We start from the raw sequence: 144,179 nt of genomic DNA on the forward strand, positions 1-144,179 counted from the left end.
TAAAAACAGGGAAGGAGACAAAACAGAAGAGACTCATAAATATGGAGAACAAACTGACGGTTACTGGAGGGGTTGTGGGAGTGGGGATGGGCTAAATGGGTAAGGGGCATTAAGGAATCTACTCCTGAAATCATTGTTGCACTATATGTTAAGTAACTTGGATGTAAATTACTAAAAAATTTTTAAATAAAAAAATTATTAAAAAATACAGGAAACAACAATGTTGGCAAGAATATGGAGAAAATGAAAAAAATATATATTTATATAGAAAAGTTTTTGAGCATTCCCAGACCCCCTGCAAAAAACAACAAAACAAAACAAAACAAAACTCTCAGCCTTTTCTGATACCATAGGACATATCTTGCTAATGGATGCCAAAATAAATCGAGATAAAGCACAGATGCTCACAGACAGAGTTCAAAGCTATGGCAGCTTGATGCTGAGTGTGGTTCCTGAGTTCATATTTCTTTTGGTTAGCAAAAACAGGAACCAATGCAGGTCTTTCATAAAAGCAAAGAGGAAAACTTTCAAAAAGCTGGGGATACCAATGTTTTTAAAGAGAAATATCTAGGGAGGTTATAGCTTTTTAATGGTGACCTCATGAAAGAGCTTTCTAATGGCTCCACAATTACAACTGCAAATCCTAGAATATTCAGATCCTGGCATACATCACTATTCAAAGGTGACATACAATATGAGGTCAAGACAAGAATCTAAAATTAAAACCAAAATAAGACAAAACTGACAGTTGCTAGTGAAAAATCAGTATCAATGAATAAAGGCATTAGAGACTTTAAATTTATTAGAAGGCTACAGCTACTAGCAGTGTGAAGAGAGCCTGGAGATCTACATCTCACAAGACTACATTCCTGAATTAATTTTGTCTCTTTGGCTATGTTAGAGATTTACCTTAAGTTTTCATATGTATAGTTTGCATTTTTTATGATAAAAATGTATTTAAAATAATGAAAGTTTTAAAAAGTCCACAGAGGTGATTTATGTATTTAGGACAATTGAGTTTTAAATGCATACTTTTAATTCCTATTATGGTTAATTAACCCTTAAATTCTGCTGAGTTGGGTTTACCCATATATTATTTCAGTACAGGGAACTGCTAATATTTGCGGAGCACCTGCTAAGCTCTATGCACTTTACATAATTTCAACTTTATTTATCGCTAGTCCCTGTCCTAGTTTGAGTTGCCCTAAAACCAGACCTTTAGACAGGATTCTAACGCAAATAGTTGTTTGAGAGGGGAAGGCAGGGGAGTAGAGACCTGGGACAGGAAAGGCAGCTAATAAAGTTTGTATTTCCAAGCTAGCTACCACTATGGGTAACTGGAGATCAGTGCTGCTGGGAAAAAATCTGGAAATTATTGCCAACCACACTCCTGAATGATCCCACCCTAAGGGTAAGACATTCTGGTATGTTGGTCAGTGTTTAACAAACAGCTCTGGTAGACGATGGGAGAGTTCTTTTTTTTTTTTTTTTTTTTTAGGTTTAAGAAAGAGAGCATGGTGGGGGTGGGGGGCAGGGAGAGAGGGAGAGTGAGAATTTCAAGCTGTCAGTACAGAACCCATGTGGGATCACGACCTGAGCCAAGATCAAGAGTCAGACACCCAACCTACTGGACCACCCATGCCCCCCAAGTTCTGATTTGTAGCATTTGGGATGTGCACTATAGGTTCTTACAAATGTGTGCAAAGCATCTGTAGTACACCACTGTAACCCTTGTCATTGGTTAAAGACTGCTCTGAATCAGGGAGCAGGGTCCACTTCCAGCAGGCTATGTAGTCAGCAAAGTAAGCGTTAGAGGCCAGAGAGATGTAGTTGGTGGCATGGAAATGTGGTAACGGTAGGAGGAGAAGGGGAGGCTCCAACAGAAAATCCCCATGTTAATGATGACTAAAATATGTACAACTTGTTAAAGGTCATGTCACTAATAATGGAAGAACTGAGATTCCAACACCAACTTAGCTGATACCGAAGCCCTCTTGTATCTGTGTATTGCCGCTTCTCCTAAAGCAAGTGGTATCTACAATGCATTAGTGAACAAAGAAAATTATATTGTATTATTTATGGTAGATTAAATTACCATAACAACTAAATCTAAATAAGTAATGGCATAAAACAATAAATTGTTATCCCTGGGAATGAATTCAGGTTTTCTAGAAGGGCTGTCCTCTACCTAGTCACTTAAAGAGCCTTTTTATTCTGTGACTCTGACATCCCATGGGGGTATTATAGTTATCAGTACCCAGCCAGGGCCATTTCTTTAAAGCCATGGTTCCCATTCTATTGGAGAAACAACTCACATGGCCATATGTAACTGCAGGGATGGCTGGGAAAGAGTCCCTCACTGGGCAGCTGTTTCCCAGCTACAGCTATACAGGGTGATGCGAGGAACAGTTATTTGTCACTGGAGCTCAGGCCTCAGGATAGAGTAAATGGTGAGACCAAAATAATTAATGGTGGAAAGTATGAAGGAGGAGATAGATTGAGAGTTCCAGGAGGGTAGAAAGCATGTCTACTTTGATCCTGTGATATTCTTGGGCCTTGCATGGTATCTAACGCATAGGAGTTAATGCACTTAGGGGTGCCTAAGTAGCTCAGTCAGTTAAGTGTTGATCTTGGTTTCACCTCAGGTCATGATCTTGCAGTTTAGTGAATTGAGCCACGCCGTGGGCTCTGCACTGACAGTGTGGAGGCTGCTTGGGATTCTCTCTCTCCTTGTTTCTCTGCCCTCCCCCACTCACGACGTCTCTGTGTCTCTCAAAAATAAATAAAATAAATAAAACACTAAAACTACAAATCTTTTTTTTATAAAGGAGTTAATGCACTTAACATTTGTTGAATGAATGAAAGAAGAAATTTGGATTCTATGCTCTATGTAATGTGGAACCATTAAAGAGTTTGAGGAGAAGGGACAGAATCAGAACTGTAGTTTAGTAAGATAACTGACAATAGCACCTGAAATTTATTTGAAAGGTTAACTACTGGAAGTAGAAAATAATTTACTTAGTTATATGTTACTAATTTCCATCTGTTGTGACTTTTTCTTTACAGAACATATAAATGTGGATTTATTTTATTTTTTTATTTTTTAAAATTTACATCCAAATTAGTTAGCATATAGTGAAACAATGATTTCGGGAGTAGATTCCTTAATGTCCCTTACCCATTTAGCCCATCCCCCCTCCCACAACCCCTCCAGTAACCCTCAGTTTGTTCTCCATATTTATGAGTCTCTTCTGTTTTCTCCCCCTCCCTGTTTTTATATCATTTTTGTGTCCCTTCCCTTATGTTCATCTGTTTTGTCTCTTAAAGTCCTCATATGAGTGAAGTTATATGATATTTGTCTTTCTCTGACCAACTAATATCACTTAGCATAATTTTTTTTTATTATACACCAATCTGGCCTCACCAGGGATTTAATAATCCATAAAACTCATAAGTGTTAGGTACAATGGCACTGGGACTGTGCAGTGCAATGCACTAGCCGCTAGCTACGCGGGCTTTTTGAGCACTTGAATTATAGCTAGTCCAAAATGATGTTTAAGATGCTCTGAAGTATAAAATACACATCAGATTTGAAAAATCTAGTACAAAAACAAATGGTAAAAGTTATCATTAGTAATATTCTATGTATTGGTTAAATATTGAAAGAGTAACACCTTATATATATTACGTCAAATAACACATTATTGTAATTAATTTCACTTGTTTCTTTTAATTTTTTTTTAATGTGGCTACTAGAAAATTTTAAATTACATATATGACTTGGCATTTGTGGCTTGCGTTATATTTTATTAGACAGCACTGCTCTAGTAGATATCAATTTTGTATACCTATTTAGCAGTTTTCGTCCCAAAATAATGCAAATCAATTGCAAAGTGAAGGTGCAAATGTTGCAAAAGATGCAGAAGTTAACTAACCCATCGGAAGTGGCAGTGAACTTCTTAGCTCACATGTAAAGCCTTACCAGTGTAGGATTCAGCAGAGTTGAACCAGCAGACCACAAAGGAAGAGAAAAGGAACAGGGACAACAATTCAAAGAAAGCAACTGAATATTACAGGAGGACCTTGAGAAAATGTATGAAGTCTTCAAATATTTTTTGCAAAACTAACAGTCATAAATAAACCACAAAGGTCAAATGAAAAAAGAATATCTCATCATACATCAAAAACAATAACCAATATAGCTCATTCAAAGAATTCAAAGAATCAGTGGTGTTGCAAATGTAGTATAATTTTCCTAACTGTGAGATAGATTAGTTTCATAAGTTGTAGTTTTATTTTTAAATAGGAAAACCCAAATTATCTGTTTTTCATTATTTACTACAAAATTTAGTGTCTGATTTTAAGTACATGCAAATTTATGTAAAATATTTAGATGGCTGGTTAATAAAAAGGAATCATAAAAATGTATATGTTTATCTTTATAAGATACATATATCTTAATATCTTACTGTTTAAAGTTTATTTATTTATTTTGAGAGAGAGAGAGAGAGCTGGGGAGAGGCAGAGAGAGAGGGAGAAAGAGAATCCCAAGCAGGCTCCACCCTGCTGGCAGAGAGCTCAATGCCGAACTTGAACTCACAAACCATAAGATCATGACCTGAAGAGTCAAATGCTTAACTAAGCCACCCAGGCACCCCTTAAATACCTTATTTTAGCTTAAACATAAATAACAGTATTTTGTTTTGTATGATTTGGGATTTCTTAACCAGTATGTGGCTGTGGGGCCCTGGTTTGTTGAGTGTGGGTTCACTATTTAGAGTTCCATGTATCTATGTCACTTATCTCACTGCCTACAATTTTCACTTTTACTTTTTTAAAGCCGAGTGAGAACTGATAGGTACCTGCTTTTCCAATCTTTTACAGTTAACACATCCAGTACTAATTTCATAAAGACTTTTTTCAGGGTCTTACCTTCTTGCATTTTCCAAAGCATTTAACTTAGTTTTCATTGGAACAACGTTCCTTTTGCATTTGCATACCCATGTTTTACTAACAATCAATTTGACAGTATTTAAATTTCATAAGGACACTTATAACAGTATAATCAGGTTTGGGAACAAGTATGACAGATTTTCTTCGGGCCCACAACTCACCTGGAAGGAGAAGCATACAGGCACCATGAGCATTTGTTGTGCTCTGGCATCCCTTTGAAAATGTCCTTTTAGGGGGCCAGTTATCCCATAAATGACAAGATTTCCTCACTTGGAACATCTGGAAACAACTGGGAAGTATGGTATCTGGAAAGAACATGGAGAAACCAAATTCTAGCCCAGCTCTCCTGAAAGTACTCTGTACTAAATATATATAAACCTCATAGAACACAAGCTTTTCGTTCTATGCTGCACATTATATTCTTGCTCTTTATGTCTACATAAAAATATATCTTACAAAAAAAGTATGGAAACACACACACAGATCTGAAAATTCTCTCAGAGTCAGCCTGAAAAATAACTAATAAAAATATTTGCAGATGGGAATTTTTTATTTAATTTTGTAAATAAGAAAAATAACAAACAATATTTCCAGAGAAGAGGAAAACTCCCTGCATATGCATCGTAGATGCTAGGTGCTCAATAAATATGTGATGAATGACATACAGGCTGAAATATTTCTGCCAGTGCATACTAAATCAGCTCATTCTGATGTCAGTGATATTTATGCACAATCAAGAAACACACCAATATTAAGCTAGATTCTCCAAATGAATGTGTGTAGCAACCAAAGTGTGATAAAGGTTACCAAAGTTGTCATGGGATGAGTGAAATCATTGCAAAACTTCTCTCTGGGAAAGCATAGAACTAAAGGACTTGGAAATAGTACCTGAAGTTTTCAATGCACAAGCAACCTTCGAAGAGACACAAGACTCCTTTATGTCATTAAAGTAATCAAATTAAGGCACTTCAACATCAGGATCCAACAGTACCAAAACCAGAGCTAGAGTCCTACCATGTTTAAGATTGAGAAACTACAGTAGCAATCCCATGGGTTAAATTGTCCTTAAAGAAGACTTTGTATTAACATATTGCAGACAAAGAACATCCTTTGCAGTCAAGCATGTCCTTTGCTTATTTCTGTCTCCTCCCCTCTCTAAAAAAAAAAAAAAAAAAAATTCCATTTGTCAGTGCATAATGACAACCCAAATATTTACATAAAAGATCAAGGGCAAAATTCCTCAAAGCACCAAAAACTAGGCAAAAGACCAGTACTTGGGTTTCTCGGTGGTGGTGTGTGGTGAATGGACGAGGTCAGAGAAGTGGGGCTAGTTGATAGTGTTACATTTGCTACAAATAAAGAGTTTTACTGGAATCCTCTTCTACTTTGCTACTATGGCCAAACTTTAAAATTGGAACGATTTTGAAAGGCTAATTACAGGTAACTCTGTGTGTGTGTGTGTACACAATTTTAAGGTTTTTCTGTCTAAATAGGAAAGAGGATAGTTTATCCTTTCAATTTGGGATTTGGTGGGTGTGGCAATCTGGGAAGATCTGGGAAACAACTAGTGTTTAGTTTGGATGATACACCTGGCTACCATTAAAAGAGCATATAATTATAGCCTAAATGTAGACTTTAAATTTTAACAGATTTATCTAAACTTTCAAAATTTGTACCGTTGAATGTAACTATCTAAAACCATCCTATGGCAGATGTTGCAGTAGTATTCAAAACCGAGCTAATTTACACTGCCATTTAAAAAATCCCTCCAATATCACCACACTCCTAAGTTAGCGTTTATACTCGGGAATGGGGCTTTCATTTTTTCTAGTTTGGAGAAGTCAAATGAATTGTTTTGTAGACAGTTCAGACTTGTAATTCTATGAAGACTGACAAGACAGCGCTCTACTTTGTGTTAGTGAGGAACCCTCTCCCTCCCATCCCCCCACGCTATGTTTTAATTAACGTTTCACAAAAGAAATAAAGAGGTGCAGGTCCCGGGTTGTGGGACGTTTCCCCTCACAAACATGCTCGAGGAAAAGAAGGGAGGGGAGAAATAAACGCCACACAGAAGATCTACTCGCCAGAAGAAAGGTCGAAAATCATTAACATGTAAATGGTACTTTTTCCATTCCAAGTCACCTTATCGCCGAGACTGCCCCAGGGACTGGAAGGGTTCGGAACGCCAAGTTAGGCAACTTGGGGACTGCAGGGGTCGGGGCGGAGAGAACCCAGACCGTGGCCAGACCCTCCTTGGAAGGACGTGCGGCTAGAGGCATCGGATTTAGAGGCGGGGCGGGGCAGGGCCGGGGGGGGGGGGGGGGGAGAAGGAGGGACTGGCCGAGGATGATATTATCGAGCACTTTCCTGCACAGCCTAGCTTCCTTCCCCAAACTCGTTCTATGTGGTCCCGTAAACCGCTGCCCTTCCCCAAAACAGCGGAAGAAAAAATAAAGATGTATAAGGGGACACCCGCCCTCCATGTCTCTCTCTAGGTGAGAGGGGTATCCCAAATCGGTGATGTCAGGTCGTGAACAAGATATTCCAGGAAACGCTGAAGTTTCATTTGTAGTTCGTGTTGCGGGGGGTGGGGGAGGAGGACAAAGGAAGAGAAAAACGTTAAAAAAAAAAAAAAACAACTTATTCTTTTTGGTCCGCGGCTGCACGTCTGCTGAAAATTGAGTTTCTTTCGCTTTCCATCAAGCCGAGAACCCTGGCCGCCACCTGCGCGTCCCGCGCGGGGTGGGGGAGGGGGTTGGTCCTCGCCCGGGTTCCCCGACGACCACTGCAAAGGGCAGCGAGAATGACAAACCGCAAACTGTCTCGCCGGCATTCCCTTCAACGCACCACACACCTAAGTTCGAATTGAAACTCCCGTTGGCCGACCTCCCACCGAGCCAGGCCGAGATTGCGGCGGAGAGGAAGCTGCGCGCTGCCGCCACGGAGGCTCCTCCTCTCGCCGGTGCAGCCCGCGACTACCTGGCGGCTCGGGCAGGGGCGGGGGTTGGGTGCAGCACGCAAAGCTCAGGGCACCGTCGAGACTGCAACGTTCCAGCCCACTTCGCAGGCCAGCGCGGGACGCCGGGCGCACAGCCTATTCCTTCCACCTGCTCCATGCCGTACCCTCCCCCTTCCCTGGCCGTGCCCGGTGAGCCTGCCAGACCGTCCAGGCCAAGCACCCGGCGGGCTGTGCTCACGCAGTTGGCGCAGGCGGCCCTACGCTAGCGGCGCAGCGCCCGCCGGTCCGCCCGCCCCCTGCACTCTCCCCGCCCCCTCCCTCCCTCGCAGGGGCCGAGCGAATGTAGCCCGCGAGAGAAAATGGCGGCGGCGGCGGGGAATCGCGCCTCGTCGTCGGGATTCCCGGGCGCCCGGGCGGCGAGCCCCGAGGCGGGTGGCGGTGGAGGTGCTCTCAAGGCTAGCAGCGCGCCCGCAGCAGCCGCGGGGCTACTTCGGGAGGCGGGCAGCGGGGGCCGCGAGCGGGCTGACTGGCGGCGGCGGCAGCTGCGCAAAGTGCGGAGTGTGGAGCTAGACCAGCTGCCAGAGCCGCCGCTCTTCCTCGCCGCCTCACCGCCGTCCTCCTCCACTTCCCCGTCGCCGGAGCCCTCGGACACAGCGGCGGGCGGGAGCGGTTTCCAGCCTGTGGCCGTGCCGCAACCCCACGGAGCCGCGAGCCGTGGCGGCGCCCACCCTCCGGAGCCCGCGGCCGCACTGGACAGCGGCGCTCCGAGCCCCGCGGGGGCCGAGTCCGGGGAGAAGCGGACGACCGCCGCCGAGCCGCCTCCTGCAGCGGCCCCAGCCGGGTGAGCTGCGCGGCCGGGGATGCGGCGGGGACTTGGGGGGCGGGCGAGGGCAATGAATGAACCCCGGACACGGCGCACTGCGTCCCGGCTCTCAGCGCAGCTAAGCTGCGCGCCGCTCGCCAGGATCTGAGCCCTCGGGCACCCCCTTTGACCCCTCCGGCGTCGGGCGGCGACCCGGACCTGGCCTGCGGGACGAAACGGGGGCCCGGGGCGGGGACGTGCCGGAGAGTTTGTTATTGTTTGTAGACATGTGACAGGCGTGCGAGCCGCGCTGCAGGGACCCGTTGAGATAAGGTGTGGGGCCCCGGGCTGGCTTTGTGGGGCTCCGGAATCGGGACTCTTGGAGGACCCCCGGCGTGGGACCCTGGCGTTGCCCTCGGGGCTGGGCTGGGGGGAGGGCAGGAGCCTGTTGGCGGCGCCCCCAGACGAGAGTCCCGGGATCTCTGGGGTGAGGCCAGAGCCTGCAAACAAGCGGTGGTCAAAAAAAGGGGCGGGGTGGGTGGGAAGCCCAGCCCGAGGCCGGGTGGGGGGCCCGGGACGGAGGAGAACGCGGTGAGGTCCTCCCGGCCTTGACAGGCAGAGACCCTTAGCAGGTACCCGGGGCCCGGCCCGGACCGAGGCAGAACGACCACAGGGGCTCCTGGTGGAAGGCGCTGTAACGCCTGTCAAAGCGTTGTGGGCGGGCAGACTGCACATTCGGGGACTTGTAATATTTTTGGAGTTGGTTTTTCTCATTGCGTCCCTCAAGGGGCTCCACATGTTCTTGGGAATGCGGACAGCGCCACTGAGACTTGAGTGACTTCTGTTTGGAGTTTGAAATTGGCCTTTGAAGTTTGCATTTGGCGGAGTGGTGTAAGAGCCAGGACCGGATGTGTCAGCCATTCAGTTTGAAAGCAGTGGCTCCCCGCAGCCTCTCTGGCGTGGCTGGGAACCGCGGCTCGGGTGCGGTGCTTCCTGCTCGGTGCAGCTGCGTGGGCCGCCCGCCTGACTGAGGGATTCCAGGGGTCACAGTGCGGTGGGCTTCGGCTCACATAGTCCTGTAGTGCCAATGCATTACGGTATGTGTAAAGTAACAGACTAGACGTTCTTGGCCTGACCCTTTCTTTGGCTACTGGAAATCTTTATGTTAAAGGAAATTATTTTAAGTGTGACAGCCGTAATCCATGTTTTTAGAAAATCTGACTAGTGTTTGCACAGCACAGTCTTGATGAGTATTTTGAGTTGCTGGAAATGTTTTTGTGATAGTTACCCATTGCCCTGTAGAGTTTCCTGACCTTTATTCTGAGTATTTTAAAGACTGTCTTAGATTTTTTTCCTTGTGAGACGAATCTGACAGTAGGAATCCTTGGTTTCGGTTATCTAAAGTTCTTTGGCACTTTTTTGAGCTTGATTATTTATTTAAAGCCACAGTTCATTTATTACCAGGAAGTCGCGCCCCCCCCCCAAAATTACCCTAAAAATTATGGTCAACACTGTGCCATGGCAATCTTGAAAGGAAAGGAGATGGCTGTGATAGTTTTCTGCGTGCACTTGTAAATATAACTTAGTTTTACGAGAATTAAGTTCCTCTACACTTTCCTGCTTCCGTGCAGATTGGAGTAAAAACTCAGTAGGATAATTCTTTGAAGGCAGTTGATACTACAAATGAGCTCCAGATAAAAATATTAAACCTTAAATTTGAGAAGTTAATTTTATCTGTTCTGACGAAAGCAACTTTTGAATACAGTAAGTAATTTAGTACCAGCATTCTGGTCATTAAAGAGCTATGAATATAGAAGAGCAACCACTGTAAAAAATATTGTGTAGAAGTTGTTTAGTGTTGTCTCCACACAAAATAAGAGGACTAAGATGGAGGCAGGTAGAATTCAGAAACGGTAATTTACGCTTAATTTTTGCATTTCATAACGTAGGTATTTTTCCCCTCTTTGTTTAAGGAGTGGATTATAATTGTGCAATGTGTGAAATAATGGGCTAATCAGCATAATCACTTTTTAAAAATGAATTTCACTAGCCAGAATGCTGTTTGTTCACCCTAAGTCATCCCTGCAAATTTCATCTACACCAAAATGTTGATTCCCTAAACTTTTGAAATATAGTGATTTTTCCTTTCAATTTCCTTCTCAGTGGGATTGAAATTCATTTGCATTTGTTGGTATAAATACTTTGAGTATAAAGAGTTCATTGAACTCTTTTTTGACAGTTTCATTTGTACTTTCTGGAGGAAAATTTAGCCTTGAGATTTTGAAATATTTTTATGTTTTAGTAGTAGTAAGGGTCTGGAGACCCCTTCTGTCTAAAGACCTATTGTATGTTTTAAAGAGAATCCTATGATTTTTAATTTCAGAATTTCCTTCAGGTTTTTGACCTTTGGATGTAGAAACTGGAAATGTAGAAAATATATTTGTGCAGTATAAATTATGTAAGTTATACTCATATTAAAAATAGAAAAGTTTAAGTCTGACCCTCTCCTTTAGGGTAATAATTGAAACCATGAAAGTTTTGTGCCTGAAAGTGGCACGCAAAGGTTTGGGATTTTAACTTACATTACAGAATTAGGAACTTTTTCTTCCTATTTATTGTCTTTGAAGAAAAATTGCAGTGTTATCCTCCATTGAACAGGCTATTGTGAGTTTGGTAGTTATAATTACTCTATCCTATTTTTGTAACTGAAAAAACCCTAACTATCAATTTGCTGGCCCCATGAAAGAACAAGATATGCTGTACTTGTTAATGTTAGTTTTTGTTAAAACTAAAGCTATTTCATAGGCTGCTTTTATATCCTCATATAGCCCTCAGCTTTCACTTCCTTTTAGAAGCTACTGGGTTAAAAATATAATTTAGTGATTTTTTTACTAGAGGAGATACAGGAACATTATTACCTAAAAATAAGTTTTAAAAAATTAAGTTGACAATTATACAAAACAGTAGAGGGAGTTTCATAAGCTAACATATTTGAATTTGTAAGTTTTGTAGTTATGAATTATCTCCAAACCCTCTATTAAATCAAGTAAGAAAATTAATGCATTCTTCAAAGATTATCCTTATTAAATATAATTCTGAAAGAAAAATATCAGTTATAGTTGTTGCCAACTTTTGTTTTCTTTTCATATCTGATTTTGGCAGGGGTAACTGGTTAACCAACATTCCTTAATGTATGATTTCCAATACTCTTTAATAACTCCATTTTGTTAGATACAAAAACCAGGAAGTAGCCCTGTTCATTGGTACTGTTTCACCTCCTCATAGTGCCTCAAGTCTATGTTGCTTGTCTTAGAAAAATGGTCATTGACTTACTGACTTGAAGATTTCAAAATATAGAAAGAAAGGAGTGTTCTTTGTTTTCATCGAGTGCAAAATAACCAGCTACAGCTTGCCTAGGCTGTCTGCTCATCAGTCCTTGACACTGGCTGTGAACATTCCAGAAGAAGAAATAATGGGGTGGCAAGGCAGTTAATGGTGAGTGGATTCCCCTGAGGGAAAATATGAGGCATTCAGAAGTGCTCTGAGTTAGAAAGCACGATTTTGCATTTGTAACCCATTTTCTTGGGTTGAGGGGTCTTTCTCTATAAAGGCAGTAGAAAAACGTGGTATGGAAAAGTAATAGTCTCCAGAGGCTGCTTACGAACTATACTATATTGCACCTCTAACCTTGGTAATGTTTTGATTATATCACATACCAAGTATAGTCCTTAGACTTGGTGGTTTTCCTCAATCCTGGCCTCTTTTTATATCCTAAGTCAAAAGTTAGAGCTACTTAAAAATGTGAATGGGTAGAAGATAAATGTAAGCAAATGTTCAGTATTAGGAATAGATCCACATTGTCTCTAACAAATAATTGAAGAACATTTTTAACATGAAAGAAGTAATCAGGAACAGAATTAAAGTAAATGGTTTGTTGCAAAACAGTGAGGTTAGTCAGGTGATATGTAAGAGGATTTTAGCTATGGGTAAAACATGTTCATTGAGCATACAGATATGTTTGGATTCATTTTATGTAGTCACCTTTCTTCCCTTCTGCGGGTCAGACAAGTTACAGCCCTCCAAGGCTTTGTAATTTCTGTTTTCAAGAGGTGGAAACTTATAGGTGATGCTAAAGCCCTTTGATCCCATAACTAGAAGACAGAGCTCCGTCAGTCTGACTCCACAGTTCATTTCTTTCCACCATCTATGCTGCTTTTATTTTTTCAAATTAATAATTAAATTAATTGATAATTTTTAAGGAGGAAGTTACTCTGCAGGAGTCATAGTAAACATAATAGGTCTCCACTGAGTGCCATTGCCAATGTATTTGTCTCTTTATATGTATATACTGCATAGTTTTCTGTAACCTGGCCTTGTATATGTAATATAAGTAGACTGTACTAGATCACTTTATTGTGTTAGGCATGAAAAATAATTGATTCATGTTGAGTTTTTCTTAGATTTCTTGATTTGTGCTGTATTAAATCGGAAGTGGAGGGAAGTGAAGCTGAAATTAAAATCACTCATTTATCTAAATCATCATACATGGAGAGAAACTTCCTGTCTAGCTGGACCTTGCTCCTTTGTTGTTGTTCTTTTTTTATTTCATTCATCCAACATTTAAGAATCTCTACAAGATGATAGTCTTTGTATTAGAGAAAAAGATCATTAATGCATGGTCTCTGTTTCTCTTCGTGGGTTCTAGTATGCATGTGTTAGCAGTACCATGTTAAGTGCTTTAAGAGAGATGTGAATTCAGAGAGACACCCAGATTAAAAATTAGTGTTCTGAATCTCATCCACAGCATTCCACACCTTATTCATGCAGTGAATATGATGGTACCTCCCTAACTTTCTCAGGAATTAGTTGGCCTTCCAGATTAGTAGTTAAGGGTGGTAGCTTTGTTTTACTTTCTGCAGGGCATTTGGTCTTTTTCCCCTTTCTTAGGACAGGTATATGCTGTAGTTTTTCCATTTCTACAGTAATGGAAAAAGGAAATCTAGATACAGATGAGTTTCAAACTGTTTCTGGCTATATTCTTAAGAGGCATATATACAGAACTGCAAGTTCAGATGTGATTTTTTTTTCTTGAAAGAGAAAATGGAGGTATGGGGAACAAGAAACTCAATATATACCAATGGTGCTTTTAAACTTTACTCTTAATTATTAGTAACAGCAACTCTGCTAGTTAAGAAAACAATATTGGGAAATGTAAATTATGCTCTATGGCATAAGATAATCAAGAAAATATCCTTGTCTTTATATACTCTATGGCATATCACAGTTGGTTTAGGTATGTTTGGTATGGAAGGGAGTTTTATTAGTGACGGAGTCCTTTGGAATACCAGTCTGGTTAGTTTAGTTTAATAGATTGACATGTCATAGAGTGCCAAGAACTGTTAAGTTCTTAATAACCACCAAGCATATATTTCTGAGAGTACAGTCTGTCACCTGGAAATCATTAATGAGGCCATCAGACCTCTTGAAGAATGGAGGAAGTCCCTGGAGCTTCCACAGTGCTGTAGTTAGTGCATTAACTAAGTTTATCACATGAAATATATTGAGTGTATGTGGAGTAAGGAGAGAGTAGACACTGGGTGGAGACTTTACTCTTGACAAATAGACTTGATCATTACTTTTTTGTTGTTGCCTAAATAAGTCATTTAACTGATATATTATCAAATAACCTTCAAACTGGTCTAACAGCATTCTGAATAGTAAATATCAGTTGTTAACAAATGCGGAACTCTGTCTTATTATTTATACCATTGCCCAGTACCTAGACTAGTGTCTGCTACCCATGAAATGTTAGGTGCTCATAAATGTTAGGATGGATTAATTTTCTCAAAGTGGTTATTTTTAAATTAGTGTATCTGAAGATTACAATAATTTACTTTGATGTGATTTTAATCATGGTCTAGCTTAAGGCAAGTTTTGAAGTCAAGAACTGTCTCTTAGGCTTGATATTTAGTAGCAGTAGCTGGTGTTTAGCAATTACTGACCATATTGATTGATTTCATATTATGTATAACAAAATAATTAGTTTAATAGCTCAGTGTAGTTGCAAAGTAATTAGAGCCATGCTCAAAGTATCAAATAGTGAGAAAATGAGTTTCTGATATTTCAAGTGGCTAGTTATTTGGACTGATGGGTAATCCTCCTGATTATCTTCTTCACCCTGACAGTTCTTGCTTGGTGGCCCATCATCACTCTCTTGAACATTAATATTAGAAGATCTTCAGGTTGATCCTAGGGCTTCTTTCATTTTGTCTTCTCCATCCCTACCCTCATTAATGCCTTGAGATCAATTATTGACTGTTCACAAATGATTGCCGAATTTCCTAACCATGACCTCTCCTGAACTCCAGACTTAATATCTAACTGTCTGTGTAACAGAGCCATACTCAGATATCTAAAATCAAATTCAGGACTTTCCCTATACCTTGTTCTACTAATACGTTCTCGGCTTATGGAATGGCAGAACCAGAACCTAGGAGTTACCCTTGACAGCTCCTTGTGTATAGTCCACCATCAGAGGCTGAGGATTTGACTGTTACCACATCCTTAAGCCAGGCTTCCATGATCCCTTATTTAGACTAATGTAGTAGCTTCCTGACTTGCCCCTGTATCCTGCTTTCTCCCTTCTAATCTGTTCTCCTTATTATATGGCCAGAGTGATTATTTTTATGTTATGTTATGTTATGTTATGTTATGTTATGTTATTTTAGTAGGCTCCATGCCCAGTGTGGAGCCCAATGCAGAACTTGAACTCAGGACCTTGAGGTCAAGACTGGCTGAGATCAAGACTCACGCCCTTAACTGACTGAGCCACCCAGGTGCCCACAGAGTGATGACTTTAAAATGTTAATCTGATTATAACAATTTTCCTCTAGAAAAGTAAATAAGATTAAATATAAAAACTCTAAGAAGCTTTCTATTTGGTTAAAAACAGAGAATCCTTAACATGCTCTACCCAGTCCCTGCCCTGTCTGGCCCTGCGCCTCTCCAGGCTGTCTCAGATCACACTTGCCCTTGTTCTTTGCTGGCTTGCCTTCTTTCATTTCCTCAAACTCAGCATTCCACCTCTCGCCATAGGGCTTTGGCATGTACTGCATGCTCCCTCTGCCGGGAACACTCTTCCCCAGTCCCAAGTCAGTACTTCCTTGTTCAAACCTTAGCTCACTGATACTTCCTCAGGGAAGCTTTTCTTCCCTGGTCTCTCAGACTGGCTTGTAGCACAGTGTCTCTCTACTGTCAATGTTGTGATTTTACATTTGTTATCTCATTTGATGAATTGCTGCCTTCTCCGGAAGATTATAAGACCTGTGTGGGCAGTGCCTGTGCCTGGATGGGGACACGGCACCTAGCAAATGCCTGGCTCAGAGTAGACCCCCAGAGTAAATATTTGTGGAATAAATGAGTAAGGATAATAATGGCAAGTTTAACCTAGTGGATCATCTGTTTGTCGCCTTTGGTCACAGTACCCTTGGACCTAGCTGAGACACGAATAAACCGCAAAAGCCTAGATGATTGTTGTTTCCAAGTTCTCAGTTTGTGATAGATTCATTGGGAGGTATATGGACTATTAGACATGCCAAGTGTCTTGACTGAGGTAGGACAGCTTAATGTGGTGTGGGGGAAATAGCTATATAGTAGTCCCTTACCCCCTTTCCCATGGTTTCACTTTCCGAGGTTTCAGTTGGCTGGCCGCAGTCTGATGATCCTCCTTCCTCCTTCTGACACTGTCATCACAAGTTCAGTAGTGCTACCCCTTCCCCACTCATGCTCTGTCTCTCTCTCTCTTTCTCTCAAAAATAAAGAAAAACATTAAAAAAAATTTTTTAAAGGGTGGGGGGGCGGGCCTTGGATGGTTCAGTCAGTGGGTTAAGCATCCAAACTTGGCTCAGGTTATGATCTCACGGTTCATGCGTTCAAGTCCCGCGTTGGGCTCTGTGCTGACAGCTCAGAGCCTGGAGCCTGCTTCACATTCTGTGTCTGTGTGTCTGTCTCTTTCTCTCTTTCTCACTCTCTCTTCCTCCCTCCACCCCCCACTCATGCTCCCTCTCTCAAAACTAAATAAAAACGTTAAAAATTTTTTTTAAAAAAGTTCAGTAGTAGCTTAACACTATGTCGCCAAGTCTATATCATTCACCTCACTTCATCTCATCAGATGGGCATTTTATCATGTTACATCATCACAAGAAGGGTGAGTACAGTACAATAAGACTTGGAGAGAAAGTGACCACGTTCACATAACTTTTATAAAATTATATTGTAATAATTGTTCTATTCTGTCAGTTACTGTTACTCTTACAGTGCCTAATTTATAAATTTATCGTAGGTATGTACATATAGGAAAAAACATAATTTATGTAGGGTTCAGTACTATCTCTGGTTTTAGACATCCACTGGGGGTCTTGGAATGTGTTCCTAGTGGATAAGGGGAGACTGCTCTACTGCATGGTAATCTGTTGTAGGTAAGAAGAGCTTACTGTGTGTATGTAATTCTTTTGCACTTACTAGGGTACTGAAAATGTGTGTGTATGCATATTTATGTATATATGAATAAATATACACATAAAGGTGCCACGCATTAATATAATGATTCCTTTTTTTTCAAGTTCTCAAAATGTTATGTAAACTTAAGATACTGTTTTAAGGTTCTTGTGCCAATGTATTCATATGAATAAATATACTCATAAAGATGTTATGCATTAATGTAATTGTTCCTTTTTCACAAACTAGTAATGTAATGTAAACTTAAAATACCATTTCCAGGATTCTTGTCCCAATATAACCCTACTTCATGTAAAATTTATTAAACTGTTTTTGATAGTAATTCAACTTGTAGTAAATAGAAGTTCACATTTGCACTAAAGAGATTTGCTAGGCAAATACTGTATGAGATTTCAGGAACCAAGAGCCCACGTAACAGAAAGAAAACATTTTAAAGTTTACTGATGGTAACTAAACCCAGCAGCCTCCCTATCTAGAACATGGTTTAGCACTAAGATGTAGGGAAAAAAGGCTCTCCGCCGCCAAAGAGCCTGTAACAAAATCTGTCCTTTGAAGTTCTTTGATTTTACACTTATGAGAGTTCCAAGGGCATTGGCTCAGGATTCACAGACACTTACTTAAGATATTCTTGTTTTCTTGTCCATTTGGTGTCCCTAAAACACAGCAATCAAAAGCAGCCAATTAGAAGGACTAGGAGTATGAGGGACAGGTTCCCTGATGGCAGCAATACTGGCAGAGATATTTGACAGCCAGAGAGGAGAGAGGGAGGGAGAGGAGGATGTCACAGCATTGCTGTTGGGGGACACCTAGTGTGGGAACATTCTGTTCCACATACCTGGATAGCTTCTCAGATTATGAATTTTTTGAATGACAAAACTTTCCACATTACTTCTTGAGCACCAATTTCCTTATTTGTAGAATGACTATGAAGAAGATTGTTTTTTATAATGGCGAGTGTGGCTCATCATAACAAAGTTGTGGTGTTTCTTTCTATTCAGCGAACGGAAATTAGAATGTTTGTAATATATTGAGTAAGATTTTCATTCAAGATAGTTGTAGCAAGTATTTTGATCCTTAAAGTGGTAAGCTTCTAAATTATCTAGAATAGGTAGTTACATAGCCCTGATGATACTAAATAATTGAAGAGTCCGTTAGAATTCTGTAAAATTGTATGCCACTCATTAGAAATGTCGTGTGGATTGTCTCTGTGGGAAAATCTTTTTTGTTCTATTTGTTGGCTTGAATCATATTCTACCCTGCAGTTTCTTTATGATCCTTCTTAATCACTACCACTAGGGATATATCCTGACCTTTCTCCTAGTTAGACTGTGAAGAGTGAAGCAGTAAGCTCTGACTTTTTAACACTGATCAAGTTACTTAATGACTGCAAGGTTTTTGGTTTAATTACTTGGAAAAGTCTGTATGCTTTAAGGTGATAAGTGTTTTGAAACAGACATTTACATTTCTTCCTTTTTTCTCCTTTGAGGTTAATTGGCTGCATCTCTTTATCTTCTGGATTTCTATTAATATTCTTAAATTCTGCTTGGGTAGTAAATAAGATAATTTTAATTGAAACTTAGATTTTATAAAAGATGTGACAGACTAATGTAGATATTAATATTCCTGAAAAAGTTTTAGGCTTTTTAATCTAAATTTATTTTGAATTATGAAAATATGTTTCAATCTTCTGATACAATGACATCTCCGTGCTGTTTTATGAGGTCCTAATAATGTTTTTGGGATTCAGGACTTATAGAATTAAACTTCATTATTAAAATGATTGGACAGCCCTTTTGAAAGCAATAGAACAATTATTTTTTTAATTTGTATCTTTATCATTTAACAAAAAGGACTGTACATTGGAGACTACAAAATTTTCTTCTTTTTTTTAAATTTTTTTTTAACATTCATTTTTGAGAGGGTGTGAACAGGGCAGGGGCAGAGAGAGAGACAGACATAGAATCCAAAGCAGGCTCCAGGCTCTGAGCTGTCACCACAGAGCCTGACGTGAGGCTTGAACTCACGAGCTGTGAGATCATGACCCGAGCCGAAGTTAGACGCTTAACCGACTGAGCCACCCAGGCGCCCCATAAATTTGCCTTTTTCGTGACAGTATTTTGTTAGTTGTGTTGATAAACATGGAGCTATCTGTTTCGTTTTTTTTAATGTTTATTTATTTTTGAGAGAAACCAAGTGTAAGCGGGGAAGGGGCAGAGAGAGAGAGAGGGAGACACAGAATCTGAAGCAGGCTGCAGGGTCTAAGCTGTCAGCACAGAGCCCAATGTAGGGCTCAAACCCACTAACTGAGAGATCATGACCTGAGCCGAAGTCAGTCACTTAACTGACTGAGCCACCCAGGCGTCCCTGAGCTATCTTTTTAATGACTGAATAATATTCTGTTATATGAATGTCTCATTAGCCAGTTTTCTATTTTTTTCTTAGTTTCCTGTTTTTAGACATTTATATTGTTTGTGTTTGGATTGTTATGTTAACCTTTAGTGACTGCCATCGTATATGCATTTTTATGTATTAGAGAATTTATTTCTATAAAAGAAATATTCAGAAGTGTAATTGCTGAGTCAAAGGACATGGATATTTAAAATTTGATTGTATAGCTGAATTGCATCATCAAACATTGTACCAGTTTATATTTATTTCTGTTTATTTCACAGTATGTGAGATTGCCTGTGGCCCCACATTTTGGCTATCATTGGACATCATCCATCTTTCATTTTTTGCCAGTCTAGATGAAAGATGGTTTCTTATTTTAATTTGCATTTTTTAGCTTTTTAACATCATTGTACAACTTGCCATATTTATTATGGACAAGCTGTCATAATAATTTATTGGACAAGTTGTCATATTTATTAACAGTTTCATATTTCTTTGGTATATTTTCTTTCATACATGGGTAAGAACTGTTTATTTTTTCCCGTTGGTTTGTGATCACCCTTTGTATGTTAGAATAGCTCTGACATGTATTGCAATTGTTTTCCTCCACTTTTGTGTTATGTTATGAATTTCAGTTAAGAGTGTTTTTCCACAAAGAAAGTTTGTCTTTTCAGATTTCAGTTTTTTCTTTTCATTATTTTTGCATTTAGGTCTTATAGCATGGCCTTCTAGAGATGCAGTGCTGTGTAGTACTGAAGAGTGCAGATGCATGAATTATAGTCAGAGTGTCACCACTGCCAGGTAGTGTAACTGGGCAGTTACTTACCTTCTTTGCATTTCACTTTTCTTAACTGTAAGATGAAGATACCATTTCATAGTTACAATGAGGACTGAGTGTTTATATAGCTCTTCAGACAGTGAGTGCTTGGTGCACAGTAAACACCGTATAAGTAATGGTTCTTACTATTCCCTATTGTAAAGTTATACAAATTCACCAGCATTTTCTAATATTTTTATGTATTTAAAAAAAAAAAAACAACTTTAACTTCTGATCCATCTGAAGTTGTAAGGAATGGTACAGGGTCTAACTTCATTGTCTACAAATGACTAACTAGGTGTCCCAGCACTGTTTATTGATTAAAAGTATTCCCTTTATCACATACTAAATTCTCAGATATTTGGAAGTTCCCAGATACATTTCTTTATTCCAGATCTTTTTCTTGCACTAAGGGCCTAAACTCCTAAATAGCCACATTTCAAGATTAAAAGAAAGACATTAACTAGAGAGAAAGGATATATCAGGAGATTATTAACTATATCTTTGCTGACTCATTCTTATTGATTTTGGTCCCTGAAATGTCTTGGCTTCATTGACAGAACCCTGCATCCTACTGCCTCTGGGATAGTTTCTCTAGAAGGTACAGCTCCGGCAGGTGCTGTAGCCCTGTGTCCACACTGAATCCCTGTCACCCTGCCCCCCACCTTCTCTGTCCTCTCCCTCAGTTCTCCTGCTTGTTTTGGGTGCCTGTTGGTAACTCCTGCTATCATCTCCCTCATTGCTGTGCTCTTATTCTTCTGGCTTTCTTATCCTCAGCATCCAAGCAGGCTCCAGTTGTACTGTTGCCAGTTCCCTGCTAGCCTTGGAATTCACCCTACGGCTGCTAATCCAGGGTCACATTATTGTCACCTCATCCCGATCTTGCAAACCCTCCTTCCTAACCAGCCTCCTGCTTTTAGACATGTCTTCCTGTCTTTTCCCTACACTGTAGTTAGAGTGAGGCTTCTACAGTGAGGGTATGACCCTGACACTTCTGTCCACGGAACTTTCCTTCATCCTCAGAATAAAGTCCAGACTCCTTAATCTAGCTCAGAAGCCCCTGGTGACCAGGTCTGCTCCCCTCTTAGCTCCCCCTTTCAGGACACCGTCTTTATTTTCAATGTGCTGTTTCCTCCATCTGGAATACTCCTCATCTCCACTGTGAAATGGTTTTCAATATGTTTTTACTCCCTTTGCAATAATGAATTACTGGTATTCTACTAAATATAAGTGTGGCTTTTTGCAGAAGTCAATACTGTATTGTGAATTCTGCTGAACTCTGATTTAAAGTTCCTCAGTATCTGAATTAGATTTGCCGCTTTTAAACCTCTTCAGTTTTTCCTCTGTGATTGCGTATGTAGTCACGTCTTAACTGAACAACGGTGTTTACGAAGAGTTGTTTGTAAAGTGTACGTTATTATAAAGTGAGTCGGATTTTTCAGGTTATGTGAAAATTTCATAGGTGCAATGTTGGGAGAATATCTTGGTGCCACACAATGTATTGCTGTCTTTGGGAATAATCCAAGACCATCTCCCGTAGGAGAACAAACATGCTGAAATGCTGCAATCACAGGGCTTGACTGTGTCCTGGGCACATCATCACAAGGTTTATATCAGCTGCCTGGCCTCCTCAGGCAAGGTCCCAGGAAGCTGATGGGCTGTAGGAAGACAGGCCTGTCAGATGTGGGGTCATTTGAAATATCTTTTTGTCTAGTCTTTGCATACTCTTTCCAGAAAAACCAAAGGCTAGAGTAGTAAACATGCCAGGGTGAATGTCCATTACCAGTGCTGTCATCCCCCCTTACACCGCCACCATCTGTGCCTTCAAGAGCACTCTGAGTGACTTCTGTGAACCAGACTCCAAGGTGCTAGGGACCCAGGAGGGATGATGCGTGCAAAGGAGTTTAACAAGGTAACAGTCTACTGATGACAAGGGTTGTGCAGCTCTTAGTCATCTGGGAGTGAGACTGGTGTAGGGAGGGTTTTCAGGGAAATGGGAGGTCCATGCCAAGTTCTGAAGAATGCAGAGTTGTGAAACAGGTGAAAGGAGCTTACAGGGAGACTTCATGAGGTGCAGGGGGAACAGACACAGGCCCTCTGCTGATAAGTGAACTGCAAGTATAGTTCAAATAGCTCTAAATGGGTGGAGAGTAGAGTGTACATCGGGCTCAGGAACCAACCTGTGGACAATATTTCTGTCTCTGCCCAGAGAGCCGTGCAGAGCTCTCTGCTTCATTATTGCTCCCACTGGTCAATCCTTAGATCTCTGTGCTTAGGGCAAAATAAAAAGCTTTTGTAGTTTTACAGGTAACCACAGTGTGCTAGGAAGTGGAACAGGAGGCCCAAAGAAGGAGTTACATCAGAGCTGGTGCAAGGTAGTCTGCAGCCACAAGTCTTTCTGGAAGCTATGACTCTTGCATGGCCAGCAGCTCCCACAGTTGCAGAGGTCCACAGATTGGGAGGTGTTTACCTGCAAAACAAATTCCATCCACTTTGAACCTGAATGTGGTTTTGGAACTGCACTACACTGGGCTGTAGTGATTAGGAACCTGGGCCCTAAGAGTCAGACTTGCTAGCCACTTAATACCGTTGGACTCAGGGAAAGTCACTTAACTTCTCTGACCCTCATATTTCTCACCTCAAAAATGGTGTGAGTGGGGTGATGAGATGAAATAATAAAGCATGATTCTTGACCCAGTAAAGTACTCAGTAGGGGCGCCTGGGTGGCTCAGTCAGTTAAGAATCCGACTTCGGCTCAGGTCATGATCTCACAGCCTGTGAGCTCAAGGCCCACGTCAGGCTTAAAATTCTGACCGCTCAGAGCGTAGAGCCTGCTTCGGATTGTGTCTGTCTGTCTGTCTTGTCTCTCTTTCGGCCCCTTCCCCATTTGTGCTCTGTCTTTCTCAAAATAAATAAAAGTAAACATTAAAAAAAATTTTTTAAGTACTCATTAACTGTCAGTAATATCACTGCAAATAACTACGAAGACCAGTTAAAACTTTGTACAAATGAAGATGAGGTTAAGACACTCAAGGTTACCTTACTAATTACCATTAGTTTAGGAAAGGTAATGTATATAGATTATGTGTCATCTTGAGAGGAATTTATTTTTTATTATTTTGAAATTATTTACTAGAATAATGGAAAACACAACTTTCAGAATTATGTGATATGGGATAAAGCATATCACTGGTAGTACATAGATCAAGGTTCTCATCACTTTGTGAGGACATAGGGCTGGTTTTCTGGGTTTGGTTTTCTCATCTGTGAAAAGAAGAGGTGACTTACATAATCTCTTGGTTCCCTTAAAGATCTAACAACTTTACAAAAATTTAATTTGAAAATTACTGCTTGTGGCTGTATTTAGTTCTAATTACTGAAATGATTACTTTTGTGAACTTACATACTCTTGAAATTTTAAACCTGGATATCAGCCCTAACAAGACATACAAATGAAAATCAATGAAGGCCTAGAAAAGTGGAATCATGTTTATTAACTGACATTAAATGATGAGAAAATCCTTACTTTTTTTTTAAAGCCTGTAACTGTACTGGGAGTATAGTATTTTGCAAAGTGGAGAAAAATTAGGACTGAGTAATTAGCATCTTCGTGTTTAACAGCTATGGTTAGACAAGAGTTTTGAAAGTAACTTTGAATCTAATTTTTGGTAACTATACTGTTAAAAGCTGTTTTGTTTTTTGGGTTTTTTTGGTTTAGCTTTAATTGTATAAGGAAAGGATATCCCCAGGGATATCTTCTAACGAACAAAGCCCTCTTTTGTCTTTTTCCTAAATTTGTAAAGTTTTCCCATAAATGCCCATATGTATACATTCTTTTTTACTTAAAACTTTAAAATGCATTGTTCAGTGACACTTAGTTGTATTGCTTCCTGATATTGAAAATTCAGATTTAACTGTATTGCGGGGGTTCTTTTCACATAATTTGGACAGAGTTGGCAATTCCTAGAAAGTATGAATTTCATTATGAATTTTTTTTCTTTTTAATCTAATAGCTTGGTGCTCAAGTTCTAGAAGAATATGACTTTCAGGTAGGTTTGGAATAAGGCTTTTTAACTGACTTAATCACTGTGATTGTACCAACTTGAAGCATAGCCACAGAAAATCTCTTGCCCATTGCTATTCATCATGTACAGAACTGAAGCTGCTTCTAATTCATTGCTGAGCACATCCAGTACTAATCACTGTTTGTCTTTGGATTCCTGGTACTGAAGAATACTTGACCTTTTCTGCTTCCATCACAACCCATACAGTTCCTGGATTTTGAATGTTGGGATCAGCTATTCAGGTATTTGGGAGCACTTACTACATGCTGCTAGCACCTGATTTATCCACAGACACAGCTGTGATGAGAAATAGAGCAAAGTTCTTTTGAGTCTCAGTTGGAATTAGCACTATTCCTTTAGCTTATTGTGACTGATAACTAGCAAAAGTTTTTGTTACCACTGAATAAGGCAGGTAGACTGTCAATTTGCACAATGCAAACAAATCATCCTGCAGTTTTATAAATGCATGGTAGAACATTTCCTCCACTGCAAGAGGATTCTCTAGGAGTTTTAAATAATGCCAGAGATGTGTGAGAACAGAGCCTTCCGTTTTGGGGATTAGATCCATGAAGACACTTTGGGCATCCAAGAGAAAAGGTTTATGTTGCAAACTTCTTGATTTCTCTTCTCCCTCTTACTTCCTGGGCCAAGTTTTGGTGATAAAATCTAAAACCATCAGTGTCTGAAAGTCATCTTATCTCTAAATACAGCAACTTGCTAAGAATTAAATTGTGTAATATAATGCTTTATTCTTATTGAAGGTTCCCCAAAATACTGAATGTCACAGATTTTAATTACTAAAAGCAAGTGAGTAGAAGTTTCTTATATGAGTAGAGAATATGGTTGGCCATATACCGAGCCAAGATGAAATTTTTGTTTCTGAGTTCTTTCTCTGTTTAATATTCCCTGCCTACAACACATACACATGTCCTGTCCCCTGCCCCCTGACCCCCCAAAACACAGACAGGTCTTGACTTTTCACTTGTGCTGGACAGTGGCTCTAAGACTTGCTGTTAGTAAGCCACCTGCACTGAATTCTTTGCCTTAGCAAGTTTCCTATAATGCCATTGCAATCACATTTTTTCTCTATTTCTTAGTCCTTTATTAAAAATAAATATTACTGGGGCGCCTGGGTGGCACAGTCGGTTGAGCGTCCGACTTCAGCCAGGTCACGATCTCACGGTCCGTGAGTTTGAGCCCCGCGTCAGGCTCTGGGCTGATGGCTCAGAGCCTGGAGCCTGTTTCCGATTCTGTGTCTCCCTCTCTCTCTGCCCCTCCCCCGTTCATGCTCTGTCTCTCTCTGTCCCAAAAAAAATAAATAAACGTTGAAAAACAAAATTACTAAAAAAAAAAAAAATAAATATTACTTTATAAATTATTTATTAAGCATTGATAGGGTTTGCCCTTGTGATCAATTTGCTGTACACTTTGGATAGTTATACCATCCTTCTCTTCATAGGCTGATTTCTGTTCTCATGCTTTGGGTTACTTTTGCCCCAATATATTATTTCATGGGAATACAGAGTACAGGAGCTACATTTTATATTGGCTGAAGCCGTATTGTTTTTAAATCTGTCACAGAAATTAGCCCAAAGACCTAGAAAAATAATATGCTATCAATTATTGATTTTTTAAATAGCTAATCTGGGACTGATTTTAAGTGTACTGTGAGAAATTGCATTAAAAACATTGATAAAAGTATTTACATTTCATAAAAAGTTTCTGCTTAAGGGATATATTTTAAGTGTTCATTTTTCCCCCATGTGCTTAGTTAGCCGTGTGCATCAAATCTTTCTAAATACAGTGTTTTTTTCCATAAACCGTTAAAATATCCTGGAAATGTTATAATTTCAGAATTTCAGCCCTTTCTTCCACAGCTCTTTTACCTGTGAAAATGGGATAAAATCTTGTTTTCTTAAGATGATGTGTAAGAATTTGGGGTTTGGACACTGTGGTCACTGTGAAGACATGACAGCCATCACCACCTCCCCTCCAGGATTATGTCACCTGTGATTGTTGTGAGGAAATGGTGAAGTTAGCGCTCTTGGCTGCTGTGGCTTTCAGTTTCTGCCCTGCTGCCTAGTAGTTATTTTGGGGTCTTCCCTGTATAAGTCTGAGAAGCAAAATATCACTGGGTCTCACCCTGTATCCTGGACATCAGAGGGGTCCACTGCTATGCTGCGGCTGAAGCCAGGGTGGAATCCCTGGCTTATATCAGTTCAGGTACCAGAGAACTGCTTCTGGATAAGACTTGCTCAGGATATTGACCTGTTCTCCCTTGCTGGAGCACAGAAGCAGCCATTGAGACTTTTAGAGGCGACTAGATCAGGAATGGGATGGAGAACAGAGGGGCTGCTGGTGGTGGCAGTGATGGCAGTGGCAGGAGCAACTGAAATCGATCTTTACGGCCAGTGAACTGCAAAACCTGATCAGCTTCTTACGGGATAGCTAGACTCTGACAGAGGCAGATGGACCACAAAACACCTAGGCCTAAATTTTTTTTAGCCCCTGATTTGTAACTTGATGTGTTTCTAATTATTCATTTTGTGATTCAAGTTTAATCAGACTAACTACAAGTGGGGCCTTTAGACTGCCCTTTCAAAAAATTGGTAGCATGTTCACTTCACTTATTAAATGATATTTTGAATCATTACCTGTTACTTTCTCTTAGAACTTTAAACATTCTTTAAAAACGTGAATATTTTAGTCTATTTCAAGATGTTTATTATTGCTTATGTAGGACTAATGAAAAAAATTAGGAACAAATGAATTCCACAAGAATTTTTCTTTGACCTCTGAAGAGTCAAGTAGCCCAACTTAAAGGTGAGAAAATGTGGATAATACTTTGAAAATTAAAACTATTCTGATAGAAAATTGAAGTTTTCTTTCCTGTTTCATTTAAAATGAAAAGCCTAATCAAATTGCATTTCAAATTCAAGAGTTCTTTATGGACACATCTGATTCCTTCTTTTCCCTTTCAGCTATTGTATAGGGAATTTTCTGTGTCTTTAGTTGAAAAACATCAAACTTGCTCTCCAGGAGCTGATTGTGGTAGACGGCGTGTTAGCATCAGCTCACACCAACAGGCCTGTACCCAGTACTGTCTTCCCACCTGTGCAGACCATTGAGTAAAGTACTTGAACCACTTTGAGTTTGTCCTCATCTATGAATGGGAAATAATGTCTTTCATACTTCAAGCATTTGAGAAAATTGAATGAAATGCTGGCTATGAAAGTGCTTTCAAAGGGTAACAATACAGCACTAGGATTTATGGTCCCAGCACTTCAGAATTCCAAAGTGCAAGCACCTGCCTCTCTAAGTATCACAGTGGCATTAGAGATCTGGAGCAGTGGAGTCCTGGGCTGAGGCGGCTGGGGCTGGCCAGTGCTGAGTTCCCATCAGCTCATCCTAGTTCAGCAGCGTACTCCTGCTGTGCTGCTCTTATTGGAAAGAGCAGTAATAGCTCACTTCCTCTGTGCCTGGTCCACTGGGTGCATCCTATAGCTTCTCTCATTTAAGACTTACACCATCCTTGTGAAGTTTTATTCCCATTTTACAATTGAGAAAGCAGACACTCTGAGAGTTGAGGTAACTTGGCAGCTAGTTGACCTTGAAGCCTGGATGTGAACCCTGGTAGTCTGACTCCAAGACTGTGTGCTCTTAACCTTTTTGATAATCTTTTATATATATATATGCATATATATATATATATTACACACACATATATATACATATATATATACACACACACATATATATATACATATATATACACATATACATATACATATATATACACAATATATGTATATAAATATATGGTTTATATACATTATACATATATTTTAAATCAGGAGATAGGTTTGAGTTACATCAGCACATTTTTTTAAAGTTTATTTATTTTTAGAGCGCATGAGTGGAGGACAGGCAGAGCCAACGCGGGTCTTAATGTCATAAACCATGAGATCGTGATCTGAAGTGAAAGCAAGATTTGGGCACTTAACCAACTGAGCCACCCAGGCACCCCAGCACATACATTTTATTATCTTTTATTTATTTCCTTTTCTTGCCTTTTATTGGAGTAAAAATCATATCTGATTATGACTTTTTAAATTATGGTTAAGTCTTCCAGAATACACAGGAAGCATCACTGAACCATGTTAACATTTTTCATTGTGATGTGAAGTTGGTATAAAATAAAGCCAATTGTAAACACAAATAAATTTAGACTTCATTGTGTTTACTGTGCCAGAGAAGAGAGTAGGCTCTAGGGTGCAAATATGGTCGGATTCTTTTTTTTTTTTTTAATTTTTTTATATTTACATCCAAATTAGTATATAGTGCAACAATGATTTCAGGAGATCACTTAGTGCCCCTTACCCATTTAGCCCATCCCCCCTCCCACAATCCCTCCAGTAGCCCTCAGTTTGTTCTCCATATTTATGAGTCTCTTCTGTTTTGTCCCCCTCCCTGTTTTTATATTATTTTTGTTTCCCTTCTCTTATGTTCATCTGTTTTGTCTCTTAAAGTCCTCATAGGAGTGAAGTCATAGGATTTTTTTCTTTCTCTGACTAATTTCACTTAGCATAATACCCTCCAATTCCATCCATGTAGTTGCACACGGCAAGATTTCATTCTTTTGGATTGCCGAGAAATACTCCAGTGTGTGTGTGTGTGTGTGTGTGTGTGTGTGTGTGTGTATACACCCTACATCTTCTTTATATATATATATATATATGTATACACATACACCCCACATCATCTTTATATATATACATATACCCCACATCTTCTTTATCCATTCATCCATCAGTGGACATTTGGGCTCTTTCCATACTTTGGCTATTGTTGATAGTGCTGCTATAAACATGGGGGTGCATGTGTCCCTTCAAAACAGCACACCTGTATCCCTTGGATAAATACCTAGTGGTGCAATTGCTGGGTCTTAGGGTAGTTCTATTTTTAGTTTTTTGAGGAACCTTCATACTGTTTTCCAGAGTGGCTGCACCAGTTTGCATTCCCAAAATATGGTTGGATTCTTAATGCACAGACCTTTGCCAACAGAATGGGAGATGTGCTTGGAATGCATGTGCATTAGAAGTAGTCATTGTTAACACCGTGGAGCCTTCACCCTTCACAGATTGCACGCACAGACTTGGTCTCCCCTGCACCCTGTGACACTGCCATTACTTCCATTATATAGTTGGTGGAGATACCTCACAAGAGTTAGGCAGCCTCTCCAGGCAAATGAAGTAGTAAGAGACAGAGTAGTAATCCTCTGTTCTGTATTTACACCCACTCCCTCCTGTGCCACCTCTCCTCAGCTTGCACCTGAGTGTCCTAGTGCATGCTCCAAGGTAGCTGCCTTGGGTATTTCAGGCATTTTGAAATTTATTTCTTTACACCTAAATGTAGTTATTAGAACTCTTTGTGTAAGTGGGTCTTAAAAAAATATTTTTCATGTCCAGTGGTTTTAAATAAAGATTCAATTCAGACTTCAGCATTTTTTTTGGTTGGTGTAATTTAATTGTTGGTTATGCCTGTTTACTAATTTGAGTAAAGATATTAATATCTAAGGCTAACATCCAATATAGACGTATGCCTAAGTGAATTCTAGTCCATTTATTCTCTTATTGATGTTTGTTCTCTACTAGTAATGTAAGTTAACAAATGCCTGCCTCCCAAATGTGGAATCTTTATTTTGTGTTCAGCAGACATCTTCTTTGATAATTAGAAGAGCTTAGTGGCTTTGAGAAAATTCAGTAATCTCCCTGACCCTATGCCTCCCTAACAAAGGCGATTATCTTTAACTATAGAAAGTCCACTCAGGTAAAAATGAAATCTCCTTCAGGGCAAGATAAATATCTTTGCCCTTAACTGTCTTTTATTCCCTTATTTTGTTTTCTTAAAAATCATAGTAATGTTTTTGCTGTCCTGTAAAACTTACATACGTGCTCCTTGTAGAAACTTAAACTGTCACCTCAATTCAGGCCATGTTTACTGGCATACTGTGTGCATACTACTGTGCTAGGAACTCATTTGGGGAGGTAAAAAGATGATTGACTTCTTGTGTCCTCTGACTGGTTATAGCACTACTGGTAGCTAGGTTCAGGAGAAACTCTTGGAGAAAATAGGGGTAGTTGTCCATTCTGCCTGGATTTGACAGTATTCATGTATATACTGGATATGAGGACAACTTCATAAATGCTGCCTACTGATTATCTTTTTAGGGTACAGATGATGTAGGCATTGAAGAAAAAAGATGAAGAAAGAAATATCATTGTGCTGTAAGAAAGGCCTCTTAATAAAAAAAGTAAGCTGACACACACACACTCTCCTAAGAAAACAATCAAAAATGATGCAGTGCCAAACTCCTGAAAATGATTTTATTATGTGTATTTTACTTATATACATCTTTTAAGAAAATAACTTGTGGAAAGTAAGATATGCTTAATCTTACATATCTTATTACAGTGATAATAATTCCTCCTTTGAGATTGAAGTTTCATGGCTTCTTATGAATGTTTGTAAGGATACCTTTGCTCACTTGAACCCTGGGTTGCTCAGAATCTTTCACAATTGCTGAAGATTGAAGAATGAATGGGGAGTTGCTGTGGGCAATTTTAATTCCTTGATAGATCAGCCCCGGTTCATTTCCGGACCTCTGAAAGAGTAGTGGGGAAATCCTAGCTCAGATTCCTCCTTCTGAGGAGTGCCAGGATTTCACGGAAGAGAGCAGAGGAGAACCTGCAAAGGAGATGTTACAGGACAGATGACACCCAAAAGGCAGGGGAGAGGACATTGTCCATGGAGAAAATGGTCAGCAGTGGCAGTGCCATTGGGCAAGGAATGTGAAGGTGGTAGTGACTGTCTTCTGACCAGCAGTTTTAGTGGGGTGGTGGGCATCGGAGCACCTGTGCTTCGTTAAGGAGTAACAGGGCGGTGAGGAAGCACAGGCTCCTCTTGAGAAGCTGGCAGAAGATGGAAGGGGAGAGAGGAGAAAGCCTAAGGGTTAGCAAAGGCAAAGAAGCATTTAGGATTGATGTGATTGGTCTTTATTTTAAGGCTAGGAGAGGGGAGAATGCTTATAGACTGAAAAGATGGAGCAAAGAGAGGAGGTTTTGTTGTTCAAGTAGTGAGCGTGCTTTTCTGAAACAGACGTTTCTTGAGGAGGAGGCTGGGAGGGCACTTGACTGAATGGTGAATAGGAAGCCAGTCTGTGATTAAAAGTTTGCCATGGTTATGAAATATGTAGATAGGCATTTTTTTCTGTGTTTAAATTATTATAGTTCATGGTGTAACAAAACATTCGCTCACTCAACAAATTTATTAAGAACTGGCTATGTGCCAGGCACTAGGAATACAGCAGTGAGGGAACAGATAAAAATCCCTGCTCTTACAGACATTATGTTCTAACAAAACACGGTTGTGATTGTACTTGGAACCCATTTCATGGTTTCTACATGCACAGTTTGTTCATGTCTTACAGACTTCCCTGAGGGTGACAAGGAACACTTTTTTTTTTAAGTGACTTTCCCTGCCCTAAGTGTTCAGAAGATTGCTTTCTGTCCAAGCCGTCTTGGTGGCTCTGATAGTTCTCTACCCTCTTCCTAATTGTCACTTAACAGTTGCCTCTTAGAAATAGTAACCTGGTCCTGTTTTAACTTGGTCAGCATGCATACCTAACTGGTAGCCAGTCACATTTTGATGCTGAAGGTGTGGTTTGGTGATGCATGTAGGGGTATGATCCCATAGTACTTTCTTGGTAATAAAGTATCAAAGATTTAAAATATTTTTAGAAAAATAGTTTAGGACATATTTAGAAATATCCCTATAAATATTACTCTGTTGTATAACAGATATAACTGATAGGCTTTCTTGGGTGGAAAGTGGTAGAGATATGGTGTATGCTTGACAGTTATGCAGTTTATCTTCTCTCTGCCTCAGGTAGAGGGTGACTTATTGCTTATATATGGCTAGTTGCTGTGGCCTTGATAAATTATGTTCTCTGAACAGTTTTTTGAAGTTTTGTCATATCTTTATGTAAACATCAAACTGATGGGAACACGGTTGAGAACAGCTGCTTTAGCTTATTTGTGAACACTTTGGACATCCATTCAGTTCTGCTGAAGGACCCAGGAGTGTCCCATGCAGTCTGCCATCCTGAGAATGCTTGTTTGGAACAATGAACATCTTTGTGTCATTGGCTAACATTGAATTCATTTGAATTTTATTTTTTAGTCATATTTGTATTTTTTTTAATTAAAATTTTTTTTATATTTTTGAGAGAGAGAGAGACAGAGACAGAGACAGAGCATGAGTGGGGGAGGGGCAGAGAGAGAGGGAGACACAGAATCCGAAGCAGGCTCCAGGCTCTGAGCCATCAGCACGGAGCCCGACATGGGACTCAAACTCACGGACCGTGAGATCATGACCTGAGCCAAAGTTGGATGCTTCACCGACAGAGACACTCAGGAGCCCCTAGTCACATTTGTATATTCAATGAAAGACTTTCATTGCAACTCACTCCCAAATCTTAGAATAAAATTGGTCTTCTAGAAATTGATGGTCTATTTTTCATGCTTATGCTATGGCTTCTAATGCATCCCACCACCTGTTTTCCCCTAAACTAGGAGAGTCCATGTTTGAGTAGTCTAGATTTGGGCTTCCAACACTACCGCTTCCCTGGACATACCCCCATTCATCAACCCCCTTGGCTAATTCCCTCTGAGGTTCCTTCCTAGTAAGATAGTAGTCTCATGACTTCTGCCTCTCCCCTCCCATGCACAAATCCTGTTGGGTTCTCCTTCAAGACTTTTTATTCTTACTAACCACAGGAAAATCATCAGGCATTAACAAAATGAGAGTCATGCTCAAGTTCCCAAACTTTGGGAAAGTTTTTTTCACTGAAATACAGATGTCTAAATTTGTGGTTCTTGGCTTCTTTTACCGGCCATCTCTTAGTATTCTACTGGGATGAAATCTTCCACTTTTCATTCTTTCCACAAAGCGTGGTCATAGAGATATGGTTTGGAGGCTCATATTGGAAAGGCATTCCTTCCTCCCAGCCTGCCGTGTATAGGTACCAAGCATTTGAAGGTCCATAATGTTAGAATGGAAAATGAGTAAGACCTGGTCTTACCCTCAAGTAAAATATAGCACAAGGGGAAAGATCAGTCTTTTCCTTTATTCAGCATGTATTTATTAAGTATCTCCCATATGCCAAGCTTTTTGCTAGGGTGGGGGACATAATGTTGAGACACCCCCCCCTCCACTTTCTGCCCTCAAGGATTGCACAGTCAAGTGTTGGAGACAGATAAGTGTCCATTTTAATAGTGCAATTTGCTGAGAGGGGATGGAAGAATCTATCCCTCCAAACTCAGACTGAAAGCCAGCCTCTGGGACAGTTTCTCTAAGGTAGAGATGACCCTAGAACTTAAGTGGTAAGGTGACAACTACAGGGCATTGAGACCAAGAGATACGCCAAGGAAAACTAGACAAATTTTATTTTTATTTTTTCCTTCTTTTGTGTACTAGATAAACTCACATTTTATTGTCAGCTTTGTTTCCATTTTTCAACCTAAAAGTTTCGAGGTTGGATATCAGCCAGAATGGTAATGAATTGAGTCAAAGTTATTCCAGGTAAAAAGAATATTCATATACATGCTTAGGAAAAAGAGTTGGTGCCTGCCATGATTTAAAACAGGAATAACATGGGGCACCTGGGTGGCTCAGTCGGTTGAGCGTCAGGCTTTGACTCAGGTCATGATCTCACAGTCCGTGGGTTCGAGCCCCACATCGGGCTCTGGGCTGACGGCTCGGCGCCTGGAGCCTGTTTCGGATTCTGTGTCTCCCTCTCTCTCTGTCCCTCCCCCACTCACGCTCTGTCTCTCTCTGTCTCTCAAAGATAAATAAACATTTTTAAAAAATAAATAAATAATAAAAAAATAATAAAACAGGAATAACACAATAATACAATTTATATATGTATAATCTTTTGCACCATTTTCATTCAGATCATTCTTTTATAACTGAGTTAATTAAAATTAGAGATGGTTAAAATGACTGTCTTTTGAAGAATGTACTAGGCTGTCATAAGTCAAAACCTGCCATTTTAAAATTAATGCAATTATTGGATTCTACTAAATTGTACCTTTTGCTACAGTGAAAAGGAATTGGCATATTCAGGAACACCTCCAGAATTCTGTTGAAATAAGGAAGACGTTATTTAGGTAGACAGACAGTAATGATTCAGACTATATTTGGGACCGGATATCAGAATTAATGTACCTTCTCTTTAAAGTGATTAGTGGGGCAAATGACATCTTTGATAGTAATAATCACTTAGGTTACATTTTTAAGGAAAGACTGCCACCTGCTGAATGAAGTTTTTTTCTTCTCATTCCATTCTAGAATGTTCTGTTTCACTTTGAATTCTTAGTTTTTTCAACTGTATATAGATAGCTTATGCCAGCCAAAGAACAAAGAAGTTAGGTTCACTCCTGATCTCATCTTCCAGTGGATTAAATAAGGTGTGCCTAGTATTCTTAGAGGAGGTTTGTGCCATCAAAACCAGTTGCGGAAAATAAAACCTTAACCTAAACACGATTCAGCACTTTGCAGGTTTCAAAACCTTCCCATGATTGTAATGTACTCACTGGCCCAAAGTTTTTGTTTTGTTTCAAGATGGGTATGTGGACACTCATTGAGTAGGAATAGGTGAGCAAATGTCTGGGAAGAAATTATGCCAAGGAATAACTGAAGGGGAATAAGGAACATACGAAATTGGTCAACATCTACTGGGGGAGACCTCAGTCACCTAGAATGTTAGTACAGAAGTAGTTTGATCACAACTTGGCTGTAGGTCATTTGAGGAGATTCCTGAAGTCAAGTTGGAAATCTAAATACCTATTTCACAATAATCCATATGGTACTTTTATAGTTATTAACAAGATGTTATCTCATCAGTGACAGGTTGAGAACGTGAACACTAGCAAACACAGCAGTAATAGAATTAAAATATTTTATTTGAGAATTTTACATGGCCATTACTTGTAGTTTATTGACACATTTGTGGTGTTTTGGCTTAATTTATTGTTAGGCGTCAGTCATTTGCAGCTTTTTCCACTTGTTTATTGGACTATATAAGTAGAGAATTTTTTTTTCTTACCAGAAGAGCTAGACAGTACACTAGATTGATTTATACTTGCTGATATAGACAGAGTAATTGTACAGCTCACAGAGGAATGACATTTTGTATTAAAATCTGGAACTAAAAAATCATATATACATTGTGTAAGGTATTAGAATTTATTCCATATAAAATGTTTATGTTTTTTATTCAAATATGTCAAGTTTGTGTCCTAAATACCAGATGTAATTAACCAAAGGTTAGTCACTTTTTCAGTTTGAGGAATGAATTGTATCTAAGACAGCAGATCTTAAAAAAAAAGTTGCAGTGATATCTACTTTTATTACTTAAATAAGCAGTAATAATTGGCTGAATGAATGATAAGCATTCTAAATATAAAAAGCATAATATTTAATAATACAGAATCAAAAAGATTTTACAGTAATTGTGTTTTCAGGTTAGCACTCAAAATGACACATTAAATATTAACATCTCAGCTTTTCTTCATTTACAAAAAGCAAACCATCACTTCTGTGACACAGATTAAGCATTTCTTTTTTTTTTTTTTAAACGTTTATTTTGGAGGAGAGCACAAGTTGGTGAGGGGCAGAGAGAGAAGGGGCAGAGCATCTGAAGCAGGCTCTGTGGTAACAGGCTGACAGTAGTGAGCCTGATGTGGGGCTCAAACTCATCAACCACGAGATCATGACCTGAGCCGAATGGACACTCAACTGACTGAGCCACCCAAATGCCTCCATATTAAGCATTTCTGAAATGATGACACCAGATTAGGATAAAAGCAGGCTGTATGTCTGCAGAGAGCTCTGGACCAGGGGAGTCAGAATTCAAATTGGACCATTGTCACCATTGCAGCCAAGACTTGACCAGAAACCAGCCATGCTTCATTTCTCATTTCAGGGTAGGTACTACTTTACATCTTTTTGACTTGTAGCACTTAAATATGCAAAAATGGCTGTTCTTTTAAGAAAGAGAAATTTGTGTTTAATTAAAAAAAAAAAAACTAGAAGAGTTTTTAATGTAAAACAACTGAAAGTCCATGTTTTGTGGTCTCTCCTTTCTTGAATGTTCTTCCTAACAGGTGTTTGACATTTCCGAGAGAGCTTTGATAGACTCTTAAATATAATACTCACCTCTTTTTGTGATGAGGTTTAAATTGCTTTTATGTAATGACTATCAAGTGTACAGAGTCTGTAAGTTTAGTATTTCCTAGCCTGAGTTTTCATAGGGTCTATGGATTCACATGTGTAACTTGCTGATGGTAAGAAAGGCTTCTCAGATTTTAAAATACTGGGAGCCACAGGATTATAGGAGTAGCAAAGAATATTTTACACAAATAAACTATTAGAAGGTACTCTCCAGATTTAACAAATAAGGGAGTTTATGGGTCATGTTGAGCTTTATATTTTTGTTTATATTATATCTCCCTTGTAGGACTAAAGCATTTATATAGTGGCATTAATAAACGAATCAGGGGTTCCTGGGTGGCTTAGTCAGTTAAGCATATGACTCTTGGTTTCGGCTCAGGTCATGGTCTCGCACAAATCGAGCCCCTTATTGGGCTCCATGCTGAGCATGGACCCTGCTTGGGATTCTCTCTCTCCCTCGCTCTCTGCCCCTCCCCCACTCACACGCATGTGCTCTCTATGTATGTATATGTATGTGTGTGTGTGTGTGTGTATATATATATATAAACAGACAATCCTCTTAATAGATGCAGAAAAAACATTTGACAAATACAGCATCATTTCTTGATAAAAACCCTCAAGCAGGGATAGAAGGAACATACCTCAAGATCATAAAGACCATTTATGAAAGACCTATAGCTAATATCATCCTCAGTGGGGAAAAACAGAGAGCTTTCTCCCTGAGATCAGGAACACAACAGGGATGTCCACTCACCACTGTTGTTCAGCATAGTGTTGGAAGCTCTAGCCTCAGCAATCAGACAACACAAAGAAATAAAAGACATCTAAATCAGCCTGGAAAAAGTCAGATTTTCACTCTTCGCAGATGACATGATATTCTACATGGAAAACCCGAAATACTCCACCAAAAAACTGCTAGAAATGATACATGAATTCAGCAAGTTGCAGGATATAAAATCAATGTACAGAAATTGGTTGCATTTCTGTACACCGATAATGAAGCAGCAGAAAGAGAAATAAAGGAATCTATCGCACTTATAATTGCACCCAAAACCATAAAATACCTAGGAATAAACCTAACCAAAGAGGTAAGAGATTCGTACACTGAAAGTTATAGAAAGCTTTTGAAATAAATTGAACAAACACAAAGAAATGGAAAAACATTCCATGCCCGTGGGTTGGAAGAACAAATACTGTTAAAATGCCGATACTACCCAAATCTACACATTTGATGCAATCCCTATCAAAACACAGAACTAGAACATTCTTCACAGAGCTAGAACAAACAATTCTAAAATTTGTATGGAACCAGAAAAGACCCCAAATAGCCAAAGCAGTCCTGAAAAAGCAAACCGAAGCTGGAGGCATCACAATTCCAGACTTCAAGCTGTATTACCAAGCTGTAATCATCAACACTGTATGGTACTGACACAAAAACAGACACATAGGTCAATGGAACAGAATAGAGAACCCAGGAATGGGCTCACAGATGTATGGCCAACTAATCTTTGACAAAGCAGGAAAGAGCATCCAGTGGAAAAAGACAATCTCTTCAGCAAATGGTGCTGGGAAAACTGGATAGTGACATGCAGAAGAATGAACCTGGATCACTTTCTTACACCATACACAAACGCAAAACGGGTAAAAGACCTAAATGTAAGACAGGAAAACATCAAAAATTCTAGAGGAGAACACAGGCAGCAACTTCTTTGACCTCAGTCATAGCAACTTCTTACTAGACGTGTCTCCAGAGGCAAGGGAAAGAAAAGCAAAAACGAACAACTGGGACTTCGTCAAGATAAAAACCAGGAATGTGGCCATCAGTGCCAAAAACATGAGAGTGCTACCACTGGGCCAGAGCTTTGGGTGTTTGCAGTAAAGTGAAGACTGTGCCCCAGGAGCCTTTTTTATTTCATATTCTGGGGCTTTCCTTAGGCATATAGAGATTAGAGAAAATGGCTTGTCCAGGTTTTGTTTTTGTTTTTTTTTTCCCCTTTGTCTGGTGTCTTAACGTTTACCCAAGACCTAAGTCCTTGGCAGAGAGTGAGTAGACAGGGGCAAATCTTAGTGACAAACTCTGGCCTCTGCTAGTAGTTAGATTAGTCCAAGTTTGCATGTCTGACACCCACTTCTCTTAGGATGGGTTCACATCAGGTGATTTTACCCATCTCTCTAGCTGGCTGTCAAATAATCTTTTTCTCCATATTTGGAAATCTTAGAGCCTTAGTTGCTCTAAAGACATGCTGAATTTTATGATAGCTTGAGAAGTCTTACATTAAGATAGTAAGACAGCTAGTTTTACTTTCTTCTCTAGATTTTTCTTCTTAGATATATTGACTTATTTGAGCCAAAAGGGACTATATAGATGATTCAGTACAGATTTCTCACAATATATACCAAGAACCACTACTCTACCAAAGGTGTTCTGCTAAAAGGGGCTTCTGTGCCAATGTGAGGAATACTGTGTATCTTCTTTTTTCACCCCTCTTAGAAAATTAAGATGCACATAGGTCTTTAAATAAACTCATTTAATTTCATTTTATCTAATATTTCCTAACAGTAGGGTTATAAACTGTTTAGTATTTTATAGAACATTATTTTCACCAAAGTTAGATCTTTTGTCTAGAAAATCTTTCAGCCTTAATCAACTCCATGCCAGTCCTTCTCTTTCCTTTAAAATTATTCAGGTGTTACCTTCTCTGTGGATCTTTCCAGGATTCCCCTAGATAAATTTAAGGGATGGAGATCCACTCCATCCTTGCAACTATTTATGGTATGTTAAAATACTTCTATTGTTGCAGAGATGGCCTCATATTTTCTTTACCATAGAGAAGTGCTAGACTAAGCACCTGGAGGGATAGAGGTCCTGTCTTATTTATCTTTTGTTTCTTTATCCCACTTTGTATATCTGATGCTTAGACCAGAGCTTACATGTAGTAGACATGCCAACATTCATTGAACAGAGTGGGTTTCTAGCATTAAAAGCATAAATAAGAAAAGCAACATTTATTAGGAAGTCATTTTTCCTCATTTTGAGCATCCCAGTTAACATGCCTTTCCACCAGCTAGAAGGAAGTAGTACTATAGAAATAGTATCAGCTGTTCTGCGGCATTTGAAAGAAATCATTCTCCTAGCAAAGGATGTAAGAGGGCTTTGTGCTCTAATTTGGTGCTATATCATACTCTCCTCCATTAATCTGGGAACAGTGAAAATAGCCCAAGGGTTTTTTATCAACATAGATGGTATTCACTCAAATTGTTACATTTTTAACTGTAAACCAACTTTTCTTAAAAGAGAGGAATATATACAGTAACAGTCCAGTCTTCCAATTACTAGCCGTACTCATTTGATCTCTTAAAAGAATACTCAAACTGAACTGCCATGCTTTTTGAAAAATAATTGACTTAGTAAAAATGTAGTTAACACACCCATTGGAGAAAGTTCCAAAGAAAAGCATACACCAGAGCCTCCATATAACACTGATTTGGGATCTTTTTGATGAAAAGCAAAATGGTTAAGGAACAGCCATCCCTCCCCCCACCCCCCAATACCTGCTTTGTGCCATGGACTATGTACTAGTGCTCTTAGACTGAGGACAGGAGACAGTGCTTTGTGGGAAGCTGTCCCCAGTAGTGGTGTAGGGAGTTCCAGTCTACTTCTGTAACGTATTGTAAAAGCCCCCTATACTTATCCATTGGTTGTCATTTAGACACAACCCTAGATTTGTCGTGTAGCACAAAGGGGAATTCTTAAAAGGAAATAGACATTTACCCGATACTATAAAGTATTAGTATCCTTTTCCTTGCTTACTAATCTGTGATCAACAGTTCAGGAAGAGGATGCTCATATGTCCTATTTTTCTCAAAGGTTTCTAAAGGTTCTTCATCAGGTATCAAGGACACAACAAAGTGGGGGATAAACTGGAATTTTTAGCAGTGACTATCAAAAGAATACAAGCCTCAGGATTAAAAGTTTTTGAAGCTTCCGTGGGTTTTTTTTTGGAGAGGAAGAAATGAGAAATGGGACCATATTGGTCTTAAACTCCCTCTGTAAACAGTGGTTCTCAGAAACTAGTTTACATTAGGCCTGGTAGATCTCCCAAGTTCGTGGGTGTGAAGAAAAGAATAGTATGAATCTTCTCTCTGGAAAGATGGATGGAAGAATAGTAGTAGTTAGAAATATTGTTACAAAGGTCATTACTGTGATGAGTAAAACAAGTATTTTTGAAAAATACTTAGTTTAAGTAATAAACATTCCCTTGGCAGCAACTTTTCAGTCCATTTGTCTGTTATTGTTAGCAGAATAGCATTGTTTTTCTGTCACAAGGATTTTCATGTATTTTGTGAGTTGATCAATCTTACAAAATCATGAAACTGAGGGTGCCTGGGTGGCTCAGTCGGTTAAGCATCTAACTGTTTTGGCTCAGGTTATGATCTCACAGTTTGTGAATTCGAGCCCTATGTCAGACTTTGTCTCCCTCCCTCCCTTTCTGTCTCTCTCAAAAAATAAATAAACAGTAAAACATTTTTTTTAAATCACAAAACTCATTTCTATTCAATTCCGACAGTTTTTATAGTTTTCACTCATCTACCATAAATATTGCCATTTAATTTTAGTTCATAATTTGTGACAAGTCCGTGAATTTCACTGAACTTGAATCATTGTTGGTTCACTTTAGTCTGATTTGTTTTCTTTTATGCACATACATGAGGGGTGTGACCTTGAAAAGATGTCTGCCTTCACCGTCTTGTTTTTCTCTGAGTGCCTTTTTAAAAACGTTTTCGATTTCAAATCGCTAATCTTCTTCTAGGATTTTTATTTCCTTACTAACCTAACTTGATTACTACCTTGATTCATCTTACTTCCTTTAATTTTCTTTAAATTCTGAGCCTGCGTGGCTCAGTCGTTTGTGTCCAATTCTTCATCTCAGCTTCAGGTCATGATCTCACAGTTAGTGAAATCAAGCCCTGCATCGGGCTTTGCGCTGATAGCACAGACCCGGCTTGGGATTCCCTCTCTCCTCTCTTTCTGTACCTCCTCTGCTTGTATTCTTTCTCTCTCTAAAAATAAACAACAAAAATAAATAAATTCTTATTGCCTCCTGGCAAGTTTTAACTTCTGTTGTAGACATTTTCTTGACTGGTCCGTCACATACTTGTCATTACATATGACTGTTATATGTCCTCTGGCTTGATAAAGTATATATAATTATTCTCATTTGATACAAATTTATTGATTTTCAAATTCATCTATTAGCACATTTAGAAGGCAGAGTGATTTTTTTTTACCCCAGATTTGGATAGCATATCATAGTTCCATTACTGTGTGATGTTACCAGTAATGCATTTAGACTGATCTGTTTGTGGTAAATTAATTAACTTAAACATAGTAGTTCTTAATGGAATGTGTCAGCTGAGAGATAGGGATGTACCAAGGAAACTTACTAATCAAGTTTTTGCATTGCTGCTTTATATTCTTCCTGGGACTAAGAGGTATTTTTGAACATTCATTTTTCATTGTATCTTTTTCTTGATTTATGTAGGCACAGGAAAAACAGCCCCTTTAGTTTGATATTTACTCATGTATAAGTGTGTCTACCTGAAAGACTAGCCTTGGTGTTTTACGTTCATTGTGTCAGTAACTTTGGAAGCTCCTGAAGTCCATCCATTAGCCTCATGTGTTAATTATACAATATTTACTTTTCCTGCAAAGTAGTTTTATCAGACTCATATTTGAATATTGGTATGAATATGTGACCAAGAAAGGTGCCTTTTAATCATAAAATAGTGTTGAGTAGAGTTAAATAAAAATGTAGCTCATAAAACAATCTAGAATCTTTTCTTTCTTCACTTGGGGCACCTGGGTGGCTCAGTCGTTTGAGTGTCCAACTCTTGGTCTCAGCTCAGGTTATGATCTCACAGTTTGTGAATTCAAGTCCTGCATCGGGCTGTGCACTGACAGCATGGAGCCTGCTTGGGATTCTGTCTCCTCTCTCTACCCCTACCCCCACTTGCTCTCTGTACCTTTCTCAAAATAAATAAAAATTAAAAGAATAATGTATTCTCCATTCATCATAATATTGTCCTAGTTGGTAGTTATCAGTATGTTATTTACATTTAAAAACATTTTAATGGTGTTTGAATTTATAACAGTTACAACTACCAGTAATTCACTTATCAATCCGTTAGTGTTTATTCATTATTCTGTAGTCTTGCTTTAAATATATTTATATATTTTTACTACATATCTAAGAACATATGGTACAGAACAATGTAGCTAAAATACACTTTTAAAAATTTATTTATTTGTTTTTGAGAGAGAATCTTAAGCAGGCTCCACACCCAGCACAGAGCTCTGTGTGAGATTTGATCTCACAACCATGAGATCATGACCTGAGCCAAAATCAGGAATCAGGTGCTCAACTGACTGAGCCATCCAGGCACCCCTAAGATTTTATTTTAAGTAAATCTGTACTCCCAACATGGGGTTCAAAGTTATAGCCTCAAGATCAAGAGTCCCATGCTCCACTGACTGAGACAGTCAGATGCCCCACAGTATGCTTTTCTTTTTGATTCACTTGAATTCTCTAAAAGGAGACCTTCAGGCATATAGTTTACTCCATAGACTCGGTCATGGGTAATTGACTGCCAAAAAAATTCCATATGGAGTTGCTACCTTGAAGAATGCTTTGATACTGTCTAGTGGCTCTCTGCCTTTTGTAAACTCCATTGTTATATTTGCACAATGATTGTTCATTCAGTATTTTAAAAATTACTGATTTAGAAGTCAGAAAACCTTTTGATCAAAACCACAATGAGATACTACCTCACACCTCGCTAACATTATTGGTGAGGATGTAGAGAAAGAGGATCTCTTTTGCCTGCTGGTAGTAATGAAAACTGATGCAGTCGCTCTGGAAAACAGTATGGACGTTCCTCAAAAAATTAAAAATAGAGCTACCCTACAACCCAGCAATCACACTACTAGGTATTTATCCAAGGGATACAGGTGTGCTGTTTCGAAGGGACACATGCACCCCAAGGTTTATAGCAGCGCTATTGACAGTAGCCAAAGTATGGAAAGAGCCCAAATGTCCATGGATGGATGAATGGATAAAGAAGATGTGGTATACACACACACACACACACACACACACACACACACACACACACACAATGGAGTATTACTTGGCAATCAAAAAGAATGAAATCTTGCCATTTGCAACTATATGGATGGAACTGGAGGGCATTAAGCTAAGTGAAATTAGTTAAAGAAAGACAAATATTGGGGCGCCTGGGTGGCTCAGTCGGTTAAGCGTCCGACTTCAGCTCAGGTCACGATCTCGTGGTCCGTGAGTTCGAGCCCCGCATCGGGCTCTGGGTTGATGGCTCAGAGCCTGGAGCCTGCTTCCGATTCTGTGTCTCCCTCTCTCTCTGCCCCTCCCCCATTCATGCTCTGTCTCTGTCTCAAAAATAAATAAACGTTTAAAAAAAAATTTAAAAAAAAAGACAAATATCATATGACTTCAGTCATGAGGAATTTAAGATACAAAACAGATGAACATAAGGGAAGGGAAGCAAAAATAATATAAAAACAGGGAGGGGGACAAAACATAAAATACTGTTAAATATGGAGAACAAACAGAGGGTTACTGGAAGGGTTGTGGGAGGGGGGATGATCTAAATGGGTAAGGGGCATTAAGGAATCTACCCCTGAAATCATTGTTGCAAAATATGCTAACTAACTTGGATGGAAATTAAACAGTAAATAAGTTTTTTAAAAAAGCTTTTGAATATTCTTGTTCTCTTTGAAATTGTTTTTATGTCCCAGAGGCACTAATTTATGCTAGAAGTTATGAGTTAAATAGGCTGTGTGTATCTGCTGGGTACAATATCTGCACAGTGTTATTTCCTAGGTATTTGTTTATTAGAAGTGATAACCAGCTACTCTGACTCTAAATCAGCAATTGTTTATGGAGCCCATGACATACGTTGCTCTGAGCGCTCTGTTCGTAGCTATAGGAGATGCCAGAGAAAGGCCCTGCCATCAAAGCACTTGCACTTTTCTTGTCTAGGTTGGCCTAAGTTAGCTACTGAACAAATGACTGCAGTATGATTACCCATTAATATATTCTATTGGTTTAATTTTGGTTAATTTCATACATACTCTTCATGTGTCTATACCACTTTCAACTTTTCCAAATCTCGTCAATTTTGCTTAATTAAATTTAATCTTAAAATTCAAATGGAGTGACAGTTTGGTTGAAACTAATCCATGAGGTCAGATAAACTGATTTTTAGTTTATTTTTAGCATATATTTAGCATATATTTTTAGCATTTTTGGAATAATTTATAAATATGAATCCATCAGAATCACTAAGGTGGTATTAAACTGCTTATAATCATTGTTGACAATAAGTTGTATTACTGTCTTTGATCTTTGGCCTCCATATTATTTAACTCTTCATGTTATTGACCAGAATACGGGCTTTTTGAAAGTGAGGTTCTGTGCCTGTATCACTCAAAGGATTAAATAAGATTTCTACAATACTAGAAATAGCTGTCTCCCCCCATAAAGACTTTCTTTTTTAATATTTATTTATTTATTTTGAGAGAAAGAGCACAAGCAGGGGAGGGGCAGAGAGAGAAGGAGAGAATCCCAAGCAGGCTTCATGCTATCAGGACAGAACCTGTTGTGGGACTTGAACCCACAAACAGTGAGATCATGACCTGAGCTGAAATCAGAGTCAGATGCTTAACTGAGCCACCCAGGTGGGGTCCCCCTCCCCCACAAAGACTTCTGATAGAAAGTCTACATAATATAAAACTGGTTATATCATGGCCATACCCACATTAACAAATCAGTAGGGGGGGTTGGTGCCTGGGTGGCTCAGTTGGTTAAGCATCCAACTCTTTTTTTTTAATGTTTACTTATTTTTGAGAGAGAGAGTGAGCGAGTGCATGCAACTGAGTAGGGAAGAGTCAGAGAGAGATGGAGACACAGAATCCGAAGCAGGCTCCAGGCTCTGAGCTGTGAGCACAGAGCCCGACATGGAGCTCGAACTCACGAATCATGAGGTCATGACTGGAGCCGAAGTCACACACTTAACTGACTGAGCCACCCAAGTGCCCCAAGCATCCAACTCTTGATTTTGGCTCAGGTCATGATCTTGTGGTTCGTGAGTTCGAGCCCCACGTTGGCCTCTGCATTGACCATGCAGAGCCTATTTAGGATTCTCTCTCTCCCCCTCTCCCTGCCTCTCTCCTGCTCCCTCTCTCTCTCAAAATAAATAAATAAACCAAAAAAAATAAATAAATCAGTAGACCTTTGTTGTGACAAAGGTTTACTCTGTATAGAAAAAAAAAAAAGCAATTGCCTATTTCTTGTTGTAAATCAGTAGGACTTGTGCCGTCATTCATATATTACTGAACATAACTTGAGTAAAATCTTTTGGGGACTAATTTTCATAACATGAGCCATTTTTATATATTATTTCTTATGTAAAATTAGATATGTTATAAATGCTGGAAGATGGAAAAAAAAAAAAAGAAAGGTTGGACTGGCCATTGATTTTGATCTTTCCTGCTCAGTAGCAGCCCACATCTCTCTAGAAATTATCTCATGGGAAAATAGAGCTGTTACAGATATTTTGGCCTCATATCTTGGTCAACAAATTTGAAGCACTTGTAATCATTTTCTTTTTGCCCTATAGGATATAAGAGACTGTGGAATCATTCATATGTGGCTTTAAATCCTGTATTCTTCACATATAGACTTTATCACCTTGGAGATGTTACTTAACCTCCTTGGCTTTTTGTTTTTGTTTTTGTTTTTTTGCCAATGGGATAATAAAAGTTCCATGTCTTGGGAATTGACTGAGGTGACCCATGTGGAACTGTTAGCGCAGTGCCCTGTCGATGTTAAGGGATTGTTAGCCTCTTTTGTTAGCCATATGCTTCACCAGACTCTCTCCCCAGTCTTACCTAAGTCATTCCTTCTCTTGACCTTTACTTGGAAACTTAAATTTTAAGGGTCCCACAACAGACTAGTTTTGTTTTGGAAGGGGGTTCTTCCCTTACTCTCCTCTCCCCTTGGTAACAAAATCTGTGGGTTTTAGCATAAGAATTCCTACTCTTATGGGAACTTCCCAAGCAGACCTCAGTTGTGTGGCTCTTAATTGTGCCTGTCCCAAATAATTCAGTGTATTTCCAGGGTTCTGTGAGATTCCTTGGATACTGAAAGAATGAAGATTCTTTCTATATAAAGTTATCCATAATGTGAACTGTTTGACAATCTTCATATATACTAAAGTTAAACCCCTTAATTTCCAGAAAGGTTTCATATGATCATTATACACTCCTATTACAGTGAAATGCTCTATTAATGAAGAGAATTAATGAGCTTTTAAATTCTTAGTCACCATTGTAAAAACTTGTTTAAACTTCTTTGTATTCTTATCAAATAGATAAATAGCACAGATACCTGGCGTTGACTCATTGTAAAAACAAAATCAGAATTGACAGTGACCTGCCATAGCAGTCAGAGTTAGATTGACCAAGGTCTGAATCCTGGTCCTGCTCCTTATATATTGTCTGACCCCAGGCTTGTAAGCCTGCCTCTCCAAGCCTCAGATGGTAATGACCTCATGTGGTTATTGGGAGGGTGAAGTACCTGTAAATATATATAAAGCACCTAACACCTTGCCTGTCATGTAACATACTTTTTCTATTATGACGTAAGTCTGGCCATTACTTCTCCATATTACTAGTTGACTAACATATTTCCATGCTAAAAATGAACTATCTAAGAAATAGCTTTTAAAAATTAGAGTTAACTTGGTAGGATTCTATTTTTGAGTGTTTTTCGAATATCCTCTGTGTGCCAGAGCAATGAGCTGTGTTAGTGCTGTAGTCAGACTCTTTGGAGATGCAGGGAAGAGAGAGATTATGGGGTTTATTTCAGTACAATGTAAAAAGGACCCATGAAGTTTCCTCCATTGCAGTGAACACATGCAGTCTCTGGAGAACTTGGTTATTCACCACCCAGGGAAGTGTAAAAGTAGCTCTTATCGGGTAGCAGCATATCAGGGGACCCAGGTACAACTCTCATGTTTATTTTCATTGCTTCTTTCTGTCCTTCCATCGCTGACCTCATCTTCCTTCTAATTTCTCTTTGCTCTCCCTTATTTTGTCTCACTGTTCCTAGTTACTGCTTTTTTCTCTATTTTGGTGCCATTCTTCCTACAGTGAGACATCCATGTATCTTGCAAACTCCCACAGTGGGCAGATCTGGTTAAAATATAACAATACCATCTAGTATAGAGGGTCTTTGGATGAGGGCAAATTATTGCACTGGCCAACTGTGACTGCTGGAGGGATTCACGTTTATAAACCATAGTGCCCCTGAGCATCAGACACTACCTTCAGAAGGGGAGGTGGCTATGACCAGATAGGTGCCCTGGCTTCGAGTTGGGTGCCTTTTGTGGCTTGTCCAGGACATTTGCCTGGATACAAAAATGAGTATGATGTTGCGGTCTGTCCCAGAAGAGCTCCTAGTGTGGTGAGGGAAGCAGATACTTAAACCAATACTGGACTTTATGCTGTATTATAATTAATATTAACATGGTGGGAGGGAGTGGCAACTGCTGTAGAGTGGGAGTAGGAAGTTCTTGATGAAGGCATGTAAGATGATAGGGTGGTTCTGTCAGGAGAAAAAAAACATCTGCAGTAGCAGAGAGGTATAAAATATCTTGGTGTACTTAAGAGAGTATTGAGAAGAGGGCAGTGACTAGTATTTAAGGGGCTCCTGGAAGAGGGTCTATATATGATACCAGTGAAGTCAGAGTCAGAAGCAGAAATAGGAAAAAATCATCTAGAATTTAAGGGAGAGGACATCTATAAGAGTGACAGTCCATTTAAAATAGCTGGTACCGTGGGAGGTCAGATAAAGAAAGGACCAAATGGCTTCATTAAGAAGGGGCCACTAAACCATTTCATTTGTTAGCAGGTAAATTCTGTCTCTAGAAAGAGACTAGAACAAGAAGCCTAACCTCAGAAGAGAAAGGTTCTCTGACACTCTAGATTGATCACAAATTTATTCTGAGGAATGTTTAGAACCAAAAAAAGCAAGAAACCTCATGTTTTCTAAATAAACAGGAAAGTAAGATAAAGCTTAATCTGTAACAGTGTTTAAGTTTCTCATATTTGTCTGGCTAAAATTTCATTTATTTTTAAAGTCTTCAAAATACTTTCCCAAAATACATTATGTTTGTTTTGTCAAAGAGTCAGAAATATACAAGCTATTACTTTAGATAAAATAACAGGTATTGGTTGTAGGTACTAGGTCAAAAATAACTCTCCAGAACACTCTTGTTTAACCAAAATGAATTAGAGGCCCTCTAATCTCCTGGTGATTTAGCAACTATCTGTTTAGATTGGTTTGTGGGTTTAAGATTAAGATTTAATATTAATATTATTATAGCTATAATGTTAATTGGATAAGATGACACATGACTTCTCTATCCATACACACATGATTTTTTTCCTAGTCAGTAGCATTAGGATTTACTGTATATTTCAGTGAAGCTAAAATCCCATTGGTTGTAAATGGAACCATTATTTTATATAAACCCTGCCATAAATTACAACATTTGATTGTAAGAGGCATTCAGATTTCAGAGATACTAAAATGTGAAAAATACACATTTTATAATTAATGATATATAATTATTATTTATGAAGACATTAGAATATTTTGGTTTATATTTACAGATTAATTTAGGAACAACAAAAATTGCTCTACTAAATAACATCTAAACTGCAACTGTAGTCTTAATTAAAAACAGAACTAGAAAAAGAATAACATGAGTAGTCATTAAATTTTAAAACTAGGAAGGTTCTTAGGGCTGTCAAAGATGTTAATACATGATTATTCATTTAATATATGCTTTGATACCTATCATAAGCCAGACATTGTTAGATGTTGTATATATAATGATGGATAAAACACTGGTCCCTGCCTTCATAGAGTTTATAGTTCTTGATGGGGGGTTGGGAAATAGGTTTGCAAGTTGCAATGAGTACTTTAAAGGAAAAGTACAGTGCTGTCAAAGAATGGAACAAGGTGGGGGCGGTGCCTGGGTGGCCTAGTCAATTGAGCATCCAGCTTCGGCTTAGGTCATGATCTCCTGATTGGTGAGTTTGAGCCCCACATCGGGCTTTCTGCTGTCAGCACAGACCCAGCTTCAGATCTTCTGTCCCCCTCTCTTTTTGCCCTTTCCCCACTCACACTCTCTTGTCTCAAAGTTAAATAAACATTAAGGGGCACCTGGGTGGCTCAGTGGGTTGAATGTCCAACTTTGGCTCAGGTCATGATCTCGGATTCATGGGTTCAAGCCCTGCATCAGCCTTTGTGCTAACAGCTCTGCAAAAGTCGGTCTGTGCAAAAGTCTTGAGCAGGAAAGATGTTGGAATTTTTTAGACAGTGAAAGAAACACAAGGGTGGGGTAGAGGTCTAGGTGATTTTCAGTTGAGATAAGACCACATGGTGCATAGCCACAGTGGACCTTTTAAACATTTTAGTCTAAGCCCAGGGGCAAACCACTGGAGGGTTTTAATAGAGGAAGTGACCTTGGCTGCTCTGTGAAACCTGGACTGGAGTAAGATTCAAAGTGAAGAAGCCCCCTTAGGAGTCTGTTAGTACAGACCAGCTAAGATGGCAACTTTACCTGAGGGATTGTGAATGGAAGATACATTTTCTTGAAGATAATTTGCCAGTATTATCAGGAATCTTAAATTTGTGTACGGTCTGACCCAGCACTTCCATTTCACTCCCTTGTTCTGAAGAAACAGATGTATGTAAAAGTTGAACTACTAGTTTGCTCATTCCCTATTATTTATTGAGAAATTGGTTTAAATAATTACAGTATTTTCAGGGCGCCTGGGTGGCGCGGTCGGTTAAGCGTCCGACTTCAGCCAGGTCAGGATCTCACGGTCCGTGAGTTCGAGCCCCGCGTCAGGCTCTGGGCTGATGGCTCAGAGCCTGGAGCCTGTTTCCGATTCTGTGTCTCCCTCTCTCTCTGCCCCTCCCCCGTTCATGCTCTGTCTCTCTCTGTCCCAAAAATAAATAAACGTTGAAAAAAAAAAACAAAAAACCAGCAGTGTTAAAAAAAAAAAAAGTAAATAATTACAGTATTTTCAAACAAGCAAAAAGGAAAGAGGCAACTCATGCCAACTTTAAGGAGGCCACATCTTCCAGGAAGAGGTGTTTAGACAGGGAGAGTCTTCTGGTGGGTTCCTGGGAGAGAGACACTGAAAATACAGAATGGAGAAGAGATACTCCTAAAACAAATGTGGGGGAGGAGAGATATTTAGGACCAAAGGGAAGATAAGCTCTCTTGTCTGGGAGTGCAGGAGCTTCTGGTGTAAAATGTACTGCAGTTCTGCCATGTGACTTATTTTTTGAGAACTAGCCTGGGAACCTAGCCACGCCTTGCAACGTTGTTACTGGAGGGGAAAGTGTTTGCTTTTCAAACTAGAGAATTGTAAGTGAATTTTTGGTATGCAGTCAGCCCATAAATTCAGTTGCCTGTAAATCTGAGCTTCCCTGGGTAAGTAGTAACTGAAGAGGATGAAATTTTGTGAAAACGTTTCTCTATCCCTGCCTTTTCCTTCCCTTAGCCCTCCCCACCCCCTACTCTCTCACTCTCCTCTCCTTTTCTTCTTTCTTGTTCCTTCCCTTTCTTTCCTCTCTTCCTTTCCCTCTCCTCCCTCCTTCTCTAGTCTTCTCTTATATACCCCAAAAGTTATATTTTATACTATAATCAGAGCAGGAAAACAGCCAGGCACTTCTAAGTAAATAAAAGAATCTCCTTCCTTTCCTTCCTTCCTTCCTTTGCCTTTTTTCTTCTCAGGTAGCCTCTTTTTTTTTTTTTTTTTTGACAGCTTTTTTATACCATGTGATGGAAATACTCTACTACATGCTCTTAATGCCGATTTGCAAGTTTTCAAATGTTTTGTACTCTTTGCATTCCTAAAACTCTCTAGACCAATCTCTGCACAGGGATGTTTAACTTGTTGATTTTCACTCCCCTCCAGAATTGATGCTTTAGGAAAACCAGTTAACCATTTACTTTCTAGTGCATATTTACTTTTAAGTTTTGGTGGTTCTCTGAAGATACTGCTGCTCTGTGGTTGTAATTATCTGGAAAATTCCTAGAGGAGTTTGCATTTCACTTTTTAGTAAGCTTGCAGTTACCATCTCTGGTATTTCCTTGAGTATTTCCTTTTCCTATCTATGTAGAAAAATCAGTTCTGTAGCTTTATAGAATTTCCAAAATAGTTATTGAACTTAGCTTATTAGTATTTTTTAAATTGTTACTTCTCCCAGAGTGCAAATGCTTTAACTGTTTCCTTATGAATCAGGTTTTAAAATCCATGCATATGTATATTGTATCTGTTGTGTATATCTGCATGTGGATATAAGTGTATTTGAAATTAGTGGATGCTTTACCTACTAAAGGCTAAATAATTTTAGGAGGCTTTTAGGATTAATTTTCAAAAATTACTAGCTTACAGATTATTTTATTCTGATAACTCCACAGTATATTATGGAGTAAAGGTCACATGTTTCTACCAATTTTTACATTTTATATATGGAGTATCCCCAATACTTTGATGTGGAAATAATGTTACAAGAATACAAATCTAATCATTTAGGCTTTGAACAAATATTGTGAGATCATAGAAGATGTGGTTAGGTTTCACTTAGCTTATTAAATATTGATTTAGCTTTTTTCGGAAAATGAGAATATCCACCAGATTCTATCTATATTTACTTAAATTATTGGAAATCCTTAAGTTATTGGAAATCCTAGAGTAGTAAAATGCTCTTCTAAATATTTGTTAAATACTTCAAGTATGTGAGAGTGGTATAAATGGAAGCAGTGCAGTCTTCATGAATGTGTTTCTTAATGCAGTACTTAATGTCTTGGGATCCATTTTGTTAACTACCTGTAAACAAAGGTCTGTGTTAGTAGTATTAGTAAGCCTGCACCTTCTAAATAGAACTTTTCTTTTTAAAGGCATTATTACACTCACATTACCATACAACATTGAAAAACAGAGTATATACGATTCACAGTGACACTTTCTTTCATACTTGGCTTAAATCGTTTGAGGTTTTAGGAGTTACCTTTTTAGTTACATGTCCACTGAAAATATAAAATACTATTTATTCTTGGAAATTTTTTATATACTAATCTCCTTCTTATTGCTCCCTCCATTTTAGTCGCGAGATGGAGAATAAAGAAACTCTCAAGGGGTTGCATAAGATGGACGATCGCCCAGAAGAACGAATGATCAGGGAGAAACTGAAGGCAACCTGTATGCCAGCCTGGAAACACGAGTGGTTGGAGAGAAGAAATAGGAGGGGCCCTGTGGTAAGAGTCTGTTTACCTGCCATAAGGAGGAAAGCATAGGAAGAGATGGGAAATTAAGCATAAGTAGATCCTCTTGTAAGCTTTTTTTTTCTTCTTGATTTTAAGTGCAGTTATTTGATTTGCTTACCATTCTAGCCACTTGGAATAAAACATAGCTAAAACTATGCTCATTAAGCACCTTAAATTGTTCTAGAAACTGAACTGGTTGGATTGGGTAGCTAATGCTTAAAGCAACACTGCCCCCTACTGTCAGTGTCTAAAATCCTTTTGGTAGAGATTTATACTGTATTTTAAGAAAGAAAAGCAATTTTCTAATGTTCTCTCTCTAAGATAGGATCCAAAGATCTGAGTTCCAGAAATCATCCAGGAAAGCAAAAACTGAATAGCCTCATAGAGTTTGAGGTAAATTTAAAAGATGCCCAGGGTTTGAGGAAAGAAACCTAGATTACTAGGATTAGGAGAGAACGTCATACCCCATCTTTTGCCGTGGTTATTCTCTTTTAAGGTATACAAATACTATGAAATGTGCTTCTCATTCTTACAAAGGAGGTAGACCTCAATTGTTAAGTGATCCCGTATCAGCTTGTATCGGCAAGTTTTTTGTCCTTTATAAACAAAGATAAGTTAAGATTGATTAGGTTTGGGGTAGGCAAAGGGATGGTGGGCATAATCATAAAAGTTATTGGGCAAGCTACTCACCTGACATTTGAAACCCTTGACCTTTACCCTTGCCAAATGACCAGCTAGCTCTCCATTCATCCCACTTGCCTATTTAAGTTCAAATTGAAATTAATTAAATGTAAATAAAGTAAAAATTTAGTTCCTCAGCCACATAGCCATATTTCAAGTGCTTGATAGCCACATAGACATCTCTCATCATTGTGTTGTCTTGCATGTTCTACCTACTGGTGTTTACCCATGGAGCCAATATAGAATATATTTAATTGTTCCTTTATCTACCAGCTTTTTAAGCTGTGTTACTCATGAGTCCTTTCCTTTCCAGCTGAGCTTCCACATTTCTTCCATTTGTTTTTCATAGGAAGTAGTATGGCGAGAACCCCTCACTGTTTTAGTAATCATGTCAGAGGATAAAGATGAAGAAATCAGGAATTTATCTTAGAAAAGTGAAAGTTCTATTGAAATAACTTACAGAAGGGAGTAAATTTCTACCCAGTTACTACAAAGAACTTTTGAGTAGGTAAAGCCATTTGAATGTGTTGCTTTCTGGAGCTCCTTGTGCTAGTGGAGAGTCTAAATCTTTTGAGAATAACATAAAGCAGAAATTACAACTTTTTAAAAAGAAGCCAATAAAGCCAATCCTTTATTACATATAAACTAAGGACATTCCATTTTCTAAGACGAAATTTTGGTTTTTCTCACTGTCCCCTTTCTGGCAAATCCTTAAATACAAGACAGAGCTAAAGAGGGAAGAGATGTGTGGAGTAAGACATGTGACACGTAGTCCTTAGCTCAATTATACTACCCTGTATGTTACAGTTTACAGATTTCATATTACCCTTAAAAAGTTTATAGTCTACTTGGGAAATCTGATTGTGTTTATTGTGTCTTATATAAATTACATCAGATCCTTCTTGAAATATAAGTGAGGTATGAATATCTCCAGTAGTGAAAATGCAACTTATAAATAAAAATAAAGGCATGAAATACCACAGAACAGTTTGTGAGTATACACCAAATGTGTGGAGTGGGCAGAAAGCAATGATGACTTAGAAGAAAAATGTCAGGCCGACAGAGTTAAGGGCACTTTTGTTAAAGGTAGGATTTTAACCGAGCCTTAAAAGATGGGTGTTTTCACCAGGTGAAGGTATGCTACCTGGTATGCTGCAGGCTAGAGATGTGGATTAGAAGGGAGAGTGGAAGTGAGAGTGCAGGACAAGGCCAGGTTAGGCGTGTGTGGTAGGCACAGCAGCTGGCTAGTAGAACAGTAGAAGAGTAGTGGAAGGAAGGCGGGGATGGTTGGCTAAGGCTACAGTGTATGGCCTTTTGGTCATAGCTAGATTAGGTCTGTTGAGAAATAGCAGGTTTTATAGCCTGCATTTGTGCTTGAGAGATTGATCTTTTAAATATCTAGCTTCTTTTGGTGATTCTGAAATATATGTCTAAACTATTGTAACATAACATTGCAAAAAAAAAAAAGGCAAAATGGCTTTGTATCGATTAGACTATTTGGGCACATAAATTACTCCCATTATTGTTTTCAAGATCCTGCGTTTTCTCAATAGAAATGAAAAAACATCTACTTTAATCTAGTTGAATAAGTTAACTGTAGAAGGTATAAGTGCTTATTTTTCACATTTGTTTACTAACCTGTGATTGTTGATTTTTAATGTTAAGTGATTTAGGGCACATAATAACAGATAATGCTAAATTTCTAAAATTACATAATAGCATTTTAACTAATGATAAAGCCTACGTTAATGAAATCTGTGGGTAAAAAGTCTTACGTTTATATCATTTGAAGTAAGACTAAAGTTGATATGTTGTCTGTTATATTTGTATAATATTGTGTGATGAAAAACTTGAGTTCATCTCTTAGTCTGTTGTGTTCAAATTTACTTATTTTTTATATTTTTAAGTAATGAGAATATTGGAATTTTAATTTAGGTGGTAAAACCAATCCCTATTAAAGGAGACGGTTCTGAAACTCACAGCTTGGCAGCTGAGTCTCCAGGAGAAAGCCAGGCAAGCACCGCTTCACCAGCTCCCAAGGGCCGCCGCAGTCCTTCTCCCAGCAGCTCCCCAGCGGGCCGCACAGTGAAATCTGAATCTCCAGGAGTAAGGAGAAAGAGAGTCTCCCCCGTACCTGTAAGTTAATGTTTCAACAAGCATGTTAAGTTTCTACAATTTTTAGATTCATCTGTAACACAGAAAATATTGCTAGACATCTGTTAAAGCAGCATTTCTCAAAGTGTGGTCCACAAGCCCTACGTTGGGGGAAGAGGGAAGGTCCTGGGACCTTTTCTGTGGATCCGTTAATTCAAAGCAAATTCCAAAGCAAATTCGGTAATAAAACTGAGATGTTATTTGCCCCTTTCACTGCATTAACATTTAAATTGGTGGGTAAAGCTGCTGGTGCATTCACCTGAATTAAAACTGTGACAATAGAAAATGTATTCTTCACTTGGGTATTTGGCATTTTCCTTAAGACTAGTTAAGTGAAGGAAGGAACTTGAAGGAAGGCAACGGAAATGTTTTTTCACCAGTGGTAAAATTTGAGATTTCAAGCAAAAATTAGAATTTTGGAAAACTATCTACCACTGTCAGCTTGACAGTTTCCCAGTCCTTAAAAGAACTTTCTAATGAGATCAGTGATTTCATCAACTGTGATTTTTTTTTCCCATATATATCGCACAGTGAAATGTGTGAACATTTGAGAGATCTGCATAACTTAGTGAACCAGTATTTTCCCGATGACCAGTGCATGATGAAACAAAACCATCCTTAGGTAAATGATCCGTTCAAATTGTGTGAGATATACCATCTGGATTTTAATGTGTAACAGTAGGAAAAATTTGTTGGTGTGGTTTCAGATTCCATATCAGTCTCCTTTAAGAAACCACTTCTTTGGAGTAGTATCAAAAAAGAGTGTTCATAATTATTGTCTTTTACAATACCTTTCCCAGCTACATATATTTGTAAAGCCACATTTTCTTCATGTATTTTAACCAGAACATAGTATCACAGCAGACTGAATGCAGAAGCATCAATGAGAATCCAGCTGTCTTCTATTTTAAATCAGACATCAAAGAGATTTACAAAATGATAGGTGCTAACTTCCAGAGAGAAAATGAAAGAATGAGACCTCTAGTGGCAAAATGCAAGTTAAAATTGACTTTCTAAACTTGAAGAGCAAATGAGTGAATGGTAGAATGATTAAGGTCATGCCTACCAAGGGGAGATTTGCATATAAATCCTTCCAGAAGTAAATTTTAAGTGAATCTTTTCACATTAAAGCCCAAGATACCTACCAGTATTTATTGGCTTTATGTTGACACACCTTTAAATGAGCTATTAAAAAAAAAACAAAACTTAAAATAAGAACAGTCATGAATCTGCAAATTAGGTGGAGCTCAGCAAGAGTGACTTCTGTCTGTTCCTCATGGCATCTGTGGAAGTTAGAATATCCCAAATGCTTCCTTACTCCCATATCTGGTGTTTCAGCTGGGATGCTAGAACAGTTGGGGGCTGCTGACATCTCTTTCGTTCTCACAGCACAACACCAAGTGTTGCAAGGTAAGAGAGAACATGAAACATATTTTCTCTCACGGTCCTAAGAGGGAATCCACCCTGCTGACATCTGCTCTTGGACTTCTAACCTCTGAAACTGTGAAACAAATTTCTGTTAAGCCAAAAAAAAAGTGTATCAGGAGGGCAAGTCCAGTGTGGAAGTTCTTATAAAGCTGCCTTATTTCCTAATGCCTTATTGCCCAAAAGTAGTTACATGCCAGTTGCAAACCCAGAATCAGTGTGGTGGGGGACTCCACAAGGGTGCAAGTACTGGGCAGTGTGGTTCATAGGAGCCATCAAAGTAAAAGTCTACCACGAGTACATACAAATTACATTTTCCTTGCCCTCTCCCACTTTAGGATAGATGTCAAAGTTACCCCTCATTTAACAGCAACTTAGCATTTCATTATCTGGATAAATCATAGTTTAATGAACTTCATACTAATGGACATTTATATTCCTTCTTCACTTTCATGACTAAAAAAAAGTATGCAAACATACTTTTTAGTTATACATCATTTTGCACATCTGTGAGCATATGTATACGTGTACTTGTGTTTTTTTTTAATAACTGCCTATTAAAAAATAATGGCTGTATTGAGATATAATTCCTATACAGTACAGTTTACCTGTTTAAGTTATATAGTTCCTTGGTTTTGGTCTACTCAGAGTTATAGCCATCACAGCAGTCAACTTTAAAACATTTTCATCACCCCAGAAACCCCAGACCAAAGAGCAGTCTATCCTCAGCCCTAGGCAACCATTAATGTACTTTCTGACTCTATATATAATTTGCCTTTTCTGGTCATTACATATACAGTAAATGGAGTCATGCAGTATATGTGGTCTTTTGTGACTGGCTTCTTTCACACAGCATCATATAAGTTGTATCCATACTCTCTTTGTTTTAGTTTTGTTTTCCCCCACAAACTGTGTTTACTTATCAGTGTGTGCATTGGGCACCTGGGTGGCTCAGTCAGTTAAGCATCCGACTTCAGCTCAGGCCATGATCTCACTGTTCATGAGTTCAGGCCCCACATTGGTCTCTCTGCTGTCAGCAGCATGGAGCCTGCTTCAGATCCTCTATTCCCCACTCTTGCCCTCCCCTGCTCCCACTCTCAAAAATAAATAAACATTAAAAAAATTTTTTTAAATTATCAGTGTGTGAATTTTTGCCATGTGCGTTCATATTTTAACACAAAGTATTAGTTGTGCCATATCATTCTTCCTCTTTTTTGTTGTTTAACATTCAAAACTAATTTCTGATACACCCACTTCTCTTTATGTTTAAAAGTACTCCATTTTTTTTTTAAGTTTATTTATTTTGAGAAAGAGCAAGAAAGAGCTGGGAAAGGGCGGAGAGAGAAGGAAAGAGAGAGAACCCCAAGCAGGCTCCACACTGTCACTGTTGGTTACAGGGCTCAAATTCACGAACTACAAGATGATGACCTGAGCTGAAATGAAGAGTCAGACGCTTAACTGAGCCACCAGGCACCCCAGAAGTACTATACTTTTAAGTTATAGAAGATAACATTCTTTTGTGTGGATATACACATTTGGCTTAACCATTCATCAGTTGATGGACATTTGGGTTATTTCCACTCTTTGGTTATTATATATAATGCTATTGTGAACATGTGTATATGAATCTTTGGGTGAACACAACTTTTCACTTCTCTTGGGTTTATACCTAGAAGTGGAATTGCCGGGTCATGTTTTCCATAGGAGCTGTACCATTTTATTTCCCTACCAGCACGGTTCTAATGCTTCGTGTTCTCACCAACATTTATTATCTTTAACGATTAAATTAGGTGTCAAAAAGAATTAGAATTCCCACTGACCACTGATGGAAAGACCAAGTTCTAGGGGAATCAGTGAGGTAGAATGAGAGTGGTATATGTCACCCTCACCACAGGAGAAGTTTTATCAGCCTTTGGTGAGATGTCTTAATCTGGGGAAAGTCACTTGCCATTAGTTCTCTACAGACTGCACCATGGGAGGAATTGCATGGCAGCATCTATATGCTCTTGCAAAAGAGCATTTGGTAACACCTTAAGTGGAAGTGAGGAAACTGGATATTTAATTTTTATCACTAGAAACAAATCATTGTGCTTGCTTCTAAGTGAATTTTTATGCTTTCCATCTTGGTTTACATAATACTCTTCAAAGAACTAAAATATTTACAATTTGTAAAATTATTACATGGTTGTCTCACTTGGCCAGATATTTATCATTATTTATAGGGATGACTGTGATTTTAGAATTTTCTTTGTGATGAGTATGTCAAATAAAAGCATTTGCAATATGCATTTTGTCCCATTATATTTGGGGGCATTTTTTCAGAATATAAAATGCCACATGGCCATCTGATATGACCTTTTTTTTTAAGGTGTTTCTTATCAAGAAGTAAGCAATTTACCTAATACAAAAACAATGTTGTGAAGTTTCAGAGTGGGAGAATCACACCACCTAGAAGAGCCCCTTCCCCGGATGGCTTCTCACCATACAGCCCTGAGGAGACAAACCGCCGTGTAAACAAAGTCATGCGGGCCAGGCTGTACTTACTGCAACAAATAGGACCCAACTCTTTCCTGATTGGAGGAGACAGCCCAGACAATAAATACCGGGTGTTTATTGGGCCTCAGGTAGGATCTTTCATCATTCTACAGTTTATTAGTATTTGTTCTTCTTAAGTTTAGATGACTTATTTCTCTTCAGTAAACTAAAGTGAGTTTAAAAAATATTTTGGGCTGATAAACATTTTTATTTAATGTATTTGTGAAGGTTTCTACTTGAGAATACAGATTTGATCTATTTAATAAATTAACCAAAAATAAGAGATTAGTTCATACATAGATTTTTCTTGCATATCCTTATATATCTTACATAAGAATAATGAAGCAAATAGAAACTTTGTTAAACTTGGAAATATAAAAAAAAGTGATCATCTTAGGAATTATAATAGAGCTAGAGATTTGTTAACCCCTAAGTTCTCTTTTAACTCTCTAGAACTGCAGCTGTGGACGTGGAACATTTTGTATCCATCTGTTATTTGTTATGCTCCGGGTGTTTCAACTAGAACCTTCAGACCCAATGTTATGGAGAAAAACTTTAAAGAATTTTGAGGTAATTTTTAATAAGTACCTTAGAGTAAAATTGTTAATAAATTTTTACGGCTCATTCCTGACACTTCTCCATGAGGAGTCATTTTGAAGTTATAAAGACACAGAAGAATTATTTGAGCCTTATCTCTTATAATCTATTGACTTTTTCCTCCAGACTGAAAAGAATGTGAACACTGACCTGCTATTATTTTGAAGCTCTTAAATTGGCTTTGTGAAAAACTTATGAAATAAAAGACAAATAATTCAACCTCTATAGAATTCTTTATATGTTATTATGGCATGAATATCATTGTTACTGTTTTTTTTTCAATGTTAGGTTGAAAGTTTGTTCCAGAAATATCACAGTAGGCGTAGCTCAAGGATCAAAGCTCCATCTCGTAACACCATCCAGAAGTTTGTTTCACGCATGTCAAATTCTCATACATTGTCATCATCTAGTACTTCTACATCTAGTTCAGAAAACAGGTTAGTACTATTTAAGGAATTAAAAGCATTAATCTAGTGTTACTTTTTAATTTTAGAGGTAATTTTTTATACCTACTTGTTAAGCTGCTCTAAAGTAATTGACCTATTGAACCTTGGCTTTGAAGTTAAAATCAAGGGTAAACAACATAGATCATCTGAGCATGTGTGTGTATACACACATATATATGCATATATATATGTGGACTTCTCGTCTGAAAAACCACACTGTTGAAAGATGGCACCTTAAATATCAGAACATAGTAGAGTCATTTCACAAGAAAAATCAAGTGGCAAGTATAAATATAAGTGGCTACTGTTTATCAGTCATTACTTTGTGCCAAGCATCTAATACGTTGTCTTATTCTGTTCATAGGCCAACCTCATTAGGTAGGTTTTATCACTCTTTTGCAGATAATGAAGGTGCAGCACTGTGTAAAAAATATGTCTATAGTTTTATTAACAAATTATATACAAGGCAAATGGTTTTCCAGAATCACTTTGAAATGCAGGATCTCTAAATTGTATGACATCACTACTTCTTTCATAGATCTTTTCAGGGAATCCTCATTACAGGCTGTTTTACTTGTGAGAGCCCAAGGATACTCTTGGAAACAGACTAATCAATTGTAATTAAGAGATGCAGTAGCCATTAATCACAATTATTATTTAAAATCTACGGCACTTCTCAAACTTTTTCATTGCCTAGCTGATAAGAATGAACATACAATACTGAAGGATATAGCCTAAAATGACCAGTGTGAAAAAATTTTCAAGTCTCTAGTATTATAAAAATTCTTGTCAGTTATCTTTCTTTTCCAAGTTCCTTATTGGGTTTAATGTAAAAATGAGTTTTTTAAATCACTCCAGAAAAGAGTGCTGCTTTTCTTAAAAGGGCACCTCCTATGTGTTCCTGAGGCACCTGTTTGAGAAGCACGGGTCTAAGTGATTAAATCCCATCTTCATCCATCAGTTTTTTATGTATTGTAACTACTTCAAAATTCACAAATAGAAAGTAATCAGATCAAGGGATTTGTGAAAAATGGAGAGACCAGTTTTTTCACCTATAGGAAAAGTAAATGTTTGAATTTCCTTATTTTTGGTTAAATGAATTTGTTTTAGAATCATAGAGTTTTACAAGCTTTTTGGGAATTAGAGATTTCTAGTTTATGTGGTTTCATGATAAGTGAAGCCAAAAGAGGTCATGCCACTCAGGTGAGCAAAGGCAGAACCAGAACCTCAGCATCTTGACTTTTAGTTCAGAACTCTTTCTCTTACTACTTATCTCTTCTAAATAGATGAAAAGAATGAATTTTATTTCTCAAGCTTCCTGACCCAAACTTATTCTGGACCCTTTCTCCTTTTGGTTGACATTCCTGTAGCTTTTTATTTTGGAAAAAATAAAAAATGTTTAAAACCAGGTAGCCAAAGTTAAGTTAGAAAGTTTCTCTCTAAAATAAACAAAGGTACCTTCCAAATATGGGCTGGCTATACTATGGATATTAATTCATTTGGATTAATGTATACATGCAGAGAAACCACAGAAGCTATAATCTAGATTTTACTGAGATTATACTGTGTTGCTAAGTAGGTTATGTTTCACGTAATCACAAATTTTTATATCTAAAGACTAAAATAAAAAGAAACTTATCTGGAAACCTGATTGCATTGTATTAATTTTAAATTATATAAGAAACAGTAAAAAAACAATTAGGACAATTGGAATATACTTTAAAAACTTTACCAAAAAAATTAAAGCTGCAAACAGGAACCTAAGGTCCCAGTACATAAGTGGGCAAAGGGCATGAAGACAGTATTGACACAAGAATTCCATAGGGCGCCTGGGTGGCTCAGTTGGTTAAGCGTCCTGACTCTTGATTTCAGCTCAGTTCATGATCTCATAGTTCTTGAGGTCAGGCCCCATGTTGGGATCTGCAATGACAGTGTGGAGCATGCTTGGGATTCTCTCTCTTTTTTCAAAATAAGTAAATAAACTTAAAAAAAAAATTGAAACAAACATGAAAATGGTTTAGTTAACCTGATAACTAAGAAAATGGTCATTAAAAAAAAAAAGGTATCAAATTTATTTAGAGACTTTGTAATGAAGACCATTCAGTTCTTGTGTAAGGATTTGCTTCACTGTATGTCAAGTGCTATATAGCCTTTCTGGAAAAAAAAAAAAAAAAGTGATTTTTTAAATGTTTGTATTTGTTGATCCAGTAAATGTACCTTTTTTTAAGAAAAAAAGTTTAACCTGAGAAATGCACAAGATTTATATATATGACTGTCACAGTATTGTGAAAAATTGAGAATAGCTTAAACATGGAGCAAGGGAGTGGTTAAAGTATACCCATATTAGGAATAGTTCATGCAGCCGTTAAAATTATGCTGCTAAAGAATACTGAATGGCATGAAACAAAATCTAGGTTGTAATGCTGTATGTCATGCATGAACCCAATTTTTATATATATAAAGGGTATTATGGGTACATACATACATGACCAAAAAGTTTAATGGTTATCAATAAGTGGCATTATTACACTTTTTTATACTTTAAATACTTTGGGCTTTAAGGTTCACTGGGTCTCTGTCACTACTACTCATCTCTGCCCTTGTAGCTGAAAAACCCATAGAAGATATGTGAATGAATGGGGATGGCTGTGTTCAAAAAAAAACTTTGTTTACAAAAGCTGGCACAGGCTAATTTGATCCCCTTGTAGTATGCTAATATCTGCTCTCTACTCACATGACTTGACTCCTGAAAAAACTGCTAAAGAAAAGAAAATCAGAAATGTAGAAGTGGGCACAAAGAGGTTTCTACTTGTTTCTTAAAATGTGAAAATACGGAAACAACTTTTGTCCAACAATAAATAAATGCTTATGTAGTTAGATCTATCTACTCAGTGGAAAATGATGCCACCATTAAATTTTTACTATGTATATGAAGAGTTTAGTAACAAGTAGAATATGAAATTGTACATCTCTATAGATAAATGATCTAAATAATGTTTACAAAATATATACTGTAAAAAGATGAGCAGAAAAATTCCAGGATGGAATTTTTTTTTAAGTCAGAAAAGCATTTCAGTAGTAAGTTATACTTGCAGTGGGACTGAATTGTGGAATTTTTTTTTTCTAAATCTTTTGAGTAAGCTAATTTTGGTGTAATTTGAAAAGTTACTTGAGCTGGGATCATCTTTGCCATTAATATTTTTATTATAGACTGTTGTATAAATAATTTCTCCAGTATTTGTTAATTTTTGTCATTGCTGCATGCATATTTTGACAGCATTTCCCCACTCCATGTAGCTCCATAATTATGAAAAGAGATAAAGAAAAGGGGCAGATAGTCAGGAGGGAGAGAGACTAGTAAGTATGCCTTCACCTGAGGAATCATGCATCCTGACTTTGCTAGACCTGTTTAGCTTTCAGGAACGTTTTTTAGGAAACTGTTACTTTACTATCACTCATTCAGACCAGTTTTTCAGGAACAGCAGAATCTGGGGGCTACATGGGTCTCTTAAGATTATAGTTTATGTACTGAATTGTACTCATAGCAAGGAAAGCTTAACTCAAAATCTTATTTAAAGTTACTCTACTAATTAATAGGAAAAATAAAATTCTCAAATAGTTGTATGTAAGATTTCCTAACAAGAATTTCTATTTTTTCATATTGTAAAGAATCCAAAACTGTTTTTAGCTATGCCATTAATTCTGTATTATATTCTTTTCTGTTTAATGCTTTCATTTCCCCTTCCTTACAGTATCAAAGATGAGGAGGAACAGATGTGTCCTATTTGCTTGTTGGGCATGCTTGATGAAGAAAGCCTTACTGTGTGTGAAGACGGCTGCAGGAACAAGCTGCATCACCACTGCATGTCAATCTGTATGTGGCTCTTTCCTCCCCCTGCTCACTCAGAATAGTTGCTCTATGATCCAACTATATTATTTAGGATTTTAACATGACTTTTGTGGAGACTAGGGAGAGAAGAAAAGAAGTATATCTAGGCCCTTAGGTAAAGTTTTCAATGAATTGGAGTTTAGGATCCTTTAAGAGATGAGCTGTGTGAGCAAAGAAATGTAACATAGTGTGATACATGTAGTAATGGAAGGAGTGCACAGAATTAGAAACATGATTCTGGTCTTGAAGTGTACATGGAGGTGAAGAGGTAGAAGACCTGGGCAGGCATGACAGGGTAACATCAAAGCAAGTTTGAAATAACATTATCAGGTAATCAGTGGGCAGAATGTTTTGAAAAATAGTTAGCAAAATACATGTTGTAACTAAAAAAACAGCATTTGCAAGAGGTATGTGCATCAGAATAAAATTTAACCTACTGTGTTTGCCTGCTTCTAGGTAAATAGATCAGGTTGTTTTTTGAGGTTCTTTCAATATAAACCTATACTAGCCACTAGCAACGATTATTATATATAACTACTTAATGTTAAGCATTTATATTTTTGTAAAGTTCTTCCCTTTAATTTTTCAGGGGCAGAAGAATGTAGAAGAAATAGAGAACCTTTAATATGTCCCCTTTGTAGGTCTAAATGGAGATCTCACGATTTCTACAGGTAACAGTTTTGAATTAATGATTTGGACGTATCTAATAAAAAGTTAAAATGTTCCCTAAATGTTATTTAAATCTGTTAATTATTTTTAACAAGATTTTGTTAATTTTCAATTAGCCATGAGTTGTCAAGCCCTGTGGATTCCCCTTCTTCCCTGCGAGCTGCACAGCAGCAAACCATACAGCAGCAGCCTTTGGCTGGATCACAACGAAGGAGTCAGGAGAGCAATTTTAACCTTACTCATTATGGAACTCAGCAGATTCCTCCTGCTTACAAAGATTTAGCTGAGCCATGGATTCAGGTAAATGGTTCTTGTTCTTCATTTCTCAAATAAACCTTTATAGACCACTTAATGTAGTTGTCTCCCAGTTGTTTATAGTTTAAAAAAATACTTTTACTTTGCCTCCATCATGACTCTTACTCGATGGAAATTTCTACCTTTGGTGTTAATACTATGCTGCTTATTATAAAGCTTAAATTTCAAAAATTTTTGGAGCCTCACCGCCCATCTCTAGAACCATCAGACATTAAGGATTATCCAAGGATAGACACTAGACCCCTTCAGTGCTAACTTATTCAAATGTTTAATCCCATTCCTACTATTTCTCATTTCTGTATCTTCATGGCATATATATAATAGCTGCTTAATAATTGCTGAGTGGTTGAAAAAAAATGTATGATATTTGCCTTATATTAGTCATTTTTATTTGTAAGGGCAGTTCCTAGTCCTTTATTTTCTCTTTGGATGAAATATTTTTTTCTTCCTTAATCAGAATTTCTACTGGTTGTTTGCTTGGATTCTAGTGATTTTTCTTTGTTATTTTAGTCCATGATATTTAAAAATGTAGAATCCCAGGGATGCCTGGGTGGCTCAGTCAGGTAAGTGTCCAACTCTTGATTTTGGCGCAGGTCATGACCTCATGGTTCATGGGATCCGGCCCCATGTTGAATTCCACGCAAAGCATGGAGCCTGCTTAAGATTGTCTTTCCCTCTGCCCCTCTCCCCACCTCGTTCACTCTCTCTGTAAAATATGAATGAATGAATGAACGAATGAATCCCAAACCAATATCTCCAGTAGATAAGTGAAGTAAAATATTTTCAATAATCTGTTAAGTTCTGTTTAACTGTTAAATTTGTCAATGGACACACTAACTCATTCAGTTTATATGTCATTAGGATTTATTTCCTTTTTCTTTTTATGACCACTATAGTCCTGCAGCTTTTGAAACTCTTCTCTGCATGTAATCAACCTATCATGAAACTAATAAAATTTCCAAACTTAATAAACATACCTTATTTTAACTGGTTCATTAATGATATTTAACATAGGCCCTCACCTATAAATCCTCAGGAGAACTCTCAAATTGATACTGAGCTATTGGATGCTATTCTTTCAAGGCAGTGGTCAAGTGTGTTTTGTTTAAGCTTTAGGTTGCACTTAATGTTATCTATTCCTAGTTTTTTACTAAGAATATAAGACAGAATTAAGACTTTGATCATAGTATGCTTTTTAACAGTGAGTGCCAGGCATATAATAATTTAACTATATTCTAGTTAATTTATTCTCCTTTATTAACTTAAAACATCTATAAATAAGTCATTTGTTTTCCCCAAAATGGTGTTTATTCATCTCTAAAATTTCAAAAATTTTCATATGATAAATTTTCTTAGGTATTAAGTTTACTTTTAGTTAATTGTCCCATAATGTCAAGACCATGTACTCTTTCCATTATTTAGGGACTCTGGCTTTACAGACATGGTAATGATGTGTTGTTGTTGTTTTGTTTTGTTTTTTTTTTTTTTTTGAGAGAGAGAGAGAGAGCAAGAGTGCAAGCAGGGAAGGGGCAGAGGAAGAAGGACAGAGAATCCTAAGCGAGCTCCACACCCAGTGCAGAGCCTGACATGGGGCTCTATCTCACCACCGTGAGATCATGACCTGAGCCAATATCAAGAGTCAGCAGCTTAATTGACTGAGCCACCCAGACGCCCGAACATGCACTTTAATTATAGGCATATCATTATCCTTTGCTGATTTGAACACAAGAGTTTTGTTTTTTCTTTTAGCTTTAGATTTTTCCACTCCATTCATTATAGTTCCATCTAATTTTGCTGAGTGTTTTTTTTCTTTTACCTTTTTCTACAAGACAGAAATCACATTAAAAGCTTTTGACTTACCACTGTCATCTGTAGGAGAAATACTCTGTATCCCTTGGACAGTCCAGTGCCTGTTTTGATTTGGCTTTATCTTCAGTTTTTTCTCTGTAACTACCATAATAAGAATTCAGAGTTGGGGTTCTTCACAGGTTTTTTTTCTTTGGTAAGCATAAGAGTACAGAAATGTATAAATATCCATCTAATTACTTAATGGAGTTCACTCTTAATTTTATTTGAGCTAATAAATATTAAGGGCTTTTGATAATTACCAGTTAAACTTGAGTATTAAATTCCTCCTTAGGATTTTTAAGTGGCTAGACATATTTGAACCTGCGTAGATTGATAGAGACTTAAGAAATGTCCGCAATTTTTCAAAAATCATGCTTATTTCCAAATACTTTAGGTTTATTGGTTTTTCTTCACATTAAATTCATTGTGTTTTTTTGATTATAGGTATTTGGAATGGAACTCGTTGGCTGCTTATTTTCTAGAAACTGGAATGTAAGAGAGATGGCTCTCAGGCGTCTTTCCCATGATGTTAGTGGGGCTCTGCTATTGGCAAATGGGGAGAGCACTGGAAATTCGGGGAGCAATGGTAGAAGCAGCCCGAGTGCTGGAGCCACCAGTGGGTCTTCCCAGACCAGCATCTCAGGAGACGTGGTAGAGGCATGCTGCAACGTTTTATCAATGGTCTGTGCTGACCCTGTCTACAAAGTGTACGTTGCTGCTTTAGTAAGTAGCTTTATTATATAACCAAAGCATTATGGTTGTGGTGTTTTTTTTTTTTTAAGCTTGTAGGTATCATCCTCAAAATCCAGTAAAACTACTTTACCTGATTTAATTTTGGAAAATTCAAGTTTTTATTCCATAATCCCAGGAATTACAATTTTCCATTTAATCTCTTCATTTGGATTTTGTTTTAATCTATTCAAGTTTTATTATATACTGTTGCCTTTTCTCCCCTAAGACAACAGTGTCTTGCTCTTCATATCTTTACATTTTCCTTACACCTTACATATGATCAGATTAAAAATGTTCTTAATGGATAGCAAGTGATCAAAGCTACTTATTTTGCCATTAGTTACACATTAAGGAGAACTGATTGTTAATATTGTTGTATGTAAATTCAGGATTCTTTTCACAGAGGAAGGTTCTAGGACACAGATGATTCAGTTTTTCTAATTTAACCTATTGGAAGTTGTGTTTCATAAATGAGATGGAATAAAGAGCTTGTTTCATTTGTAATTTTGGAGGCTATTTGACTTTTTTCATTCTGAGTATACATAACTTCAGAACGGTTTCTCAACCTCAGCACTATTGACACTGAGCCAGATAATTATTTGTTGGGGGCAAGGGTGCTGTCTTGTGCACTGTAGGAGGTGTAGGAGCAACCCTGACCTCTCTCTACTGGATACCCATAACACACCTCTCTTACCCCTCCTCCCCATCATGACAACCCAGAATGTCTCCAGGCATTGCTGAGTGTCCCCGGAGGGATACAGTTGCCCCAATTCACAACCACTGCTTCAGAATAATTCTTACCTAGCCAGTTTCAAAACTCATTAATCCCTCTGCTTCCACTTTTTTTCTAATCATCCTATAACACCTATGCCTAATAAATCTTCTTTTTGAGAGGTAGTATAGCCTGACGGTTATGAACATGAATTTGAAGTCAGAACTGAGTGACCTCATAATTTATCATCCTAACTAGGATACTTAAATAATCTGCTAGTTCAACTGGGACTAGCATAGGTAATCTGGACATAAGGTTAAGATTATAGAGACTTTGATTCAAATTCTGGTTCTTCCACTGGCTAGCATTGTGATTTTTTAGGACTCTTTAATTTCAGGTTTCTCACCTATAAGGAAAATACTACCTCTTAGGTTTGAAATGAGATTATGTAAAACCTCTAATCATAATGTCTGGAACACTGAACATTGACCATACAGTAGCCATCAGTATTCCTTAAAGACCACTTTGATTATTCCCCAGCTTAGAAACCTTTAGGTGTTTCTGTTGCTTTAGCAGCATTTCCAAAAGTATATTCCATGGAAGTTTGGCAGGATTATGAAAACTTCCCTTGAAGACAGAGTTCTTTGTTCAGTTAAAACTGATAAGCAATGAATTACACAAATTAAATGAGTTGTTCACTGAAGGCTTCTAGGAACCTTCAGTAAGCTAATGTACATTGGAAATCTATGAGATCAAGGAGTAGGATGCATTATTTCCCAAATATTTCTTACCTTGGTCTATTTTTTCAAGTAGAATATTCAGGGACCAGCATAACAATGTTCTTGGCCCAACTTTTAACCTCCTTCTTCTTACTGTTATCTAACACACACCTTCAGACATACTTGACTATTCAGTAGACTGCCTGTCTGGTTGTTGCTTAAGTTCAGATGGTTTCCCATCTAGTTAGCTGTAGAGGGAAGGGACTCAGAATCATACTATATTCTGATTCCTCTATAATTACTTAGTGCACCAAGCATAAGGCAGGCAGAAGTGGTTCCTTCCCTTAAAGCTCTCCCTCCCCTCTGTCCTCCTTTTTCTTCCTCTCCCTCGCCATACCTAATTCTTTGCTGAACTTTTGGAGAGTTAATTTGTAGGCATCATGACATGGTATTTCACCTCATATACTTTAGCATATATCTCTTGAGAACAAATACATTCTTCTGTTCCAGCAATGTTCTTTACAGCTAAGCTGCAGACTTTCTTCAGTTTTCACCAGTTTTTCCATAATGTCTTTTTTTCTGTTTTAGGATCCAGTCCAGAAACTCACACAGCATTTAGTTATCATGCTCCCTTAATCTCTTCCCATCTGTGACAGCTCCTCAGTCTTTCCTTGTCTCGCATAGATCTTGACACTTTGAAAGTGTGCTGACCACTTATTTTGAACAATGTCCCTCATTTTGGGTTTATGATATTTCCTCATGATTAGGTTCAGTTTATGCATTTTTCACAAGAATATCAGAGATTTATGTGCATTCTTAGTGCACTGTATCAAGGGGTACATGATGTGCCAAGTACTGGTGATGCTGTCCTTCATCACTTGGTAAAGGTGATGTTTATGGGGTTCCTTGCTATAAAATGACAATAAATGTTTTGAGGCAGAAACTTTGAGACTATGCAAAGACCCTGTTTCTCTTCAGAATTTCACTCACTGGTTTTAGCATTTTTCAGTGGATCTTGTCTACAGCAGTTATTATTGTGGTATTCTAATGGTGACTTCCTATTTCTCTCATTCCTTCTACATTAATAGGAATTCTTCTATAAAGAGGAGCTGTCTCTTCTGCCTCATTGTGTATTTATTCAGTTTTTAAATTTTATCAATATAGGCTGATGAGTATTTTAGTCTGTGGGTTATAATGCAATCCTGTCATCATTTAAGTTGTTGCTCATATTATTCCAGTTTTGGGCACTGGAAACTCTTTTCATTTTGAAATACATACTTTAAAAATTATAGAAATAGTTCAGAGCATTTCTTTTTACCCCATATATTTATTTATTCAGTTTTTTATTTGTATCAATATGGATTCATGGATTATTTTATGGGTTATAAATCTATTCCTATCATTATGTATTGTTTATTAAATTGTCTCAGATTATACCAGAGTCTCTGATGCTTTTCAAATGCAGTTAAACTGACCTTCAGGTTTCCCCTCCCCCCCCCCCCCCCAGAAAACATTGAGAGCCATGCTGGTATATACTCCTTGCCATAGTTTGGCAGAAAGAATCAAACTCCAGAGACTTCTCCGGCCAGTTGTAGACACCATCCTAGTCAAGTGTGCAGATGCCAATAGGTAAGGCCCTATTGATGAACTGCTTCAAACCCTCTTATATTAAAAGCCTAGCAACAAGCCTCATACCTGGTGAGTATTTGATACATATTTATTAAATGAGGCTTTGAATATTGTTTTCTAAAATGAGATTTGAAATTAAAATGTAACACTGAAAGATTTTCAGCACTAGGGAGAAGGGCTAATGGCAAGTAAAAACCAGGCTAACAAACTACATGGATAACCACATTATTGTGTTGTGATTTTCTTTTATTATAAAGCAATGTCCTTAATCTCAAGGCCAGTTGGTAAGAATAGTAGCTGATACAAATATAATCTCATTTTAGAGAATGAGTTACACAGGATAGGAACCTATAAAATCATTATACCTGGTTGAAAAAACCCAACCATTCCCTATTTGCTGTGTAATGGAATTTTACTCTGACAGTTTATGTTTAAAACAACAATAACAAATTGCATATATCGTTGCAATATCCATAAAAACTGACAAGGAGCAAGAGTAATGCTAACTGGGAGAGTAGAGATAGTAAGGTAGAGAAGTGAGGCATGATCATAGTAAAATAAGCTCAGGCTGTGCCTTTATGAGACCACTGGTTCACTTTTATTTTCCCGTTCTGTGAAGTGGGAGGAAAAGATGACTTTTCACTTAGTGAGCATAGCTGGGAACAGTTGTTTGGTGGTTCTCACCTCTTCACATCCAGCCGGTCTCAGGTGGTAAGGAAGCATGGACTCACCCTTGTGCCTCTGCCATTACACCCATTTGGAGCTCTCTCAGCCCAGCCTTTGTCTTCCTCCTTCCATCGCATGCTGTCATTTGTAACTGGTCTCAAAAATTAGGTGCTTAGATTTGATTTGCTTCACATTTCATTACGTCTTTTTCCTCCATTGTTTTCTCTACCCAAGCCTATGGATTGAAAGTATTAGAGATTTTCTTATTAAGGAGAGTCCTATAATATCTCAAGAACTTTAACAGGCAAATTAACAAATCATTAGCAAAATGCACAGAAAAATCACATGGTTTTTCAGTATGAGAATCAGTACTTTTCTGAAAACTTCATTGCTTTTGTGGCAGTTGTGTGCTTTCCAGAATTCTAAAGTTAGATTGTTTACCTGGTTGCTTCGGTGATGGACATTATAAAAAATACAGTAGAGGTTTTAAGATACTTGGAACTCACTCTGGCTATATAAGAGAACATGAAGGTTTTGGAGGGGAAGGTTTTGTTTTTAATTCAAGAGATTCTTAGTGAAAATTCAGAAATCAAAATGAGTCTTCTGTCTTTTTTAATGAAGTAATCAAAATATGCCTTTTATCTGGTTTGCTATTTAAATCAACATTTGCTAAGAGCCACTAGTAAAGATTCTGTGCTTAACATAGATGAGGTAAAGCTTATGAAATTAGACCTTAAATAATGAATATTATCTGTAGCAACACTGTAAATTGATTTTAGTGGTGGAAAAGCAAACACTTGTGAAACTATTTTTTGCCACCTTTTCATATGGCATTACATTACTATTGTCCTTTTGTCCTTTTAATGTGTATTTTATCCAGGATAAGATGCAAGTCTGATGTTGCTTCTTTCATTTTTAGTCGCACAAGTCAGCTGTCTATATCAACCCTGTTGGAATTGTGCAAAGGCCAAGCAGGAGAGTTGGCAGTTGGCAGAGAAATACTTAAAGCTGGTAAAATCTTTTTACTTAAAATAAATGTAGCAGGTCTTATCATAATCCCATAATCTCTGATAGGGCAGCTGTATACAGGATTTTGAAGTAATTGTGTAAATTGATTCAGTCAGCTAACATTAGAAATAGGAATTAATCTAAACAGTACTTAAAATGAATATAATTAGAGTATTTTTCTTGGTCTTTATGCTATTTTGATCATGTTTTAGATTTTAGTATCACTATTTTTCAGTTATTTGTTATTTCCTTTTTGTAGGATCCATTGGTATTGGTGGTGTTGATTATGTCTTAAGTTGTATTCTTGGAAACCAAACTGAATCAAACAACTGGCAAGAACTTCTGGGCCGCCTTTGTCTTATGGACAGACTGCTGTTGGAATTTCCTGCTGAATTTTACCCTCATATCGCCAGTACTGATGTTTCACAAGCTGAGCCTGTTGAAGTCAGGTAATTTTTCTTCTGCAAATATATTACTTTGTTCTTCCCTCCTACCCCATCCCTACCTTACCCCGCCCCCCCCTCCCCAAAGAAGGACACATTTTAGAAAGACTTAGAAACTACAGAACATATACAGGTTACTACTAATACCTTAATATTTGATTGACATAAAAACCTCAAGCCTGGGCTATTTAATTGAAAATATATCGATCCTTTGTACTGAAAGGACTGTTTTTAAATGTATATAAGCTTCTTTTTATTTGTGTATATTTTGCAGTAGTTTTAACTTGTAATTGAATGTGTTTTTTTCTTTCAGGTATAAAAAGCTGCTGTCCCTTTTAACTTTTGCTTTGCAGTCCATTGATAATTCCCACTCAATGGTTGGCAAACTCTCCCGAAGGATCTATTTGAGTTCTGCAAGAATGGTTACTGCAGTACCCCATGTATTTTCAAAACTGTTAGAAATGCTGAATGTTTCCAGTTCCACTCATTTTACCAGGATGCGTCGTCGTCTGATGGCTATTGCAGATGAGGTGGAAATCGCTGAGGCCATCCAGCTGGGCGTAGAAGACAATTTGGATGGTCAACATGACAGCTTTTTGCAGGCATCTGTCTCTAACAGCTTTCCTGAAACCACAGAGAACAGCTCCCTTGAGCACACAGACCATTTAGAGAAAACTGGAAAAGTACTGTGTGCCACAAAACTGAGTGCCAATTCAGAAGACATTACTGACAGACTGGGTAGCATTTCAGTAGGACTTCCTAGTTCAACAACAATGGAGCAACCAAAGCCAGTGGTTCAAACTAAAGGCAGACCCCACAGTCAGTGTTTGAACTCCTCTCCTTTATCTCATCATTCCCAATTAGTGTTTCCATCCTTGTCAACTCCTTCTTCATCTGCCCCATCTGCACCAGTTGGTACCGGAACAGATATCGCTAAGCATAGACCTCAGGGATTCATTCCCTGCAAAATACCTTCTGCATCTCCTCAAACACAGCGTAAGTTTTCTCTACAGTTCCAGAGAAACTGTTCCGAAAACAGAGACTCAGATAAACTTTCCCCCATCTTTACTCAGTCAAGACCCCTGCCTTCTAGTACTATACACAGGCCAAAGCCGTCTCGACCTACCCCAGGTAATACAAGTAAACAAGGAGATGTCTCAAAGAATAGCATGACACTTGATCTGAAAAGTAGTACTTCCAGATGTGATGACAGCTTTGGTGGCAGCAGCAATAGCAGTAGTGCTGTTATACCCAGTGATGAGACAGTATTCACCCCAGTAGAAGAGAAATGCAGATTAGACGTCAATACAGAACTCAATTCCAGCATTGAGGACCTTCTTGAAGCATCTATGCCTTCAAGTGACACAACAGTAACTTTTAAGTCAGAAGTTGCTGTCCTGTCTCCTGAAAAGGATGAAAATGATGATTCCTACAAAGATGATGTGAATCATAATCAGAAGTGCAAAGAAAAGATGGAAGCTGAAGAAGAAGAAGCTTTAGCAATTGCCATGGCAATGTCAGCGTCTCAGGATGCCCTCCCCATAGTTCCTCAACTACAGGTTGAAAATGGAGAGGATATCATCATTATTCAACAGGATGTAAGTACAAGTCTTAAAGAGATTAGAGTTTCTTTGTACCGCTAAAATCTAATTCAGAAATGATGTTTTTTACACAAGTTAATCATTAGAAGCAATTTTTCACATAGAATTACACATTGTATATAATATCGTGTCATTGCTTAAACACACACTCCTTGACTATTTCAAAGGCATTTCTGGTTTGTTCTATAATGGTGATCACTTCTGCATTTGACATTGGTCACCAACACTGCCCATTCAGAGGTCAACTTTATAGGTAGTTTGGGAAGTCAGACTGAACAAGAATAATATTTTGCGAGGCTAATTTCCTCTTTTAAAAGATCCTTCCTCTTTTAACTTAATAGTAAAAAGATTGCTTTCATTTAATATGTAGACACCCGAAACTCTACCAGGACATACCAAAGCAAAGCAACCTTACAGAGAAGACACTGAATGGCTAAAAGGTCAGCAGATAGGCCTTGGAGCATTTTCTTCTTGTTATCAGGCTCAAGATGTGGGAACTGGAACTTTAATGGCTGTTAAACAGGTAAATATCTGGTGAGCACATAAATGATTTAAATTATAAAAATGAAGCATGAGCAAATAAGAAAAGTAAAGGCTAGGTCCCTTTGTGTATATGCTTTTGTTCTTTGATTATCACAAACCTAAATTTCAAAGTAAATACTGCCAAAGCACCAAAAGCATCATGAATTCTATTGAAAAGCTGAAGCATGATTATTTTAACAAATTATAGAAACGATCCCTCAAAATACACTCTTTAAGTGTGACTATGCATGACGATTCTAAGATGCAACATCAAGGTGGGCCTCATAGTGGCTGTTTTTGGTTTTTGGTTGTGCTTTTTATTAACAGAGGTATGGTTTCATACTCCTTGTAGCAATGTTACCAATGTACCATCATCTCGGGGGCTCTGGTAGTTTACTTTTTATAATGAGCATGCTTATCAAGATAAGAAAATAATGAAGTTTTCATTTTTAAATCACATTGGTTCTTCCATGAATTGGCTTTTCTCCTTCTGTCTTCGGTTTGGGAGGATTGGCTATGTCCCATCTTTTTGTCACTTTTCTGATATTTCACTGCTTAAGCCACACCCTGTCTAAAAGTGTTTGAATTGGCTTTTCATGAAGTATCTACATTGCATCCATGAGCATAAATGCCAATTCCTATTATATAAGCTAATATGAATTTGCCCATTTTAGATCAGATTGTCAGTGAAAACTGTAAATAGAAATTCATCAGAATTAAAAACCTTGTAAACGTGGTTATTGAAACAGGTGACGTATGTCAGAAATACATCTTCTGAGCAAGAAGAAGTAGTGGAAGCATTAAGAGAAGAGATCAGAATGATGAGCCATTTGAATCATCCCAACATCATTAGGATGTTGGGAGCCACATGTGAGAAGAGCAATTATAATCTCTTCATCGAATGGATGGCAGGTATGTTCATGTTTTAAATTACCAATAGTAGTACATGAATTTAACTTTCTGGTTGACGTTAAATTTAGGAAAAACATTTTGATGAATACATATTTTTTTTTTAATTTTTTTTTTTAACGTTTATTTATTTTTGAGACAGAGAGAGACAGAGCATGAACGGGGGAGGGTCAGAGAGAGAGGGAGACACGGAATCTGAAACAGGCTCCAGGCTCTGAGCGGTCAGCACAGAGCCCGACGCGGGGCTCGAACTCACGGAGTGTGAGATCGTGACCTGAGCCGAAGTCGGCCGCTTAACCGACTGAGCCACCCAGGCGCCCCGATGAATACATATTTTTATTAAATAGCTTGAATTTCTAAAAGCAAATCACCCTAATAATATAAACTATAAATAACTTGTCTTTAAATACAAATAAAATATTGTCTCTAACTTTTAAACTTTTTCAGTGGTTTATTTTTGAGAGAGACAGAGACAGAGTGTGAGCAGGGGAGGGGCAGAGAAAGAGGCAAACACAGAATCCGAAGCAGGCTCCAGGCTCTGAGCTGTCAGCACAGAGCCCAACACGGGGCTGAACCTTACAAACCTCGAGATCATGACCTGAGCGGAAGTCGGACGCTTAACCAACTGAGCCACCCAGGCGCCCCTCTGTGTTTCTTTTTAAATGATTATATAGCATTCTTTTATAAGAATAATTTTTTTTAAACTGCTATGTATAAGACCCATATTTTTCCAGGTGGCTGTCATTAGTTGGACAGATTTGAGATGTTTTAACATGACAATATAAAAGTGAAATTAAGATATAACTTGGAGGGGCACCTGGGTGGCTCAGTTGGTTAGGCATCCGACTTGGGCTCAGGTCACGATCTCATGGTTCTTGAGTTCAAGCCCCACATTGGGCCCTGTGCTGACAGCTCAGAGCCTTGAGCCTGCTTCAGATGCTGTGTCTCCCTCTCTCTCTGCCCCTTCCCAGCTCATGCTCTCTCTCAAAAATGAATAAGTGTTAAAATAAATAAATAAATAAATAAGAAAAAAGATACAACTTGGAAAAATTAAGCAATGAAGCATAAAATTGAACCTTATCTATGTGAAAAATAATGACAAAATATACCATATATACAGTAAAACAAGTAACTTGGGATGTAATGAATGAATAAGTGGTTTAACTTTTTAGATTTTTTGTGTTTGAAGAGTTTTTATTTTTAATATGTTCTCTGATGTTGGTCATAGCTAGGTTGATGGTTGTTTTCAGGTTGACTATTACAAATACTTCTCAGTGAGGTTTACGGAGTTTGTGACTTGTACCAGGTCACAACTAGTAGATAATAGAACATGAAGCCTAATGCTCGATCTTCTGGCTCCTCCTATTCTCTTTATCTTCTGCTAAGTAACATGTTAGCACTGTTTATTTAAGTCTTATTATTAAGAAAGGTATTTTGGGGGTGCCTGGGTGGCTCATTCAGTTAAGTGTCTGACTTTGGACATGATGTCGCAGGTCATGATGTCCTCAGGTCATGATGTCGCAGTTTGTGAGTTGAGCCCCACCTGGGCTCTGTGCTGACAGCTCAGAGCCTGGAGCTGCTTCAGATTCTCTATCTCCCTCTCTGCCCCTCCCCTGCTCGCGTACTCTCTCTCAAAAACAAACAAACATTAAAAAAGTTTTTTTTAAGGTATTTTGGGGGTACCTGGATGGCTCAGTTGATTGAGCATTAGATTCTTGATTTTGGCTTATCTCACGGTCATGAGATCAGGCCCCACATTGGGCTCCACACTGGGGGGTGAAGCCTGCTTAAGAATCTCTCTCCCTCTCCCCCCTAATGCTCTCTCTCAAAAAAAAAAAAAAGTGTTTTATGTATCTATCAAAAAGAGAGGTGAATGGTACATTTCAGAAATGGCTCCATGTAAAACTATTAAGTTTTAAAGCTTTCTGAAATCTTGACCTCCCAAAAAACTAGTTCATGAAAGTTTGATGAAAATGTCTAATTGTTAGGAATGTGTTAGTTTTTAAATCAGTTTCACTTCTGATGCAGTGTATAAATATAACATTCCATACATGAATGTGAATTCATGTGGTGCAAGCTAATGTAACCAAAATGTAATCAATGGTTTTCATTTGGCTTAAATTTATGATAACTATCATTACATGTTTGTCTTAAAGGGGGATCTGTGGCTCATTTGCTCAGTAAATATGGAGCCTTCAAAGAATCAGTAGTTATTAACTATACTGAACAATTACTTCGTGGCCTTTCATATCTCCATGAAAACCAGATCATTCACAGAGATGTCAAAGGTAAGAATTCTTTTCATTACTACCTATTAGCAAGAGGTAGAAATCAAATGTAGTTTTAAAATTCAGACCTTTGTTGATAATTTCTAACTTGAGATTATCTATGGGACTGTTTCCCCTGAGTAACTCAAATCACTAGAATTATTCTAAGCGAAAGGAACCTTTGGAATCATATAATCTGCCTTCCTTAGGCTGTGACTTTTCCATTCTTACTGCTGATTTTTTTTTTTTTTCTCAGTCTGATAACTAATGGCAAACCAAGTATAAAATTCAGGTCTCTGATTACCTTTCTTGGTCTCCTGATTTCTACTGCCTCCCCAAAAGTTCCCATTCCTGGTTTTATTTAAAATAACTGGGATATTATGAACTTTTTTGAGAAAAAGCCTTTCAGATCTTTTGCAGTTTATTTTGTTTAAGAGCAGCTTTGGTTTCCTGACATGAAAGTCTTTGGCTAGTATTTGACAGTGTGTATTTTGAATTGGTCTTAGGTATATTTCAACAAATTTTGTCTTAAAATGTAAGCTACACTAAAACTTTAATGTTGAGGGAAGGTTTTTGTTGGGATTCATTATATTAAAGATTTTCAACACTTAGTGACATTTCACTAAATGTCTGCCTTTGTATCTCTTTATGCCTTCTTACTTTCATCTTCCCTTTGAGGATTTGGGATTTTATTTGTTTTACATGTCGATACCTGTGTGCCTTTGAATTGAGAGGGGAGAGTTCTCTGAACCTCTGACATACCCATTTCTTCTGTGATTGTCCTATTAGTAGTATTTTACTGAGATTTGAATCCTTTTGTTTTTTAACATACAAGGTCATTTGCTGTTTTTGTTGACAGGTGCCAATTTGCTAATTGACAGCACAGGTCAGAGACTGAGAATTGCAGATTTTGGAGCTGCAGCCAGGTTGGCATCAAAAGGAACTGGTGCAGGAGAGTTTCAGGGACAGTTATTGGGGACAATTGCATTTATGGCACCTGAGGTGAGAAGCAGCTTTGAGTGTGATGAAAGAAAATATCTGGAGTTCTATGTGACAGAATTATAGCAAATTAGTTTGCGGTGTTATTCAGTATATGCTTACCACTTAGAAGTCCATGAGGCTAAAAATAAGGTTTTAATGGTATCCTTGATTTCAGACTCTTAATCCCTGCCTTTCTATCTTGGTCTTGACAAAATTTTAAAAGATGGGTTTTCGTAGATTTGCTTAAAAGCTATTTCTAACAAAGAATTTTGGGGTAATTTATACTACTTGTTTTGTAGTAAGCCCAAAGTGCACATAATTAGAAATCTTAACAACTGTTCTCTCTCTATTCAAAAGGGAGATGACACAGAAGCAGGACTTAGTAGAAGTTTAAGTAAACATTACAATTCTGAATTAGGCTTCTTTTGTGTTCAGAACTCTTCGTGTTCATATGTAATGTTAACTGGTTGTCCTTTGGCCCCATAGTTAACTTTTAAGTGCACTGGGGCTGCTTTGAAATTCTGTGATGTGATCCTTCTTCAGAATCTCCCAGTTCTCCAAAATATTTTTTGTACCACACAGATTAAGTTTGTTGATGAAATAAATGAGACATCAGACTAGTCCATGAAATTGCTGTTTGTACCATTGTTCTGGTTTGAAATAAAAAAACTAGAATCCGTAACTACAGAATGTCTTTTTTTAATGGATCCTCTTTCCAAATTAACTCTCTTTTTTATTTTAGGTACTAAGAGGTCAGCAATATGGTAGGAGCTGTGATGTATGGAGTGTTGGCTGTGCTATTATAGAAATGGCTTGTGCAAAACCACCCTGGAATGCAGAAAAACACTCCAATCATCTTGCTTTGATATTTAAGGTATTTATGATATAAAAATTACTTCTTTCCACTAAAATTGGCAGGAGGAAGATTTTCATGGGTTCTCCTTAACTCTCAATCTAATGTCCAGGTAGATCTTCCTTGAAATAAATATGTATGTATACATATGCAGGAATTCATATGGTGCGGTGAATGCTGGCAGCATGTACAGTTGGTTCTCATTTTTCACAGTAGTTAGGCTCCATAAAGTCATTGTGAACAATGAGTTAGCAAATAATGAGTCATTGTTCCTAAGTGAAATATGTGTATATCTCAGACTTTCAAGTATAAAAATGTAAAGCTCTTCCTTCCTGTATATATAATCCACAAAGTTTTACAATCTGATTTACTGTTTTCTGTATTTAAAAAATGTACACCCAAGTCAGGTGCCAAATCCTGTCTGTCCATTTCCATCAAAGAATAGTAGAATAGTTGAGATTTTTAGCTTTTGATCCAGACATGTGCTAGGTAAAAGCTAGGGCTTTGCAGCCATACAGACCTGGTTTCAAACCCTGGTTCCATAAAGCCGCGTGACTAGGGAAATGATTTCTGTCTACCCTCTGTTTTCTTGGTTATAAAATAGGTATAATAACAGCACCGACTTCATGGGATTATTATGGGAACAAACAAAATTACCTCTGGGTCTTAGTGAAGCCCTTAGCACACAGCTGTCTGTGTGCACAGTGACTAGTATCAGTCCTGTGCACTGGCTCCCCAGCACCTCACACCTGCCATAACTTCTTCCAGCCCTTTTCACACTCCTACAACTTCCTCATTCAGTGCAGGTGTGTTTCTAATGTACTGGCCAGGTTTGGTCTTGCTCACTTGGAATAGCTCGCTGTGCTGAATATTAGAAAATGCATGATGAAGCAAAGATCACAAAAGCCATACTGGAGAATGAATATGAGTAAAGCATATAGTAAACTGAATACTCTTCCTGTCTGACCATTTTGATGCACTTAGTCTTGTTCATTTGAGACAGTAAGGAAAACCATAGATCGACCTGATCCGGATGTAGTTGATCAATCTAAAATCCTAAAATTTGAAGGTTCTTGAAGGAAGCCTCCCATCCAGCGGGTTTTTGCACAGATTGTCAGAAGGAAGTCCATCCACTGTAGCCTCAGTGCCTGTGTACAGGATGCACATACAGAGGCTTTGAAATCTATGCATATGTACTAATACATCAGAAGTTCCAATCGTGGCAAGTTTCAGCACAGGTGGTTTTCTTACAGATTGCAAGTGCAACTACTGCTCCATCGATCCCTTCACATTTGTCTCCTGGTTTACGGGATGTGGCTCTTCGGTGTTTGGAACTTCAACCTCAGGATAGACCTCCGTCAAGAGAGCTACTGAAGCATCCAGTCTTCCGTACTACATGGTAGCCATTTACACAAACTATAACGGGGACAGGATGCTCATCAAGAGAAAAAAAACTTTTGTGGGGAACCACGTTGATAATCTGCTGGCCTTCATGCCAACGAACAGCTATGAACAAGACCAGTGGGAACCCTTACCTAAGTATGTGATTGACAAATCATGATCTGTACCTAAGCTTAGTATGCAAAAGTCCACAGTTTGTGCAGACACTATAAACTGTGCCTTTCAAAGAACTGGCCATAGGTAAACAGAAAAGCAATGAAGTTTGCATGACTAATGAACAGCAGCATATTTTGGGGGTTTTTTGGAGCACTTTTTCAGCAATATTAGCAGCTGAGGGGCTCAGGATCTATTTTAATGTTTCAGTTATTCTTCCATTTCATATCATGATCACAGGCAGGGGGTTCTGCAATTCCGTTCAGTTTTTTGTCACTGGCTATAAATCAGTATCTGCCTCTTTTAGATCGGAATATGCTATGAGTAGCAGTAAATAAATATATTTTTAAAAGTTGATGACTTCTTTATGAACCACAGTTGACCTTTATTTTTTAAATGCCTGGGCAGTTGTGGTTCACTGTGCATTTTACTGTTGGCCCATTCATTTCGTTTTTGGAAATTATGGTTCTATATTTTCATTTCACCTTCACTTTTGTTTAATATTCAGGGAAAGGTGATCTTTTCAAACCAGAAAAAAAAAATAGAACTAGATGTGAACTAGAGTTTATTAAATATCTTGCTATTGCAAGTGTTTTTTTTAATACAGATTAATTTTGTTTTTTTAAATTGGAATATAATAAAATACTACCTTCATTGAGTCAGTCACTGCTCTTTTCATGCAGGTTAAATATAAATTCAGTGAAAATCAACTATTCTCTGTGATGCAGCTCACAACCAAGATCAAGATTACCTTGAAATTTATTTGAGTTCTTTTAATGTATTGGTTTCTTTTGTAGGAAACTTCACACCATTGAAGTCTTACTTTGTATGTAACAATCCATCATTCGTCATCACCGCTAATAATAACATGAAACTGCTATTTTCCTTCTACCATGCATCATCTCTTTCCACTAGGCCTGGCTGACCATTAAAGAAAAATTAACTAATGACCCAACTATTAATAATAGCGTTTGCACAAAATAAATCTGCTTGGGACTTTGAAAATGTGTTCAGAAAGAAAAGTCAAATGGATTCCACTTACTAATCCTTGAATTTTGCACAATTATCTAATGGTTTTCATCTGAGTGGAATTCAGATACATGGAATCTAGAAGGAAAATGGCAGCTCTTTTATCCTTTTTTTGTGAGTCTTTTAAAATCAAGTACTGATTAAATATTTAATACAGCTTTTTGAGATGTTAAATTTTAACTCTTCAGACGCCAGTTGAATTGTTGCAGAATGAAACAGAATTGGTTATTCTCAAAGACTCAGGATAAACTAAATAAGCTATATAGAGTACATTTTAAATGTACAACACAAATTGGAAGTAAAATAAGTTACAAGTTAAGTTTACAGGGATATATTGCATATAATTTTTAAAAGACAGTTTTGGTTTTTGGGGTTTTTGTTTTTTTGTTTTTTGGGGTTTTTTTCTATGTGAATGTGTCTCTTAGTGAAATTTTACATTCCTTTGTTTTGGAAGATTGGCAATATTTGAAGAGTTAAAAATAGTACCGAAATGTGAAGTTTGGTAGCTCTACATGTGTTGTACTTGACTTTCTTTTTTATTTTCTATCTTTTGTGTGTGACTACTTAGAATTTTCACAACTCTAATAAGATTGTTTCCAAGTTTCTCATGTGCAAGCTTTAACAGATGCACTCTTGCCATTTGATGTACTGGAAGATCACTGGTCAGATCAATACTGTGTCTGACAGAAATGTAAACTGTATAAACTGAGGAACCTCAGCTAATCAGTATTACTTTGTAGATCACATGCCCACCACATTTCAAACTCAAACTGCCTCTAGATGTCCAAATCCATTGTTTGAGTTTGTTTGCAGTTCCCTCAGCTTGCTGGTAATTGTGGTGTTTTGTTTTTTGTTTTGTTTTCAATGCAAATGTGATATAATATTCTTATTTTCTTTGGATCAAAGCTGGACTGAAAATTGTGTAATTATTTTTGTGTTCTTAATGTTATTTGGTACTCAAGTTGTAAATAATGTCTACTGCTGTTTATTCCAGGTTCTACTACCTCAGGTGTCCTATAGATTTTTCTTCTACCAAAGTTCACTTTCACAATGAAATTATATTTGCTGTGTGACTATGATTCCTAAGACTTCCAGGGCTTAAGGGCTAACTTCTATTAGCACCTTACTATGTAAGCAAATGTTACAAAAAAAAAAAAAAAAAAAAAAAATCTCTGGGTTAAGAAAATTTGGCTTAAATGTATCCTTTGTTATTTTAAATATATCGAGATATTTTAATTAAAATTTTTACCCCATTGAACCAATTTTATAGTATTTGTACCTATTTTGGTGTTTTGTCTTTATAGTAAATAAAAGTTTTTGAACAAAGGTTGGTAATTTTATTTATTTTGCCAGCTGCCCCATTATGTCTTTTATGGTTGAAGTATTCACACCACCATCACATGTTCCTAGTAGTTGTCAAGACTCATTCAAATCCAGAACAAGGTGACTGTTTTATAGAGGTCCCTCCATTGGGAATTTCATGCTTCTTCATGACTGGATTCAGAGTATGCCTTTGTGACAGGAATATCACAGAGGTGATGCTATGCTCTTCTTAGTGTGTCTTACCAGGAGGCGCTTACGAAGTCAGTCTGTCCGGATGCTGGTGATATTAATTAACTGATCATCTGAGTAGGCTTCACCAATATAAAGTTATCCTTTCCCTTTATAATTAATATGTAGCTTTATGTTAAGTATTTTGCAGAGGTAATATTTTGAGCCTACATAGTTTGTTCTTCATTCACCATTAACTCTCTGCTCTTTGCTTTCTTGAATTCTGAATTATTACTCTGTTAGTTGCCAGATGGTGATTTTCTAGTTCCTGCATTCCTTCTGTATTTTATTAATGGGCATTTTGCTATAATGACTTATTATTTATAACAAAATGGATTTGCAGATTCCTATTCAGTGAGAGCAAATCCATTATTGTCATCATGTATTTGTTCAAATTGTCATCCTTAGCCACTGGGTGCCTCTGAAAGCTAGCTTCTCTGTCCACTGGCAAGCCACCATTCTTCTCTGAACACTTCCATACTTTCAGACCTATCTTGTGTGTCTTCCACTTCAGCCTGGAGATAAGCCATTTTCCAAAGATTTCTTTGATGGAAACTGGTATTTAAAAACAGGATGGTACTCTCTCTCTCTCTCTCTTTCTGCCTCTCTCAAAATACACTTTATTTAAAAAGTGGGGGGTGCCTGGGTGGCTCAGTTGTTTAAGCGTCTGACTCTTGACTTTGGCTCAGGTCATGATCTTGCAGGTCATGAGTTCAAGCCCCATGTCGGGTTCTGCACTGGCAGTACAGAGCCAGCTTGGGAATCTCTCTTTCTCCCTCTCTCTCTCAAAATAAATGGATAAACTTTAAATAAATCAATAAATAAAAACAGGGTCCCTCTTTACATATTTTTAACTCCTTTCCTGGACAGTAAAAACTCTGACTCCCATTTACCTCAATATATCTTGTTCAAGTCCTCCACCCATGTAACCAATCTCCAATCTTCCTAATCCCCTTGAGGCTACCTTCTCTCCCTGGGGCCCAACCCCTGCTGGACTGCCTTTGTTCCAGCTTACCTATGGGCTTTAGTATATATGTTATATATATATATATATATATATTTTTTTTTTTTAAGCTATCTTACATGTATACATAAAAGTCACATATAGCGTGTGTGTGTGTGTGTGTGTGTGTGTGTGTGTATGAGATTTCCAATATTCCTCCTGGCCCCATTTATTCACAGCCCCCACCCCCCACTATCAACATCTAAGGGTTTTTTGACAAGAAGAGGAACTCTTTAAAAAAAATTTTTTTTAATATATTTTAAGTGAAAATTCTAACTCTTTTTAACATAATCTACCTTATGTGGCTTTACAAGTTATGTACTTTCACATAAATACTACTACTGTTCCCAGGCAGCATAGATGAACCTTAATTGATTCTGTTAATTGATTCTGTTCACACAACTGTTTAAATCGTATGGTGTTTAAAAAAAAAACAAAAACTGTCCTCTTACATTAACCTGCTGAGAATGGGAATGAAGATTTACTCACCAGCTAGTATTTGTCAGTCACACCCTGGAACACAGTGATTATACTCCATTTCACAAATGCAGAAATGGGGCAATTTCAATCATTCTGCAATTCAAGCTACACCAGCCAGTGAGCTCACGTGGCCTGCCCCACAGTTTTAGTCTTAGATTGTACCTGTGGTTATGTACTCATTTCCACTTTTATCCTTCATTTTTCTGCCAGCAGTCATTTCTCACAGGACCAAACTTATCAGAAACAAGATGAATCAACCCTGCAAAACAGGTAATGTCACTGAGTAAGTGTGGGTTCAGAGGACATTTTGTGTCTACATCTGTTTTAAAGCTTCTGTATTATTTGAAAATGTGTGTCTTTTATATAGCCTCTAGATATTACTGCTGAAGGGTACACTAGTGTCATTTTCAGAAAACATTACTTTTGAGAACAGGTTTTTGCCTCAGGAATTAAAATAAATTCTATTGTGGGGCGCCTGGGTGGCTCAGTCGGTTAAGCGTCCGACTTCAGCTCAGGTCATGATCTCACAGTCTGTGAGTTCGAGCCCCGTGTCGGGCTCTGTGCTGACAGCTCACAGCCTAGAGCCAGCTTTGGATTCTGTGTCTTTCCTCTCTCTCTGCCCCTCCCATACTCATGTTCTGTCTCTCAAAAAATGAATAAATGTTAAAAAATTTTTTTTTAATTCTATTGTTCTTTGATTCTATTTAAGTGATGTTAATAATTGTGTAAAAGGATGATACTGTCAGGTTAGAGATAATCTAGAAAAATGCTGGGTGTATCATGCTTACACAGAAAAGCCAATGAATGCATACATGAACTAATACAGTAATACACTTGTTACAGAATAAAATGCAGGAAATACTGAAGCCATTGGGGAAAACAGTGACTAACAGAAACTTTTGCAAACTATCTTTATGTGTCATGACAATTTTTAGGTTTGTCCTTAATTTTTTTTAATGTTTATTCATTTTTGAGAGACAGAGACAGAGAATGAGTGAGGGAGGGGCAGAGAGACAGGGAGACACAATCCAAAACAGGCTCCAGGCTCTAAGCTGTCAGCACAGAGCCTGACTCGGGCTTGAACTCATAAACCACAAGATCATGACCAGAGCCGAAATTGGATGCTTAACCGACTAAGCTACCCCTAGGTTTGTCCTTTCTTAATTTTAAGCTGTAAGCAAAAATCTCAGGTTAAAATGACATAAGGGAGGAAAGTATGGGCCTTTTAAAGTAGGTCATTAGGATGGACCTAGAAACCAGAGAGTATGAAACATAACCTAGATCACATCTGGCTCTGCCAATTGCCATTTGACTCTCTGAACCCCCATTTCTGCTTCTATGAAATCAAAGTGACAATGTTAATGTGAAGGAGAAGAACCTATGTAAGTGACCAAGAATTGCCAGGTACATTGGATACACAATATATGTTTGTATGAATGAATGAGTGACCCCAAGGGCATAGACTCAAATACTTCTTTGTGGCTAGAAGGGTCTTTAGCAGGGCTTGTGGCCAACCTGAGAGTTCATGCCAAATTCACATCCAAGAAAGGGGTCAGAACTCACCACACTGAAATGGGGGAAAAAAACAGAACAAAACAAAAAGTACTGCCAAAGCCTTTAAATTTTCAAAAGAAGCTGGAAATCTGGATTTTATCTGTAATTTCCTGGTTTTTAAATATTAGAAACTAATTTAAAATTTGGATTAGGAACTGTAGGCTAACCAAAATTCATATGCTAGATTTGACCTGTGGCTAGCCACTTATGAATCTCTGATTTTGGTCCAGGCTTATAAAACAAAAGAAGGTAGAAAACAGGAGTAGAATCGCCACTTTGGAAAAGTGGGTCTAGGACTTTTGTCTTCAAAGAGTTATGAGATGGGGAGAAAGTGGAGATGCTGATTATAGATGCTAGAAAACTAACCTCTGAAGAGAAAATCAATGTCTAATTATATGCGCTGATGTGAAATGTTTACCACTAAAGCGTGATTAGCAGGTAGCAAATTCTGCATATGGAGCATTCAAATATACCATTACTGATCTAGATAACTTTGTGAATTTATTTGACAATAGATAGGCATTATCTGTGACTAAAGGACTCCATCCATGACTGAAGCCAGTCTTACCACTTTGTAATTAACCCAGAATCACCATAGCCCAGGCCTCATGGCCCTCCTACTTTGCCAGCCATGTAGAAATAAACTTGGGCTAACCTGATGATGTAAGAGGCAAAGGCATCATGCACCAAGTTCCTTTTCCCACAGTACTGAAATTCCTGTCAGAGTTTATTTTATTTTATCTTTTTTTATTTTAAAAAAAAAAAAATTTTTTTTTTTTCCTCAACATTTATTTATTTTTGGGACAGAGAGAGACAGAGCATGAACGGGGGAGGGGCAGAGAGAGAGGGAGACACAGAATCGGAAGCAGGCTCCAGGCTCCGAGCCATCAGCCCAGAGCCCGACGCGGGGCTCGAACTCACGGACCGCGAGATCGTGACCTGGCTGAAGTTGGACGCTTAACCGACTGCGCCACCCAGGCGCCCCAATTTATTTTTGAGATTACTAAAGGCTATTTCCCCTTGAAGTTAATTTGCTGAAGGAGATTTCTCAACGCGTATAAAGGCATACTGAGGATGAGGGTGTGACTAGGGTGAAAGGGGGAGAAAGAGAAGAGGGAGAAAAAACATGGTATGAGAGATACTGAAAAATCCTTGGCACCAAGTGGCATGACTGCATTTGTATTTTGTAAAGATCACTCTAGTAGCATCTTAAAGAATCACACCAGTTAGTAGCAGAGGCAGGTACAAAGTCAGAAGATAACTGCAGTGTCCAGATAAGAAATTAAGAAGGGAGAGTGACATCACGGCAGCATAAAAAGGTCCCTATCAAAACTGAATCATGAGGAGGGGAGCCTGGGTGGCTCAGTTGGTTTAGCGTCCCACTTCAGCTCAGGTCACGATCTCATGGTTTGTGAGTTCAAGCCCCGCATCGGGCTTTGTGCTGACAGCTCAGAGCCTGGAACCTGCTTCGGATTCTGTGTCTCCCTCTCTCTCTGCCCCTAACCCACTCTCATTCTGTCTCTGTCTCTCTCAAAAATAAATAAAAATATTTTAAAAAATTAAAAAAAAAACTGAATCATGAGGAAAAAGCAAAAGTGAACAGACTGATAAAAGGGGACTGAATCAGTAATCAACTCCCCAAAAAGAAAAGCCCAGGACTAGATTTTTGCACAGGTGAATTCTATCAAACATTTAAAGAGTTAATATCCTTCTCAAACTTTTCCCAAAAAATGAAGACAAAGGAACAGTCCCAAACTCATTTCATGAGGCCACCATTACCCTGATAACATAGCCCTAAGGACTCTATAAGAAAACTATAGGCCAAAATCCCTGATAAATAGAGATGGAAAAAATCAAAACATTATCAAACCAATTCAACAGCACAGGAAAGGGATCATATACCATAAACAAGAGGAATTAATTCTTGGGATACAAGCATGGTTCAACATCTACAAATCAATAAATGTGATACACCTGATAGATGCAGAAAGCTTTTGACAAAATGACAACATCATTTTATGATACAAATGCTCAATAATTTGGGTACAGAAGGAACATATGTCAACATAATAAAGGCTATATATAACAAGCACACTAGCATACTCAACTAAGTTTTCATATCTGTAACTTAAAGTCAATTTATTCAAGGAGATTTCTCAACATTTACATAATATGCTGACAGAATGAGGGTTGTACATAACTTTGTTATGGAGATGAAAAGTAGAAAGCTCTCCCTCCAAGATCAGATCCCTCCCCCCAGAACAATCAGGGGTGCCTTCTCTCACCAATCTTATTCAACAAAGTACTGGAATTTCCTGGCCAGAACAATTAGATAAGAAAAAGAACTGGGGTACCTGGGTGGCTCAGTCGGTTGAGCATCTAACTCTTGATTTCAACTCAAGACATAATCCCAGGGTTGTGGAACAAGTCCCACATCGGGCTTGGTGCTAAGCATGGAACCTGCTTAATATTGTTTCTTTCTCTCTCTCTTTCTCTCTCTCTCTCTCTCTCTCACCCTCCCTCCCTCTCTTTCCCTCTGCCCCTCTCCCCTGCTCGCATGCTCTCTCTCTAAAATAATTAATCAATTAATAAGAAAAAGAACTAAAAGGCATCTAAATCAGAAAGGAGGAAGTAAAATGTCTTTGTCTGCAGATGATATCATCTTACATATAGAAAATACCAAAGACTCCACCAAAAACTGTTAGAACTAATAAATTAATTCAGTGAAGCTGCAGGATACAAAAATCAATATATAGAAATATGTTGCATTTCTATTCACTGAGAACAAACCAGCAGAAAGAGAAAAATAAGAAAATCATTCCATTTACAACTGCATCAAAAAGAATAAAATACCTGGGAGTAAATTTGACCACGGAGGTGAAAGACCTGGACTCTGTCAACTGTGAAACACTAATGAAAGAAACGGATGATGACACAAGTAAATGAAAAGATAAACCGTGCTCCTGCTCTGGAAAAATTAATGTTGTTAAGATGTCCATACTATCCAAAGCAGTCTGTAGATTCAAGGCAATCCCTATCAAAATGCCAACAGCCTATTTCACAGAACAAGAACAAAGAATCCTAACCTTTTTCTGAAACCACAAAAGATTCCAGGTAGCCAAAGCAATCCTGAGAAAGAATAACAAAGCTGGAGGTATCACAATCCCAGATTTTAAACTATACTACAAAGCTGTAATAATCAAAACATCATGGTACTGGCCTAAACACAGAAACATCAATGTAAGAGAATAGAGAGCCCAGAAATAGGCCAACACGTATATGGTCAATTAATCTATGACAAACAAAGCAAGGATATACAATGGGGAAAAGACAGTGTCTCCAATAAATGGTGTTAGAAAAACTGGACAGCTACAAGTAAAAAACTAAAACAACCATTTTCTCATACCACTTACCAAAATAAGCTCAAAATGGATTAAAGACCTAAACACAGGAGACAAAACCATGAAAATCTTAAAAGAAAACATAGGAAATAAACTCTTAGCCATCATTCTTATCAATATTTTTTGGCTCTCTCTCCTTTGGCAAGGGCAACAAGAGCAAAAATAAACTACTGAGACTACATCAAACAAAAAAAACCCTTTTGCACAGAGAAAGAAGCCATCAACAAAACAATAAGGCAGCCTACTGAATAGGAGAAGATAACTGCAAATGATATATCCAATGAGGGGTTAATATCCAAATACATAAAGAACTCATACAACTGAACACTGAAATGCAAACAATGTGATTAAAAAACTATTCAGAGGACCTGAATAGTTATTTTTCCAAATGACATCTACAGAAAGCCAACATACACATGAAAAGATGCTCAACATCACCAATCATCAGGGAAATGCAAATCAAGACCACAGTGAAGAATCACTTCACACTGATCAGAATGGCTACTATTAAAAAGATAAGAAATGACAAATGCTGGCAAAGACGTGGAGAAAAGAGAACCCTTATGCACTACTGGAGGGAATGCAAAATGGCGCAGCCATTATGAAAAACAGTATGGAGGTTCCTCAAAAAATTAAAATTAGAATTACCATATGATCCAGTGATTCCACTTCTCAGTATTTATCCAGAGAAAACAAAAACACTAAATCACAAATATATATGCTTCCCCCTATGTCTACTGCAGCATTATTTTCAAAAGCTAAAATATAGAAACAATCCAAGTGTCCATCAATAGATGAATGGAAATAGAAGATGTGGTGTGTGTGGGGTATGTGTATGTGTATATATACATCCATAATGAAATATTATTCAGCCATAAAAAAATAAAGAATGAAATCTTAACCACTTGTCATAACATGGATAGACGTAGCAGGTATATTATGCTAAGTGAAAAACGTCAGAGAAAGACAAATACCACATGATTCCACTTATATGTAGAATGTAAAAAACAAAACACGTGAACAAATGGACTCATAAATACAAAGAACTTGTGGTTGCCAGAGGGGAGTGGAATGGCAAGAGGGTGAGAGGGGTGATGAGGAAAAAGCTGAAGGGGACTAAGAGGTACAAACTTCCAGTTATAAAGTAAGTAATGGGATCAAAAGTACAGCATAAGGAATACAGTCAATACCAAAACAGGGGTGCACGGATGGCTCAGTCAGTTAAGCGTCCGACTTCAGCTCAGGTCATAATCTCACCATTTGTGGGTTCGAGCTCCACATCAGGCTCTGTGCTGACAGCTCAGAGCCTGGAACCTGCTTCAGATTCTGTGCCTCCCTCTCTATCTCTCTCTCTGCCCTTCTCCTGCTCATGCTCTGTCTCTCTCTCTCTCTCTCAAAAATAAATAAACATTTTAAAAAATTAAAAACAAAATAATTCCAAAGTAACTGTTTGGTTCACCATTTCATAATATATTTAAATATTGAATCATTACTTGGTACACTTCAAACTAATACAAGATTGCATGTCAACTATACTTCAATTTAAAAAAAGTTTTTAAGTTGTAGAGACAAAACTAACAACAAAAGAACAGAAATCAGCTGTTTCTCTACACTAACAATGAAATATCTAAAAAATAAATAAAGAATAAAGAGGGGAGCCTGGGTGGCTCAATCAGTTGGGCTTCTGACTCTTGGTTTCAGCTCGGGTCATGACCTCAGGGTTCATGAGTTCAAGCCCCACATCAGGCTCTGGGCTGATAGCACAGAGCCTGCTTGGGATTCTTTGTCTCCCTCTCTCTCTGCCCCTCCCCCACTTGCTCTCTATCTCTATCAAAATAAATTTTAAAAGCTTAAAAATATTACAAAAAATTTTTAAAAAAGAAAACAATCTCATTTACAAGTGCATCAAAACCAATAAAAGACAAAGGAATAACTGTAACCATGGAGGTGTAAGATCTAGACACTGAAAACTATAAAACTATGATGAAAGAAACTTAATTAAACACAAATGAATGAAAAGATAATCTGTGTTCATAGACTGGAAGAATTAATACTGTCAAAATGTCCATACTACCCAAAGCCATAGAGTCAATGCAATCTCTATCAGAATTCCAGCGATAATTATCACAGAAAAAGAAAAGGCAATTCTAAAATTTGTATGGAACCACTAAAGACACCTAAAAGCCAAAGCAAACCTGACAAAGAAGACAAAGCTAGAGAGTTCCCACTTCCTGATTTCAAACTATACTACAGAGCGATAGTAACCAAAATGGGATGGTATTGGCATGAAAATAGACACATTGACAAATGGAACTAAATGAAGAGTCTAGGCATACACCTCACATATAGAGGCAACTAATATTTGACAAGGGAGTCAAGAATATTCAGTAAGGGGAAAAAAGTCTCTTCAAAATGGTGCTGGGAAAACCTGGATAACTGTATTCAGAATAATGAAACTGACCCTGATCTTACATTACTCATAAAAATTAACTCAAAATGGATTAAAGACTTAAACATATTACTTGAAAATGTAAAAGTCCTAGAAGAAAACACAGGGATAAAAATTCTTGGCAACAATCTTCTGGATAGGACACCAAAGTGGAAGCAACAAAAGCAAAAATTAGTAAGTGGAATACGAAACTAAAAACTTCTATACAGAAAAAAAAATCAACAAAATGAAAAGTCAACCTACTAAATGGTAGAAAATATTTGCAAATCATGTGTCTCATAAGGGGTTAATACCCCAAATATGCAAAGAACTCACAACTCAGTAGCAAAAACCAATCTGATTAAAAGATGCACAGAGGATCTGAATAGTTTTCTAAAGGTAACATACAAATGGCTAGACATATGAACAGGTGCTCAACATCACTAATCAGGAAAATACAAATCAAAATCACAATGAGACATCACCTCAGGGAATGTAAAATGGGGCAGCCACTATGGAAAACAGTATGAAGTTTCCTCAAAAAAACAGAAACAAAACTTCCACATGATCCATCAATTCCACTACTGGGTATTTATCCAAAGGAAATGAAATTAGTTTCTCAACAAGATATCTTCATCCCTATGTTCACTGCTGCATTATTTTCAGTAGCCAAGACATGAAAAAAACCTAACCGTCCATCGAATGGATGAATGGTTAAAGATGCGTGTGTGTCAGTGTGTGTGTGTGTATAAATATTACTCAGCTGTAAAAAAGAAAGAAATCCTACCATTTTTAACAACATGGATGGACCTTGAAGATGTTAAGCTAAGTGAAATAATTACATCAGAAATAGACAAAGACCGTATGATCCACAAATATGTAGAACTTAAAAAAAAAAAAAAAAAAAAACCTAGATACAGAGAACAGATTGGTGGTTGCCAGTTTGCAGGGCAGGGGGGTTACTAGGAGGTCAAAATGGGTAAAGGTGGTTAAAGGGTACAAACTTCCAGCTGTAAGTCCTAGGGACGTACAGTAATGAGCACAATATGGTGACAGCTATATTGTATATTCGAGAGAGTATCTTACAAATTATCATCACAAGAAAAAAATTATAACCGTGTGGTGATGGATGTTGACTTATTGTGGTGATCATTTTGCAAAATACACATATATCATTGTTGTACCTGTAAAACTAATACAATACTGTATATCATTAAAAAAAAACAAACTTATGTAGGAGTAAAAGCAAAGCGAAGTAGTCTAGATGCTTAAGAGGTTCTTTTCATGGTCTGACCTCTGCTTTACTCCATCACCTTCTAAACTATCACCTTCTCATGACCAAGATACCTTCCCTGCTATTGCTATTTCCCAACATATGATATGGTGTCTCTTGTCATCACACTCTTCTACCCCTGCCCCTCTCTTCACTTGATTCACTCCAACTTGTCCTTCAAGACTTACTCTTAATTCCTCTAAAGGTCACCCCTACCCATGCTGAGTCAGATGATTCTCTTCTGTAATGCTTTGGCATCCCTAACTTAACTTTTTGGTCCTCTCACTACTTGCCTATACTCTTTGAATTACCTTTCTTCTGTATGAGACTGTGAGTTTTGCAGCTGTAAGAACAGTATCTTATATCTGTGCCTTCACTGACTAATACAGAGACTGAAACAGACTCAGGTTTGAACTAAATGGCAAGGAGAAATTATTGACTAAAAAAATACAGTTGATTTCTAACTTAATTAAAATATTTATAGCTGAATGGGGCACCTGGGTGGCACAGTCGGTTAAGCATCTGATACTTGATCTTGGTTCAGGTCATGATCTCACAGTTAGTGAGTTGGAGCCCCATTATCAGGCTCTGCCCTGATGGTGTGGAGCCTACTTGGGATTCTATCTCCTTCCCTCTGCCCCTCCCCTGCTTATGCATGCGCTCTCTTCTCTCTCTCTCTCTCTCTCTCTCATAATAAATAAACTTACATTTTTTAAAATATATTTATAGTTTAATGAGACCAGTTTTCTGACTGTATATTCTTGGTGGGATATATTCAAGAACAAAGGAAAGCAAATACATATTTGGTTTCAGTAGTGATGTTGTAATTCTCAAAGCATTTTGCATTTTATAGGATACAGTGAATAAGAAATATTGGGGCGCCTGGGTGACTCAGTTGGTTAAGTGTCCCGCTTCGGCTCAGGTCATGATCTCGTGGTTTCTGAGTTCGAGATCCGCATCGGGCTCTGTGCTGACAGCTCGGGGCCTGGAGCCTGATTCAGATTCTGTGTCTCCCTCTCTCTCTACCCCTCCCCTGTTCACGCTCTGTCTCTCTCTGTCTCTCAATAATAAATAAATGTTAAAAAAAAAAAAAAAGAAATATATTGATGCCACCAAGGAAGAGGGTTTTCAGTGTGCGAGAAGGAAGATACAAATATGAATGGAGGAGGTGGGGAAAAAATCAAATGTTAGTAAATTTCAACTGGATATGAACGCATGGTTTTTAAAATATAGTTTTTAGTAACACTGAGCACACCTAGCTTCTCAATCTTGGTTTCTAAGGCTGAAAACCTAAACGAAAAACAAAACAAAACAGGGATCCTCATATAAACAGCTACTTTCAGATCTGGCACAATAAAATAAGAAGTGAGCCTAGTATATAAGCCTAATGGGACATGTCAAAAGGATGCAGCTCAGGTGCCAGGGTGGCTCAGTCAGTTAAGCATCTGACTCTTGATTTCGGCTCAGGTCATGATCTCACAGTTCATGATATTGAGTCCAGCTTTGGGTTCTGAGATGACAGCACAGAGCCTGCTTGGGATTCTCTCTCTCCCCCTCTCGCTGCTCCTCCCCCACTCGTGCTCTCTCCCCAAATAAATAAGTAAACTTTTTTTTTTTTTTAAAGGATGCAACTTATGGGAATGCAAGCTGGTGCAGCCACTCTGGAAAACAGTAGGGAGGTTACTCAAAAAACTAAAAACACAACTACCCTACAACCCAGAAACTGTACTACTAGGTATTTATCCAAGGGATACAGGTATGCTGTTTCGAAGGGACACATGCACCCCCATGTTTATAGCATCACTATCAACAATAGCCAAAGTATGGAAAGGGCCCAACTGTCCATCAATGGATGAATGGATAAAGAAGATGTGGTGTATATATACAACGGAGTATTACTCAGCAATCAAAAAGAATGAAGTCTTGCCATTTGCAACTACATGGATGGAACTGGAGGGTATTATGCTAAGTGAAATTAGTCAGAGAGAGACAAATATCATATGACTTTACTCATATGAGGACTTCAAGAGACAAAACACATGAACACAAGGGAAGGGAAACAAAAATAATATAAAAACAGGGAGGAGGACAGAACATAAGAGACTTTTAAATATGGAGAACAAACAGAGGGTTACTGGAAGCGGTGTGGGAGGAGGGATGGGCTAAAAGGGTAAGGGCACTAAGGAATCTACTCCTGAAATCATTGTTGCACTATATGCTAATTTTGATGTAAATTTAGAAAAATTACATTAAAAAGATAAAATAAATAGTACAATAAAACAAAACAAAACAAAATAAAATAAATTAATTAAATAAAGGATGCAGCTTAACAGGGCTCCTACAGAATAAATTTGGGGCAATTTGATCAGTAAGTGGGATAACGACGTTATCATGCTGAATAAAAAAAGACCCATGAATCCACAGTGATTACAAGAGGGCAGAGAATGAGAAAAGGAAAGCTGTTTTTTACAAACGAATATCAGCTAATAAACTAATAAATATAGAAATGGGGATCAATTAAAACACATCATTTTGGGACACCTGGGTGGTTCAGTTGGTTGAGGGTCCAACTTGAGCTCAGGTCATGATCTCACAATTCATGAGTTCAAGCCCTGCGTCGGGCTCTGTGCTGGCATCTCAGAACCTGGAGCCTGCTTCAGATTCTGTGTCTCCCTCTTTCTCTGCCCCTCCCCCACTCATGCTCTCTCCCTCTCTCTCAAAAATCAGTAAACATTAAAAAAAAATTAAAAACACATCACTTCATGAACCCCAGTGTAATAACAGACCAGGCAAAAAATCCTCATTGATGCTGAAACCACTGTGAAATGTTGGGGAAAAGGATACTCTCATGGTCACAGAGCATCACTCTAGAGATTACTCATAAATACAAAGGGAAACCATTATCTTCCAGTGAAGGTCTGTTGTCATTTTTAAAAAAGTGATCACATGTAGTATCAACAATACTAGGACAGCCTGAAATGATGTCCCTCCTTGTGTGATGTAGTAAGAAGCACACATTATATATAATATACATCATAAATATCCCTCTCACCAAATGGTGAACATAAAACAGTTATGTAAGACAGCAGGTTTGATCTCTTCGTAAAAGTTTTAGGTCATGAAAAACAAAAGCAGGGGTAGACTAAATTAGACCAGATTAAAACAGACTAAAAGCAATACGTAAACTCTGATCCAATTTAAAAAACAAATAACAAAAGAAAAAATAGCTAGCAAAGTCATTTTTGAGATGACAGAAATTTGAGTATGGACTATATAGTCATGATACTGAATTAATGTTCATTTTAAAAGACAGGATATTGGGATTACTTAGAAAAATGTTGTTCTTGTAAAGCCGATATGGAGAATTCGTGTTCAAATGGAAAGGAAAAAAAGAGAGAAAGGGAGGCAATACTGCAAAATATTAACAATTGGTGAAACTACAAAAAAGACAGATGGCTGTTCATTGTACTTTTCCACAGATTAGAAATTTTCAAATATAAGTTGGTAAAATATTTCTAAATTTGTATATTTTTTGGTTTGGCTTCATTTCTTTTTTATATTTTACCTCGATTTCCTTCTTTTGCAGTTCGTTCCAGCCTTTCAATGGCAATTCAGCCCACACTAATTGACCAACAGTGTTAAGAATTATTTAAGCAATTATATAATTTCCAGAAGAGGGCAGCAAAGTAAAAATTTTCTTTAATAAAGGATGATCTTGGTGTTAACTTTACCAATTATTTGAACATTTGCCTCTAGGTCACCTCTCTCTCATGAATAAAGCAGTTGTGTCAGTGTGCCTCTGAGAAAATTAAAAAGCTCAAAAGGCAATCACTGAGACTTCTATTTTTTCTATCTAAAATCTAGAGTCAATGTTTATTGTCTGACAGGACATTCCTATTTTCCCATTCTGACAGACAGCTACAACCAAGGAGAAGGTGTATCAAGACACTTGGTAACTTCTTTGCTAATCTCCTGAAGACCACCCAGCTCCTAGCTGGCCATTCAAGCTCCCACCCATCCATCCACCATCTATTTACCCACCGATCTAGCTTCCTAAACTACTTCTACATGCTAATGCTCTGAACCTTCAATGACCACCAACCACCTAATGCCTCAAATCTCAACATTTCCAATGATCTTAGTCTGCCTAAACACTTTACTTCCTACCATTCCTAATGCAATTGTTTGCTGCACTCAGATCACTGTAGTCTTGCTCTGTGAACCCATTGTGTTCAATCCCATCTCTGTACCTTTGCTCATGCCAGTGGTTCTCAAACTTCTTGAACTCATAGTTTTGTCTGAGAAGTGGTTGAGAACCAATATTCAAAGCTGCCACAACCAACTGTGTACTACACAATTCTATGGGGCATCATTCACACTACAGTCCTAAAAGAGTTGTGTATTTATTACAATTACTTTCCACTAGATGGCAGTAAAGTGGCTGAAGGAAGAAGTGGCTTTTGCTTAAAAAAAAAAGTGGCTTTTGCTAATCCACACAAAGACTAGCAGAGATCATTTTTTTCTTCTGCTTTTAATGAAATATTTTAGGTCCTATGGCACAAAATAACTTCGAAATATTCTGTGTCTAACTTTATCAATATGCCATACACTACTGTAATTCATAGAATGGGCATTAACTCCAATGAAATGTCTTTCCTCAAAATTTTGCATCACAGTTTGTAGTTCTAACACTCGATTCTAAAACATTTTTGTCTTCAGACTCTATTACACTTTTGAAAATTACCAAGAGTCCCCAAGGAGCTTTCGTTTATACGGGATATATCCATTGATATTTCCTGTATCACATGAAAACTGATGTTTTAAAATATTTACTTATTAATTAATTAAAAATAAAAATTCAAAATCTATTACATCTTAATGTGGATGACATACCTTTATAAAAAACAGTTAATCCATTTCCCCCGTAAGTAGTGAGAAGAATGACATTTTTTCTATTTGTGCAAAGGTATTTTCTTTCTGGCTTAATAAAAGAACTGGATTCTTGAGACAGGGGAAGCTAGCAGAGTAGGGGGGACCTAAGCTCACCTTTCCTCACGAACAAATCTAGGTAACTATCAAATGATCCTAAATACCCCAGAAATCAACCTGAAGACTGGCAAAACAAACTCCACAACTAAAGGGAGAGGCCATATCGAAGAACACAGCAAGTACCGAGACAGGTCTGGGAGAGAAAAACATTGTGGCCACTGCAGTGAGGAGGGAGCTGTGGCCACAGAGAAAAGCAAGAGACAAACACAGAGGGGAGCACACGGGGAAAACAAATCCCCAGAGCAATTGGCTAGGAAAGCAAGAGGGCCCAAATTGCTTGAGTTCTTGCACCCAGTTGTGCTTAAAGCCTACAGTTTTAAAGGTCAGCTTGGCTCTGGGAGAGCTTGGAGGATATCGGGCTACTCTTGAAGAAAAGGCAGGTCAAATACTCTGTAGACTTAGGACATGGAAATAGTTATCTGAAAAGAACCTGGGGCACACATGGTGAGGTTAGTAGTTGCTCATCTCAGAGCATGTCACAGAGAGGGAGTATTCACAGACAGTCCCCTTCTGGAAGAAAAGAACTCACAGGCACCATTTCCCACCCTGTCCCTCACCATAAGCATGGGACCACCTGTAGGAACCAGCACAGACACTTGCTACCTAACTTGCTTACACCAAGGCCCACACCCCCACACTCTGGTGGAGGTGTCCTTTCCTGTCACGCTTGCCTCAGTCCCAACATGGCAGGCCCTTCCCAGACCAGCCCAAACCCATGCTCACACCTCATCTCCTGACATGGGAGTTTGGGGGACCCTTGGTTCTGGCAGCAGTGGCACAGTGGTGACAGGTCTCACATCACAAGCAGACCAGAAGACACCTAGGTAAAACTCACCACATCCAGGCCAAGGACCAAACACTGCCCACAACAAAGAGAGCCTCTGCAGACTACTGGCCTGAGAGATAAAGCCTGTATCTCCCTCTTTTTTTTCTCTCTACCCTCTACTCAGCAACATGAGTGTGGATCCAGCTCAGCCCCAATGCCCACTTTGCCCCAAAGCACCCAATTCTAGGGACTCTTCTCCAATGCGTGAGGTTTATGGGCCTGAAGGAAATTATGCATCCTTGCAAATGTCATCTGCTGAGACCCCACACACAGAGACCATCGCTCCTCTTCCTTCCTCCATGGATCTGCTTGTTCAGTACAGGCCCAATACTTCCACCAGTCCCAGAGTAAAAGTACTACCCACTTCTACAGAGAAGATCACAGGGAAGAAGGAAGATACAGCTCAGGGCAACAAACAGAAGATCAGAACCATCTTATCTCAAACCCAGCTGTATGTACTCAATGAGAGATTTCAGACACAGAAATACCTCAGTCTCTAGCAGATACAAGAACTTTCCAACATTCTGAACCTTAGCTATAAGCAGTTGAAGACCTGGTTCCAAAACCAGAGAATGAAATGTAAGAGATGGCAGAAAAACAACTGGCCAAAGAATAACAACAGGGTGACTCAGCTCTCCAGAATACCCAGACTTCTATTCCTATCACCAGGGATACCTGATGAACACTTCCGGAAACCTTCCAATATGGAGCAACCATTACTGGAACAGTCAGACCTGGTACCCCCAAGCCTACAACAGCCAGGCCTGGAACAATCAGCTCCACAACTGTGGAGAGGAATCCCTGCAGCCCAGATCCAGTTCCAGCAAAATTCTGTCAGCAATTTGGAGTCCATCTTAGAAACTGCTGGAGAGGGGCAGCTGGGTGGCTCAGTAGGTTAAGCATCCAATTTCGGCTCAGATCATGATCTCACAGTTCATGGGTTGGAGCCTTGTGTCGGGTTCTGTGCGGACAGCTCGGAGCCTGGGGCCTGCTTCGGATTCTGTGTCTCCCTCTCTCTCTGCTCCTCCCCCACTCACACTCTGTCTCTCCCTCTCAAAAATAAATAAACATTAAGACAGACAGAAAGACAAAAACTAACTGCTAGGGAAAGCCATAGTGTAATACAGCAAACCACTAAGTATTTTAGTACTCAGGAAACAATAGATTTATTCCCAAATTACTCTGAACATACAGCCTAAAGATGTGTGACGATGAATATATCAATCTCAATGTGGGTGGTGGCTGTATTACTTCTCCTAGGATTTGTCTTTTACGGTCTGTATCTCTTCCTTGATATTGTTTTTCATTATGCTTATTCTGTCAATCAAGGGGGTATGGTTGCAGTCTAATCAAAGAGGATTCCATAGATTTGGCTGCTATAGACAACATGCTAAAAGATGTTTCTGGCTATATATAACTAGATACAATACTAAATTGGACATCTTTCGGCTCCAGAATTCAACCTCAAGAATGGGAAGTAAAAATACAAAGACATGTGATGAAGGATTATTTGTATTTTCTGAGATTGTGAGGCTTGTTAACAACTTCAACTATTATGGTGATGGGTTAAGTTATAATGTGCATCACTGATTTACTCTGCCCCCTGTACTGGTTTAATTACAACTCCTAACTTGTTCATTATTCCAGTATTTGTAGAAAGCTGAGGGCCAGCTTGGCTGGTGGTTTATAGGTTTAAGTACAAATAAATACCCACTTTATCTTTAAAATACATACACACATACATAGAAACAAAAAGAACAGAAGGTCTCAAATCATTGATGTAAGGTTCTACTAATCAAGCTGGAAAAAGAAGAGTAAAACCAAAGTAAGTAGAATGTATAATAGAGAACAGAAATTAATAAAATGGGAAATAGACAAACAAAAGAGAACATTAAGACAAAAGCTGTTTCTTTGGAGAAAAAACCCGAGTTACAAAGATGAAGAAAAAGGAAAAAAAAAAATCACAAAAACCAGGAATCAAAGTGGGGTTCTCACTACAGATCATATATAAGACTATATTTATGAACAACTTTATGTCAAAAGTTTGACAGCATAAATAAACAAATTTCACGAAGAACTTTTTATCAAACTTGAAACAAAATGAAACAGAAATTTTCAAGAGTGCTTCATCTTTCAAGGAAATTGAATTCAGGAGGAGGGATCAAGATGGCAAAGTAAGAAGATCCTGAGCTCACTTCCTCCTATGGACATACCAAAATCTACAACTATGTAAAGAACAACTATCTTTGAAAACAAACTGAAGACTACCAGAACATGTCATACACAACTAAGGAAAAAAAGAAAAAGCCACATTAATATGGGTGGGAGGGGGTGAAGACATTATCTAATTAGTACCCACACCTCCTGCACAATGATCCCCTGCAGGAGGGTATCAAACATACAGGCCCTCCAAGAGAAACAAGGAGTCCAAGCCCCACATCTGGATCCCCAGTTAAGAGACTGGGAGCTAGAGAGCATTATGCTAAGCACGGGAAAGATGAGTGCCCATAATATCTGGCTTTGAAAACCAGTGGACTTATGTGTGGGAGACCCAGAAGGCAATAGGAAACCTATGTTCCATGCTTTAGGGCAGGTGCATAACCTCATTCATCCCAAGTTCCAGAGCAGAGGCAGCAGTTGGAAAAGCACCTGGGTGCTGAAAAGAGATTCACTGACCAATTTCAGGACATGTGCCAGAGGGGCAGGGATCTGTTAGAACATTCTCCAGAGACAGGTGTGTTCCCAGACACCTTTTTCTTCTTCTTCTTTTTTTTTCATTTCCCTTCTACCTAGCTGGTCCAGCCTGGCAGGAGCCATTTCTGACACTCTACCTACTGTGCTAACACCAATCACCTGGCCCCAGCCTTTCTCTGCAGATTGTGCCAGCCCAGCCCAGCACCCCTCCAAAGCAGCTCCCACCCTGCCACACCTGGGGGTGGAGGCAGCTGTACTGGAGCCCTGGCCTCCCACTATTCCCATCCCCAGCAAGCAACCTCCACCCCAGGGGAAAAGAGCCAAATACTAGGGCACCCGCAATAGTCACACCTGGAGGTCACAGCCAGCCACAGTGGAAGCCTATTCCACCCACACACATGGCCACAGTTGCTGCAGCAGGACTTCACAGCCAGCTACACAAGGAGCCAACTCTGACACAAGCATGCCCATAGTGGTTATGGCTTGTACTCTCAGCCAGACAGACCAAGGACCAGCCCCACTCACCAGGACATCCAGAGTCGACATGGGTAGCCCTCACAAAAAGCTGCACAACTGCCCTGCACACCAGGGAGTTCACACCAAGTGCAACCCAGCTATAAAAGAAGGGTACGTGCAGCCCACACAGGAGAGCCCTCTAAGGCACCTGGCTCAAGAATGAGGAGGTGGGAGAGGGGTTGCACAACTGGGCCTGACAGGACACTTTCTGCATAAAGCCAATCTTTCAAAACTGAAAGATATAATTGATTTACCTAATACACAGAAACAAACACAAACAGGCACAAGAAAGAGACAGAGGAATATGCTCAAGACAAGAGAACAAGACAAAACCTCAGAAAAAGAACTAAAGAAAAGAGAGAGAAGCAATACACCTGATAAAGGTTCAAATTAATTTTCATAAGATGTTCACCAAACTCGGGAGAATGGATGAACACACTGAGAACTTCAACAAAGACAAACAACATATAAAAAGAATCAATCAGAGCCCAAGAAAAACTGAAATGAAAAAACACACTAGAAGAAAATACCAGTGGATGAGATGATGCACAAGAATGGATCAGAAACCTGGATGACAGAATAATGGAAACTACCCAACTGGAACAGCAAAAGGAAAAAAGAATCAAACACAATGAGGATAGCTTAAGGGACCTCTGGGGCAACATTCTCAGCAACAACATGTGGGAAGCAGAGAAACATTTGCATAATGGGTACCAGAAGAAGAGAGACATAAAGGGGTCAAAGACCTATCTGAAGAAATATTGACAGAAATTTCCCTGACGTGGTGAAGGAAACAGACATCCCATGCCAGGAAGCACAGAGTCTCAAATAAGATGAACCTAAAGAGACCCACACCAAGACACATAATAATCAGTGTCAACAGTTAAAGGCAAAATCTTTAAGGTAGCAACAGAAAAGCAACTACTTATGTATAAGGGGACCCTCAAAAAACTATCAGCTGATTTTTCAGATTTCACAGGCCAGAAGGAAGCAGTACAATATATTCAAAGTGTTGAAAGGAAAACATTTAAAACAAGAATATTCTACCTGACAAAGTTATCATTCAGAATTGAACAACAGATCAGAGCTTCTCAGATAAGCAAAAGCTAATGGAGTTCATTAACATCAAACCAGCCTTACAAGAAACCTTTAGGAAACTTCTTTACATGAAAAAAGAAAAGGCCATAACTAGAAATAAGAAAATTGTGAAAAAAAATAAAATGTAACTGGTAAAGGTAAACACATAGTAAAGATAAATGATCAACCAGAGTGAGTTATGAAGACTGAAAGACAAAAGTAGTAAAATCATCTAGACCCACAATAATTAAAGGATACACAACATATTAATATGTAAAATATAATATCAACAACATAAAATGTGGTAAGGGTGGTTAAACTATGGTGCTTTTAACTTGAACTTAAATGACCATCAACTTAAAACAGAATGAACCTCATGTTATATATAAATCACAAAACTAAATCCTATAAATAACGGATACACAAAAAAGGAATACAAACATAACACAAAGGAAAGTCACCAAATCACAAAGAAAGAGAGCAAGAGAAGGAACAGAGAAGAACAGCAAAAACAAACAGAAAACAACTGACAAAACAGCAGTAAGTACCTATCTATCAATAACTACATTAAATTAAATGAACCAAATGCTCCAAAGAAAAGGCATAAGGTGTATAAATGGGTTAAAAAAAAAAAAAAGAAAAAAAAGAAACATAAAAAACAAGACCCATCTATAAGCTGCCTACACGAGACTCACTTCAGATATAAAGACATACACAGACTGAAAGTGAAGAGATGGAAAAAGATAGCCCATGCAAATAGAAGTAAAAAGAAAGCTGGAGTAATACTTATATCAGACAAAAACACAGTAACACACAGACTGTAACTGAAGACAAAGAATGGCATTACAAAAGATAAAAGGATCAACCAAACCAAAGAATATAACACCTATAAACATCTATGCACCCAACACAGGGGCACCTAACATATAAAGCAATATTAACAGACATAAAGGTGAGAATTGACAGTAAATGAAATAATAGCAGTGACATTGGTGGATAGATCATCCAGACAGAAAATCAACAAGGAAACAGTGGTTTTAAACGACACGTTACACCAGGTGGACTTAATAGATATACAGAGCATTCCATCCCCAAACAGCAGACTACACATTCTTTTCAAGTGTACAGGGAATACTCTCCCAAGAGATCACATGTTAGGCCACAAAACAAGTCTCAATAAATTTAAGAAGAACTAAATAATATCAAGCATTTTTTCTGACCACACAGTATGAAACTAGAAATCACTTGCAAGAAAAAAAATGGGGAAAAAAACAAACAAACAAACAAAAAACACATGAAGGCCAAACAACATTCTACTTAATAACCAATGGGCTAATAAAAAAATCAAAGGGGAAATTTAAAAAATACCTTAAGACAGGGGCGCCTGAGTGGCTCAGTCAGTTAAGCATCTGACTTCGGTCAGATTATGATCTCATGGTTCATGAGTTCGAGCCCCGCATCGGGCTCTGTGCTGACAGCTCAGAGCCTGGAGCCTGCTTTGGATTCTGTGTGTGTCTCTCTCTCTGCTCTCCCCCACTCATTCTCTGTCTCTCTCTTTCAAAAATAAATTAAAAACATTAAAAAAAAATGTTTTTAAACACCTTAAGACAAATGAAAATGGAAACACAATGGTCCACAACCTGCAGGATGCAGACAACACAGTTCTAAGAGGAAAGCTTATAGCAATACAGGCCAATCTCAAGAAACAAGAAAAATCTGAAATAAACTTACACCTAAAAGAACTAGAAAAAGAACAAACTAATACTAATGTTGTAGAAGAAAGGAAATAAAGATCATAGAGGATATTAATTAAATACAGAGCTGGTTGTTTGAAAACATAAACAAAATCAACAAATCATTACGCAGACTTACAAGAAAAAAACAAAGAGGGCCCAAATAAATAAAATCAGAAATGAGAGAGAAGTTACAATGAACACCACAGAAATATAAAGGATTATAAGAAAAATCCTGCAATTATAGGCTAACAAATAGGAAAAACCAGAAGACATAGGTAAATTACAAACATACAATCTTCCAAGATTGAATCAAGAATAGAAAATCTGATCAAACCTATAACTAGTAATGAAGTTGAATCAGTAATCAAAAAACTCTCAATACACAAGAATCCAAGACCATGACATATCAGATAAAGGGTTAGTATCCAAAATCTATAAAGAACTTATCAAACTCAACACCCCAAAAAAAAATAATCCAGTGAAGAAATGAGCAAAAGACATGAATAGACACTTCTCCAAAGAAGACATCCAGATGACAACCAACACATGAAAAAATGTTCCTCATCACTCATCATCAGGGAAATACAAATTAAAACCACACTGAGATACCACCTCACACCTGTCAGAATGGCTAACATTAACAACTCAGGCAACAACAGACACTGGCCAGGATGCGGAGAAAGAGGATCTCCTTCGCACTGCTGGTGGGAATGCAAACTGGTGCGGCCAAGTATGGAGGTTCCTCAAAAAATTAAAACCAGAACTACCCAATGACCCAGAAATTGCACTACTAGGTATGTATCCAAGGGATACAGGTGTGCTGTTTCAAAGGGACACATGCACCCCAATGTTTATAGCAGAGCTATCAACAACATCAAAGCATGGAAAGAGCCCAAATGTCCATCGATGGATGAATGGATAAAGAAAATGTTGTGTGTGTATATATATATATATATATATATATACACACACACACACATACAATGGAGTATTACTCAGCAATCAAGAAGACTGAAATCTTGCCATTTGCAATTACATGGATGGAACTAGAGGATATTATGCTAAGCGAAATTAGTCAGAGAAAGACAAATATATCATATGACTTCACTCATGAGGAACTTAAGGTACAAAAAAGATGAACATAAGGGAAAGGAAGCAAAAATAATATAAAAACAGGGAGGGGGACAAAACGTAAGAGACTCTTAAATATGGAGAACAAACAGAGGATTTGCTGGAGGGGTTGTGGGTGGGGGGGATGGGCTAAATGGGTAAGGGGCATTAAGGAATCTACTCCTGAAATCACTGTTGCACTATATGCTAACTTGGATGTACATTAAAAAAATAAATAAATAATTTTTAAGAAGGCATCATACTCCCTGATCTCAAACTATGCTATAAAGCTATAATAATCAAAACAGTGTGATCTGGCACAAACCCAGACATATAGATCAACAGAATAGACTAGAGTCCAGGAAAAACCTTACACTTATGCAGTCGATTAATTTTCAACAAAGAAAATAAGAATATACAATGAGGAAGAGACAGTCTATTCAATAATTTGGTCCTGAGAAAACTGGAGAGCTACTTGCAAAACAACGAAACTAGACCACTTTCTTACACCACATACGAAATTAAATTAAACTAAAATGGGTTAAAGACTTAAATGTGAAACCATAAAACTCTTAGAAGAAAACATAGGCAGTAAGCTCCTGGACATCAGTGTTAGCAGTATTTTTCTGGATCTGCATCCTCAGGCAAGGACACCAAGAGCAAAAATAAATGGGACTACATGAAACTAAAAAACTTTTGCACAGTGAAGGAAAACATCAACAAAATGAGAGGCAACCTACTAAATGGAAGAAGACATTTGGAACTAATAAAACAATAAAGGGTTAATATCCAAAATATATAAAGAACTGATACAACTCAATAAAAAAAAATCCAATTAAAAAGTGGGTAGAGAACCTGAATAGACATTTCTCCAAAGACATACAGATGGCCAAGAGACACATGAAAAGATACTCGTTACTAATCTTCAGTAAATGCCAATCAAAACCACAATGAGATATCACCTCACACCTGTCAGAATGGTTAGTATCAAAAAGACCAGGAATAACAAGTGTCAGCAAAGATGCAGAGAAAAGGGAAACCTTGTGTACTGTTGGTGGGAATGCAAAATGGTGCAGCTTCAATGGGAAATAGTCTGGAGTTCCCCCAAAAAATTAAAAACAGAAATACCATACATTTCAACAATTTCACAGCTGCGAAGCAAACAAAATCACTAACTGGAAAAGATATAGGCACCGCCATGTTCACTGCAACATTATTTAAAATAGCCAAGATATGTAAACAACCTAAGTGTCCATTATCAAAACATGAATAAAGAATATGTGGTGGGGCACCTGGGTGGCTCAGTCAGTTAAGCGTCCAACATCGGCTCAGGTCATGATCTCACAGTTAATGGGTCCAAGCCCCGCATTGGGCTCTGTGCTGACACCTCAGAGCCTGGAGCCTGTTTCGGATTCTGTGTCTCCCTCTCTCTCTGCCCCTCCCCTGCTCATGCTCTGTCTCAAAAATAAACAAACATTACAAAAAATTTTTTTAAAAAGAATATGTGGTATAAATATATACAATGGAATATTACTCAGCCATAAAAAAAGAATTCTTGCTATTTCAAAACCTGTAACAACTTTGTATGGTGACAGATGGTAGCTAGACTTCTGATGGAGATCACTTACTAATATATATAAATGTTGAATCACTATGTACACCTGAAACTAATATTGTATGACAACTGTACTTCAATTTTAAAAACTGAATTCATTATCAAAGAAAACTACAAACCCAAATGATTTCACTGGTGAATTCTATCAACATTCAAGGAAGGAATAACACCATTCCTTTACAAATGTTTTGGTCTTTTTTCATAAGTAGAGGAAAAGAGAATACTTCTCAATCCATTTTATGAGGTCAGCAAAAGTCTAACACCAAAACCTGAAAACAAAACTACAAACAAGCCACAACACTGAAAATTTTATAACACACTTCGAAATAAATTTGAGACAACAAAAGCATATAAAAACCTATAGAGTATGACCAATGTGTTACTCATAACTATCTAGCTATCTCAATCCAAGCATGGTGTAACATCTGACAATGTATAATTCATACATTAACAAAAGAACATAGAGAAATTATGTGATCACCTCAGTAAATAGCAAAGAAAAGCATGTGATACTCATCAACTTAAAACAAAAATTCTTGACAAACCAAAACTAGAAGAGAACTTTTTAGATTCGAAGTACACTTAACCAGAAAATTAAATAGTAATAAACGATGTTAAAACCGTAGAAACAGAATAATAAAGTGTAATTATACAAACTAATATGGAGAAACTCCAAAATACATTTCTGAATAAATAAAAGAAGTTGTGGATATTTGTAATAGCTTGAAAACATTCACACATATATGTATGATTTTCTGTAGGAATACAGAACACATAGAAATAAGACTGAAATAAGACAAACACATAGAAATAAGACTGGTAGAAAACACATCAGTCTGATAACTTTTTTTATGTTTATTTATTTATTTTTGAGAGAGACACAGAGTGTGAGCGGGGAAAGGGCAGAGATAGAGGGAGACACACAATCCGAAGCAAGCTCCAGGCTGCGAGCCGTCAGCGCAGAGCCCTACATCGCGCTTGAACCCACCAAGCTTAACCGACTGAGCCACCCAGGCACCCCATAAATTCTTAACAAACACGTACTGATTTCAGAGATTCTTGTAGTTTGCATCCACTGGAACTAAGCGTGGTCTGAACTTCTCCGAAGTGGGTGTGTGTGTGTGCGCGCGCGTGTGTGTAAATACACGAGCGAATGGAGAAAGAAAAGGGGAATAGAGGGCTTCCCTCAGCTATACGCACCTACGATTCAGCCAGCTGAGGTCAATAAAGGAGAGGGACTCAGGCCACAAGATCCAAGGGAGTCCCAGGGCAAAGGAGCAAGGCACTGAAGGCGGAGATCCAAGAGGGGCGGGACGGCGTGGCCTCCGCTCCTCCCCGGACCAAGGCGGGCCCGAGACTGTGACCCACCTCTCCGGCGCTGTCCTCGTTGCAGCGCCGCGGGACGGCCATGCCGGGCCGCCTGCTGCGGGGCCTGTGGCAGCGATGGCGTCGTTACAAGTACCGCTTCGTTCCTTGGATTGCGCTGAACCTAAACCACAACCCGAGGTGAGAGGGCGAGGCCGGCAGACCAGGGACGTCTTCTTTCAGCCCCACGACGCCACCAGGGCCGCTGAACTGGAGGCATGTGGGCCCTAAGTGGGCGGAACCTCCGGCGAAAAGCGCTTTAAACGGCGGTCTCTGGTGGGCGGAGCCTCAGGCGACCCTGGGGCCCGAGGTGGGCGGGCCCGTAGCGAGCAGAACCTGAGGTGGGGCGGGGCCTGAAGTGGGCGAAGCCGAGGCTGGTGGAGTCGGAGGACAGCTGGGATACCGAAGACCGTGGGGAACCTTAGGAGGGTGGGACCTGAGGCCTACTCTCCCAGAGTACCCCGCGCTGTGAGGTCTGTGAGGCGGGCGTCCCTCACGGGCATTGCGGCTCGTGCTCTCCTTTAGAGGTCTTCGCTGACGGGCGTTTCTGTCCGGGCGAAAAATAGAAACTTTTGAAAAAGAGCAAAGTTTATACAGCGTGAGGGTGCATGGCCTTCTCTCCGCCAGGGCATACTTCAAAGTTCCTTAGAAAAGCCAAACTGAGGTTTATTTTCATAGCTCCATAGTTTATATGGTGAAAGCAGCCCGGCTTGGATGTGAGGATAACAACTTGCTGACGCAGAAAAACGAGCAAAATGTCACTAAAAACACGTCCGAATGTGGGGTTTAGAATAGTCCATGCCTGAAGAAAGGGATCTAGTTGAGTGGGTGGCGGTGGAGTCACTGTTAATTCCGGCTCTAGTAAGTGGCATGGTAGCCATCGTGAAGAAGCTCACGTAATGCTCACTTAAATAGGCAAAGCTAGCTCCACTGAAGGCCAGTTAATAACCGAAGAGCTTTTCCAAAGTTTGATTCCGCGGAAACGTGAATTCAGGGCCACCGTTGCTATAGAATTGTGAGGCGGAATGGCTTTCTTTTTGTCAAGAAGTAAAAAATAATACCATTATGCGAGTAAAAATGATGCAGCCATTAAAGAAGTAAGTATTCCCGGGAGAGAATGTGACAAAGCATATGTTAAATTTGTCTTTGTAATTAAATGCCTATAAAATATATGAGGATTCTTATGCGATATTCACATAATGGCCATGGATGTAGTGGGAAGAAGAACTAGTTCTGTTTGAGCTGTGGCTTTCCAGCTTAACAGCTTTAGGATCTTGGGCAAGCACCCCAACGTCAAGCCTCAGTTTCCCTGTCTGCAAAGATGAGATAATGAATGTAAGGACCCAACAGCATTTGGTACAGATAGACTTTTCACAGATAACCGGCTATTTGTAACTTGGGTAGGGATTGCCAGGAGTTAGCGAACTAGAACTATCCCCAAACAATTCTTTCTTGAACTTTTTAGTTTTATGCCCTTCAAACACATGAGAATAATCATCATTAAGCCCAGTAACTTAGAAGGCATGAAGGCATGAAGCCTGACTTTTATCACTTGAAGGGTAGTGAATGGAAACTTTTCCTGTTTTCAGGACCGTCCGATATGTTCCAGAGGAATCCAAAGACAAAGTTATCTCAGATGAAGATGTCCTAGGAACATTACTGAAAGTTTTCCAGGCTCTGTTCATTAATGATTTCAATAAGCAATCAGATATCTTGACTATGCTTCCAGAAACTGTTAAATCAAAATATCATGACCTACTGTCAGTTCAACATCCAAGGGTGAAACTGCTTGAATACAGACATCAACAGCAAAATATCTTTAAACCAGAAGAAATTCTTTATAAGACACTGGGTTTCAGTGTTGCCCGAGCAACTAGCTCATTGATTTCTGCTGGAAAAGGTGTCTTCGTTACCAGAGGATTGGTACCAAAAGGCGCGGTTGTAGCTATGTATCCTGGTAATGACACAATTAGTGCTTTGCCAAGAGTTTCCTATTTATCAGTTAATATAAAGTCCAACAAAATACTTACTCTTATAATCCTTTGAGTAAGGAGTTGAATTAGAAACTGAGATTTCCACACATTTGTAAATCCTGATTTCGAAAATAACTACAAATTATTTTATGTGCTAGAAAGCATCCTTGAGTATTTATTTGAATAAAAGCACTTTTCTTTTAAGAAAATTTTTGTAGTCAATGTTTAAATGTAGAATATAGTATGGCCTACTTTGATAAGATGAATTACTTAGAAAGCACTAGAGAATAAGTCAGTTGGCTTACATAATTGATAACTAAAGGTAAAAATAGTACGGGTTAAAACAGGTATGACAGTTTAAACCTGTAAATCAATAAATACCTTCCTGCCATTTCTACACTTTAAAAGTAAAGCAGCTTCTTTGCAAAAAGATCATTGACTAGAATGCTTAGTAGGGTATGTTATTTGTTAAACTAAGATTACATTATTTGTAAATGTTTAATTCAGACATGTTTTCAAAAAGTCATTCTGTTTTCTAATTTTACATCCCTAAGCAAAAGAGTTGGTTTCCTCCTACACAACTAACTCTGTAAAGGCTAAATAGAACAAGCTGGCAACAAATTAATACTAGAATAAATTTAATAGATTAGGATGCCAGTAACATAGGACACACTCAGTAAATACTAATTTTCTCCTTTCCTCTACTGCTAGCGAAAGGGGAAACAACCTGAATATCAGATTCATTTATTCCCATTTTGTCTACATTATTTAACTGGTTATTAACAAATACATTTCTTAAAAGACTTTTTTTTTTTTTTTTGAGAGAGAGAGAGGGCGCAAGTCAGTGAGGGGCAGAGAGAAACCAAGCTCATCTGAAGCAGGGCTCGAGCTCACCTGAGGCAAAGCAGGGCTCGAGTTGACCGATGTGGAACTCGAACTCACTACTGTGAGATCATGACCTGGGCTGAAGCTCGATGCTTAACCACTGAGCCACCCAGGAACCCAAAAGACTTTTTAATGGATGTCAAATAACACTCTACTTTAAAAAGCAAAAACAAAACAAAACAAAAAGCCCCTATAATTTTGTAAAGCTGAATCTCAAATGTGGTGTTCACATTTTAATTAATCAAAATAGTCACATTTTATTTGGCTATGTGAACAAGTTGATTCTCTGCTCCATTTACTTTTGGGCACTCTTTAAAGGGAAGAAGTAGCCAAAGAGAATGTGATAATCTAGACTGGAGTAAAATATTAGGAAAAGGTAGAGAAAATAAAATAGTTCATTTCATGTTATGTTTATTTTCCAGAGAGAGGTGCTTATCATGATGTTAATAATTTTTACATATTGCTATGTCCTTATCTTATAATAGGTACAGTATATCAGAAGTATGAGCCAATCTTTTTCCAATCCATTGGAAATCCATTTATTTTTAGATGCCTGGATGGGGTACTTATTGATGGAAATGACAAAGGAATATCAAAAGTCGTATACAGGTAAGTTAGTGCCCATGTTCAAACATAACGATAGGACACAGAGCCACAGGAAAATGACCATGACCCTGGCCTTTTCACTTTAAATAAAAATCTGTTTAGACAGCTGCTAAGTGGCAACTCAGCTGCCCTATTGACTAGACAAAACTTTTTTTTTAATTTTTTTTTTTTATTTATTTTTGAGACAGAGAAGGACAGAGCATGAATGGGGGAGGGTCAGAGAGAGGGAGACACAGAATCTGAAGCAGGCTCCAGGCTCCAAGCTGTCTGTCAGCACAGAGCCCGACCCGGGGCTCGAACTCAGGGACTGTGAGATCATGACCTGAGCCAAAATTGGACGCTTAACTGACTGAACCACCCAGGCATCCCAGACTAGACAAAACTTTTTAAGAGAAATTGGATTTGTTCAGTTCTAGGATTAATTTTGTACTTTTGGATTTTACTGTAAGACATAAAAGAACAATCTCTTACCTAATGCTTTCACCTGTTTCAGATCTTGCAATGGGAGGGATCAACTTGGTCCTTTAAAAATGAGTGACAGTACATGGCTAACATCAGAAATTTGTAATCCACTTGCTGTAGGACAGTATGTCAACAATTGTTCAAATGGTAAGTTGACATTATGGGTCTGTGAGACAAGATATAAATATAGCAGTAGTAATTTTCCTCCTTTGCTATATGACTGAGTGGCAGAGGCAGTTAAATTTAACATCTCAGCTTTTCAAAGCCTGTAAATAAATTGTAATGCTGAGAAGGCAGATATTAAAGAAGTTGGGGAAATAATGATATACATTAATTGGAATTCTTTAATTTACTATTTTTCTTCTGGTTTTTCAGTAAATATAGGTAACTGATAAATGCTCCTTTGATCATTATTATTTTAGCATTTTTTAATAGTTAAAAAAAGAGAGCATTAGAGATCATTTTGTCAGAGCCTCAGTAGAACCTTGTAGGTTAAACTAGACTGGTATCCCCTTTCTGTTGCTACTTTTGTGAATCACTTACCTTCTCTAGGGCTTGACTTCCCTAAAAATATAAGTTTGATCTCGCCTACATTTAGCATAGGTTTTGGTGTTAGGGAGATATGAACTTGAAACCTGACTTTTCTACGTAACCTTCAATCTTTCTGGGTCTCTGTTTTCTGATCTTCAAAAAGTAAATAATAAAACATACATAATCTAGTAATGCCTGGAAGGTAATAGTGATTATTAATTTGAAAATGTTATAATAATTTAGAAAACCATGCATCAAGTGTTAAAATTCAGTTCTGTTTTCCATGACCTTTTTTAAAACGGCTATTTCTAAAAATTATATACTTGTTCCTAGACAGAGCCGCTAATGTCTGTTACCAGGAATTTGATGTGCCTGCAGTTTTTCCTTTAGAGCTAAAACAGTATCTTCCAAACATTGCCTACAGCTGTGACAAACAAAGGTTAGTCTTTTCCTATCCCTTGTGTTCTGCTGTACTCAAAAAACATGTATATTCGAGGGTGCCTGGGTGGCTCAGTTGGTTGAGCATCTGGCTCTTGATCTCAGCTCAGGTCATGATCTCACGGTTTGTGGGTTCGAGCCCCACATAGGGCTCTGCACTGACAATGTGGACCTGCTTGGGATTCTCTCTCTCACCGCCCCCCACCCCTGCCTCTCTTGTGTGTCCTCTCTCAAAATAAATACATAAACTTAAAAAAAATTTTTTTAAATATATATATATTCCAAGAAAAAGCTAGACAGAACTTGGAATAATTTCTCTTAGGAAAAAATTATAACTTAAATTTTGATTTTCATCATACCTTAATGTATTAATGTAGGCTCATTTGAAGTTTAATATTTTTCATTAACTTAGCTCATTCTGCTTCTTATTACCCATTTTCGTTCTATGTAGTCCTTTATAAGTATCAACCTTAAAATTTTTTTCAAGTGATTCATTGTTACTTTTCTAGTTACAAAATCTTCAAATACATTTTTTAATCATTTTAAGCATTATGTTCTTCATCTCACTTGAGAACACCCAGTTGAAGAAAAAGGCTAAATTACACTATTCTTTCTTTTGCTCATTTCACTATTCCGTTTGGAAACTTAATGAAAAATGAAATATTCAGGGGCACCTGGGTGGCTCAGTCAGTTAAGTGCCTGACTTTTGGCTCACAGTTCATGGGTTTGGGCCCCGTGTTAGACTCTGTGCTGACAGCTCAGAGCGTGGAGCCTGCTTCGGATTCTGTGTCTACCTCTCTCCCTGCTCCTCCCCGACTCACACTGTCTCTCTCTCTTTCTCTCTCAAAAAAATAAACATTAAAAAAAAAGAGGAAATATTCAGAAAATACATATTATTAATGTAACATTTCTATTCAATAAGTGGAAAGTCTGGAAGTGTTCAAGTAACAATTTCTAAATGTAAGTAATTCTGTAGAGTTCTTTATCAACAGTGCTATAGGAAAATATAATCTTTATGTCATGTCACTGAGCTGCCAGGTGCTAGCAAACTTTATTTTTTATGGGCCCCATTAAATTGTCCTTTTAAGATGAAAGAGATTTAAAACTTAGACTGTTCTTTGGGGGCACCTGGGTGGCTCAGTTGGTTGAGCGTCCAACTTTCAGTTTCAGCTCAGGTCATGATCCCAGGGTTATGGAATCAAGCCCCTTGTTGGGCTTCACACTGAGTATAGAGCCTGCTTAAGATTCTCTCTCTCTCTCTCTCTCTCTCTCTCTCTCTCTCCCCCCCCTCCCCCCCTTCCCTTCTCCCCAACTCCTACTCTGTCTAAAAACACAACAAACTTTGACTATTCTCTGTACTTGATACATACTCTGTCTCTATGTGTGTGTATGTAACAGTTGGGGTTTTTTTTTAGCTATATGCTCTGGAGCATAATATCACTACTGTTCAACAAGTACAGGAAAAGTTAACTGAGTAGGAACATTGAAGGTTACTTATGTCTTACGGTGTTCATAAAAGTATTTTTTTAATCCCAATTAATTTTAAGTAATGTTTTCATCTTTGCAGAATACAAAGATACAAATTAATTTTAAAATGTTAAACCACAGGGGCAACTGGGTGGCTCAGTCGGTTAAGTGACAGTTAAGCGTCTGACGTCGGCTCAGGTCATGATCTCACAGTTTGTGGGTTCGAACCCAGCATTGGGCTCAATGCTGACACCTCAAAGCCTGGAGCCTGCTTTGGATTGTGTCTCCTTCTCTCTGCCTCCCCCCTGCTCATGCTCTGTCTCTCAAAAATAAATGTTAAAAAAAAATGTTTTTTTTAAACTTACTGATTTGTGGTCTCCATCAGGGATAAGAACTATTTCTTCATGGAAATCAAATAGCTAAGACAATAGTAAAAAATTTGAATAAAATTATGTCTATAACAGCTAAATTGGTTATATTAAAAATATGAGCTTGGATTTGTTAATACTTCTAACTTTTGTGTATTCTTTTTGTCCTCAGCCCACTTCGATGTGTCATTCTTGTAGCACTCAGGGACATCAAACAAGGAGAAGAGCTTTTTTCAAACTACTATACAATTGTCAGCTAACTATGAATTAGAAATTAGGTTTTCTATTCAGCTATTTATTCTGAATGTTTTTGTTAATTGTATCTCTGAGTTCCACCTATAGAACAAATATTTTGAGGCCTAATTGGAGTGGGAATTTTTTTTTTATTGATGTTAATGTGTTTATATTAAAAGCTATTTCCTTCATTACAATTTCAAATTTATAATGCAATTATAATTTTAATTGGTTTTCACCTAAAAACACAGTAGCTTATTAAATTAAAACCTACTGCCTGACATTAAAATTTCAATTTTTCTTTTATTTTGTATCTCTGTGGTTTATAAAATTTTAACCAAATCATCACCATTTCTTGCACTGTTGATGTGTACAAACTTCTTTAAAAACTCTATTTTTAGACCTACCCTATGACCCAGCAGTAGCATTGCTAGGAATTTACCCAAGGGATACAGGAGTACTGATGCATAGGGACACTTGTACCCCAATGTTTATAGCAGCACTCTCAATAATAGCCAAATTATGCAAAGAGCCTAAATGTCCATCAACTGATGAATGGATAAAGAAATTGTGGTTTATGTACACAATGGAGTACTACGTGGCAATGAGAAAGAATGAAATATGGCCCTTTGTAGCAACGTGGATGCAACTGGAGAGTGTGATGCTAAGTGAAATAAGCCATGCAGAGAAAGACAGATACCATATGTGTTCACTCTTATGTGGATCCTGAGAAACTTAACAGAAACCCATGGGGGAGGGGAAGGAAAAAAAAAAAAAGAGGTTAGAGTGGGAGAGAGCCAAAGCATAAGAGACTGTTAAAAATTGAGAACAAACTGAGGGTTGATGGGGGGTGGGAGGGTGGGTGATGGGTATTGAAGAAGGCATTTTTTGGGGATGAGCACTGGGTGTTGTATGGAAACCAATTTGACAATAAATTTCATAAAAAATAAAATAAAATAAAAATAAAAACTCTATTTTTATATTATAAACTAAAGCCAAAAATATATGTTGTTGCCATGAGTTGTGTGTGTGTGTGTGTGTGTGTGTGTGTGTGTGTGTGTGTGTGTGATTTAAGGATTGTTTTAGCTTTTAGCATGGAAATAAAGTCATAAGATAGTGGTGATGGGAGGAACATGTATTCCCCATTCTCTTTTTTTTTTTTTAAGTTTATTTATTTATTTTGAGAGAGAGCGAGCGAGCAAGCAAGCAGGCTCCTTGCCGTCAGCACAGAATCCAATGCAGGGTTCAAACTCACAAACTCTTGAGTACATGACCTGAGCTGAAACCAAGAATCAGACACTTACCCGACTGAGCCACTCAGGTGCCCCTCCCCATTCTCTTATTCCAAGGGGGAGCACTTCCAATAGTGATGCTCCTGGCCTCTCTCTATACCCATTGGAAGAAGAATGATTTTCTGAAATTATCTTTGGAGGAGAACTAGGCACCCATGGCCCAGACCCCTGTATTTTTTTTTTCTGTGGACTCTGCCAGCAGAGAGGGTGTCCTGGTCTTCTCTCTGCTCAGCCAGTGATAGAGTGAGTCTAGTAGTTCGGAGGTGGAGTATTAGTGAGCTCACCTGGCCACAGCTCTGAAGCCACATTCTCCAGTGAGTTTCATTCGTAATCTTTCCTTGATCTCCATCAACCTGACTCCCACATTTCTCAGTTCCAATCTTGGGTGGAGAGGACACCTCAAATCCTAACATGGAACCAGATTTTAACCACCTTAACTGCTACATCAACAACTTTCTTCAGTTTATTGCAATTTCAATAGCATCGTAATTGCCTTCCCTTGTTTCCACTCCTGCCACTTTTACAGAATTGATCACCCAGAGAGGTTCTTGTAAATGTAACTCAGATCTTGACCTACCTCTGCTCAAAATCCTCTCATTACTCCTCATATACTGGAATAAATGCTAAAGTCCTTCACATATATGATGTAGCCATTCACTACCTCTGATCTCACCTCTTGCTCGTTCTACCCCAGGCACATCTGCCTCCTTCCCACACCTTGAACCTGTTGGACACACGCACACTTTCAGGGCTTCTGCACTAGTTTTTTGTGCCTGCAAAGGTCTTCCCCTTTTTTGTCACCTTGCCAACCATCGTACAATCACTATTCACAATCCCTAAGTGCCAGCCCTGAAACTTCCTATTACACTTTTTTTCTCTATATGTATCATGTATAAATAGTAAATGTACATTTGCGACAGCATCTGATTCTTTTTCTTAGCCTCCTTTATCTTCTATTTGTGTCAGTAAGATCCTTAAAACCAGGAGAAACTAATCTTATTTGGAAAAAAAACCCAAAACAATCTACTTGACCAAGAAGATCCTGTTACCCAGAACCTTATATAAAATACAGAAATACTAACTCCTGTGGACATATTAGGAGGGGCTGTAGGATGGGCTGGAGTTTTTAGGAGTGAACTCTTGAAATGTCAATGACTTAACTAGTGCAGGGAAAAAATATGTTATATAGAAAAAGATCAAATATGGCAAAATGTCAGTTCAACCTGGTTTGTTCATTATACTATTTCTAATTTTTGTCTTAAAAAGTCTTTCTTTCAAAGCTAGGGGACAAGTCACCATTAGTTTAAGAGTAATATAGGCCATCAAGCATTCAGTGATACCTACTAGGTGAAGGGTCCTGGGATATACAAAGAATAAAACATGGTTCCTCATAAAATGCTCACAGTGAGAATATAAAGCTTGCCTAGTATCATGACTTGGTTTGCACTGGAGGGGTGAATTTATTTTTTAATGTAACACTGACATTTTAAAACATAGAAAAACCATGTTATCTTTTTTCTTACTAAAATTTTTTTTAGATTTATAAATGGCTAATTTCATTTCTGACATGCTTACAAAATGCTTTTGAGTTCTATACCAGAAAACAACTTTGTAGCAGTATTGCCTTTACCTTTGCGTAAGCATCTCATCAAAATTGAGTTACACAACAGCCTGTGTATCTCTCGAAAGTGAATGTCAACTAATGTATTAAACGTAGAAAAACGTGAGCACTCCTGGTCTAGAACCATGAATTCAGTCCCCTAGTACACAATTTTGCCAGAGAATCCACAGAGACACAGAAATAGACGGTGAGGATTAAAGAACGCCTACCTGGATGGGAAATGGTAAACAGTGCTATGTACCAGGGGCTAGTTTAAATTCAAAGCGTAGGGGCGCCTGGGTGGCTCAGTCGGTTGAGTGACCGACTTCGGCTCAGGTCATGATCTCATGGTTTGTGAGTTCGAACCCTACATCGGGCTTTGTGCTGACAGCTCAGAGCCTGGAGCCTGCTTCAGATTCTGTGTCTCCCTCTCTCTCTGCCCCTCCCCCACTCATGCTCTGTCTCTGTCTCAGAAATAAACATAAAAAAATTTAAAAATAAATAAATTCAAAGTGTACATAATGAAATAGGTAACTTACAGATACCCTGAGGCCTTTGAGAAGTCAGAGAAGCTGCAGGCTCAAAGCCTATCATTGATGAAAATTATGGCCAAGAAAGATAAAGTCTACAAGTCAGGAGAGATTATTCTGCTCCCACAAGGCTCTCCTCTCTCCCCTAAAAGCCTTAAGTACTTTGTAGCTCTCACATGGTACTTGGCCACATGCTTGGCTGGATTGAAAACATCTGTACTTGTCCCCACCTGAAGGCACTACTGTGTTGTGTCCACCACAGACCCCTGAACATTTATGCTCTGTGGCATCTGTGCAAGAAGGAATGTGATTTTAGAAAAGTAACCAAAGCAGAGGAGTCAAGAGCGTTTGCTTTCATTTTATCCTCTTTGTGTCCTTGTACAAAATCTGGACCCTATGTGCTATCTGATCACTACATATTAAGAATGGACTAGGGGCGCCTGGGTGGCTCAGTCAGTTGAACATCTGATTCTTGATGTCGGCTCAGGTCATGACCTTGCAGTTTGTGGGATCAAGCCCCACATCAGGCTCCCCACTGGCAGTGCGGAGCCTGCTTGGGATTCTCTCTCCCTCCCTCTCTCCCTGCCCTCCCCTCCGCAACACCCCCTTCTCTCTCTCTCTCAAAAAAAAAAAAAAAAAAAAAAAAGAACTAGATAAAGCTCTGCTCAGAGGAAATGAAATATGCGAACAAATTTGTGAAATTAGACTAAGAGATCTTCAGCTTGAAAGATGAAGGTTTTGAAAAGATATTTCTACGAGGCTACTAAACTATGTATACTAGGATAAGAAAGACTAGTTTACCATAAATACATTGTCAAATAACAACACAATTAATAGACATCACGTCTTCCTAAAAGACATACTTACCTAGAACAGTGTTTGAAACAAAACAGACATTCAACAAATATTTCCTGAATTACATTGAAAGTATAAGCTAGCCTCATTTTGGGATGGCTGTTTTATTCCATATGGAAATTTGTTATAGAGGATTTAAAGAAAAAGTATTTTATCTGCCATTTGTCACTATCAAATATCTTATTTACTGCCTCAAAAAACCAACCGAACAGTGGTTAAATATCTACCCATGTCCCATGAGTTATAGCTTATGATTCATTAAACAAAAATCTAATTGTGGCAAATACTCACACGAACCAAGAAAAAAAAAAGATTTCCAGATGTTTATTTCTGGAACTGTACACCAGGTATTAAAGTACAACAAATACAAAATAATGCTCAAAAAAATCAGTGTTTATGTACAAATATTAAAATCAATGCAACAATAGCAACTTCCTCTTGAACATCTGATACTAAAACTTGTTGTGATTGTCACTAATTAATCTCATATTCACAGGATACTTATTTCAAACTGGGACAATTGGAATCACTGGTCATCTAAGAGGAATTTTAATATCTACCATATTTAACAATAAAACTAATAGTTTCCTCCTTTTAGTGAAAAAATTAAGAACTTTTTAAAAAACATAGTAATGTCAATATTTTTATAAATTATTTCAATTTCCATTTGTAGACAATGTGCTTTGAAACTCTGGGCAAACAATCTCCTTGGTGGTCAGGTTTATTCATTAGTTTACATTCAAAGTTGAAATATTCACTAGAGACTTTGGTTAAATTAAATAGTATCACTATGCTCTATTAAATCTGACGTTCTCAAATATTTATGACCCTCAATTTTAAAAATTAAAAAGGAAACAATTGCACAATTCTTTGACCTAATTGTACACACTTTAGTATTGTTTAAACAGTATTCTACATCCTTCAAGTAAATTCAGCAGTTGACCGTGACAAGAGGAAAACTAAACATTTAAAATGCTAGCATGGAAAAGATGACGTACGACTAACAAAAGTATTGCTATAATCACAGCACCAGTTACACTCCTAAATGGATCCGTTGTCCTCTTCAAATTCCCTGTACATAAAAGATACATCAGCCAACAATGCAACTGCTCACCATGGATTTTTGGTTTGTTCATAAGAAAATAATGCGGCAAAAGAAAACAAAAGAATTTATCACAGTTTGTTATAAGAATTGTGCTTCACACTTGATAATAAAGGCATTATTGTTTCTTCATAAAATTGCAAATCAGTTATTTCATGCTCTCAAACGCAATTCTTCTAATAAACAGTAACAAATTCTCTGTTAAGATGCTTAACTGGAGGAAACAAAACCCAGTAAATCCAGCTTTTAAAAGAAAATTCAATAAATAGCTATTTTACATGGATAAAGTCATAGTGGTACAATTTATGAATGTCACATCAAGCATGCACAAAAATGGTATTATACATGGCGGAAGCAGTCAGAAAATATTGAATTAGATCTAAAAAGATATGAAGAATTTACATATATATACAAAAATCTTGCAAATTATTGCCTCATTTTAACAAGGAATTAAAAGTAAACGTTGCCAGCTAGTTAGCACTCTCTAAGAGGCTAAAATCAGATTGACATTTAAAAATCTATTAAACTAGCTGGAATTTATTTTTCTCTCATATCATTTTCTGGATTTTGGTCAAAAATCTTTATTTAAATAACTAAAGTGTCCATTCAACTTGCTGATAATCAAAACTTTAGATAAGAAACACTGTTTCCATCTTATATCAAGATCCCAGCAATGCATAGATAAACTGACTATGTTACTGCATCAGCTACTGAGAATGGGCATGTTCATTTAAGTGCAACTGGTATTAGCATTCAGTCATCTTTGTGTAAATTATTTTATACAAACCAGCCACTGTAAACCCAGAGTGAAAATTAAAGTTATAACAATGGAAGATTATGGCCAGTATCTTACTAAATTATAAAAGGTATACTGATTTTTAACAAAAGAAATAAGGTTCAAAGTTTAGCACAACACCACAGCAATAAGAAGCTGATAACTTGGATAAAAATATCTGAAAGCAACATAGAGCCCAGGCTACCCATTATTTACTGTGTGCATACAGGAATGCTAGACTTTAGATGTATAAATTAGAGACTGATTTTAAGTTATTAATTTAACTACTTTTGTCCACTGTGCTAAACTAAATTTTATAGTAAATATGCTACTGCGTAAACACTTCAAAGCAATCTTCATTAAAATGCTGCAAACAAAAATAAGAATACACATCATCCAAAACTAAGGATGTCATTGCAGTTCACAGTTTGTATAATAAATACCCTCCCTTTCCATCACTACTAAGGTCACTACAACCTATCTACTCATCAGCACAACCTTGAAGCGACTTATACTTACAAATATCAGCAATGCAGCCAAACATTTAAGTTTTTTGCAAAGCACGACAACTAGCAGAAATTGAAAATTTCAACTAAGATGGTGCAAAAAAAAAAAAAAAAAAGCAAAATTCCATTGTAACTGAACTATAAAAGCAAAGCTTATTACATCCTAATACTGTACTGTGTATCATGTGAATTCACCTTTTAACTTAAAGATGCGTATCTATAGAGCAAAAATGGCCAAAGTTTATGACAATGGCTTCTCATTCACAATGTCTGGAATACAAATAAAACTGAGTGTGAGATGCATCTGAACGTCTATCACTTTTTAAAACTTAAAGTGGTAAAGTACCATTCTATGTCAATAGACAGAAACTCACATTTTTCTTGCCAACTGTTCAAGCTAAACAAAAAAAGTTTAAATATACTTCAAGGTTCTACTGCATTAAGTGTAAAATCTAGAAGTCCCTCCAAAATATGAACACTTTGAACTGCAGTGCTACAAACAACATAAGAAGTGTCCCAAATGTAAACCATTGAGTGGCAACATCCTAGGCTCTGTAGACTGTGTCCTGCAAGTCAGTTGCCTCAGGATAAACTAAATTATCAATACCAGTATGATTTTTAGAATTATAATCTTGACAATGGTGGACAAAACCCCATCTAAATACCACATCTTAAAAAGCCAAATTTTCAGCCAATCAATGAAGGTACACAGAACTCTTCCCACAGTAAAATGACAGATTCTGTGTAAGGTAGCCCTGGTCTAGAATTTTGAAACAGGATCCAAGCAAGTGTCTTCATAATTTGCACGCAGTTCCTCGTGCTGGCTTCCATAAAGATGGACTTGCTGTTTTGTAAACTGAAGTGCTCTAGTTGAATAACATGAGAGAAGTTTCCATTTTAAAAAAATCCTTGCATGTTTGTGCAGTTTAAAGAAACCTACCCCTGCTTTTATTTAATTAAGAAAATAAAACCAAAAAATGCTACATTGAGCAGGGATTGGGATCGGTACCTGTAAACATTGTTATTCCACTGCATCCATTACGGCAAAAGGAATTTACACGAAAAGAAGCCACTCCATTCAGTTCAGAACATCTGTGCTGGTTTTGAGCCGGTGGCCTCTGTCTACAGGTTTTAAAATTGGGAGTGAGGGCAGTGGGGAACAGAAAAGAATAGAAAAAAAGGGAGTGGAGAAGAGGTACTGGGGGATGAGGAAGAGATAAGCAGAGCTTAAAGCTGCACCACAGAGTTCAATCTTAGTTCCCAACTCTGCTGATCATAGTTCATTTCCACATTTATGGATTGAAAAATGAAAATACTCTTGATAAATCAAGATATAGTTCTATACATACTGACATCACTGATGTCATAGTGAAAAAGGTTCAAACTTCCAGTGAAAGACTAAGCAAACCTGATCCTTTCCTCAAGTTTACTGGTTCTGCACACCCACTGTTTCTGGGCTCCTCACTCGTGTCACTCAGAGTGAAGGGCGGCATGCTGATGTAGAGCATGGGCACTGATGAAGCCATTGGTCTCACTGGCAGACAGACTGCCAAAGTCAGCCACAGAGACAGCCATTTTGGCACTGGTGATGTGATGTGTGTGATTTTCAAAGTCCACACCCAAATTATTTACAGAAACCTCATTCATAAAGGATTCAGGAACAGCAATGCCCATTTTCAATCTCTTTGCTGGTCTTTCTGACTCTTCACTGCACATGTTCATGGGGTTTAGCTCCGAGTGATAAAATCCAGTCTCAAATAAATTAAAACAATCACTTTCCCCGTTGCTAGGCAAGGTGAGTAACTCTTCCGTTACGACAGGCACATGATTTACTTGTCCACGGGGTGTGTTGCCCAATGGAGGAAAGCTATCATCCAAACAATTAACATCCGTGGGGTTGCAGACGGTTGCTACGCTGTTGGTCAAAGCTAAAAAGAAATGGAAAATGGTTTAAGTAAGTTGTCCTGTGTCATGAAACAAAGAAGACACAATTTTGCCCTAAGCTGAAGAACACAAAAAGATGCTCATTTTACCTGTCAAGTCACTGGCAGTGAAGGAGTTGAGAATGTTCAGCTGTTGATCAGGAAGAGGCTCAGGTCGATTAGAAGTTAAGGCTGAAGAATTTACTGTCCCTCCCAGAGCTTCTGTTTCATCTACCAAACGATCCATATAGTCCCTGAAAAACATACCCCAATAATTTCATGACTGCATATCAGAGTTAAAACAAAAGTCTCTAAAGCCCACGGTACTTACGTAACTCCAGGGTGATGGTTATATCGTTTCTTTCCAAATCTTGTCTGTTGAGCAAAGTAATCATAACGTTCAGATTTCTTCCACATATAGTAGAATGCTACACATTCAGCAACTGTTCTAGTTCTCACCTAACAAAAGAAAGTTGAATTTTTCAGTAGAAACCAACAAACCCAATCCATTTTTTAGTAATTTTTTTAATACAACTATAGCTTTAATCCATGGGTCTTATTTTCTATCTCCCGAATTATGAAATTCTGAACATTTTATTAGAAAAAAATGTCTTTATATTTATACTATTTAATAATAAGGATACCTTCAAAAGGCCAAGGTTTGTTATTTCAATCAGAATGTATTAGTTTATAAAATAAATGTGTACCCAGAAATGATGCTGAAAATCCTAAAACACTGGCAACCTTTACTTTTTTCCTCACTGAACACTCATTGTGATTCTGACTGCAGCAGGAGTCCTTAACCCTGAGGGGTCCATGAATGGGATTAATGGGCATCTATTAAATCCGAAAATTATATGTAGGTACACTTTTCTGGGGTAAAGGGCTGCAGCTTCATCAGATTATCAAAGGGTTCCATAATGCAAAAGAGATTAAAAACTCTTAGAAAAGGGATCAGCACTCTACTGCATCTGCAATTTAAAATGATTTTCTAGCTAAAGGCAGGGTGTTTTCCTTCAACGTGGGTTTGGTTCACAGCTACAGGACTTAGGTAACAACAACAACAAAAACAATAAAATTTGAGCCTCACCAACGTGTCTCCACATCCAGACTAGAGCTGTTCAAACTATATGCAGCTAAAGGTATGAGTTCAAACATACAGACAAAATTCTGTGTCCTTCTCTAATAAATACTTTCTCCACTGCTTAATCAGTATCCTATGAGGAACTTTTAGCATCTCTATCCTGATTACTGATCATGACATAAGTGCATAACATAAGGAACAAGCTTTCTTTTTTTTTTTTAATATATGAAGTTTATTGTCAAATTGGTTTCCAGGGAACAAGCTTTCTAAGCCAAGAAATAAAGTGTACATTTCAATAAACATCATTAACTAGAAGTCTTTGTGGTGAACATAGGCTTCTTGGGAACAGAGAACTTTCCTGTCTTATTCACTGATGTATTCCTAGTGCTTAAAACAACGTCCAGTAAATTGTAGAACTTCATTATTTATGGAATAAACGAATAAATTTCCTAAGTCACTGTAAAACTTATGTTTTATTTTGACTTCAACAACCCAGCCTTATTTAAAAAAGTTTTATCTATTCACTAAATACTTCATCTCATCTTTGAGAAAACATAAGATTTTCATACATACAAAAAGGCATTAAACAATTCAACATCATACTGGAATATCTAGCAAAAGCAATAAGAAAAATAAAAGGTATACACATTGAGAAGAAATAAAACTGTCTCTGTTTACAGATGACATGACCATACAAAGAAAAATCCAAAGAATCCACAAAAAACTCATGGAACTAATAAACGATTATAGCAAGATTGTAGCATACACAGTTAACACACAAAAGTCAATTGCTTGCCTATATACCAGCAATGAACAAATGATATTTGAAATTTAAAAACACAACATTTACATTAGCACACCCAAAATGAAATATTTAGGTATAAATCTAACAAAATACATGCAAGACCTATGTAAGGAACATTATAATATGATTAAAGAAATGAGAGATATAAATAAATGGAGTGATATCCCACATTCATGGATAAGAAGACTCATTACTGTTAAGATGTCAGCTCTTCCCAACTTAACCTATAGATTCAGTGCAATTCTAATCAAAGTCCCAGCAAGTTATTTGGTAAATACTGACAAACTAATTCTAAAGTTTATATGGGAAGGGCAAAACAATACAAAACAAAAACAGAATAACCAACATAATACTGAAAGAAAACAAAGCTGGAGGACTGATAGTACCCAACTTCAAGCTTACTATAAAGCTACAGGAGTCAAGACAGTGTGATACTAGTGAAAAAACAGATACCCACATTAATGCAACAGAATAGAGAGCCCAGAAAAAGACACACAAATGCAGTCAACTAATCCTTAACAAAGAGTAAAGGCAACACAATGAAGTCATCTTCTAAACAAATGGTGCTAGAACAACTGAATAGCCACATGTAAAAACAAATAAAAAAACAAGGAAGAAAGGAAGAAAAGACACAGTTCTTAAAAACTTTCACAATAATTAACTAAAAATGGAATACAGATGTAAATGTGTAATGTGCACAACTATAAAGCTCCTAGAACATAACATAGGAGAAAATCTAGACGACTTTGGGGATGACATGACTTCTAAGATGTAATACTAACAACATGATCTATAAAAGAAAATTTGTTAGGTTGAAGTTCATTAAAATTAAACACTTCTACTTTGCAAAAGAGAATGAAAAGACAGCCAAAGACTGGGAGAAAATATATGTAAAACACCTATGTGATAAAGGACTGTTATTGGAATTATGTAAAGATCACTTACAACTCAATGATAAGACAACAAACCACTCAGTTAAAAAATAAGCTAAAAAAAAAAAAAAAAAAGGCTAAACACCTTAACAGAAGACACCTCCTTACAAAAAAGAAATACAGATGGCAAATAAGCAAATGAAAAGATGCTCCACATCATATGTCATCAGAAAAATGCAGAAAACAAGATACATTACACACCTATTACAACACCCAAAATCTAAAACACTGACATCAACAAATGCTGGCAAGGATGTGGAGCAACAGGAACTCTCATTGCTGGTGGGAATACAAAATGGTAAAGCCAATTTAGCAGACATTTGGAAGGTTTTCTACAAAACCAAACATACTCTTACCATATAATCCCACTCACTGGCATTTAGCCAAAGAAGTCAAAAACCTTCAACCAGATGTTTATAGCAGCTTATAACTATCAAAACTTGGATGCAACCAAGATGTGCTCCAATAGGTGAATGGATAAGATGGTATATCCATACAATGGGATAGAAAGAAATGTGATAAAAAGAAATGCACTTTCAAGCCATGAAAAAAAATAGAGAAACCCTTAAATGCGTTATTACTATGTCAAAGAAGCCAATCTGAAAAGGCTACATACTATATGATTCCGACCATATGACATTCTGAAATGGCAAAAGTATACAGACAGTAAAAAGCCAGGTGTTAGGAGTAGGGCTGCAGGGAGGGAAAGAATAGGGTGGAAGAGGTTAGACTACACGGATTTTTAGGGCTGGGAAACTATGCTGTATGACACTATAATGGTGGATATCATTATACATGTAATGGTACATGTCATTACACATTTGTCAGAACCCATACAACACAAAAAGTGAACCCAAATGTAAACCATGGACTTCAGTTAATAATAATATATCAATATTCATTCATTAATTATAACATATATCACACTAATGTAAGATATTAATAATAATGGAAGCTGTGTATGTGGGGGTAAGGGGATACACGGGAACCCTGTGTACTTTCTGATCAATTTTTCTGTAAACCAAAATGCCCGAGAAAACAAAGTCTATTAATGAAAAAGGCAGAAAATATTGACCTACCCATCTAAACACTTCAGAATCTTATGTTCCTTTAGGATAAAGAGAGATAATAATAAACAAAGCATACTTTAATGAAAATTATTACAAACTACTAGAATATACACACACATACACTTTTTTAAAAGTACTTTATTTTTTAGAGCAGTTTTCAGTTCACAGCTGATTTGAGCAGAAAGTCCAAGTTCCCATATACATCTCCTGCTCCCAAACATGCATAATTCCCTTCACTATCAATTCCCCACCTCAGTGGCACTTGATACAATCAATGAATCTATACCAGCACGGGTTTATTACCCAAAATCATTTACATTAGGGTTCACTCAGTCATTACTTATTACATAGGTATTGAAAAATATATAATGACATACATCTATCGAGTATAACATGATACAAAATAATTTCACTGCCTTAAAAATCCTCTGTACTGCACCTATTCATCCCTCCCTCCACGAAAAATTTTGAAACCACTAATCTATTTATTGCCCTCATAGTTTTACCTTTTCCAGAATGTCATATAATTGAGATCATACAGTATATAGTCTTTCCAGATTGGTTTCTTTGCCTTAGCAATACACGTTTAAAGGTCCCCCCATGTCTTTGTGGCTTGATAGCTCATTCTTTTTTAGCACTGAATAATATTCCATGGAATGGATCTGTCAGTGTATTTATCCATCTTCCTCTCAAAGTGTGTTAATTCATCTATTCAAAGGACATCTTAATTATGTCCAAGTTCTGGCAATTATGACTAAAGCTGCTATTAATATTTGTGTGGAGGTTTCTGTGTGGACTTAAGTTTTCAACTCCTTCAGGTAAAGACCATGGAGTACAATTGCTGGATCATATGGGAAGAGTATGGTTAGCTTTGTAAAAAAACACCAAACTGTCTTTCAAGAAACTGTCAACTGTCTTTTTAAGGTGGCCATACTATTTTACACTCTCATCAGTAATGAATGAGAATTCCTGTTGCTCCACAACCTCCCCAGCATTTCATGCTGTGGTAACATTTATAGTTGCTTTTAGTAACCAATGTTTCTTCTTTCAACAACTGCAGTTCTGGCCACTAAAGGGAAACATTTCTGAGGCCACAAACCTCTGAATAGCTTAGAAAGAAATCAAAGTCAAGGAAAATGGTAAAAGACTAAGACTACCTGGAAAATATAGTAAATCCATTTTCTTTTCTGTTTTAATGTTTATTTTTGAGAGAGAGAGAGAGAGAGAGAGACAGAGTGCAAGCGGGGGAGGGGCAGAGAGAGGGAGACACAGAATCTGAAGCAGGCTCCAGGCTCTGAGCTGTCAGCACAGAGTCCGACGCAGGGCTCAAACTCATGAATCACGAGATCATGACCTGAGCCAAAGGCACACACTTAACGGGAATGAGCCACCCAGGCATCCCAAGTGAATCCATATTCTATGAATATGACAACTATATGTGTCAAAAGATAGATGAGTACACTATCAGCATTCCCAGGAGTAGGTGTTGGCAAATCCCAGTCATGTTTAGAGTAATATGAGAAATGTTAATGTCAGGAGAGCATTAACAAGTTCTTCCTTTCTTTTGTCCTAAGTGACTTAAAACTTATTTGTTTATATTCATTGTAATTACTAAGCAATCTGTACTAATCTGCCTAATTTACCTTATTCTTCTGTATAAGATGAAAATCTTTTCCAAAAAGCATGAGTGCATGTTCAAAGCTCCGGCATTCTTCTTCTGTCCATGCAGTCATTCCTTCTAAAGAAATGTTAAAAAAAAAAAAAAAAAAAAAAAAAAAAAAAAGATGTATTCATTGACCTCACATCTTTCATGTGAATTGCTAGTTTACTTTCAGTATGTTTCCCCCTATAAAAGGCCATTAACTAACTCCTTTCCTCTCCCTCTCCCTGTACCTCCCTCCCTCCCTCCCTCCCTCCCTCCCTCCCTCCCTCCCTCTCTCTCTCTCTCTCACACACACACACACACACACACACACACACACACACACACATACACACAGTTCTGTAATCCAATGATTTCAGTTAGGATTACCTAAAGTATACACATTATAAATATTACTTAAAAATCTACAATACCAAAATATAAAAACTAGGTTTTTTTTCTCTGCATGAAAGGATAAGGATGTAATTTTTTTAACTTATGCTCATTGTTTTTCTAATTTTTTTTAAACTATAAGCATGTATTTTTTTTTAATTAGAAAAAAAGGTTATTTCCTTTATGGGAAAAAAAGTTCCTTATTTTGCTATTATATCAAAACCATAGTGCTTTAAGTAGAGACCATGAGTAATCAATATACATTTATTTAAAGTCTTTTTGCACAGTGCTACACTCTGGAAATCTAACAGGAATAAGAAACAGCCCATGTTCTCAAAACACTAAATCCCATTCAACTTCCCAGAAGACACTAACAATAAACTCAAATCTATTTGGGGCAGAAAAGACTTGGGAGTTTTTTCCTCAAAGACATGGGAGACTACATCCCCATGAAGAATAGTCCACCATAAAGATAAAACATAGTTTGAACTCAAGAAAAAAACCCAGTATTTAGTTCTCAACATTAGGAGAGCTTAAAATAAGTTTTTTAAAAAAACAACTTTTATAAGGAAACATTCCAAAAGACTGTCTCAACCGACAAGTTTAAACATACTCTTTTCAGCTTTTCTGTTTTTGCCAAGCCATTTATATAATATTAGAGTATTATTTCTTTACCTACTTACTTAATGAAAGCCATGGTGCATGCAATTCACTTATATAATCACAAAACTACTGAAATTAAAGTTAACCATTTTCCTTGACACACACAAAGCAAAACCTAAGCGCTGTAAAAATTTTATTACATGATTACTAAAAACACCCTTCTTGCAATAAATTCAATGGAATATTTTATACATGTTTCTTTTTTATCTTTAATCTCCTTTCCATTTCCTGTTTGGTTTAAAAAAACAACTTTTTGTTCAGTGAAATCATAAAAATCATTCTTTTTAATTACTTTGGATATATTGTCATCTCTGGGGTCTGCTTTGTTCTGTAACTATTTCTTCAAGAAAGTAGAGGTGACAGGGGGGTAACTAATGTGTATTTGAAAAATCTCTGGTACGTCTAAAAATAGAGGGCAAGAAAAGGAAATAATTATTCGCTATGAAGATGAACACCGATCTTACAAAAGTGTTACAGGACTGCCCCATCCTTTATAATACTTTGCTTATTCTACTCCCCAAATGAGGATCCCCTGTCATTTCCCTCTCTTGATCCCAAGCTTTGCTTACCTTGAGATGCCTTTCCATTGCAGCAGTACCTTTCAATTGCTTCCTTTATATTATGGTTACACTTGAGAAGTTCATATAATGCCTACAAGAGAAAGAAAAAAAATATTCAATAAAAATTATCAGAAATTCATACTTAATAGCATTAAAACAGACAAACAACCAGGACCAGTAACAGTCCTGACAAATACTGTCTGAAATGCTCTCTAAATATGTAAGACATTTGAGGGTATGTTTGTCCAAACATTTAGTATACATACCTACCCTGATGATAGACTCAAGTATCTCAGAAGTTTGTTCATTTTCACTCTACCCCTCAGAAGTCACCCACTGGTATCACTCTTGACTTTATTTTTTATTGTCAGGCCATCTGAGCTGGGGAAATTTCCCTATTTTAGGTGATTTTTCCAGTTGGGAAAAATCAGTATAAATATGGTCTTGTTCTTCACATCACCTACTCCCTGCCTTTTAGAGTGTCAATATAAGGAAACAGCAGCTAGCCTGGAAGAGGATGCGTATTTTAGTGACTTGGGTTTATAACAGTCTCATTGTCTACTATGAAACATATCATTTTTTAATACTGTTTAAGATTCTTCCCCTCTCTCTGCCCCTCCCCCACGTGCTCTCAAAATAAACAAATAAAACCTTAAAAAAAAAAACCAATCTAGCTGCTAAAAGAGCATCTGGTAAATCAATATCCATTTCTAATTTAAAAAAGACAGGGGCACTTGGGTGGCTCAGCTGGTTAAGCGTCCAACTTCAGCTCAGGTCATGATCTCATGGTCTGTGAGTTCAAGCCCCGTGTCGGGCTCTGTGCTGACAGCTTGCAGCCTGGAGCCTGCTTCAGATTCTGTGTCTCCCTCTCTCTGCCCCTTCCCCGCTCACGCTATGTATGTGTCTGTCTGTCTCTCTCTCTCTCTCAAAAATAAACATGAAAAGGGGCGTCTGGCTGGCTGAGTCGGTTAAGCGTCTGATTTCAGCTCAGGTCATGATCTCACAGTCTGTGAGTTTAAGCCTCACGTCAGGCTCTGTGCTGACAGATCAGAGTCTGGAGCCTGCTTCAGATTCCGTGTCTCCCCCTCTCTCTGCCCCTCCCCTGCTCATGCTCTGCCTCTCTGTGTCTCAAAAATAAACAAAAACATTTAAAAAAATTAAAAAAAAATTTAAAAAAAAACATGGAAAAAAAAAGACAAAAACTTTTTTCTTCATGTTTATTTTTGAGACAGAGAGAGAGAGACAGAGTGTGAGCAGGGGAAGGGCAGAGAGAGACAGAGACACAGAATACGAAGCAGGCTCCAGGCTCTGAGCTGTCAGCACAGAGCGCGACGCAGGGACTGAACTCACGAACTGTGATATCATGACCTGAGCCGAAGTCAGACGCATCACTGACTGAGCCACCCAGGCGCCGCAAAGACAAAAACTATTATATGTGTAAGCAGAATGTTACTACCTTACTATAATAAAGACAACCTATATCAAACCAAGCACCAATATTCTTCTTCTTTTTTTTTTAATGTTTATTTATTTTTGAGAGACAGGGAGAGAAGGAGAGAGACAGAGAGCAGGCGTGGGTGCAAAGGGTAGTTAGAGAGACAGACAGATGATCCGAAACCGGCTCTGTGCTGACAGCAGACAGCCCGACACAGGGCTTGAACTCACAAACCATGAGATCATGACCTGAGCCAGAGTCGGTCGCTTAACTGACTGAGCCACCCAGGTGCCCCACACTGGTATTATTCCTAATGTAAAAACCTTAGATGATTACTTTCCATCAAAAGCAGGCCTCAAATCACTATCACTACCAAACATCTCTGAGTTATGGCTACTTAAAGACTAGAAAGCCTGATAAAAACAACTGAAAAATTATTAGTTTCAACAGCTTGAGGAAAAAATAAATTTTTAAAAATTGGTATTTCTCTATATTAACAACATACCATTATAATAGAGATCCCATTTACAAAAGTATTAAAATCACATATTTCAAATACTGAAGAATTAAGTTAATTAGATGGATGTGATACCCAAACAAACAAAAACATTTGAGTGATTAAAAAAGTAAAATAAATGGAAAGTCAGACCATGTTCTTGAACTGGAAGGTTTAATGTTTTAAAGGCACTAATTCTTGCAAAATTAATTTATAGTTTCATGGATTATCAGTACAAAAACCCAATGGGATTTCTTTTTGACAGGTGAAAGATACTCTGAAATTCAGTTTCTATAACTTCTCTATGTTACTTGGGAATTCAAGGCTGAGTCCAACTATCACTGGATATTCATTTCAGTTAGGATCACCTAGGCTAAAGATACAGGGTGAAGAGTAATACAAGAGGGGCAAAATGGTATCAGAGGGCAAAACTAGGGGCATCCAAAAAAAAAAAAAAAAAAGCCCTAATAGGTATTACTCCCAGCCCCATCCCACATACAATCAGGAGTATTCTGCATCTATAGGTACACAGTGCTTAACAAATGCTCCTAAAGCAAATTTATACAACCTTAATACAAAATACTTTCAAACATTTCCTGAATAAAGTTCGAGAGTAATCCAAAGAATATCTTTATTATAAAACCTACAAGTCTAAGCATAGAGAATGTTTAAGTTAAGTGACATTATAGCTACAGATGGAATATATAAAATCATCAGGAATGAGATACTAAAGAATTTTCAATGGCAAAGGAAAGTAAGTGACTCAAATTAAGATGTGCACATATACATAGAAGAAAAGACCAGAAGACATCAAACAATATGGAATGGTTATCACTACCAGCTCTTGGGACTTTTTATAAGCCAGTATTTTCCAAGTTTCAAAAATCTATCAGGGGGCACCTGGGTGGCTCAGTTGGTTAAGCGTCCAATTTCGGCCTAGGTCATGATCTCATGATTCATGAGTTCAAGCCCCGTGCTGGGCTCTGTGCTGACGGCCCAGAGCCTGAAGCCTGCTTCACATTCTGTGTCTCCCTCTCTCTCCCTGCCCCTTCCCCACTCACGCTCTGTTTCTCTCTGTCTCTCAAGAACTAAACATTAAAAAAAAAACAAACTGGGGCGCCTGGGTGGCTCAGTCGGTTGAGCGTCCGGCTTCGGCTCAGGTCATGATCTCACAGTTTGTGGGTTCGAGCCCCGCATCGGGCTCTGTGCTGATGGCTCAGAGCCTGGAGCCTGCTTCAGATTCTGTGTCTCCCTCTCTCTCTGCTCCTCCCCCACTCATGCTCTGTCTCTCTCTCCTTCAAAAATAAATAAAAACATTAAAAAAAATTAAAATCTATCAGAAAAAGAGATATCCAGTTCACATGTAAGAAATATTTTAATCGAATATAAGAAAATCAAGCAGAGACTAGTTAGCTGCTGTTTCGACAAAATTTGAAGAATACCTGTTCATTGTCCCTTGTGTGTGTTCCTGCAGATATCCTATCCATTATTTTTTCATTTCCAGTTCTTAATGAGGTCTCAACAAGGTACTCCTTAACTTTGCTCTCCAAAACCACACCAGGACGCCAAAGTAGCTGGTCTTCATTTTCATACACTGATAAAGAAAATCCCATTAACATACTAAATAATGAACATGCTCATAGATATATACAAACTGTTCTTCCTCTTCTTTGATATGCTACACACTGGGACTATTTGAGGACACAAGCAATTTGATTGTCTGGCAAGGTGAGTCCTTCATTGGTAAAGGTTTAAAAAAATTTTTTTAACTTTATTAAGGGCCAAGTGTTCCAGTGGCTAGAGCAAGTAGCTTTCTCGCTGGTTGGATTTACTATCCAATCAGAAGGCTTTCTATGCCCTGTAAAATCTAATGTAAAACTCAGAGGAGAGGTTTTATACTCTCCCTAATGAGGGAGTAAAAATAACCTGTGAAAATTCTTTAATAACCTCACTGAACTCCCTGTCTTTATGATGATTATATACAGGTTAAAAACGGTAAAGAAATAAAACAAGCAAACAAAGATCAATAAAAACCAAAATATCTGCCAATAATGAAATACCTAAGAAAGGTAGGTTTTTACTTTACTGATTTCCTCCCAAAAGGTGAATTTTATTTAAAGGAGGAAGCAAATTAATCAAAAATGAATGATTAACAGTAAGAGACGTAAACTTTCCAAAATCTCTTCAAGAGGCTGATATACTAATGAGTGACATGTCACTCAAATAAGGTATATATTCTATCAATGTCCACATTGCCACCATAATTAAAGCTTCTACTTCACAAAATTAAGTAACACAGAGGCCCAAGTACTTATCCCATTGCTTCAAGTGCAATGCATTCTTCAAGTGTGTAATAAAATAATTTGCTGAAATCTCACTATGTACCAAGGACCGTGATAAGTGCTTTACATTCACAACTGTTGGGAATCACCACAGGAATCACCACTCCCAGTGAGCAGGAAAGTTAAAAATAAAATATGCCTGTGAAATAATAAGACTGACTTTTCATGTAAATTTCTGGAACGAGTTTCTTTCCTCTTCGGTCAAAACTGAAATAGGTAAAATAGTTTGGGTTTATTCCCTCTAAGTATAGAGAAGGTACATCTTTTCTTCTGAATGTGTAGAACTGAGAAATGACTACCTCCATTACGTCTAATCTAAGAACTGACAGCTGCTAAGCATGTATTTGACTTCCAGGGTTTGTGTGGCATTTAGGTGGGCAACTGGGGCATCTGAAGGTGATCAACTACTGTTTGCTTCCCTGGGAGAATATCACTTTGAAAGCAGTTTAGGAAAATGTTGTTGGTTGGGACTGAAAAGGCTAAGAACCCTAGAGTAGCCAGTCCTTCCTTCCTTCCTTTAAATAGAGGATGAGCTAACAAAGAAAAGGAAGAAAGACTCAGGAAGGGTTGTATCACTGTGACACTTTGGCCCCATCATGTCATAAGAACAAATAAACTCATTAGGGAAAAGGTCAAATGCACATGGCCAAATCTACAGGCTTCCCAATTTCAGCTAGAGAAATGTACCTGTATCTTTATTTTCCACCACATTTTCAGAACCAACTGTTAACTAGGATCTAGCAAAATTGTGAAGAAAAAACTGATTACACTTAAGTAGGGGTGTACAAAACAAGAAGAATCCTTGTATTCTACCACCTTCTCTTTCAGGCCTCACACAAAATTTCATCTATATTCTTTATTCATTAAGAGTTGTCTTTCCAAGAGGATTTTATCTCTCAAATACTCATTATCTCAAGTGGTAAAATTCTACCCACTTCTACTAAAGTGGGATGTGGGCCAAGCAGCTGCACCCTTAGAGACATTCCACTACTTTAGCAGTTGCCTTCGCATACCTGTAAGGCTAAGAAGCACTGTACGGAGAAGAGAGTGGTTCTCCAAGCTCCGAAGTTCATTTCGATATATTATTCCTAAGTCAGTCCCAAACTTTCACTGACTCCAAATTTATCTTTATACTGCCAAGGCTGGTATATAATCAGATAACTAAACAAACACATTAAGGGGTAACAGCCTACCAAATATTATCAATATCAAAATCAAAAGCCTCCTTACCTTTCTCATCACCATCATACTCTCCAAGGTACGGAGGAATCTCTGCCTGATATTGTAAACCAATCATTATTTCCTACAAGAAAATTCAGAAGTAAAAACACCCTATAAAAATAAATTCTGAAAAACAAGTTCCAACTTATTAATCAGTTACAAGTCAAAAGAAATTTCATCTTGTAACAACAAAATTATCTTAAGTTACTTCAGAAATGTTTTTAAAAGTTATGTTAGTCCAAACAGTCCATTAACTTCTGATGGTAACTCAACTTACTTTCCTCAAATCTTCAGGTGAGTTACCACTGTCTGTTTCAACATCTTCAGCTTCTGATTCCTTATCTCCATCACATGTAGTATTTGCTTAAAAGAAGAAAAGTAAATTTTAAAAAGGTTTTTTTGCCTACTTTTGCAGCACCCGGAAGAACAGCTGGCACACGGTACATTATAAAAGTCTGAATACATGAGAGTAGCAGAAATATACTCAACTTCTTGTACTATTCTCAGATCTTAATACCAGTCAAAACAAGACACTGAAAATACTAAGAAAGTGTATATATCCTTAAAAATTTTTGGTCTAGTCATGGGGCACCTGGGTGGCTCAGTCAGTTAAGTGTCCAACTTTGGCTGAGGTCATGAACTTGCTTTTGTGGGTTCGAGCCCCCCATTGGGCTCTGTGCTGACAGCTCAGAACCTAGAGCTTGCTTCAGAATCTGTGTTTCCCTCTCTCTCTTTCTCTGCTCTTCCCCTGCTCGTGCTCTGTCTCTCTCTCTCTCTCTCTCAAAAATAAAGATTAAAAATTTTTGGTCTTGTCAAAGAGTTTGGGAAGGTAAAAGGAAAACCACTACGGTCACCTTAAAAAAGAACAGAAAGCACTAGAGGTCTTATTATATACTAACCCAGAATGGGACATAGACCAAGATGCACATTAAATCCATCAAAATTATATTTTTGTGCACATACAAGCGTGTATGTATTTGCATTTGTTAAGTGAACAGTTCTTCTACAATCAAAATACCTAAAAAAATAAGCAAGTTTGCAGATAAGAAATTATTTCACTTCAAAAACCTTTCAATATTACTGATATACATTAAGAGATAACACCAAGAACTAAAACGAAAAAATAAAGAAATAAATCGCTAAAAAATACTTTTTGAGCATCTGATAGTTTTCAAAACCAGGAGAGTAAAGAGCCTTTTAAGAGAGTCCAAAAAATGTCCATGAAATTTCATGGCTGAAGAATTGTTTCCCATAGTAACAGATGAATCTTGGGAAAGAAAATATACAGCCTTGCAAAACTAAACAAATACTTTAGGTTTTTAAAGGACATATTAGTTTACCTCTATCCCAATAAAAAAAGTGATAATCTTATTTGGATTATTAAAGGACTGCACGTCAATTAAAGAAAACACTTAGAATATTCTGACAAACTATTGAATGCCATTAAGTGTACCTGAGCTAGAGTATCAATGCTACTATTAATCAGTAACGATTGGGTTTCTTACATCGTAAAGGCCTAGGAAAGAAATCGGAAGTTTCATGGGATGTCACAGATGGTGTCAGGTCATCTGCAGAAGACTGAGTTTCCTCATCATCACCGGACAGCAGGTCTTTAGCAATTTCCTCCTATAAGAATAGGAATGCAGTGTTAGAGTTAGAAATTATTACATCTCATAAAAATATTTAAGAATTAAAAAAAATTTAATAAAAAAATTATTACAACTCATGAATTTAAGAAAAAGTCTTCATGATATTATTCATAAATGTATTACTATGGTATTATGATACAAGTAAGAATCTGTTGAAGCCCCCTTAGTTTTGAGAGAAGTCTGAAATGCTCTTATAATTTACTTCATATACATAAATAGTGGTAACACTTAATATTTAATTACATATAATACTTAATAACTTTACTGCTTACACACTTTTAACAAACAATTTTGCTTAACTTATGGATAAACAGAAAGCTCATATGAAGCTGCAGGCTAAGTTTTAGTGACTTTACAACAAAAATAATCTTACTTCTAAATGATTAATAATTAAACTCGGGGCTTCTGGGTGGCTCAGTCGGTTACGTGTCCGACTTCAGCTCAGATCACAATCTCGCAGTTTGTGAGTTCGAGCCCCGCGTCGGGCTCTGTGCTGACAGCTCAGAACCTACAGCCTGCTTCAGATTCTGTGTCCCCGCTCTGTCTCTCTGCCCCTTCCCCACTAGTGCTTGTTCTCTCTCTCTCTCAAAAATAAATAAACATTAAAAAAAATTTTTTTTAACAATTAAATTTTCTGCCAACATAAATAAAACAAAACCAAAAACTTCTCCAAACTCTTCTCTTCCAATAATTTAAAAAATCTAACTAATGAAAAGCTCTGACTAGTGATATAACTTTAAAAGAACAGATTTGAATTTATTATTTAAGTATATAGTTATCTTGTGCCTGGTACCTAGTAGGCACTCAATATCCGCTAGGTGACTATAGTCATTAAGGTATGGTACAGTAGTAGTATCACATTTGCCTGGAAAGGGAGAGCAACAAAACTCACAGGAAGAGGTTCCAAGATGTGGATTCCTCTCCCTGCCTGATATCTGAAAGGCAAGGAAAGCTTTCCAAAGACCAAAGAAAGTTAGCAGAGACCATGGTTGTGTGAACTTTTCTCAGCAGGAACTATGCCTTCCCCACAACCAACAATGTTACAGATACATCACAATGGCCTTGTCTACTGTGGCTGCTGTCACTCACAGAGCCCAACAAAACAGAACTTCTCTCTAACCACTCCACATCTAAGTCAGCTTGGTTTGAAGGCTTCTGAGGGATTTATTAATCAATGCAATCAAGTAGTCAGAGGATCAAAAGAAGTGAGGGCAAAATCTAAGTTTAGACACAATATATCAACATAGGGAAGAAAAAATTGGGGGAGAACATTCAAACATACAAAGCAGCGGGAAGCTATTAGTACTTTTAAAGTAGTGTGATCAAATCCAAACAATATTTAAATTGGGTCACCAAAATGACAAGAGCAATGGGGCCAATAAGAAGTTTACATTTCAGAATTATAAAATGCTTTCAATTAAAAGGAAACTAATAAAAAACAACCAATGATAATGGCTATTTTTGGATCTGGAATTTTTCTTTTAAATGTTTGTTACTTACTTTGTCTAGTGTCATGTCTGGTAGTTCATCAGCAAGTTCACTTGGGGAGCTATTTGCACTGGAATTTGCAACTGCTGGAATTGTAGGTTCATAGCCATAGAATGCCAGTAAATCTTCTAGAGGCATGTTTCCTTCCTAGTCAAGCCAAGGCACAAACATAAACTCAGTAAATGCCACAATACAGAAGTACAGATAAACTTAATGTTCATAAAACAGATTAACAAAACAGCAGTATCAAATCAAAGCCAAGTTTTAGTTTTTCTTTTTGTACTACTGCTAGAAAATAGGCTTAAAGACTTAGAGCTTTTATTAACGTATTAACAAAAGCCTTAAAAATTAACATCTTCATTTTTATTTTCCAGCATCATTTCACTATTTTTTTTAATGTTTATTTATTTTTGAGAGAGAGAGAGAGAGAGAGAGCGAGAGAGAGAGAGCGTGAGCAGGGGAGAGGCAGAGAGAGAGAGAGGGAGACACAGAATCCAAAGCATGCTCCAGGCTCTGAGCTATCAGCACAGAGCCTGGTGCAGGGCTCAAACCCACGAACCAGGAGATCACGACCTGAGATGAAGTCAGATGCTTAACCAACTGAGCCACACAGGCCCCCCTATCATTTCACCCTTTAAAAAATTCCTCAAATATTTGCTTTAGTGACTTTTATTTTTTTAGCATTCACACTGGTATAATGATTTGCCTTGAAAGCATTCACAATTAATCAATCAATAACTTCATGTAATTTTTAGCTTGTTTCTTCACAATTAACAGTTGACCACTTGGTTTATTCTTCATATTAATGAAATGATACCTGAAGGGAAACCACTGCTGAGCATTCACTAACACCAACAATATTTATATATTACTGTTAAAAATTATCCTTTTATATTACTACTATCATAGCTATATTCTGTACAGTTGTTTTAGGTTTCTCTTCCATAACCATCTACTGAAGTTTGTATCATTACCACCATTTTACAGGTGACAAAACAGAAGGCCCAGTTCTGGGTTCAAATCCTAGTACCACTTACTGGCAGCACTGCTCTGATAAAACCACATACTTTGGCTGCAGTGCTTCCTGTGTAATGAGTACCTATGCCGTGCCACATACTGGCACCCTCTTCCCCCAACTAATCCATCAGAAAATAAGGAGTGTATTTCCTTTTTAAAAATATCTTAATTCAACTACTAAAGTGTATAGAACTATTTATAATTATTCAAATATATAAACACAAAACAATGTATCTATAGACTAATTTTTTCAATATTGTAAAGATGTTTATGCCCATCTATTAAGAGATTCATTAAGCTTGCTTATGGGTTTAGTTTTCTTTTTAAGGCAAAATGCCTAAGTCATGATGCAAAAAGCATGAAATGCTAAAGCAGAGTATGTAAAATATATCCTCAGCATATCACAAAGTGAGCTGAGAGAAGCCAGTGATGATTCTAGAAAGCCACTGATTGCCCACCAGGCCCCACAGGGAATTCAGGCTCTGGGGGTGCCCAAGAACCTGACCTTCACCTTTATAGGTCTACTAGAACTTACATTTTTCACTGTGCCTTATTAAAACAGATTCAAGCGAAATGAATTTGGAATAAGGTTTAGGACAGAATGCTACTTTGTAAATTTGCTGTAGGAGACATGTGCCTTTTGCAGTGACCATACCAATCATGTCACTCATGAAATCCTTTCAGCTTGGGATTGAAATCAGTTAAAAAGCTGCTTTGGTAGCATG

At 37.8% G+C, this 144,179-nt stretch overlaps 3 protein-coding genes, 1 long non-coding RNA gene and 1 pseudogene across 24 annotated transcripts in view; 3 read left to right on the forward strand and 2 right to left on the reverse strand.

Moving 5' to 3' along the window:
- Positions 1–7,733: 7,733 nt before the first annotated feature.
- Positions 7,734–84,759, forward strand: MAP3K1 (mitogen-activated protein kinase kinase kinase 1). Of its 8 annotated transcripts, XM_027041697.2 has the most exons (21): positions 15,436–20,423; positions 24,453–24,488; positions 53,090–53,240; positions 55,866–56,066; positions 59,933–60,133; positions 60,498–60,614; positions 60,930–61,078; positions 64,840–64,961; positions 65,566–65,647; positions 65,762–65,945; positions 68,253–68,531; positions 71,479–71,600; positions 73,186–73,277; positions 73,534–73,723; positions 74,031–75,315; positions 75,689–75,841; positions 76,590–76,752; positions 78,906–79,037; positions 79,876–80,018; positions 80,740–80,871; positions 82,104–84,759. In XM_027041697.2, the coding sequence occupies exons 2-21, from the start codon at positions 24,478–24,480 to the stop codon at positions 82,251–82,253; spliced, it is 4,059 nt and encodes a 1,352-aa protein (XP_026897498.2). In that variant the 5' UTR covers positions 15,436–20,423; positions 24,453–24,477; the 3' UTR covers positions 82,254–84,759. The 8 variants fall into 8 exon arrangements, with proteins under 8 accessions (XP_053079057.1, XP_026897491.2, XP_053079097.1 ...); XM_027041690.2 differs by lacking the exons at positions 15,436–20,423; positions 24,453–24,488 and adding an exon at positions 7,740–8,753; XM_053223122.1 differs by lacking the exons at positions 15,436–20,423; positions 24,453–24,488 and adding an exon at positions 9,048–9,201.
- Positions 40,097–111,253, reverse strand: LOC113594399 (uncharacterized). Of its 6 annotated transcripts, none has more exons than XR_003414799.2 (6): positions 111,115–111,253; positions 86,630–86,726; positions 74,211–74,341; positions 72,285–72,501; positions 55,911–56,064; positions 40,097–40,943 (listed from the first exon to the last, which is right to left on the reverse strand). It is a non-coding gene; the product is annotated as an uncharacterized LOC113594399 (long non-coding RNA). The 6 variants fall into 6 exon arrangements; XR_003414801.2 differs by lacking the exon at positions 40,097–40,943 and adding an exon at positions 54,580–54,658; XR_003414793.2 differs by lacking the exons at positions 40,097–40,943; positions 55,911–56,064 and having other exon boundaries at positions 71,994–72,501.
- LOC106975257 (homeobox protein NANOG-like) lies at positions 101,127–102,207 on the forward strand (annotated as a pseudogene).
- On the forward strand, positions 111,118–118,381 carry SETD9 (SET domain containing 9). Of its 5 annotated transcripts, none has more exons than XM_015072551.3 (6): positions 111,118–111,252; positions 112,701–113,068; positions 114,455–114,578; positions 115,069–115,184; positions 115,902–116,007; positions 118,014–118,381. In XM_015072551.3, the coding sequence occupies exons 1-6, from the start codon at positions 111,155–111,157 to the stop codon at positions 118,099–118,101; spliced, it is 900 nt and encodes a 299-aa protein (XP_014928037.3). In that variant the 5' UTR covers positions 111,118–111,154; the 3' UTR covers positions 118,102–118,381. The 5 variants fall into 5 exon arrangements, with proteins under 5 accessions (XP_014928037.3, XP_026897528.1, XP_053079134.1 ...); XM_027041727.2 differs by having other exon boundaries at positions 115,906–116,007; XM_053223159.1 differs by lacking the exon at positions 118,014–118,381 and adding an exon at positions 117,615–118,007.
- A 4,274-nt stretch (positions 118,382–122,655) lies between these two features.
- The window catches only part of MIER3 (MIER family member 3), a 135,758-nt gene continuing 114,234 nt past the window's right edge, over positions 122,656–144,179 (reverse strand). For 3 of the 5 annotated variants that reach the window (XM_053223137.1, XM_027041674.2, XM_053223125.1), the window contains 10 exons: positions 142,450–142,584; positions 140,806–140,926; positions 139,578–139,663; positions 139,310–139,382; positions 137,180–137,331; positions 133,816–133,897; positions 132,192–132,286; positions 126,989–127,116; positions 126,769–126,911; positions 122,656–126,663 (listed from right to left, as the gene is read on the reverse strand). In XM_053223137.1, the coding sequence (XP_053079112.1) occupies positions 126,206–126,663; positions 126,769–126,911; positions 126,989–127,116; positions 132,192–132,286; positions 133,816–133,897; positions 137,180–137,331; positions 139,310–139,382; positions 139,578–139,663; positions 140,806–140,926; positions 142,450–142,584 (1,473 nt within the window). In that variant the 3' untranslated portion in view covers positions 122,656–126,205. The remainder of the gene's footprint in view (positions 126,664–126,768; positions 126,912–126,988; positions 127,117–132,191; positions 132,287–133,815; positions 133,898–137,179; positions 137,332–139,309; positions 139,383–139,577; positions 139,664–140,805; positions 140,927–142,449; positions 142,585–144,179) is intronic. The other 2 variants (XM_053223128.1, XM_027041681.2) reach the window with 1 other exon arrangement.

The sequence above is a fragment of the Acinonyx jubatus genome, chromosome A1 (genome assembly GCF_027475565.1).
Source record: "Acinonyx jubatus isolate Ajub_Pintada_27869175 chromosome A1, VMU_Ajub_asm_v1.0, whole genome shotgun sequence".
NCBI lineage: Eukaryota > Metazoa > Chordata > Mammalia > Carnivora > Felidae > Acinonyx > Acinonyx jubatus.

What these genes read in the sequence shown, in the direction of transcription:
- MAP3K1 (XM_027041690.2), top strand. Translation starts at nt 8,272, where the DNA reads ATGGCGGCGGCGGCGGGGAATCGCGCCTCGTCGTCGGGATTCCCGGGC. An exon ending in AGATCTCACGATTTCTACAG is followed by an intron (nt 65,648 to 65,761) that starts GTAACAGTTTTG and finishes ATTTTCAATTAG; the next exon opens with CCATGAGTTGTCAAGCCCTG. An exon ending in CTTTAATGGCTGTTAAACAG is followed by an intron (nt 75,842 to 76,589) that starts GTAAATATCTGG and finishes TTATTGAAACAG; the next exon opens with GTGACGTATGTCAGAAATAC.
- SETD9 (XM_015072551.3), top strand. Translation starts at nt 111,155, where the DNA reads ATGCCGGGCCGCCTGCTGCGGGGCCTGTGGCAGCGATGGCGTCGTTAC. An exon ending in AACCTAAACCACAACCCGAG is followed by an intron (nt 111,253 to 112,700) that starts GTGAGAGGGCGA and finishes TCCTGTTTTCAG; the next exon opens with GACCGTCCGATATGTTCCAG. An exon ending in TGTCAACAATTGTTCAAATG is followed by an intron (nt 115,185 to 115,901) that starts GTAAGTTGACAT and finishes ACTTGTTCCTAG; the next exon opens with ACAGAGCCGCTAATGTCTGT.